Raw genomic sequence first — 144,179 nt, 5'->3', positions numbered from 1 at the left:
AATTATAGGAGTTCCAGAAGAAGAAGAGAAAAAGAAAGGGACTGAGAAAATATTTGAAGAGATTATAGTTGAGAACTTCCCTAGTATGGGAAAGGAAATAGTTAATCAAGTCCAGGAAGCACAGAGAGTCCCATACAGGCTAAATCCAAGGAGAAATACACCAAGACACATATTAATCAAACTATCAAAAATTAAATACAAAGAACAAATATTAAAAGCAGCAAAGGAAAAACAACAAGTAACACATAAGGGAATCCTCATAAGGTTAACAGCCAATCTTTCAGCACAAACTCTGCAAGCCAAAAGGGAGTGGCAGGACATATTAAAAGTGCAGGAAGAGAAAAACCTACAACCAAGATTACTCTATCCAGCAAGGATCTCATTCAGATTTGATGGAGAAATTAAAAGCTGTACAGACAAGCAAAAGCTAAGAGAATTCAGCACCACCAAACCAGCTTTACAACAAATGCGAAAGGAAATTCTCTAGGCAGGAAAGACAAGAGAAGGAAAAGACCTACAATAACAAACCCATAACAATTAAGAAAATGGTAATAGGAACATACATATCGATAATTACCTTAAATGAAAATGGATTAAATGCTCCCACCAAAAAGAACAGACTGGGTGAATGGATACAAAAACAAGACCTATATATTTGCTGTCTACAAGAGACCCACTTCAGACCTAGGGACACATACAGACTGAAAGTGAGGGAATGGAAAAAGATATTCCATGCAAATGGAAACCAAAAGAAAGCTGGAGTAGCAAGTCTCATATCAGACAAAATAGACTTTAAAACAGACTATTACAAGAGAAAAGAAGGACACTACATAATGATCAAGGGATTGACCCAAGAAGAATATATAACAATTGTAAATATTTATGCACCCAACATAGGAGCACCTCAATACATAAGGCAAATACTAACAGCCATAAAACGGGCAATGGATAGCAACATAATCATTGTAGGGGACTTCAACACCCCACTTTCACAAATGGACAGCTCATCCAAAATGAAAATAAATAAATAAACACAAGCTTTAAATGATACATTAAACAAGATGGACTTAATTGATATTTATAGGACATTCCATCCAAAAGCAACAGAATAAACATTTTTCTCAAGTGCTCATGGAACATTCTCCAGGATAGATCATATCTTGGGTCACAAATCAAGCCTTGGTAAATTTAAGAAAATTGAAATCGTATCAAGTATCTTTTCCAACCACAATGCTATGAGACTAGATATCAATTACAGGAAAATATCTGTAAGAAATACAAACACATGGAGGCAAAACAACACACTACTTAATAACCAAGAGATCACTGAAGAAATCAAAGAGGAAATCAAAAAATACCTAGAAAAAAATGACAATGAAAACACGATGACCCAAAACCTACAGATGCAGCAAAAGCAGTTCTAAGAGGGAAGTTTATAGCTATACAAGCCTACCGTAAGAAACAAGAAACATCTCAAATAAACAACCTAACCTTAAACCTAAAGCAATGAGAGAAAGAAGAACAAAAACCCCCCAATTTTAGCAGAAGGAAAGAAATCATAAAGATCAGATCAGAAATAAATGAAAAAGAAATGAAGTAAACAATAGCAAAAATCAATAAAACTAAAATTTGGTTCTTTGAGAAGATAAACAAAATTGATAAACCATTAGCCAGACTTATCATGAAAAAAAGGGAGAAGACTCAATAGAGTTAGAAATGAAAACAGAGAAGTAACAACTGACACTGCAGAAATACAAAAGATCAGGAGAGATTGCTACAAGCAACTCTATGCCAATAAAATAGACAACCTGGAGGAAGTGGACAAATTCTTTGAAATGCACAACCTTCCGAGACTAAACCAGGAAGAAATGGAAAATATGAACAGACCAATCACAAGCACTGAAATTGAAACTGTGATTAAAAATCTTCCAACAAACAAAAGCCCAGGACCAGATGGCTTCACAGGCGAATTCTGTCAAACATTTAGAGAAGAGCTAACACCTATCCTTCTCAAACTCTTCCAAAATATAGCAGAGGGAGGAACACTCCCAAACTCATTCTACAAGGCCACCATCACCGTGATACCAAAACCAGACAAAGATGTCACAAAGGAAGAAAATTACAGGCCAATATCACTGATGAACATAGATGCAAAAATCCTTAACAAAACACTAGCAAACAGAATCCAACAGCACATTAAAGGATCATAGAGCATGATCAATTGGGGTTTATTCCAGGAATGCAAGGATTCTTCAATATATGCAAATCAATCAATGTGATAAACCATATTAACAAATTGAAGGAGAAAAACCATATGATCGTCTCAATCGATGCAGAGAAAGCTTTCAACAAAATTCCACACCCATTTATGATAAAAACCCTGCAGAAAGTAGGCATAGAGGGAACTTTCCTCAATATAATAAAGGACATATATGACAAAGCCACAGCCAACATCGTCCTCAATGGTGAAAAACTGAAACCATTTCCACTAAGATCAGGAACAAGACCAGGTTGCCCACTCTCACCACCATTATTCAACATAGTTTTGGAAGTGTTAGCCACAGCTATCAGAGAATAAAAAGAAATAAAAGGAATCCAAGTCGGAAAAGAAGAAGTAAAGCTGTCACTGTTTTCAGATGACATGATACTATACATAGAGAATCCTAAAGATGCTACCAGAAAACTACTAGAGCTAATCAATGAATTTGGTAAAGTAGCAGGATACAAAATTAATGCACAGAAATCTCTTGCATTCCTATACACTAATGATGAAAAATCTGAAAGTGAATTCAAGAAAACACTCCCATTTACCACTGCAACAAAAAGAATAAAATATCTAGGAATAAACCTACCTAAGGAGACAAAAGACCTGTATGCAGAAAATTATAAGACACTGATGAAAGAAATTAAAGATAATACAAACAGATGGAGAGATATACCATGTTCTTGGATTGGAAGAATAAACATTGTGAAAATGACTCTACTACCCAAAGCAATCTACAGATTCAGTGCAATCCCTATCAAAGTACCACTGGCATTTGTCACAGAACTATAACAAAAAAATTTCACAATTTGTATGGAAACACAAAAGACCCCGAATAGCCAAAGCAATCTTGAGAAAGAAAAACGGAGCTGGACGAGTCAGGCACCCAGACTTCAGGCTATACTACAAAGATGCAGTAATCAAGAGAGTATGTTACTGGCACAAAAACAGAAATATAGATCAATAGAACAGGATAGAAAGCCCAGAGATAAACCCACGCACATATGGTCATCTTATTTTTGATAAAGGAGGCAAGAATATACAAATGGAGAAAAGACAGACTCTTCAATAAGTGGTGCTGGGAATACTGGGCAGCTACATTTAAAAGAATGAAATTAGAACACTCCCTAGCACCATACACAAAAATAAACTCAAAATAGATTAAAGACATAAATGTAAGGCCAGACACCATCAACCTCTTAGACGAAAACACAGGCAGAACACTCTATGACATAAATCACAGCAAGATCCTTTTTGAACCACCTCCTAGAGAAATGGAAATAAAAACAAAAATAAACAAATGGGACCTAATGAAACTTAAAAGCTTTTGTACAGCAAAGGAAACCATAAACAAGATGAAAAGACAAGCCTTAGAATGGGAGAAAATATTTGTAAATGAAGCAACTGACCAATGTTTAATTTCCAAAACATACAAACAACTTATGCAGCTCAATATCAAAAAAACAAACAACCCAATCCAAAAATGGGCCGAAGACCTAAATAGACATTTCTCCAAAGAAGATATACAGATTGCCAACAAACACATGAAAGAATGCTCAACATCATTAATCATTAGAGAAATGCAAATCAAAATTACAATGCGATATCATCTCACACTCGTCAGAATAGCCATCGTCAAGAAATCTACAAACAATAAATGCTGGAGAGGGTGTGGAGAAAAGGGAACCCTCTTGCACTTTTGGTGGCAATGTAAATTGGTACAGCCACTATGGAGAACAGTATGCAGGTTCCTTAAAAAACTAAAAATAGAACTACCATATGACCCAGCAATCCCACTACTGAGCATATACCCTGAGAAAACCATAATTCAAATAGAGTCATGTACCAAAATGTTCATTGCAGCCCTATTTACAATAGCCAGGAGATGGAAGCAACCTGTGTCCATCACCAGATGAATGGATAAAGAAGATGTGGCACATATATACAATAGAATATTAATCAGCCATAAAAAGTAATGAAACTGAGTTTTTCAAAGTGAGGTGGATCGATCTAGAGACTGTCCTACAGAGTGAAGGAAGTCAGAAAGGGAAAAACAAATACTGTATGCTAACACATATATATGGAATCTAAAAAAAAAAAATGGTCAGAAGAACCTAGGGGCAAGATGGGAATAAAGATGCAGACCTACTAAAAAATGGATTTGTGGATACGGGGAGGGTAAGTGTAAGCTGCGACAAAGTGAGAGAGTGGCATGGACATATATACACTACCAAACGTAAAACAGATAGCTAGTGGGAAGCAGCCGCATAGCACAGGGAGATCAGCTCGGTGGTTTGTGATCACCTAGAGGGGAGGGATAGGGAGGGTGGGAGGGAGGGAGATGCAAGAGGGAAGAGATATGGGGACATATGTTTATGTATAACTGATTCACTTTGTTATAAAGCAGAAAATGACACACCATTGTAAAGCAGTTATACTCTAAAGATGTTAAGAAATTAAAAAAATAAAGCACAAATAAAAGTTTGTTTTTTTAAAATCTTGCTAGACTCAAAGATGTTATGACCGATCCTATCATGTGCATATGTGTGTGTGTTTCGGGATAAACCCTAAAACAGCTTTTAAGTGTTTTCTATACTTTGTCCTTCTCTACTTCGAGGCCATTAGGGATGAGTTGTTGCTATTGGCTGCAAGCATGGCATTACACTTGGGTTTCATATGGAGTCTTAACAAATTATTACATTAAAAGTAAATATCGGGCTTCCCTGGTGGCGCAGTGGTTGGGAATCCACCTGCCAATGCAGTGGACACGGGTTTGAGCCCTGGTCCAAGAGGATCCCACATGCTGCGGAGCAACAGGGCCTGTGCACCACAACTACTGAGCCTGCGCTCTAGAGTCCACGAGCTACAACTGCTGAGCCCACATGCCACCATTGCTGAAGCCCACGCGCCCGGAGCCCATTCTGCACAACGGGAGAAGCCATCGCAGTGAGAGGCCCGTGCACCGCAACAAGGAGTGCCCCCGTTCGCCTCAACTAGAGAAAGCCCGCGCTCAGCAACAAAGGCCCAATGCAACCAAATATAAATAATAAATAAAAATTAAAAAAATAATTTTAAAAAACAATTCACAGTGTCAAAACATCAAACAGAATTCTTTAATTCACTGACACTAAGAACCATACACCTGACAATTTTCTAAATATTAAGCAAACCGCTGATCTCCTAAGCTGGTGACTCTTCCTGATCTTTTGAGACTCAATTTAGCAATGAAAAAAGTGAACAAATATTAATTATTTGTGAAATTACATGTCTTCCTAAAAATATCATAAATCCCAGGAATTTTAGGAACCATATCTGAATCGTGTACCTCTTGCGTGATTGGATTCTGGTATACATTAGCTACTCAATTATTCATTGAATGAATCAAATTTTAGGACAAAATGAAATGTAAATAGGAGTGTCACCATCTTTTCTATCTTTTTTAGTTAACTTCTCATCAGAATGTTTTTCTGTTCCCTCATACATTGTTGTTTTTGTTTTGTTTTGTTTTTTGCGATACGCGGGCCTCTCACTGTTGTGGCCTCTCCCGTTGCGGAGCACAGGCTCCGGACGCACAGGCCCAGCAACCATGGCTCACGGGCCCAGCCACTCCACGGCATGTGGGATCTTCCCGGACCAGGGCACGAACCCATGTCCCCTGCATCGGCAGGCGGACTCTCAACCACTGCACCACCAGGGAAGCCCTCGCTTATACATTCTTAATATTCATTTAATGAATAAAATAATGAAATAATGTCTCAGGTTTTTTTTCTGTAAAACGGGGATAATAATGTGCCTAATGCCATAGTGCTGTTATGAAGGTTCAATGAGTTAATATAGGTAAAGAGCTTGGAATAATGCCTAGCACAAAGTAAATGTTATCCTCCATCATCATTATCATCATCATCATCATTAGCAGCAGCATTTTTTATAGCTGGGTCTTTTTCCAGTGAGCTTTTTGTCCTTCTGGTCACTCTTGTTAGAAGCCTGGTCTTGTGCTGGATAGACTACTCTGGTTTTTAAAGAAACATCATCCCTTCTGGAAGAGCCTAGCCTAAGAAGTTTCCTTGAAAAGCAATATCTCCTCTCTATGTTTGATTGTTTATTCCCCCACCCAACCTGCTTCTTCAAAATCCTCTCCAGAATGTTGATTATAATAGTTTAACTCTGTTTAACTGTGCTGCCTCATCCCCCCAATTTTTCCCTTTTATTCTAAAAGACTATTGTGATATCACTGTCTCAGCTGCTTTTAATCAGACTATATCAATTGAAAATGGAGAATGATCCATTCATTCTGGATCTGTTAAACAGTCCAGATCTGCTTAACACAGAATAGCATGTTTTATACAACATTGGCTGTTTAACAGTTATATTAGAACTCCCTGTCATCAACTGCTTGAATAGATCCAGAGTAACAGACCCAGATTAAATGTTTAGTGTATGTTATGGCTTAAAATATCTAGTATACTAAGCTAGTTAATATTCTTTCTATATATGCAATATTTCTCAAGTTCTCTTAGAACAGAGTTATGTTAATAAATGTAATTAGCATAAAACTCTGCTTAGCAGCATTAATCTGATGTTGTTGTATACAGTTCTAAAATCTCTCTCCCAACATACTGCCAAAATCACCCTCCTGAATAGTCTTGCGTAACGGTTAAAGATATAAGACTATTTTTGTTGGGCTTTCTTGCCATAGAAATACACATTTCACATTTCTAATGAGATCATATTCCAAATCTGCCAGAAACCAATGTTCAATTTCCTCCTTGCTGCTTCCTGGAATCCAGGGGTAGTGAGCGACACTCAACTGGCCACCTTGGCTTACTTCACTTACCCTTTAATTTGTTTCTCATAGTATTATCTCTTGAATATGTAAACATATGTAATCAACTTTTAAAAGTATTTTTCAGCTAATAAAATTTTCATTTTTTATGTAACTGTATCTTCCCTCTTTTTCATTGTCCATACTCTAGATAATCTAATCCAATGGCTCTCAATCTTGGCTGTGAAAGATTTAAAAAATACAGATGGGACTTCCCTGGTGGCGCAGTGGTTGAGAGTCCGCCTGCCAATGCAAGGGACACAGGTTCGTGCCCCGGTGTGGGAAGATCCCACATGCCGCGGAGCGGCTGGGCCCGTGAGCCATGGCCGCTGAGTCTGTGCGTCCGGAGCCTGTGCTCCACAACGGGAGAGGCCACAGCAGTGAGAGGTCTGCGTACTGCAAAAAATTAAAAAAATTAAAAAAAAAAAATACAGATGTTCTGTCGGATTCCCAGAAAAGTGAATGAAAATTCTTATGAGTTGAATACAGACAATATATTTTTTATATAAATTTTATAAGACATTCTGATCAGCCTTGAGATTCTCCCCATTTCATCCTAATTGAGAAATAATTAAACAATTAGTATTATTATTATAATTTACAGAGGGAAATAATAAAGATAATAATATAATAAAAAGTAAAGCCAAAATCTAGAAATGAGAAAGAGTCATTACCAGCTTTATTCCTTTATATCTTAGCATATCATCTTATAATTGGGAACACCTCGTTCTTGGAAACTCTTGGTTTCTGGCAAAGGATGGTGACATCGGAAAATTGCTTGTCATACTTATTAAATATCCTCTACATGAATGATATTAGAGTTCTTTGCTCTTCAAATGCCTTTTTTTTTTTTGGAATAAGTATTCTGCTTGATGAAAAAGGACAACCAATATACAGTCACATTATGTAAATAAAGTTTTTTGAGCTAATTAGTAATAATTTGCAACGTGATGAAAAGATGTATTCATTTGAATTTTAATGATCAGTTTTTATTTATATACTTTTAAAATAATTTGCAATTTAAAGGAAAATAGAATATATAACTGTACTTTAGAATCTTTTTCTTAATCCCAAACATATTGCATACATTTTAAATAATGCTAGACAGAAGATACCATATCATGATGCTTCAATTATCCATTTGAATCCTAATAAAAATTCAGAGAATTTGTTAATCAATATGCATCATGATTAAACAGATAAATTCCCAATTAGTTTCAGAGCCAAACTCAGAAGAATCTCAGTAGGGGGAAAATATCCTTTCTTGGAAAGGTTATACTTCTAAGTTTAAATAACTGTGTCTTGGTCTCTGAGTCATACAGTGTACATTAATATCTATGTACCACGATGAGACTTTAAAACAGAATGTGGTCTGTTGATTCCTAATATCTATTCAAATATGTTATGAACTCAATTATCCAGGGGCCTATTTTCCAGTTTATGAATTATTTATTTCCTTTGTTTTGAAAAGATTATTATAGCTGTCAGGGCCAAGACAATATTAAAGCTCCAAAACTTGATGATAATGCTCACGAGATATTTAAGCATGGAAGGGAGGCACTGATTACCAAAGCAAATAGCTATTAATTGAATGAAGAGACTAAACAAAATGATTCAGAATTTCAAAGATTCATTCTATATGGATAAACGAGCAACTGCATAAAATGAATTGTCCAGGAATCCCCCACATGCTTTTAGTTTGAAATGAAATGCAACAGATTATTTTGCCAACATTAGATCTAGGAAAAGAACTGATATCAAGAACTATAGCCTCGACTTTTATTTGATACCATTAGAAAATTAAACCAAAGCTCTGGCCATTGACTGGGGTCAGCTACACTGAGCCCACCAAAGTCTTAAGTTTTTCTAAACAAAGAGCATTTTATGTGGCCCTTCCCCATTAATTAAAATGCAGTATAAGTAATAGGATTTAACTCATTATACAATAGATAATTTTGAACTTGGTGTCAAAATAGGTTTTTAAAATTTGAGAAACTCTTTTCATATCATCAAAAATAATGACCAAACCACTAACTACAGCCCCTACTAACTATCATTATATCATTATAATATAATTTGTTGCTTTATAGATATAAAGCAGTACTATGGGTAAATGTTGTTAATGACAGGTACCAACCTGATTTAGGGAAACGCTATATAACTAAAACTTCTGTGAACAATGTTCAGCTAAAAGCTATCTTTTTTTTTTTTTTTTTGTCTGCACCACACAGCATGTGGGATCTTAGTTCCCGGACCAGTGATCAACCCAACACCCCCTGCACTGGAAGGCAGAGTCTTAACCGCTGGACTGCCTGGGAAGTCCAGATAAAAGCTGTCATTAATTCAGTTTTGAATTTTCTCAGGTTTTTGGATAGATTTTATTGCCAAAATGGCAAAGAATGGTCAAATGACAAAGCTGTGAGATTTGTAACTACCCCAGATTTTACATCTTTTTTGTTAAGCCGTCTTATCAATGTCACCTCTGAGTCTCTTTAAACACTAAGAAAGATTTTTAACCACACGTTCCTAACAAAAATGTATTTTTTATTAGACAATAGAATTGATACATTCTTTATTACAACTCCATCAGATTTAACTTATATAATAAACAGGGAGTAAACTAATAGCCAACACAATCCTGTTTTAGAACAGGATTCATCCCCTCTTCCTGTATCATCATCGGAAAACCAAGATCTTTAGGGTATTAATGTAAGCATGCTAAACAATTACTTTAAATTATCTTGCAATCCTTTATATTTTAGTAAATTTCAACTGAGACATTTATTTGTGAATGATATAATTTTTGGTCTTGATTTCGAGGATCGTGAACTCAAAAGCCATCAGAGACATGGAAGGTAAATTTGTAAACCGGCAGGTGCGAGGTACAGAGAGGAGCAGGACCTATGGTGAACTGCAAAATAGATACATACTGCAAAGCATTCAAATTATTATTTTTTAAAAACGCAGAGCTAGGGCTTCCCTGGTGGTGCAGTGGTTGAGAGTCTGCCTGCCAATGCAGGGGACACGGGTTCGAGCCCTGGTTCGGGAAGATCCCACATGCCGCGGAGCAACTAGGCCCGTGAGCCACAACTACTGAGCTTGCGCGTCTGGAGCCTGTGCTCCGCAACAAGAGAGGCCGCGATAGTGAGAGGCCCGCGCACCGCGGTGAAGAGTGGCCCCCGCTCGCCGCAACTAAAGAAAGCCCTCGCACAGAAACCAAGACCCAACACAGCCATAAATAAATAAATTAAAAAAAAAAAAAAAACGCAGAGCTAGCTCAGCAAGACAGGTTAACAGGCTTGGTTAAGCCTAATGACTACCATGTCACAACTTTTAGTCTAAATCCATGGTTCTAAAGACTGGCTGCACATTAGAGTCACTGCATGAGTGAAAGCAAAACAGAACTACATGTTCCTAGGCCCCTCCTCCCGAAATCTGGATCAATTCGTCCAGGGTAGGGATCAGAGAATGGTGTCTTCTAAAAGTTCCCTAGATGATGCTAATGTCTGCCAAAGTTGAGAACACTCTGGTCTCAATGATAGATTTGAGATCTAATAAATAAATTTTATTGTATCACATGGAGAATATTTATGTTTTTCTGCTGAGATGTTAATTCTTACAGGAATGGGTTGGTAATTTACGTATTTACGATACAGCCAATTCACTGAGCTGTTTTTCAAATGCCAGTGGGAGTTTTCCCTACACCATCTGCAGTCGCACATTAATTTGTTAGATAGTTAGCTGAGGTTGGAGATACAGACAGCCACCTCACCTGTAGCTATGTATGGTAGTAAAGTTTCTCAAGGGGAACAGAATCAATAGTGTGTGTGTGTGTGTGTGTGTGTGTGTGTGTGTGTGTATTGCATCTATCTTTCCTCTTGAGTTAAATGCGTGAACAAACTTAAATGGAGTTAATAGATACAGGCTATCATAAGGCTAAACCTTCTCTGTAAAGACAGCACAGGTGTGATGATAACATCATTATGTTCTGCTGGGAGACAATTCGGAAAATACATGTCAAAGACAACTTGATTTTCTGTCCTACACCTGATCCATCCCCAATCATCTGTCTACCCAGCTACAATGCAGGACATTCAGAGGAATCCTAGACTTCCCCCTTTCCTTTAACCAGCATGATAAATCCTACTGAGTCTACCTCTAACACATTCCTCAAGTTCATCCACTTCTCAGCATCTCTACTACTACCATTTCAGGTCACCATCATTTCTTGTTTTATTTTTGGCAATAGACCCCTAACTGCTTACTTTACTCTCAGATCATTTCACTGCTCTGCTTAAATCTTTCATTTTCTTTAGAATAAAACTCAATATCCTCACCATGACTTACGGTCTTTACTGATCTGGTCCCAGCAACATTTGCGATTTTATATTGACCAGCATTTATATACCATGTTCCACCCACACCAGCCTTTTCCAAGTTCCTTGGACATTCCAAACTTTTTCTGGTCACAGTGGTTTTGTGCTTGCTGTTGTCTAGAACATTCTTCTCATGTCTGATACCTTCTCATTTTCACATTTCCTGATATTCTCTATTAAAGAGTCATTTTTATTTCCCTCATAATACCAATGTCAACATTTATCATTTCACTCAATAATTTTTATGCTACTTTCCCTACTAGCAAATAAGCTCCCCCCGGGCAGAGACAGAGATCTTGACTATGCCAATCCTCCTTGTATCACCAGTGCCTAGCACCATGTCGTACACAGAACAAATGTTCATTGAATATTTTTAAACACCTAAGTGAATGAATGAGTAGTTAGGTTCTGACATGTTACTACGTCTATAAATAATAGAATGATCTGAATGCCTAGGTTTTGCTAAGAGCATAGATTCTATTGCAGAGTGCAGGTCTATGTAACTAGAAAACTCTCAGTATATGTCTTCAGTTGTCATCAACACAGCACTCATTCATCTTTTGATTCAAGCACTTGTTGAATGCCTGCTTTGTGCCTGATTATAAGACAGCATGATACCAAGATATGACAGATCTTAGGTCGCATTAATATTAGTGCTTGGATATTGCTATTTCCAACATCCCATCTGCTCATTCGGGAACTCAAATGCTTTGACCCTCTCCACTGCTATGGCAATAAGAAGGGTCTTCTATACGCTCCAACATCAGTTTGAGCTGTAACTCCCCACTGTTCGCTGCTACTCCAAGCTCTACATTCACCATCACTGCTGATTATCTCACATAAACGTCTAATCTCAGAAAGGTGCATATCCTTACCTTTTCATTTCCAACATTAATGCTCTCAACCCTAACAGTACTGCAATATGTCAACAGCCTTTGCAGTTCCATCTCACTATATTAAGGTCAATTGGAAGAGATGGGGTTCCACAGCAGGATGGGTTGGGCATTTGTACTAGTAAGAGTAAACTCACAATTATACCAAGTAGATTCAACATTGTAAAAGGCTCAAAACAATAGAAGCGTGTTTTCTGATCATGTGACAGTACTAGATGGGACAACAGCTTGGCAGGACATCCATCTCCCATACAGTCTTTCAGGGACCTGGACTGATGAAGGCTCTGCCACCTTCAGCACGTGGCTTGCAAAGTTTCCTGGGAAGCCCATTATAGGTGGCAGGAGAGAACAGAACACAGAGGAGCACCACAGGAAGTTTTATGAGCCAGGCCTGGAGGTAGCACTATCACTTCCTATCATATGCAGTGGGATAGAACTCAGTCACATGCTAATACCTAAAGACATGGAGAGCTGGGAAACGTTATGCTAGACGTCACTTTCCAGTAACAACTCATGAAATTTTGAAGGATAATTGACTATGCCTGCCACAGCTCATAGTGTTTCAGAAGGTGGTGGAATAGCTCTTCCCATCCACACAAGCAGCCCTTCATGTCCTCAGTCTCTACACATGCTTCTAGGGTAGTTAGATTGGGACTGGTTTTAGGACTGAGCACCACACCAAACTGAGAACCGCCATTCCATTCTGCTCTTCAGTGCCTGCTGCTGAATCTAAAAACGTTTGCAAGGGTTCAAGGTTCTCCGTGTACCTTGGCTTTTGGAGCTTTCTATTGAACCATTAATTATACCTGTATGTTTAATATTTTGGATGAAGTACAGTTTTCCACTCCCCAAGGAAACTTCTCAACCCTCCAAAAAAAAAAATCACTTGGAGCAAATACATGTGTTCTGATAATCGTGTTGCTAAAAAATACCTGCCAGTTCTACCTTATACCTCAACTCCAACTTTTCTGGAATCTTTGCTAGAAATTTGAGATGAACCTGAATATTAACTGGAACTTATGTAGGCATAGGGGCTGAAGAAAGAATTCCAGGTGAGAGGTAAAAATTTGAAAAAAGACTGAGAAGAAATCATTTATTCATCAAATATGTATAGCTCTGAGGCTCAGAAAAAGAAAATGACTTGTCACTTTATAAACCAGATATAATATTCTTTATATAGACTGCAAACTACCTTATGGTAGGTGCTAACTATTGTCTTCTCGGTAATCTTCAGAGAATTGATTACAAAGCCTTTTTCACTAAAAATTTAAAAGTACATCTTAGAACTCAAAAATAACACTTGGGGGCTTTACAGATCTTAGATATTAGATTTTCTCTTAAAATCAAGATCATAAGATTAGAACAAATGTAAATAGATTATAGGTGTTTTCAAGATTCAGGAAACAAACAACTAAAAATAAGGCTGAAAATAAGGGTAATATATTTTAGAATTATAACCATAGGCAACAGTCCAAGGTTCATGAAACTCAGTCCTCAGAACACTGGTTAAGCAATGACATTTGGGAAAGTCAACAAGCAGCAACTCTCCAATCCTCCTCTTGAAGGACAGCGTAGACAGGCCTGGCCCAGCTGGCTGGAGTTTGAGGGGCCGCCTCAGAAGGTAGAAGTGCCTTTGCTTGCATCTGTGGTGCACGGCACCAGAGTCCAAATACCACTTGTGTTCCAAGAATAGATGCCAAGGGTCAATTTGCAGAAATGTGTCCAAATGTGCTGTCAAACCAAAAAAGCCTGATAGTCAAATCTAAGACAGCCAAGAATCCAGGCAGGGCTACACCAGGAGACAACAGGACAGAACTAGGAACTGGGAGGTAATGACCAGGATTAATGCCTTTGGCTATCCTTGTTCTAGGTGGGGTATAAGGTGGACAAACCAGTATATTTAAAGGACCTAAGACATAGCAGACAGCAAGCAAATTGGCTTTAAAAATTATCTAGTATAGAAATTAATTCTACCAGAGAAGATTTCTAGGAATGTGAAATAAGTGGTAACAAATGTAACTTCATTTAAAAAAAAGCTGATAGACTTGGCTCTTCCTAAACATATGCTTTATTGCCTCCATTTTCGAATAGAGCTTTGAATTTTAAACACTGAAGTCACTGCTGGACAACAATCAATTATTAAAAGCAAATTTATATAAAATCTGAGAAACTTCAAAGAACCCGAAGTCATCAAGCCCTTTTTGGAACAGTTTAATTAGTTGTTGGCTATCAAGACAGAAGACTAAAGAGTGAAGATTTGATTATGACAGGGTGAGAATTTAAAAGCATATTTTTTGAGTATATCTTTCTTAGATCAAATTTCCTTGAAATAGACACAGCTACAAGAATACATGTTCAAGTGATTTATGAAGAAAGTACTCCCAGGAAAACCAGTAAGGGAGTGGGAGAAGCAGGACACGGAGAAGAAAAGCCAAGCAAGAATGCAGTTTCAGGGCTTCCCTGGTGGGGCAGTGGTTGAGAGTCTGCCTGCCGATGCAGAAGACACGGGTTCGTGCCCTGGTCCGGGAAGATCCTACATGCCGCGGAGCGGCTGGGCCCGTGAGCCATGGCCGCTGAGCCTGCGTGTCCAGAGCAAAAGGAATGCAGTTTCAGCAAAGACCCTGCCCCTATAGGCTATACCTGAGTTATCCTGTTCCAGGGCGAGAAAGCTGCCTTTCATACCCTTGCATCGCACCAGACCAAGAGAAAATATTCAGTAACGTGGATAACCCAGAATGTATTAAATTATTTTTCTATGAATGATTAACATTAAAGATGTTTCTATAAATAATACTACACTAAAATATTTTGTACATGTGTTGTCGTTATAGGCCAGTGTTTTATTTCTGTAAATAGATACCTAAAAGTGGGATTTCTGGGTCAAAGAGTATGTTGATTTCTTTTTTCTTTTTTTTAAACAGTGTGGAGGTTTTGAGTTCTTTTAGTGTCACTGGTGGGTTTTTTTAATTATAAATTTATTTATTTTATTTATTTTTGGCTGCTTTGGGTCTTCATTGCTGCGCGCAGGCTTTCTCTAGTTGCGGCGAGCTGGGGCTACTCTTCGTTGCGGTGCGCGGGCTTCTCATTGCAGCGGCTTCTCGTTGCGGAGCACGGGCTCTAGGCACGCAGGCTTCAGTAGTTGTGGCTCATGGGCTCTACAGCAGAGGCTCAGTACTTGTGGTGCACGGGCTTAGTTGCTCCGCAGCATGTGGGATCTTCCCGGACCAGGGCTCGAACCTGTGTCCCCTTCATTGGCAGGCAGATTCTTAACCACTGTGCCACAAGCGAAGCCCATATGCTGATTTCTAATATTAAAAGTTAAAAAGAAATTCAGTTGATGACCTTTCCTCCCATTTTACTGAGAAAATAGAAGCAATCAGAGGTGAACCTTCACAAACTGCTTCAAAGAGATTTAAGATTTACAACTGGCCAGGATCTGTGTCATATACCATGTCCTCCCTCCCATTATAAATGATGTATTCATTCTCCTCTCTAAATCTGATCTCTCTGTTCATGCACTGAATCTCATGTCCTACTCAAGGACATTGTTACTCTAGCAATGCTCCGCTCTTTCTCCCTCTCCTCAACTTTTGCATTTGCTCAAGACAAAAAACTTAGCCCCATCCTTGACTATTCTCTTTCTTTCATGCTACACATACAATAAATCAGCAAATCAGGTTGATTATAGTTTAATATGTATACAGGATATAACCACTTCTCACTCACTACCTTTAATATTACAACTTTTGGTCCAAGCTATTATTTATTTTTCCAGATCATGGCCCTATCTGCCAAAATGGTCTATTTTACCTTTGTTACCTTACAATCTATTCTCAACACATAGCAAGAGTAATTCTTTTTAACTTAAGACAGATAAAGTGAATATAGAATGAATTCTATAACAACCCTATTTAAAATTGTTAATCACCTTTCACATCCCAATCCCTATATTCTTTCCTACTTTATTCTTTTATAGCATTTATCACATTTAAATAAAATGTATAATTTACGTATTCCAGATCACTTTGGATATCTTATAATTGAATGAAAATGATTTTTTATGTTCAATTCTTATCATTGCATTTTTTGGTCCTTACATTTTCCAAGGTTTCATTATGAAAAATTTTAACATACAACAAAGTGGCAAGAATTTTGCAGTAAACATTCAGTACTCATCACCTACATTTGACCATTAATATTTTATTTTACTTGCTTTATCACATGTCTCCATCTCTTTCCTCATTCCATCCAGCCAATCAGCTATCCTATTTTTGATACATTTCACAGTAAATTTCAGAAATCAGGTTTAATTTTTATCTTACTGATGCCTGACGATGTTGAACACCTTTTCATGTGCTTACTGTCCTTTCGTATATCTTGTTTGGTAAAATGTCTATTAGAATATTTTGCTGATTTTTAATTGTGCTGTTTCCTTTTCTGCTTATTGAGTTACAGATTTTCTTTGTATATCCTAGACACCACTTCTTTGTCAGACATACGTTTGTGTATATTTTCTTCCCATCTGTGGTTTGACTATTCATTTCCTTAATTGTATTTCAATAAGCATAATTTTTAACTTTTGATAAAGTATAATGTGTCAATTTTATAGTTACTGCTTTAACCTTAGAAACTTGTCTCTTAACCTTAGAAACTTTTTTGCCTTTTGCTTATACACACATAATGAGAAAATTCTTATATATTGTTTCTAAAAGTTTGATGATTTAAGCTTTTGCATTTAGGTCAATAATCCATCTTCAATTAATTATTGTGTGTAAGGTGAGGTAGAGATTAAGCTGCTTTTTTACAGTGATACATTTTATTTTTTAGAGCAGTTTTAGGTTCACAGCAAAATTGAGCAGAAAGTACAGACAGTTCCTGTTGGTCAAAGTACTCCGTACCACCAATTACCAATCACAGGGCAAGACTGCAAACACTTCTGCCCATTGCATCTTTGTATCAGTCACCAAGGGAAACACAATACAGCCAAGCACTGGATAGAATGATACTTTATTTAAATAGAGAAGAGACAGAGCAAGATCAGTTTCAATATTTGGTGTGGGTATCCCATAGCCAACAGGTCTCTCCTGGTAGAACAATTTGCTTGCTCACATCCTTCTCTAGCCTTGGTGGAAGAAACCCTGACCCCTTCCTGTGGAATATGAAATACTGAAAGTTGGGGGAATACCTGAGGGCAACTGACTCCTATGCTTAAGCAGAATAAAGGAACGCTCATTGCTCCTGAAAGGGAAAGATAGTTCCACACAAAGCTATAAGCCCTGCACGGGCTGTGTGGACCCTTTACCGGTTGGTAAGGAAGAATTCCAGGACCAAGGCCCATTTTTGGTGACTGAGTGAGGGATCAAAAGACTGAATGCATGAGTCTGTATTTCTCAATAATTCCATTTTACAACCCCACATACGCATAACCTCCTCCTACTATCAATATCTTGCACCAGAGTACTTTTATTACAATCCATGAATCTACATTGACACATTATTATCACCCACACTTCACAGCTAACATTAGGGCTCCCTCTTGGTGTTGTACATTCTATGGCGTCTGACAAATGTATGACATATGCCCACCATTACAGCATTGTACAGTACTACCATAAATACCCTCTGTGCTCTGCCTATTCATCTCTCCCTCTCCCTAAAGCCTGGTTACCACTAATTTTTTTACTGTCTCCATAGTTATGCCTTTTCCAAGGTGTCATATAGTTGGAATCATACGTATGTAGCCATTTTGGATTGGCTTCTTTCACTTAGTAATATGCATTTAAGGTTCTTCCATGTTTTTTCATGGCTTGATTTAGATCATTTCTTTTTAGTGATGAATAATATTCCACTGTCTAGATGTACCACAGTATATTTATCCACTTACTACTGCAGTATATCTTGGTTGCTCCAAAGTTTTGGTAGTTATGAACAAAGCTGCCATAAACAACCATGAGCAGGTTTTTGTGTGGACGTGAGTTTTCAACTGATTTGAGTAAATACTAAGGAGCATGACTGCTGGTTTATATGTTAAGAATATGGTCAGTTTTGTTAGACACGGCCAAACTGTCTCCCAAAGTGGCTGTATCATTTTGCGTGCCTATCAGCAATGAATGAGAGTTCCTATTGCTTCACATCCTCATCAGCATTTGGTATTGTTAGCATTCTGGATTTTAATTTGCAATGTAGTAGTAACATAGGATATTGAACAACTCTTTATATTTTACTTGCTCTCTGTTATATCTTCTTTGGTGAAGTGTCTGTTAAAGTCTTTTGCCCATTTTTAAAACAGATTTTTTATGTTCTTATTGTTGAGTTTTAAGAGTTCTTTGTATATTTTGTATAACAGTACTTAATCATATGTCTTTTGCAAATATTTTTGCGAAGTCTGTACTTACCTACTCATTCTCTTGACATTGTCTTTTGCAGAGCAGAAGTTTATAATTTTCATGAAGTCCAGCTTATCTATAGTTTATTTTCATGGATCATGCCTTTGGTGTTGTTTCTAAAAAGTCATTGTGATACCCAAGGTCATCTGTTTCCTCCTATGTTATCTTCTAGGAGTTTTATAGTTTTGTGTTTTACACTTAGGTTTATGATTCATTTTGAGTTAATTTGGGGGAAGGTGTGAGGTCTATATCTAGATTAACTTTTTTGCATGTGGCTGTCCAGCTATTCCAGCACCATTTGTTAAAAAGACTATCTTTGCTCCATTTTACTGTCTTTGCTTATTTGTCAAAGATTAGTTGACTATATTTATTTTATGTGGGTCTATTTCTGGGTTGTTCCACTGATATATTATCTATTCACTCACCAATACTACACTGTCTTGATTACTGGTAGCTTTATAAAAATTCTTGAAGTCAGGTAGTGTCAGTCCTCCAACTTTGTTTTATCCTTCAATATTGTGTTGGCTCTTCTGGGTCTTTTGCCTCTTTATATAAATATAAAGTTTACAACTACTTGTTAGTAACCAAAAAATAGCCTTGCTCAGATTTTGATTGAACTTGCATGGAATCTGTAGATCAAGTGGGGGAAACTGCCATCTTGACAATGTTGAGTCTTTCTATCCATGAACATGGAATATTTCTCCATTTATTGTTTTTCTTTGATTTCATTCACCATCATTTTGTAGATTTTCTCACATAGATGTTGTACATATTTTGTTAAACTTATAGCTAAGTATTTTATTTGGGGGATGCTTATATAAATGTGCTTTTAATTTCAAATTTCACTTGTTCATTACTGGTATATGGGAAAGCAATTGACTTTTGTACATTAATCTTTTATCCTGCAACCTTGCTATAAATGTTTATAATCTCCATGAGGTGTTTTTTGTTGTCGTTGATTTTTTTTCTTCAGATTTTCTACATAGACAATTGTCATCTGCAAACAAAGACAGTTTTATTTCTTCCTTCCTAATCTCTATGTATTTTATTTTATTTTATTTGTCTTATTATACTAGCTAGGACTGATAGTACAATGTTGAAAAGCAGCAGGTAATAGGGGACATTCTTCCCTTGTTCCTGATCTTAATGAGAAAACTTCAAGTTTCTGATCATTAAGAATGATGTTAGCTGTAGGTTTTTGGTAATTGTTCTTTATCAAAATTTGGAAGTTCCCTCTGTGTGTGGAGGGGAGAAGAAGCATTCTATGATTATGTCTCAGCTTTTTGGTGAATCTATCTGCTGTACGGTGAGTTTCATCATTACTTCTAAATTCTACATCCCCCTGACCTTAGGTGGGACAGAATGGCTATAGGAAAATTGATTTGGGTATTTCCCTTCTCCTACCTGGAAGGCTAGAGCTGGCCAGAGTTGGATATTTCCTTTCCCCTGGGTAGATTAGGTTCTGATAAAACCGAGAAGGTTAGGCTCTGATAAAATGGTTTTTCCTGAGAAGTCCTCATTAAGAAGACCAGAATGCTCTGGCATATTTCAAAATGGTTCCTTTTTCCTCCCCTTGCAGAAGCATAAGATTTTTCTTCAAAATTTACTCTGAGGATATGGTAGAGCTTCTGGAAGTAAAACTCCTTCCAGAAGTGTGGGAACACTCCTATGACTGGGTCCTCATGGAGTTTTTAACTCTCAAAGTCATACACACTGATCATCCAGCAACTTGCCAATTACTTTACATTTTTCTACCCTAGGCACTTCTTCCTGTGGAGATTTCTGCTGATGGATTTCTGCTTCCATAAATTGTGACTCTCAATCTACCTGTCTGTCTCTTCAATATTTGGGGTAGTGGTTTGGACTGTGACCTCGGAATCTCTAACAGATCTAAGAAGAATTGTTGATTTTTCAGTTTGTTCAGCTTTCTACTTGTTGTTAGGATGGAGTGGTAACTTCTAAACAGCTTACATGCTGGTTTCCAAACCCTCAATCTCAACTAAGTTTCTTTTTATTTTTAATCTGGATACCCAGCTATTACATGCTTTGTTGAAAATATTTTCCTTTACCACTGGATTGCTTAAGTCACTTTGCTGAAAATCAAATCACCATACAAATATGGGTCTATTTCTGAGATTTCTATTCTGTTCCATTATCAGTCTTTTTCTCTGTCCCATGCTGTCCTGATATGCAGAATTATAGTAAGACTTTAAATCATCCAATTTTGTTCTTCTTGAAGAGTGCCTTAAGTATTTTAAATTGTTTTGCATTGCTATATACATTTCAGAATCATTTGTAGATTTTACAAATAAATCTGCTAAGATTATGGTTGGGATTGCACTGAATCTATACATCAATTTTGGGAGAATTAACATCTTAAAAATACTGAGTCCTGGGCTTCCCTGGTGGCACAGTGGTTGAGAGTCCACCTGCCGATGCAGCGGACACGGGTTCGTGCCCTGGTCCGGGAAGATCTCACATGCCACGGAGCAGCTAGGCCCGTGAGCCATGGCCACTGAGCCTGCATGTCTGGAGCCTGTGCTCCACAATGGGAGAGGCCACAGCAGTGAGAGGCCCGTGTACTGCAAAAAAAAAAAAAACAAAAACTAAATCTTCCAATTCATGAACATGGGGTATCTCTTTATATAGCTCTTCTTAATTTCTCTCAAGAATGTTTTGTTGTTTTCAGTGCAGAGATCTCATACATTTACTGTTTAATTCATTCTTAAGTATTATGTGTATTGTGACATGATTGCAAATGCAGTTTTTTAATATTTTATTTTCCAACTATTTACTGCTAGTATGTAAAAGTACAATAGGTTGTTTTTTTCTGTTATTTGTGTTTTTTTCCCTATCAGGCTTGTATCCTGCATCACTCTCAAATTTAACTATTATATCTGGTATTTTTTGTAGATTCCTTAGGATATTCTATACAAATAATCATATCATCTGTGAATTAAAGGCAATTTTATTTCTTCCTATCTGATCTTTACATCTTAACATTTTTATTTCTTGTCTTATTCCAATGACTAGGACTTCTAATCAATGTTGAATACAAAGGGTGACTGTGAGTATTTTTGCCTTGTTTCCAATATTTGGGAGAAAATGTTCAATATTTTGCCAATGTGTATGATATTAGCTGTATATTTTTACATGTGTCCTCTATCAGATTAAGGAAATTCCCTTTTATTCTTAGTTTGCTGGGAATGTTTATCATAAATTGGTGATGAATTTTCTCTAATGCTTTCTCTGCATTTATTGAAATAATTTTTATTTTGTTAATATAGTAATTTGTTAATATAGTTAATAAAATAGATTTTAAATGTTAAAATGGACATTCCTAAGATAAACTGCTTAGTCAAGATTTAATGTGCTTTTTATGTTAATGTTTTGTTATGCTAATACTTCATTATTAGCATATATACTTCATCTATATTCAAAAGGGATATTGTTCATTAGTTTCTTTCTTCTTTTTTTTCCCTTGCAGTGCCTTAGTCAGACTTTCTACTAGTCTCATCATAATTCGGGAGAAATTTTTCCCCTTTTTCATGAAATGTTTAGCGTAATATTGGGTTATTTCTTCATTAATGTTTCTTAGAATTTATCAGTGAAACCCTCTGGGCCTGCAGTTTATTGCATGATAAAATTTTCTATAATAATTCAATCTACTTAAGAGATCTAGGGATATTTTTCATATAAGTCACTGAGCTGCTGTGAATCTATAAATTTTTGTCTTTCACAATTTCAGCCACTATTTCTCCCTCCTCCTTTTCTGCCTCCTCCTTCTTCCTGCCATATTTTCTCTTTTCTCTCCTTAGGGGTACCAATTACATATATATTAGAACTAATAACATTATTCTATAAGCCCCAGAGTCTCTTTTATGTTTTTAAAATCTTTTTCTCTATATTCTTTAGATAATTGCTTTCACCCAGTTGAGTCTCACTGATTATTTTCCTTGAAATATCCATTATATTATTAAGTGACATTTTTGTTGAGGATGCTGTATTTTTCAGCTCCAGAATTTCTATTTGTTTTTCCTTTTGAATGTTTTTACCTCTATGATTTGATTTCTTACCTTTTTAGTCATTGTGAGCATATTTTTCTTTACCTTAATTTGCCTCATTGAGTAACTCCTTAAAGTCCTTTTACGCTAATTTCAACATTTGGGTTATCTTGGTATTGGTATCTGCTAATTGTCCTTTCTCTTGAGAAAGGGTCATATTTTCCTGATTTTTCATATGTTGAGTGATTTGGGGTTATATATTAGACATTGGAAATGATACGCTGTGGATCTATTATATTTCTCTGGTTAATTAATTTGATTGGATTCAAAGTACAAATTCTTCAGTAGCTCAGATCTCAGCTCAGTTATTTTATCTTCAGCTAGGGTTTGTTCCACACATGCATGTTTCAGTGGTTAGCCAGGTAATTATGCAGAGCTTGTAAAGAAAACTTGGGACTACAGTTCTCTGACTCTTCACTTTCCAGAACTGCCTTCACTTTCCAATGGTTAAGGTCATCACTCTGTATTTTGGTGTTTCAGACTAGAAAGCCTGTGGTTTCATCAGAGTTTCAGTCACTGCAGATGGCTGCTTACTGTAGTCTACACCTCCCTTCATAGACACAAACTGCCATTGTTCCAGAGACCTCATCTACATAAGACAATGGCTGGCATATGAAAAAAGGCATCTCTTTATTTATCAGTAAGGTTGCCAGAAGTCTTCCCTTATTCCAGAACTATGTTACATGCCCATCCTAAAACCAATCACCAACAAAAACAATAGTATATAGAGAGTTATATGGTCCTGAAGAGGAGGGTGGATTTACCAAATAAATTAGCAACTATGTCACAAAGAGAAAGGCTGGCAATAGTTCTTGGCTTGGCAGCCGGTAGTGTCTGCTACATAAATCTCAGCATTGTGAATGCATTGCAAAATACCAGGAGACATTTTTCACATAGACTAACACAGGAATGATGGACCCCAGAATTGTGCACTGTGGTGCTGTTAAAATTAATTACTAGATAATTTTATGAAAATGGGATTGGGAAATTCATAAAGTGAAAATCAGTTTTATTTCCAGCTAATGGAAGAACCACTTAAATGGAAGTGAGATTAGTGTCGATTAAGAATTCAATGTATGAACCCCCTAAGCATGGATATATAAGAAATAAGGAGAGCATTCTAAAGGGAAAGTACACAGAGTAGTATAGAATCATACTGAGAAAATATATGGATAAAGACAAATCATTAGACGAAGATTTTATAAAAAGTCTAAGTTTTCCCAAAATAAATAAAGCAAAACAAAAGCATATTAAAAACAAAACCCACAAAGTGATGATAAAAGCAAACTTCTGTGTTTAAAGAAGTATCCTAGAGGAGACAGGACCAAAATATGCAAGGTTGAAGTCCAGTTAGTGCAAAAGTGAGATAGGTACTAAAACGTAAGTCACCTTTCCACAGATGACAGGGAAGCCCAAGGACTACTTTCTTGGGGTAAATTCCTAGAAATCACCTGATGAAAGAGTTCATAAAAACCTGTGGGACGCAGCAAAAGCAGTTCTAAGAGGGAAGTTTATAGCAATACAATCCTATCTTAAGAGAACAGGAAATATCTCAAATAAACAACCTAACCTTGCACCTAAAGCAATTAGAGAAAGTAGAACAAAAAAACCCCAAAGTTAGCAGAAGGAAAGAAATCATAAAGATCAGATCAGAAATAAATGAAAAACAAATGAAGGAAACGATAGCAAAGATCAATAAAACTAGAAGCTGGTTCTTTGAGAGAATAAACAAAATTGATAAACCATTAGCCAGATTCATCAAGAAAAAAAGGGAGATGACTCAAATCAATAAATTAGAAATGAAAAAGAAGAAGTAACAACTGGCACTGCAGAAATACAAAAGATCATGAGAGATTACTACAAGCAACTCTATGCCAATAAAATGGACAACCTGGAAGAAGTGGACAAATTCTTAGAAATGCACAACCTGCCAAGACTGAACCAGGAAGAAATAGAAAATATGAACAGACCAATCACAAGCACTGAAATTGAAACTGTGATTAAAAATCTTCCAACAAACAAAAGCCCAGGACCAGATGGCTTCACAGGCGAATTCTATCAAACATTTAGAGAAGAGCTAACACCTATCCTTCTCAAACTCTTCCAAAATATAGCAGAGGAAGGAACACTCTCAAACTCATTCTATGAGGCCACCATCACCCTGATACCAAAACCAGACAAAGATGTCACAAAGAAAGAAAACCACAGGCCAATATCACTGATGAACATAGATGCAAAAATCCTCAACAAAATACTAGCAAATAGAATCCAACAGCACATTAAAAGGATCATACACCATGATCAATTGGGGTTTATTCCAGGAATGCAAGGATTCTTCAATATATGCAAATCAAACAATGTGATACACCATATTAACAAATTGAAGGAGAAAAACCATATGGTCATCTCAATAGATGCAGAGAAAGCTTTTGACAAAATTCAACACCATTTATGATAAAAAACCCTGCAGAAAGTAGGCATAGATGGAACTTTCCTCAACATAATAAAGGCCATATATGACAAACCCACAGCCAACATCGTCCTCACTGGTGAAAAACTGAAAGCATTTCCACTAAGATCAGGAACAAGACAAGGTTGCCCACTCTCACCACTCTTATTCAACATAGTTTTGGAAGTTTTAGCCACAGCTAACAGAGAAGAAAAAGAAATAAAAGGAATACAAATCAGAAAAGTAGAAGTAAAGCTGTCACTGTTTGCAGATGACATGATACTATACATAGAGAATCCCAAATATGCTACCAGAAAACTACTAGAGCTAATTAATGAATTTGGTAAAGTAGCAGGATACAAAATTAATGCACAGAAATCACTTGCATTCCTATACACTGATGACGAAAAGTCTGAAAGTGAAATTAAGAAAACACTCCCATTTACCATTGCAACAAAAAGAATAAAATATCTAGGAATAAACCTACCTAAGGAGACAAAAGACCTGTATGCAGAAAATTATAAGACACTGATGAAAGAAATTAAAGATGATACAAATAGATGGAGAGATATACCATGTTCTTGGATTGGAAGAATAAACATTGTGAAAATGACTCTACTACCCAAAGCAATCTACAGATTCAATGCAATCCCTATCAAAGTACCACTGGCATTTGTCACAGAACTAGAACAAAAAATTTCACAATTTGTATAGAAACACAAAAGACCCCGAATAGCCAAAGCAATCCTGAGAAAGAAAAACGGAGCTGGAGGAATCAGGCTCCCTGACTTCAGACTATACTACAAAGCTACAGTAATCAAGACAGTATGGTAGTGGCACAAAAACAGAATGATAGATCAATGGAACAGGATAGAAAGTCCAGAGATAAACCCACACACATATGGTCACCTTATCTTTGATAAAGGAGGCAGGAATGTACAGTGGAGAAAGGACAACCTCTTCAATAAGTGGTGCTGGGAAAATTGGACAGGTACATATGAAAGTATGAGATTAGAACACTCCCTAACACCATACAGAAAAATAAGCTCAAAATGGAATAAAGACCTAAATGTAGGGCCAGAAACTATCAAATTCTTAGAGGAAAACATAGGCAGAACACGCTGTGACATAAATCACAGCAAGATCCTTTTTGAACCACCTCCTAGAGAAATGGAAATAAAAACAAAAATAAACAAATGGGACCTAATGAAACTTCAAAGCTTTTGCACAGCAAAGGAAACCATAAACAAGATGAAAAGACAACCCTCAGAATGGGAGAAAATATTTGCAAATGAAGCAACTGACCAAGGATTAATCTGCAAAATTTACAAGCAGCTCATGCAGCTCAATAACAAAATAACAAACAACCCAATCCAAAAATGGGCAGAATACCTAAATAGACATTTCTCCAAAGGAGATATACAGATTGGCAACAAACACATGAAAGAATTGTCAACATCATTAATCATTAAAGAAATGCAAATCAAAACTACAATGAGATATCATCTCACACCGGTCAGAATGGCCATCATCAAAAAATCTAGAAACAACAAATGCTGGAGAGAATATGGAGAAAAGGGAACACTCTTGCACTGCTGGTGGGAATGTAAATTGATACAGCCACTAGGGAGAACAGTATGGAGGTTCCTTAAAAAACTTCAAATAGAACTACCATATGACCCAGCAATCCCACTACTGGGCATATACCCTGAGAAAACCATAATTCAAAAAGAGTCATGCACCACAATGTTCATTGCAGCTCTATTTACAATAGCCAGGAGATGGAAGCAACCTAAGTGTCCATCACCAGATGAATGGATAAAGGAGATGTGGCACATATATACAATGGAATATTACTCAGTCATAAAAGCAAACGAAATTGAGTTATTTGTAGTGAGGTGGATGGACCTAGAGTCTGTCATACAGAGTGAAGTAAGTCAGAAAGAGAAAAAGAAATATCATATGCTAACACGTATATACGGAATCTAAGAAAAAAAAAAAAGGTCATGAAGAGCCTAGGGGTAAGAGGGGAATAAAGACACAGACCTGCTAGACAATGGACTTGAAAACATGGGGAGGGAGAAGGGTAAGCTGGGACAAAGTGTGGGAGTGGCATGGACATATATACACTACCAAATGTAAAATAGATAGCTAGTGGGAAGCAGCCGCATAGCACAGGGAGATCAGCTCGGTGCTTTGTGACCACCTAGAGGGGTGGGATAGGGAGGGATGGGAGGGAGGGAGACGCAAGAGGGAAGAGATGTGGGAACCTATGTTTATGTATAACTGATTCACTTTGTTATGAAGCAGAAACTAACAAACCATTGTAAAGCAATTATACTCCAATAAAGATGTTAAAAAATAAAAAAAAAATTAAAAAATAATTCATCATTTTTCTGCTCATTCATGTAGTTTTTTGATAATTTCTTTTCAATTAATTCCTATTGGCTGAGAACGTTCAACTGCAGACTATTTCAGTATCATTGAGGACTGTAAAATATAATTATAAATAAGTAATCATAATTGTCTTGTCCCATCAGGGTCACCTATGGTTACTCTTGATTTCTTATCTTTCATCAAGTACCATGGACTTGACTTCCAACCCCTTTCCATCCTAAGTAGCCAGATTTATGCCAAAGTCTTTTTTATAGTAACTTGCATAAGATTTTTTTAAAAAATCCATTTAGTCAGAGTTCCCCTTTATCTACATTTGCATTTACTCACTACATTTCTCACTCTATTACTTATTATCTTGCTAAAAACAAAAATTTTACATTCCATTTGCTTCAAAAGATGGGTATAGAGAAAAGAATATTGGAAAGTTGGGGCACACAGCTTCTACAGGTTCTGTCACTAATTAGCTGGATAATCTTGGGCAAGTAATTTTTCCTTTCTGGACCGTAGTTGCCTCTTGTGCCACTGTAGGGAGAAAAATGAAAATAGAGTATGATAGTAAATGGGCATTCAGTTCTATCATTCCATTATTCCACAAATAATTCAAGTGACAAGATCAGACTCTCAATGTTAAATGCTATTTGTTCCTACTAGTGCCATATGCAGTACTGGTAAAATACATCCTTCATTATTCTGGGTCTCACATGTTAGAGAATTTTAGAACCAAAGGGTATCTACTCTTTTACCTAAATATTAATGCTAGGCCTCAAAATTACTAGTGTTAGAACTAGAAATATAATCTAGATTTCCTAACTTCCAGGGCTAGTGCCCTTCCCTCTTTTCCTATTCACCTGCAAATGTAATAATTACAATGATTACACTTATAAACATAATAACATACAAAAGCCTGACAAATATTCTGAGTCATTCTTTCCCCCCACATGAACAACTGTAGAAGATACTATTAGAAGAGATAATTAAAACACAGATTAACAAGCATTTGCCATTCTACATCTAACTTGCATCTGGACAGACTTGGGCAGTCTCCAGCAATGTGAAAGTATAGAAAGTGAAGGCTGAGAAACTGCATATTTTCCTATAAGAGACAGTTCCAAGAAATACACCTCTGTCAGAAAATAAACCCAAAATAATATTCAACAGCACGTAGCATACACAACATCTGCTGAGGCAAAGACTGATTTGAGTTTCCATGTATTGCCCAGTTTCAAACACATTACTTTCTCATTCTATAAAAGATTCTCTCCCATTTAAACAAAAGCATGTTACTATTACTAACTTTGATAATATCCATACAACAGTGCTGAAACTAAAACATTACAAGAGAAGAGTGATGACTTATGTTAGGGTTCTTAAAGTGGTTTTGCTTTTAAAAAATGTGCACCAAAGGAGCAACCACTCCCTCCTGTCATGCTCCTACCTAAGCTTCCAGCCTCCTCCACTGAACCTTACACACCCTTAGAATTGAGAACAGTGCCTCGTCTACTTCTCTCTACCAAAAGAGGAAAGTGCCAAGTCTCAGGCTCTTGGTCTTACAGCTGCTTTGATGAAAGGCAGGGATCTGGATCAGAACCCCCTCCATTTGCATGCGAGCAGAGTGGCTGGGCTCTCTCCATCCCCCACCACTGGGCCCTAGGAGGGAACAGCCTGTGTGACAAAATATTTCACCTTCCCTTCATCCCTTCTTAATAGTAACTTACTTCCAGATTCTGCTCTTTCCTGATGGAAGTTAGAGGGTACAGAGCTTTTTCTTTCTCCACCTACCAACATAATGTCAGGCACAGATTTCCAATTTTCCCTAATAGTCACTCAGCAGAATAGCTTTGGAAAATCTACTTGGTGATAAAGACAATTCAAACAGGAAAAAATGAATTCCTTCCAAGTGACAGAAGCAAATATCTTCAAGACAAAAAATGATGTACATGAAACTGGCTCCCAAAACTTTATACAGCAATTAGTTTCTTCCTAAAACATCTATCTGCTGTCATGTGGATATAGCCTTGTGTATTTTCAGTAGGCCTAAAAGGGTAGTGTTTATCAATAAAATGTTCTTACGTACCAAAACTAATTATACTTTATGTTGCTAAATCTGAAAATTGCTTTATTAAAAAAAAATCTGAGGTTTCTGTCTTTACCAAATATGTGGCTTCCTTGCTGTCTGTATTTCATTTCCCTTGCTTATTTACCAAAAGATAAACTAGTCACTTTTTCTCACTGGCTTTGCTTAGTTATAAATTTTTTTAACATCACAGTCAATTTTATTTTGCATTTTGATAATGGGAGATCCACTCCTTAGGTGTTCCATGTTTGTTCTAATTTAAAGTTTTACTTAATTTAAAAGTACATTAACAAAAATTCATCTGACAAACTCAAAATACAAAAGCAAAGTTGAAAATGACAGCAGTTTGTTACCTAAATTCTAATTCTTAAGCAGTGAGTAAATACGGATTTTTTACCCCCATGGCTCCCTTTGTTCTCTGAAAAAATGATTTGGCATCATGCCTCAGGTTTTAATGGTCAGATTGGGGTCTTGTGTTAAGAATCCTCACCAAAGGAAGTGCCAGTTGCTCACTGGGAATGTCCTCAAATAGTGTGAAATTTTTTTTCTCTACTAATTATGTAGAATCTATGTGCAGCCATCAGCCTTCAATTCCTAAGTAAGATAACCAAATTATTTTTTATCTTGGCACAAAATTAGCTCAGAAGTCAGGTCTCTGCCCCCAAGGGATAAAAGGAGAAGGGCAACTTAACACATAAAGCACATCCCCCAAGTTATGGGAAAAGGCTCTCTTTACCGTTACTGCTGCAATATCAATAATGAAGCAGAAGAAGCAGTTGTGCAGAACAAATGTCTGCATTTAGAAAAGGAATAAAGAAGCAGAGGACATGCTTTCATTTGAGCCTACATTCAGAACCCTGAACTTTCTGGAAGAAATAATAAAATGAGGTATCTAAAAAAGAAAACTACAAAAAGACATCATTACAAAGTACCACTGCTGTTACCCACTGGATCTTCCCAACAGATACCCCCAAACTTTGCTAACTGGCATTTCTGAGGTTCAAAGTACTCAATCTGTGTACCCAGTGTTTTTCTATTCACAGGATTGTGTGGGAATCCTGCCATTTGGGCAGGTTACTCCACCTCCCTGGACTTCAACGTGTACTTCTAAGGTCAATACTCCTTTCTACTTCCTCCGCTATCTTATTCATTGATGACAAAGAACTCACAGTTTGTCTACAGTTTCTATTACTGTAACATTTAACTTTCTTTGATAAACCAAATGTTCATAGTTGCCTTCCAATTACAATAGACTACTTTCTCTGTTCCACTAAGTAATTCTTTTGCTAGTTTTATTTCTGTCAATCTAGAAGTTGACCTCTAAAACAGAGAGCATCCAGTACTAATTTGTATAAATAACAAAAATCTGTTATAGGTAAATATTGAACTAGTGCAAAAGTGGTTTATGTGTTTGGAGGAAGGTGGTCAAAAGGTTTACAAAATAAATAAGTAGTAGGGATGTAATGCACAACATGATGACTATAGCTAACACTGTATAATATACAGGGAAGTTGATAAGAGAGTAGATCCTAAGAGTTCTCATCCCAAGGAGAAATTTTTTTCTTTTTCTTTTCTTTTTGTTTTATCTATATGATATGATGGATGTTAACTAAACCTGTTGTGGTAATCATTTCACAATATATGTAGATCAAATCATCATGCTGTATATCTTAAATTTATACAGAGATGCGTGTCAATTATTTCTCAATAAAACTGGAATAAAAGAGAAAATAATGAAAATGAGCCACTGTAATTTTTGGCCATCTTCCTAATTCAAGCTTTGGAGTTAAAAAAATTATTTTTCAATCAATTCTAAATGATCTGACAGGCTTTATTTTTCAATAATTCAAAACAAAACTAGATAGCTAACAAGAAGTGCTTAAAGGTGTGTGTGTGTGTGTGTGTGTGTGTGTGTGTGTGTAATGATAGGAATGAGGGAATGGGTAAGGTGATTTCCCACAATTAAGTTTCTAATTGCAGAAAATATGAGATTAAAATATTTCTCATATATATTTTCCTATTTTTTAACCATGGCAAATATAGGTAAAACCAATACGAGATAAATACATAAATCCAGAAAATGTAATGCTATAAAGTAGGAAGCGCATACCCTAATCCATGCACAAATGAGTATAATTTTGGTTAAAGACAAAATAATATTTCTTTCTCACAAGTTAGCCAAAGAAATATTTCTAAGTCCTTTTTCTCTCTGCCCATAAAATTTAAACATATCGAACCAAATTATCCAAACCTCCACTGATAACTGAAATAGGAACATAAAAGCCAGAATGGCAGGGACAAGAAGAAGCCCTTATAGATTCTTGATTAATTTTAAAATGACATATTTTGAACTATTATTCCAAGAGCAATCTCTTTACCCCTTAGCTAGGATTTATGTAGATGCTCTCCTAATTCGGGGGTAACTTCATATGTTAACCACAGGGACTCGCTCTTCTAAAGGCACGCATTGGAATAAACCCTGAGAATTCTCCAAACAGCATGCTAAATGCCCTGGAAATTCTGAAATGTTCCTTTTCTCCCTCCCTGTCCCACAGCCTCAGCAGGGGCCACTGTTGTTCTTGCAAGGAGATTACATCCATTAAGTATGTGAAAGCTGAAATTCTTGCAATTTGCTATTTTAGTGCATACGTACTGGCTCATCACTGTCATCCTGAACAGCTTGCTTCATCTTCCCAGGCCTTTTCTCTTCTTCTTTTTTCACCTATAAAGAACTAAGGAAGTTAAAAGTCTTTTCCAGCTATAAAGCTTTATCATTGTTCAGGGTGATAAAGTGAGAGGATAAAAGTGAAATCCTTGATCTGCGCTCCATATATTCTAGGCTATATTGATTTCTATAACAAATTATACTTCTGTCAAATTTGTGGAATTGTCTGAAAGGTGGTCAGCTCACAAAATTATCTGTATATGTATTTAATTTGGGGAGTTTTGGTACCATAACCAGCTTTTATGCCCAACTGTATATTTCAAGCCTGCCTACATCTCTGTTCTTAAAGATTTGTTTTTATATAAAAACAAAGTAGGCCAGAAAATAATACTGTTAATTCCCCTCCTTCCTTTCTTTACTAAACTATAAGCAAAGGTCAGTTAGTACAACATATTTATTCACAAAAAATTAATGATTTTTAAAGATTAGTAAAGATTTAAATTAGGAAACAGTTAAATTTTCATACCAAACTAAAAAGAAGAAAGCTAATTTTAATATAGAGCTTTTTATAGCTTTCCACAAATACATATCCTTTTTATGAACACAATTTCTACTTTACTGAATTCCTTTTCTAAATTTATTTATGTAAAAGTGTTCTATTGCACATTTGGTAACCAAAATGTTCTACTCTTTAATTTTGTACTTCAAAATCATTCACCAAATCAAAAAACTTCCACGATAATCAATCAAAACTTAATACTAGATTCTACACTTCTTGAGGGCAAATGACGTGTCGTTATCTTTCGTACAGCTCAAGGAATATAGCACGTCAAGCAAGCACTAGATGCTCCCCAAGGTACTTTGTATTAAATTACACTCCCCTGTGGAGTTTTGCATATATACAAAATGTATATTATTATACGCTGGTTATCAGAATATATATACCGTAGTTGGTGTCCTGACTAGGACACAAAATTTACCCTCATTGCTTCATGTGAAGAGACTTGAACAAAATTACTAGTTATAGAGGTGTATGTATGTGAAAGGAAAGAGCAAAGGATGATGCAGATTAGCAATAGAGAGGAACTGTTACCACTCCTTGCACTTCTGGGCTGAGGGGAGGAAATATTGTAGGAACTCCAGTGGTAGCTGGAGCCCTGGAGGAGAGGATCTGGAGGGACACAGCCACTCCTAGAAAAGTGACACTGAAACAAAGAGGAGGAGAGGAAGAAATACCCAGAAGTTCTCTAATCTTCTGAAGATCCCATTCTCCCACTGCCAAAACCAACTGCAAGTCATCCATCCGTCCAAGGGACACTGGTGATGCACAGATGTCAGAACAGAGCTGAGCAGAAAAGGGCAGAAAATCGGTCTGGGGACCAACCCAAGAAAAACCAGCACCGTGCATATTGCATTCCTCCAAAACAATAATATTTCTGTTAATACTAATTTGTAATATTCTATGAATACTAATTCATTGATAATAAATCTTTGTCAAAGTCTATTTATCAGAGAAAAATTTGTCAAATAGGGAGAACGGATGTTAGGTCAAATTATATTTGATGATATGTATGTTTTAATGGGAAGCACACAGCAGCAGATAGATTAGGGAACTCTTAGCGGGAAATAATTAACATATTTCTAGAGCTAGAAAACACAAAATGTGCATCCAGGAATCTGAGAACAGAAGGAAAAGAAACCGAGTCAGGTTCAGTTAGCAGGAAGGACATAGCCAAAATCCCCAGAGTGCAGGAGAAACTGTAGGGGTTGTGCCAGGGCCATAAAGCCGCCAAAGATCGAGTCTTGCTCCTTCATGAAGCTGAGAACAGAGTTCAGGGTTTCCTTCAGCTCTTCCTGTAAGGAGTAGAACAACCAGAAAGAAATTTCAGGGGCTCTTCTTTCTCTTCTCAATCTCTCCATTTGCTGTCTGAGTCCTAAGATAACCCTGTTTTTCCATCAATAATAAAGTGCCTAAAATCATTCATTTGTTCATTCATTCATTCATTCATGCTCTTTGCAAGGTAAATTGCTCTCATTTATTGGTAAAATCCTGAAAAATGTACAATGCCCAGCTAGCACACAATAGGTATCAATAAACATTAGTTGAATAAAAACCAATCAGTGAATGGATGGAGAAATGAAGATACTACAAATGTCTGTTGTTATAAAGCATTGCAACTTTAAAGAAAACGCTATGACCTGCCAATTAATTCACAAACATAAATGACTGAGATCAAAATGCTTAAAATTTTGATCTAGGATATATGACTAAGAAACCTAGAGAGCTTGAAGTGAAAGGAGGCACATTTCGACAAAGGGACAGCTGAGAACACAGAAAACAAACAGAACTCTTCAGAGACTTCACAGCTTTGTCAAGGGAAGGTTCTGTTTACCATCAGCTGGAAGGAGACAAACAGCAGCTTTGTGGAAATATGTTTGTTGTGTTTGGTGCCAAGATGCAGAGTTCAGTTTCCAGGAATTTTTGGTGATTTATTATATGATTTAAACATCCTTATATAGAATATATTTTCCTTCAAAAGGTCCTTTTCACCATCTTGACCATTTTTCCTTCTCAATAAGAGATCATTAAGTCTGTCTGAAAGCTAGGGAATAGGAAATTTACATTAGTTTCAAACTTTGAAAAACATTGTTTAAGCCAATACTTATGCTCTGAAATATCATACTGCTTTACGGAAACTTAATAGTAGAATACAGAAAGAAGAATCAAATTATAAATCTACTTTTCTAGAAGTTGCCATAAATTTTCTGGAGGATAACTTATAAATTCAGATTATATATTTTAAAAAATTCTTGAATATTCTGGAAATATGTATATACATTGCTTTCCAATTGTGTTCATTTCACAGGCTTTGATAAAATAGCCCCCTTTGCCAAATAAATCTCAATATTTATTTGGCTAGTCAACTGGTACTTAATAATTCAACACTAAACTATTTTATTACTTTTCTCTGGCTAATCTACTGTAACAAAGAAATATTGGTTTTCCATAAGTAAAGCCTCCTAACCCTTTTTATCATTTCCCCGCTGGCATCTCCGACATTAGAGTGATGAGTGGTCAATGATAAGGAGAAGAGGAGCAGAGAGGGGAAAAGAGAAAATAGACAAGACAGGTGTTACCAAAAAATTAGGACAATAGCCCATAACCTAGTACCTGAGTTCCAAACTCTGTTCTACCACTGAGTGACTTGGGCATCAGTTGTTCATTCACCTATGAAACGAATGAGTTAGATTCAATTATTGCTAAGAGTCCCATTGGCTCTGCAGTATTACACTACTCTCCATGAGGTAAGACCTCTTGTCCTTTCATTTGAAACCCCTAGTTAAAAACCAATAAGATATCACTATTTTATTTTCCCCCAGATATTATGACTATTAGCATCACCTCTAGCGGCATCCTAGTAAGACCACAAGCCCCAACAAAGCTTTAAAACTGGCATCTTCCGTATCCCAAAGAAAAAACGAGCTGGAGTACGTACTCATAAAGGCTGCACTGCACACTTCAAAAATGAGGCCTGCACATGTCTACTTTGTAGAACAGCCTGGCTGACTTTTGACCTGACTTGGTATTATTTAAAGCAGCTTACTGACACTGCCAATAACATCGCACATAATAGAACACACATCTTGTAAGTGAACCACAGATAGTGCCAGGCAACATAAAGAATCCAACTGCTTCAACAGAATAGCTACTGAAAGATCTGGAAGCAAATATACAAACTGCTTCTCTGAGGTCAAATAACCACGTTTTAGGATTCTTCGATGGCTGCTGCCACAGTCTTGCTTTTAAAAGCCTCAATAATTTCTCAAGACATCGTGTTTAACAAAAGGCCACATCTATTTCCCCCAGTAAAGATTTAGCCTAACATTACTGGATATGTTTAGGGCATAGAAATAAAGCATGCCTTCCAGAGGTTGGAAAGAAGAGAAAAACTGCCTTTTAGAATTAGTAGGTACCATTCTAATCTGAAGCTTGTACTGTCCTTTTCAATCGTTGCAGAGAAACAATTAATAAAGGAATCCATTAAGACCTGATTATTGCTGCTAAAAAAGGAAGGTAGAATTTCAGTCCTTTGAAGTAACTGAGAATGATTCAGGCCTCATTACAGAGATATAATCTACATTCATACATTTATGTTAGTGATTCAAATCTATTGGGAGAGATTGAATTCCGTTAAATAGTGCATCTTTCCTGTGGAACTTTTCTCAGGCTTTCTCGGGCTAACCTAAGAGGTGACCTAACAATGCAAAGCAGTGGAGTATTTAGGGATTCAACTGTGCTATAAAAGAAAGGCTGTACAGAAAAGAGAAAGAAGAATGAGATATAATCTAAAAAGCTATGTCAGCTTTTCCTTTGGGCTGTTTTGTAAATGCCCTTCCTGTCATCACGCTGTACGGAAGAGAGGCGAAAGGGCTCTAGAACTTTTAAACACTGCACCTGCCGCAAGCAGATTTTAATATGGAAGTTTTAAAGATGTATTTTTCCCATTTAGGACAGAATAAAAACACAAAACCTCTCACTTAAATGTCTGAACAGCTTCTTCTACTGGAGAAGAAAGTTGGTAGATGTGTGTGTGTGTGAAAGAGAGACGAGAGAGTGTGTATGTGTGAGAGAGACAGACAGAGACAGAGAGAGACAGAGAGACTACTTTCGAGGTTTGGGGTGGGGGGTTGTCTATTGTGAGTTAAAAGAATTGAAAGGATCTCAAGCTGGCACCAATACTGTTGGTGCCCAGTGCAGAGAAACCTCAAAATAATAACTTCATGTGTTCTGTAACTTTTCATGGCAGGATTTTTATTGTACGGTTTCATCAAACATATTTTTATTTTCAAAAAAAACATGTAGGTTTAATTACTTGTCAATTCAAACATTTGGATTCTGCTGAACAACTGGGCTGAAACTATTTCCTTAGAAACACTACACTCTTTTTTAGGCATTTTTCAGCTCAGGTATAAAACAGTGAACTAGAAAATTGAAATTAGCACTGTGAGTTTATTTTTAAATATCCATGCTTTAATGAAAGAACCAGACTTGTTTGACATATGCTCTTTATTTGCTTAACTCTCCAATTAATAGCTACAGAAATCAGAGCTAATTACATTGAATATAAAAATCTACTGTGTGTACCACATTGTCAAAGTCTTCTGAATAAGCATTGCAATGGTTTATAAATAATGCAGTTAAAATCCTGATTCTAGTATTAAAATGTTCTGTTTCAAAGGCTCTGAATGCACAGGAAACTATAAGAGCACGGTGTAAAGTCATTTTTCAAGTCACCAAACAACATAATTAGGCAATATTCCTAAAGCCCATTTCCAAAGGTAGATTTTTTAATTTCTTTGTCTTTTCTCCTGTTCAATGAAGACTGAGACCAAACGTACATTGCTGGGACTCTGGTTTGTAGTATATACACAAGCTCGCCTGATTAGTTCCCTCCGAATTACAGTTGCAGAGGTCAAACTCCCAAGTTCACCTTGAAGTGATCCACCCTCTTAGGATAGCTGCCTAAAAATTAGGTTGAACCATATGAAACTGCCACTTTTGAAGGTCAAAAACCATAAAATATTGGCAATTTCACACGCTTCAACATAACACAAAGGTCCAACTGCCTTACAGAACATAAATACTTTATACCAATACATCTTCAGTCACTTCTTCCAGTCAGGCTGTCCCTAGTTTAGAGTAATTCTTAAAGAGACTCTCTAGGAATTCTTACTCAGATTGGAACGGATTATCACAGTATCTCCTTCTTTGTGCCTCTTAATCCTTGGCAAAGGCTGCCTAGCCAGGGACTTGATTCTGTCTGTACCTGAGACATGAGCAAGTTTATTAGCAATGAAGGAGTTTCAGGGTGGTGAATGTGAAAAAGAGAGGGAGGCTGGTGGTACAGTTATTTTATAAAATAGAGCCCTTTAAACATTAAAATTTGAAGACAGAAGAAAGAAAATACCTCTTGATGGCAAAGTGCAAAGGAAATTGCCTAGGAACCAGCAGAATATTCGGCAAAATCGTATGGTTAAATCTTCACAATCTCAATAAAGTGAGTTCGCTTTGAAGTGCACGCGTTATTCTGTAAACGACCCTTGTTAGCTATCAGAAATCGGTCATTTCGGTCCCTGATTTCATTTGCGCCGAGAGAGGCGACTTTTAGGGGTGGTGATAAATCTCCCTGAGCTTAAAAGTCAGAGAGGGCCAAAGTGTGAACTTTTTACTTCAGCAAAGGAAGCGAGAAATCAGTGATTCATTAAAGCAGAGACCTCCTTGGAAGCTGGCAGAAGAGGAGGAAAGGAAGCTAATTATGTCTTCCTTTTCTTTGCTCGCTCCCACCAGTTTATAATCTACTGCCTTGGAGGGTTTATCCTCAGCATCTTCTGTTTTCTCCCTCAGCCCTCCCCTGCTTCTGCGAGCGAGGGGGGAAAAAAAAGTCAGCCAAACCCCAGGCTCCAGGTGGCTCTCAAGTACTTCACTGCCAAAAGGAAAAAATAAATAAAAAATCCTATACTGGAAAACAAGTGAGAAAGGGGCTCCCCAGAGGGGATTGGTTCAGACTGGAAGACAGCAAAACTCGGAAAGCGTGAGGATACTGCTCGCTCCGGTGACCAGCGCTGCGAGCACAAGGACGCTTTCGCAGCAATTAGCCCAAGCTGGAGGCGCTGGCGGAGGCTGCAGGCTGCGGCGGCCCGGGTGGCGAGGAAAGGACCCGCAGCCCCCGAGCTCCAGGCAGAGGCATCGCGCTCCCTTCTCCTGGCTCCCCTGCTCTCCCCACTCCCTGCCCCCTCCCCCTCCCTCTCCTCGGCGTTCCCAGCAGCCGAGGGTTTCAGATGTCCCACCGCCGTTTGACCCCCTTTCCCCCCGCCCGCCCCCCGCTTCTCCACCCCTGCAAATGAGGTTTGGCCAGCAGAGGCAGAGCCCACCTCTGGCTTAGAATCACTGACATTTAGACTCCAGGCTTCAACCTGTTTACAAGCGGGCTTTCCAAAGGAAGGGGGGCGGCGGGGGGAGGGAAATAGGGCCAAACAAAACACCAACCGCCATCCCCTCCAAACAAGAAGTGACTTTCTGGAGGCTTCAAATCAACAGGCACCACCAAAAAGAGAAAGCAAGAGGGGGAAGAGAACAACGGCGACCGGGCAGCTGACTCCAGTTCTGACAACTCAAAGGGACTCACTTTTAGAACTGGCCAGCAAGCTGGGGCTGTGCGGAGAGGGACCAGAAGGTGCCAACCGCAGAAGGGCGCAGATACCTCCCCCAGCCTCCCACCCCAGCCCCTTTGGGTTTTGTTCACCGTGCTGTCATCTGTTTTTCAGACCTTTTTCTGCATCTAACATGGTGAAGAAAGGAGTGAAGAAGAGAACAAAGTAACTCCCGGGGGAGCGAAGATCGAGGGTTACCCACACCACGACGGCCACCACCAGCTCCTGCTACTGCGGCCACCCACGTCCACATTCACCGGGAGACCGAGGGGCGCGCGGCAGCGGATCCGAGAAAGGAGCGAGAAGAGGCAGCCGGCCCTTCCGAGGAGTTATGGATGTTGGTGCTTTCACTTCTGGCCAGATCCGAGCCCAGAGGGAGCTAACCAGCGGCCGCCACCTCCAGCTGTCTCCTTGCCTCGCACCAGGTCTTACCGTTCCAGTATGTTCCTTCTGATGAGACAATTTCCAGTGCCGAGAGTTTCAGTACAATGTGGAAATGGATACTGACACATTGTGCCTCAGCCTTTCCCCACCTGCCCGGCTGCTGCTGCTGCTTCTTGTTGCTGTTCTTAGTGTCTTCCGTCCCTGTCACCTGCCAAGCCCTTGGTCAGGGCATGGTGTCACCAGAGGCCACCAACTCCTCTTCTTCCTCGTCCTTCTCCTCTCCTTCCAGTGCGGGGAGGCATGTGCGGAGCTACAATCACCTCCAAGGAGATGTCCGCTGGAGAAAGCTCTTCTCTTTCACCAAGTACTTTCTCAAGATTGAGAACGGGAAGGTCAGCGGTACCAAGAAGGAGAACTGCCCGTACAGTAAGTAACAAATGCGCGCTCCCCTCCTTCCAATTATCCACCCCACCCCACGGAGGGGGGGGGGAATCTGTTCCAGATGTGGCCAGCTAAATATTTACGTCCCCAACTCCTGTAAAATGATTAAGTGGAATACTTTCACACTAAATCACCGCCCCCCCCGGGTGTATACATTGCGCCGCCTAACCCCCTCCCCGTAGCGCGCTCCCTCCCACCCCCCACCCAGGCTCTTTGCCACCCTGCCCGCCCCGTCTCTCTGGCTTGTCACTCGCGGGACCACGCAGGGCGTCCAAGAGTTGTTGCAGTGCATAGATGCCCCTCTCTGTCTCCATCGCCTTTCCCCACCTCACCCCAAAGTCTCCTTTCCCTCCCTCCTGGAAATGGCTCAAGTAAACACATTTTGTTCTTTTGGCTGGCAATCTTATTAAGAGTTTCAGGACAGTTTCCTCAAGCTGAAAATAATTATCCGCTGTCAATTATAGGGACTTTATGGGAACTTTATTTAAGAAAGAAAAGTCAATTTCACTCTCCCCCACCCCCATCCCTTTACCCTACCACCCCTCTAGATAGGAGCAAAAGCATTTTTCTGGTTTTGATTTTTTTTTTTTTTTTTTGGTCCCTCATGTTGGTTTGAGTGATTGCAGTCCATGAAGTTAGCTTTTCAGGCACCACCGCTGCTATTTGTCTTCTGCCTGCCTTCTCTCTTGGTAACATGATGCTCATGTCTGCATTGTCAATAGCATATGCGCTGCTTTGTGGTGTCCTGTTGTACTCGTTTCTTCTCAAACCTCTCATATTGCAGAGCCATAGTACTACAGCACTGTAAACATCTGGGACTGGAGTCACACAGACCTCACACAAATTTCATTGTCATTCTTTTATTTTCAAAGTAAAAGTCATAAGTCTGTTTCCATGGTGTTGGTTTATCCCATAGGATGAGGTTTTCACCTCAGTACAAATTATGCTCCATCCTTGGATTTCTTGCCTTTTTCCTTTCTCCCTCCCTCTTTCCTTCTTTAGCTCTTTCTCTTCTTTCTTTCTTGCAGGGATGTGGGTTGGGTAGGGGGAGGGAGAACCAGAAGAGGAGGAGTGAACATTGTGTCTCTTCCTGAATCAGTCCAGCAAAGCCAGATTACTCTGTTGGCTTCCTTTCCTGCTTACTTTCAAGTGGTGAGACTTATTCATCCTCTATTGATTGCAATTTGAAAGGATCCCTGAGGCTATGTAATGGCACACTGAAGACAATAACATTTAAACATCTTTAATGACCATTTAGCATTATCTCAAAGGTGGTTCCAAGTCACCTTTTCAAAGGATTTTTTTGTGTCAGTTGTTTGGGAATTCCAAGCATATATTTGCTAGCTAACTTAAAATACATGAGTCATATACTTCATGATTCCTTAGCCCAGAAAGTATCTGGTATTAATGGGAAAGACAGTTAAGAAGAACTTAGCATTATCTTTTTAAAATAAAGATTTACAAGAAATAAGACATATTTCTTACTTGGGGACTCACATACCTTCAACATTAACTTCTGTTCCTCCTCAGCTGCTATTTCCATTTACTAAAATTAACAATATGTTTACAAGTAATAAAAAAGATTTGTGTAAGTGTTTTAAAGTATTCCATTTGATGTTTACTACCAGAGATGTACCTATAGTCCATTACCTATATTTTTTCCATTCTTATTCATAAGAAGTAGCTGAAGTAATGTCATTTTTTTTTTTTTTGCTCCAAAGTAACTTGTTACCTGAATTTATTAGATATGATGTATAGATGTTATGGTTATTAATTTAAAATTTTAATACTTTTATTCACTTCTAAAACACAAGAGTTGTGATATCATCCAGGTAGGACGATGGGGAAGAAGTGGCCCAAACACTTACTGAAGAGTGAGCTGGGAGATAAAAAAAAAAAAAAATTCACAGGGACTGAAATTCTTTGTATTTTTAGTTCATGGAAATAACTCAAAGAAATATAATAAAATTTCAGAGTGTTAACCTTGAGCAAATTTTTTTTTACACTAACTTGACTTTGCTATTGCTGTATTTTAAGTGTCTTTATGATGTGATGTAAGGAGCAATCTATAGTAGTTTATTTATGCAACTTAAATTACCGTTTTCTAAAATAATGATCACTGTGTGATTAACCATTTAGCAAATGGTTTCCAGTGTACACATTAAAATATCTTTTTACAGTAAGAATTATCTGCAAAGAGAAAAGTATATGATTTTTATCGTGTAAAAACAAGTGTGGAAAATTTTCATCCTGTTTAAAATATACTAATACGTCTTCCATGTGATAAATGATAACTAATAGTCCCTGTTAAAATTATAATATCATATAGTAATGCAATCCTAATCAATGGTTGAAAATGAAAGGGGGTGGAGCTTGCTATGTTAAATAATGTCAAACCATAAATAATTTAGGTTTTCCAAGAACATCTGTATCAAGACATAGCAAGTGAATAGTAGAGGTTGAAACAGCTTTCATTTCACATGTGGCTGGGTAATCAGAATGCTGCTACAGTTTCCAGCTGGACTGATTCAGCTGAACTACATGGTATCATTAAGATATTGTCTAAATGTTGCATAATTACATGAGAACAAACTTTTGCTATGCCTACAGGGTAACCAGCCAGCCAGCCCACCAAATGGTAGCCTGTTAAATATTAGGGTATCTAACCTCTGAAGAGTGTCAGTTCCTTGTCCAAAAACCACATTTCAGTGACATTTTCCTAAACAAGTTATTAATTATTCTCAATACACAAAGCTGTTCTTTTAAGGTTTGCTTATTTGAAGCTTAATTTTCTTTGTTACTTTTGACCCTAGTATTACTGCTGCTAAAATACAGTAACAGCTTATCTAAGAGGTTACATGTTTGTGATGGTCCTGGGTAATTAAACAACTGTTTTACTGGCTTTTTGCCAGCAAAATGCTAACAAAAGAGAAGTAAGGAAATCACCCTTGAGCACTGAAAAATCATTTTTAACTTCTACCTCCAAAGTTGGTTCCCAGAAATTGGATGGTTCTAAAAATATTACATGTGCTAGAGAAACTCTTCTCCATTTTGAGTGATTATTATAAATTTTTAGGGGTGGGGTATTTTTTGTTTGCTCCTTTGCCATTATATGAGAGTAGAATAAAGGGAGCAGTGATGAATTATGTTTCTCCTGCTAGAAGTCTGAGAAAGCTTGAATAATTTAGCATAGCTGTGGCGTATCTGTCACTAGATATGCTCGGGCTCATTTAGGTTTGTTATATCATTCTTTACATCTAGAGCTTTGCCCTTGAAACATTACCACTCGTCTCCAGTTCTGGCCTACTAGAAAGGCTGGATACAGCTGTTAGGTACCCGTGCAACTGGAACCAGTGGACTTATTTCTGGATGTGAGTAAAACAGCTGTGGGCTACTCCCCTGATTGTCACTTATAGAAAAGGGGAGTCTAGTGAAAAGAAAATGTATCCCTAAACTTGAGAGAGTCAAGGATAGATACTCTCAAAATGGAAAGCCACAGTGCTTATGAGTCTTTTCAGGAAAGGAGTATGTGAGACATTAGAGAAATCAGTGTGCACTGAGTATGCAGTATGTGCCCTATTTCTTTAAATATATATCTCATTTAACACTCATAATAGTTCTGTGATTTAGATAGGACTATCCACATTTTTCAAATATGAAAACTAACCCTGAAAAAAAGTAAATTACCCAAGGTCATTCAACTAGAAATTGACAGCCAGATTAAAGCCCAAGTCGATTTGGTTTTATCATTACTTATTTCTTCTACCTCGCTACTACTGACAACATTGCTGTCGATATATCAGAAGTAGACACCACAAAACTCTAAAAACCAAATTATCCAGATCCTTAATTGCCTTTTTGCTATGCACACCAACTGTTCATCAGAAGGAAATTGGAAGAGCAGTAAAATGACAGTGGAAAAGAGTGAGTATGTTAAAGTTATTATTGCAGGTGTCTGCATGTTATCAGACAATGTTAGTGCATTCTCTGGGTGAAATCTCTCTTTTGATATTACATTTGAGACTATAACTGCTCATGGACACACAATGTACACATACATCCATCTCACAGAAGGCATTAGGAATACATGACTAAGAAAAATCCATGAATATGATTGTATATAGTAATTGTTTACAGCTGAGGGCCAAATGTTTAATTGTTCCCACATGTAATAAAACAATTTGATTGTAAGTACAAGTGTGAAATTGGGCTGCTGAAGAAACTTCTGATGTATGACTCTAAAAGGAGCAAATCTTAGAGACCTGAAGCTTTAAAATGACTCCGCAAATCAAAAAGGTATTCCAACACATAGAAATGACTGATTATTGTCTTGTAAATAAGGTTTACATTATTACTTTTTAAGCAGGACTAGAGCTTATTTTAGGAAGTTAAATAAGAAAATAATTTTTGAGGAAAATAAGGACTTGAATATTATCTCCTAATAAATATACAACAGTTTTCTGGGAAGAAAAACCTATATAAAACTTATGGCTTCCACTGGTGTCTTATTTAAGTTGTGGTTGTTTCTAGAGTTTGGTTGCATAATTTATAACTGGCAGCATTAAATCATGAGGATCGAGGATTTATGAAGGTGGAAGGCACTATTTAATGTTTACATGACACTGTCCTGTTACCTTTACTGCATTCCTACCATATGGACCCTCCACTTTGATGGATTTATCATAAATCCATTAAAAATGCACAATTACAGAGAGTTTCCTCTTTATAAACCTGATTTATAACCGTCTACTACACGAAACTCAAGAAAACAGTTGGCAGAAATCACATGCCAATACTGGAGTATGAGAATTCAGAGACACCAATCTCTAGGTCTTGAGTATTTTAGTAATCTATTACCGAAAGGCATGCACCATTCTTTAAAAACAGGTGTTTTCAAAATGATGTTTAAGCACAGAGCTTAAAAGAAGAAGAATTGTGCCTTATACAATGAAGGAAACTCCACTGCATGCACTTTTCCTCTACAATTTTACTACCGAGTTTAGAGCGAAAAGCCTTACTCCAGTTCATTTCTTCATTTTTTAATGAACTTATGGTAGAACCGGAATGAGCACTTTAAATTCCTACACAATTACCTTAATGTTCAGAGGCAAACCCCATTTATTATCCAAACGTCTGACTTTCCACAAGCCAAAATGTTGGAAAAAAGTTGACGGCTCATTTGAAATGGAGCTAATGTTCCTCACATTTATGAGCTGCCTATGAATATCTCCATCTTTCCTAAGCCTTAAATGTCTGTACACTTATCCAAAATTGCAGTACAAATGATATTTCTTTATTATGCTTCAGAAGGAAGAATAATACATGCGTATTAGTTCAAAGTGATTTTAATCTATCTTAACATTAATTCTGTGAACTTTGCAATGAAGAGTAATTCAGATGACGTTTTTAGTATTACTGTTCCAACATTTGTCAGCATTAATAGTTGATGTTTGCTTAGTGTAAGTAAAACATTAGCATTTCCCTCCCAGAAATTAAAGTTCTCCTTTAATTTTCCAGTAAAATTGGGCATAAGATTTATGATAATTTTAATACAGTTTTATTACAATCTAGCAGAGTAATGAAACTCATTTTGTCTCAAGCTTTTTATGCAGAAGTATCTTAATTTTTCATGTATTGATATATTGCAATGTTTTAAGATCATTTACCTTTGCCATTTGACAAATGGTGTTTGTTACTTGGCTTTGCAGATTAAAAATATTTACTTTTCATAATTGGGACTTGTTCTTTCAGTGCCTATTACCTCTACCTGTGCTGGTCAGTCGGTATAACAAGTGATAACCTAGAAATGTGCCTTATAAAATTAGTGTAAGAAAATATACCTGCACCTTGGGAAGCCACCAGTGACACTCTGGTACCGAATTAATGAATAAAGTGTGTCAATGTTTTACAGAATTAGTTTAAAACCAAGTATTTATTTAGTCCAGATTTTGCACAAATAGAAAATTTCAAGATATCTAAAAGGGAGCTGGGTCACCCACAAAATAATGACCTTAAAGATTTCCTTGCTTTTAAATCAGGTCAGTTGTATTCTTTCTTTGAACGCTATGTCCTAATTGGAACAATAAATCAAAGGTGACACTCAGAGTAGATTCCCATGTAAGGTGGACAACTGGACAGTGACTTTTTACTGCTGCTAACACGTGCATCCAATTACCATTTGATAGATTCATGGTGCTGGCAGTAAAGTATTGCCTCATTTTATACTTCACCTAATAATTCTTCAGCCTAAACCTGTCTACCTTTACCTATATCTAATCTGTCAGTATGTGTGTTATCATTAATGAGGAAGTTTCAAATGTTTGGCATGCTTCCTACAATGAGCAATGACATTAAGATATTAATGAATCATTTAATTAACCATAACAGATGAGGTAAAATATTAAGTCAATATATCCCCAACTTCACGTAACCGTCAACTAAATATAACCTAATAATTTCACTACAGTGATAACTTAATTATGAATAGCAGGGGTTAACTGGAACTTAATTCTAAAGAGCAAAATTAAGAACTTTAAAAATATTATTAACTTTAATACTTCTAATTAATTAATCCTAATTGCAAATTAAGAATTCTTTTAAACAGGCATTTTTCCATAATAATTATTATTTCCTATCATCATTATTCTTTTCTTTCAAGGACCTTATGTTAACATGTTTTACTGATAAACATATGTGTTAGCTCATCCTTAACCTTTTTTGAGGCACTGCCCCTGTTTGAGGATAACTTGACATATTCATAGAATCTACAATTCAAGACCCATCAGCTGCTTTCTAATAGTTCTATCTTGAGGCAGTTATACGTCTGAAATAGCAGCCATCTGAGGCATTGTGAATCCCTGATATTTTATCACCCCTTCACCACTTCATTATTTTCTCCTCCTTTTCTTTTCTTTTTTTTTTTCTTTTTCCTTTTCCCTCATGTCTAAACCCCTTACATACCACTTAAGCAAGAGAAAGTCATCCATTATCATTCCTTAGCATCCCATGTTACATTTAGAACCAGTAGCCTAGCTGTTTTTGGATGTATCACTTGGGCACATCAACAACCAAAACATGTAGTTTATATTCTATGCAAAAAAGTCTTCAGCAATGCAAATTCAACATACTCCACCAGGTGCCTCTTCTCATTTTGAATCTCCGGTGAAGTCCCATTATCCCAGCACTCAGGCCAATTTCTTAAAGCTTTGCCTTTCGTGAACTGGGCAAACCACGAATAAGCACCTTCTGAGAATGGACGCTGATTGTCTAGTTACTAAACCATCAATCTGCATTTTCCCTTCAGGTTAAATATTCTGTTCCCAGTAACTCTCCCTACACATTCATTTCACCTTTCTTCTAAAAGTTGTTTCAGTATATGCAACACTTACTAATTACTTTGTCAATTTTCTGACCTTTTGGCATTTGTCTAGACTCCTATAAGAGAAAGAAAGTGAAGATGATTTAGGAAATCAAATAATTATTTTGCTTCTTTTTGAAGTCATCGTTTACTTCAAAAAGATGAACACTAATTTGGAGGTCTTTAATATTTCCAACTTCCAGAACCTCACTTAGATTATAAAGCTTCTCCGTACACCCCTGCCAACTGTAGCTCTTTAAAATGAAACGAATGTTCTCATTTTAATACTGGTTATCAAAGGGAAAAAATGTAAAACGTACATGCATGTGTATTTCAGGTTGACCAAATATAGAAATGCACATAGCTTTATTAGAAAACACTGAGACACTGACAGGAGTTAAAATTTAAATTCATAGCATATGTGTATTCACATACTTCTCTCAAGAAAGAACCTTTTGGCACTGATTGCTGAATTAGATTCATCTTTATTATATGCAGAATCTGACTATTTACGTATGTTAGATTGGTTTGTTACTGTAATAATAATTAAAAGCCAAGCTTCTTTTTACAGTTTGTTTCAAATTATATAGATAGATCGATACAGATATAGACAGATGGATTTCCATCTATCTATAGGGATAGCTTTGATTTATTGATAGAATTATTAAAAGAAAAATTAATATTCTGCAACATGAGGAAACATGACACTAATTTTTATACTATTTATGATCTGAAGTGAGATATATTTACAATGTTATTAATAACAGTAATTAGCAATGTAGTAAGCCAGATTTCTAGGGCATTTTTTGGAATGTCTCTATAGAAGGATGTGATTCCACAAAGATGAAGAGAAAAAGTGCTAGGGATATTAATCAGATTATGGTATAAAAAGTTGGCGAATGAAACTACATAAATGCTTTAAAGCTGAAGCAAGAGAGATGGTAAAGAACATATAATTAGAATGTTAGAAGCCAGAGGAAAAGCAGAAAAGGCCATAGAGCATTTAGACATAGACTGTGAAAGGAGGAGGAGATGCTTTGCTGGAGTGATGAAGACAAGGGTTTTGAACTCTCAGGAAGGAGATCAAGCTAATGAGTAGCGCTGCAAAAGGGCTGACATGACAAGAAAGGTGTGAGGGAAATATAACCCAATCCCTGGCATTCAACTGGATGTTAAATTAACTGAAATGAGAACCTGTGATCTAAAAGGAATCCCGCAGAAGTAATCGCAGCCACGGTATCAGAGCAAGGAAGGCTAAATCTGAGTTCCTGCTAAAGAGGCAGAAGGGTAGAGGGGTTAAAAGTGTGGGCTTTGATTAAAAGTGATTACAATTATGGGCCTGGATCAAAAGTAAGCTTTGTAGACACAGAAGTGGGTGCATTTGAGGCTCCAAACTGCCAGACAATAGTGTATCACTTGGGCAAGTTGTCATCAGTAAAACAAGGATATTAACAATACCTATCTCTCTTTTCTACATGGTAGAGATTAAATGAGATCATTTATTCATTCAACAGAAATATACTAAGTGCCTGCTTTGTGTCAGATACTGTCTGACACTTAAATACATGCTGAACAAAGATGCTGGTTTTGCTCTCTCAGAGCTTCACTCTACAGACAATATCAAAAAAAAACAAACAAATAAAGAGATATGTGATGAAAAATTGGGGTAACTGTATGGAAAACAAGCAGGGCACTCTAACAGAAAACAGTTGGGAAGTATTCTAGGCTAGAGAAGCCTTCTGAAGATGGGAGGTAGGAGGAAGGGAACAGCATGGGGAGAGTTAGGTACATCCTCCAAGAAGTACAGAAAAGGCACACTGAGCCTGGGGTTTGGTGAGAAGTTCGGAGAAGTTGAAGTTAGTGTTTGTAGTAGCTTAACGGTGCTCTCATCAGATGGGTATTATATAAGGGAAAAGTAAATGTGATGCTTCTCTTATTTCAAGGGAAAGTATCAGGAAAGCAACCAGCAGATTACTTGATGAAGTGGAAACTAAAACTATTAGAAAAAAGAAGGAATGAGGAATGCACTTGGCATTTTTTAAAAAACAGAAATATTAGAACACCTGAAATAATTTAAGGTTTGGAATTGTAGTATCCATAATGTTCTGAAGTTTGGGGGAAGCATAGAGTTTCATTAAGAGACTAGTAGCAGACATTTGAAAATTGAAGATGAGGAGAGAGTGAAGAACTAAAAATAAAGAATAGAAGGTAACAAATGTGTTCAAGGACAGAACAATAAAAAAGAACAAAAGAAAGAAAAACAACAACAAAATAAGGACAAAACAGGTAACCATGAAGACTAGAAGAAGACAGATTACTGCATGAAAGGAAAAAATAAAAGTGACTCAATTTTTAAATATTTCAAAATAAATCTTATATTTCAAGTTATGATATGGTTTTGAACCAGGATTATCACAGATGCTCAGCTTTCAGGATATTCTGTAGTTAAACTTGTTTCTCATCCCATGACTGTGAGCTTTTTGGCCCATACCCTCAAAGGGTTTGCAATCTAGAGATAGAGACAGATCTTCCCAGGCGGCTGGAAGGTAATATAAGGCAGTTTATACTAAATTCCAAAGAAGCAGGGTGGAATTTAAGTAAACAGCAACCTGTAACTGAGGGAGGGATGAATGACAAGGGGAGTATCACACTGAGGATAAGGGACTCCAGATAGAATTAGATAAGAAGAAAGGAGTAAGAATATTCTAAAAGAAGGCACAGAACCTTACATGAAGTTTTCAGGAAACAACAGGCAGGCCACTGGGGTGGAGCAGAATTTACAAGTTGGTGGGTATCTTATGAAATACAAAGCGAAATACACTAGAATGTGTCATCACGTGAGAGGGAAGTATGTAAATATACTTAGATTTGAGGACTTAAGTTCTCTGCTAAAATATTACACTTACATAGTTTGCATTTAAAATCGGCCTTCTCTATTTTATATTTGCTTTACTTTTTGAAGTAAAGAAAAAAGAGAAGGCAGAGAGATATTTGAAAAGGGTATAAATTACAGTATAATTGACATAACCTAAAAATATTAAAACTGTAGCTTGATCTGACAAAAAACCCAGAACTACTTTCATACTAGGGACATGAAAAAGTAGTTCCTGTGATCTATACCAATGGCTTCATCTTTAGCATTCCTGATTTGCTAAATGATCACTACTTAAAATTTTAAAATAGCTCCTCCTGCAGAAGTTCTTAACTTACACATATCCCTGGGAAGGGGTTTTACAACTTCACAGCAGATTCCCAAAGGGAACTACTGAGGCATCAATATTACTTGCTCCACCTGTATATTTTTTCTTGTCATTGCCATTCTAAATTGTCTCAGATTTACTTCGTTTAGGTGATTAGGGAAAAAAAAAAATCGACTACGGCTCTTTTTCTTGTGAAAGAGTATACTTAAGTCTTTTAAGGGAGCAGGCTGCTGACAGCATATATGCAACTGCATCCACTATTAAGACCGTGAGCTTTGCAGACAAACTTCTTGATGTAGAATCTGGGTTCTAAAACTGCATAGTTGTGTGGCCTTGGACAAAGGACTCCCAGGGACTTGATCTGTGCAACTGTTAAGTGAGGATAATAATATCACCTACCTGATCACTGTTAGAAGGATGAGTTTGTAAATTTACAAATGAGACTATAAATGTAAATTTCTCAATATAGGGCCTGTCACATTTTAAGAGTTCAAAAATGTTAGCTCTTATTACTGTTTTATGCTGTGACTACTGTGTTGTTTTTAATAATCCCATTTTCTGAAAAGACCCCTAAGTCATAAGATAATAAAAAATTAAACAGAAAAGTGATATCATATACCACCTTACTTTATTTTATAGTTTATAAAGAATTCTAATGTTTTCATCAGTTGGATTGTAGAAAAATTCTGTGAAATGGGTAAAAGAGTCACTGTTACCCCCATACTATCTTTAGATGAGAAGACTGAGTCTAAAAGTTATGGTGCCAGACTGAAGTTATATAGTTACCATACATGAGGCAGAATTCAAACCTAGGACAGCCTTGGCTAGGGTGACCTTCCATCCCGGTTTGCCTGGAGCAGTCTCAGATGTGCCTCTTGTTCTGGCATGTTATCAGTAGCAGCCTATTCACTCTTAAAGTACTGCACTACAAAATCACCCTAGTCTTAGCCATTCTGATCTGTGTAAGGCACAAATCTATACAAGCCAGTTCTCTATGAAATACTTCAGTTTCTTCCCAGTACCCTCAAAATAATAACTTCATCTCTTTGCATGTCATGTAAAGCCCTCACCCCCACCTCCTTTCTTACTATACTCCCCATCACAGACATACTGAGTTGATTTTAGCTCCCGAACATACCTCGTTCCTTCACATGCAGCCTTTGCACACACTCCTAGGTCTGGCTGGAGTGATGTTCCTGCCCCTTGTCCCCTTTCTTTCAGGTCTCAGTTAGATGTCATCTCTAGGAAACCTTCCTGACCACTCTACTGTCTCCACCGAACCCAACGCTCAGTATCTAGTATTTTAACACAATCTCACACTTGATTAATTTACCCACCTAGTTTCCTCATACACAGAAAGCTTGTTGAGGGTGAACACTGTATGCATCACACCGACCTTTGCCTGCCAGCCCTTAATATACTGTCTGGAATATAATGGGTCCTCTCTATATGTTTATTAGATAAATTTCTCTTTTTAACCACGTGTCCTGGAACCAAGACACTTAAGACTTTCTTTGGTCTCGTCACCTGGTCTGGAAAGTGTGATTAACGTATTACCCACCTGAAAAATGCAGTTGAAGTAAATTATCTTTTAAAATTCCATTGAGTTCTAAGTTCTACAATTCTGAGAACTTAGAAGATAAATCAGGCCTCATTACTTAACTAAATGCTAAATACTTGCATTCATACAAACTTCCGAATGAAAGTTTGTGTAATCCTTGAAATGGGTTGTTTCCCATATTTCTCCTATTTGCCTCAGGTTACTACTGACTGTTCAGTAGAGATACATGATGAATTTACTCTCTTTTAAAATTGATGCTGACTGTGGGATAGTTATTTATAGCTTCAGAGTTGTATTTGGGTTCTGGGGTAATTTGGTGACAATTAAGAAATGAGCAATTCTTGGTGATTCATTTAGAGAAGAACATACTGCAAAAGAGTGGGAGTAAAGAGATATGGTTCATGTCTTGGTTGTGTCAAAACATTTGCTGTGCAATCAGGCACATCATTTACTTTATCTTGGCCTCAGAAACTTAATCTATGAAATGAGTATATTAAACCAAATACAATTATTAAAATATTTTTGTTCAATCGTTTCCAAGGTTAAGGACTGGTTTCTAGGACCATACCTATTTTAGGAGATAATAACTATAGCTGAAAAACAGTCACCCAAAGATATCAGGTCCTAATCCCCAGAGTATGTGAATGTGACATTTATATGATAAAATTTTTGCAGATGTAATAAAGTTAAGGATCTTGAGATGAGGAAATCATCCTGCATTATCAAGGTCAGTCCTAAATGCTATCACTTGTTCATATTATAAAAGAGAGACAGGGAGATTAGACCCACAGGGTGATTAGATAGCAGAAGGCACTTTGATGATGGAAGCAGACAAAGAGAGACATAAAGATGCAAAGCTCTGGCTGTGAAGACAACCGAGCCAAGAGCCAAGGAATGTGGCTATAGAAGCTGGAAGAGGAGGAAACCAGATTTTCTCCCTAGAGCCCATGGAGGGAGCTTGGCCCTACTGATACCTTGAATTGGGCCCAGTGAAACTAATATTAGGCTTCCAGCCTCCAGAACTGTGAAGGAATAAATTTCTATTGTTTTAAGACACCAAATTTGTGATAATTTGTTACAGCAGACACAGGAAACCAGCACAGGTTTTGATACCTCAGAGTGGGGTGCTGCTATAGCATATACCTAAAACTGTGGAAATGACTTTGGAACTAGGTAATGAGTATGGGCGGAAAGTATTTTGAAGCACATGATAGAAAAAGCCTAGATTGCCTTAAATGTACTTTTGGGAGAAATATAGATATTAAAGGCCCTTTGGTGAGGCTCAGAAGGAAGTGAAGAGCACAGTAGAGAAAGCCTGTGTCATCTTAGAGAATACCTGTATCTTCATAGAGAGAATGTTGGTAGAAATAGAAATATTAAAAATGCTGCTGGTGAGAGATAGGGAGCACGTTATTAGAAACTGGAGGAAAGGAAATTCATGTTATACAGTGGCAGATACTTAGGTGAACTGTGTCTTATAGTTGTGTGGAAAGCAGTAAGTGGTGAACTTGGAAATTTAAATGAGGAAGTTTCTAAGGAAAGTGTTGAAGGTGCAGTCTGGTTTCTTCTTGCTGCTTACAGTAAAACGTGAGAGGAAAGAGATAAAGTGAAGAAAGAACTGTTAAGTAAAATGGAACCAACACTTGACTGGGAACTTCCCAACTTATCCAGACTGCAAAAGATGCTAAATTAAAAGATTCATTATTCGGAAAGTATGCTCTAAAGAAAAGGCCAATGGTGTGACTGAACAGCTTATGCTAGTGCGTGTGACTGACGGGTTCCCTCAGCCATCTCAACAGAAGCAAGAAATAGAAATTATCAAAGATCTGGGGAGCACCATCTTGTCTACTGATATGAATGCGTGTGATATACACAGGAGACCCACAAAGTTTTTGAGAACGTTATATCAGCAGAAACACTGCCTGCTTGGACTGAAGGAAATGGAGATAGGACAAAATGAAGGAAAACTGTCAGACTCCCCAAATTCTACAAGCAGGAAACAGGCTGACAAAACCATTCAGCTGCAAACACATACTAGCTTTCAAGTAAAGGAAGGGTCATGGTGAGGGCAGATCCTTGGGCAGAGAAGGCAGAACCACAGATGCAGAAGCAAGCAGGACCCTCCAGCCACAAAGGACTAATCCCAAGTCTTGAAACCTAATGGAATTTGTCCTGCTGGCTTTTGAAATTAGTTGGGACTGGTGACCCTTTTCTTCCTTCATTTTTCCCTTTCCCTTTTTTGTAATGGGAATGTCTGTAGCACTAGTACTATGCCTTTCCCACTGTTGTATTTTGGGAATAGATACTTTATTTTCAAGTTTTACAGATCCAGAGATACAGAGGACTTTTGCCCCAATATGGATCATACCTAGAGTTTCACCCATACTTAATTTAGGTTAGGTGATGAGACTTGGGATTTTTGAGCTCATGATATTTAAATGAGATTTTGGACTGAAATTCATACTATGATGTGTGGAAATTTGGGGGGATGTTGGGGTGGAGTGAACATACTTTATGTATGGAACGGATATAAATTTTGGCGGTCCAGAAGGTGGACTGTAGTATGCTGAATAATGACCATTCAAAGATATCAGGTCCTCTAGAGACTGTCATATTGAGTGAAGTAAGTCAGACAGAGAAAGAGAAATATCGTATGATATCACTTATATGCAGAATCTAAAAAACAAAAAAATGATACAAATGAACTTATTTATAAAACAGAAACAGACTCACAGACTTAGAGAACAAATTTATGGTTACCAGGGGGAAGGGTGTGGGGGGAGGGATAGTTAGGGAGTTTGGGATTGACATGTACACACTGCTATATTTAAAATGGATAACCAACAAGGATCTACTGTATAGCACAGGGAACTCTGCTCAGTAGTGTGTAACTACCTAATTGGAAAAAGAATCTGAAAAAGAATAGATACATGAAAATGTATAACTGAATCACTTTGTTGTACACCTGAAACTAACACATTGTTAATCAACTATACTCTAATATAAAATAAAAATTTTAAAAACAAACAAAAACAAAGATATCAGGTCCTAATCACTGAAATGTGTGAATGTTATCTTATGTAGTAAAGTTTTGCAGATATGATTAGATTAAAAATCTTGAGATGAAGAGATTGAGATTATCCTGGATTATCCAAGTGAACCCTAAATACCATCACAAATGTCTTCATAAGATAGAAGCAAAGGGAGATTTGACATACAGAAGGTAGAGGGTGATTTGATGATGGAAGCAGAGAGAGATCTGAAGATACTGTACCGTTGCCTGTGAACATAGAGGAAAGGCCATGAGCCAAGAAATGTGCCTCAAGAAATGTGCCTTCCTTGAAGAGGCAAGGAAGAGTTTCTCTCTGAGCGAGCCTTCAGAGGGAATATGACTCCACCAACATCTTGATTTCAGCCCGATGAAACTGATAATGGATTTCTGGCTCCCAGAACTGTGAGAGGATACCTTTCTGTTGTTTTAAGCCACCAACTTTGTGTTAATTTGTTACAGCAGCCCTAGGAAAATAATACAGTAACCTATGACAGATTTATGTGGCCCAAATTAATGGTGATTTGACAAAAACAGTATCTTATAATAGAAAGCACTAAGCTTTCTTAGTGCTTTCTTGATTTCTTAAATCAAATAGACTTAAGTTCTAACACTTTATCCACCACTTACTACTTGTGTGACTGAGATAGGTCTCAGAGCTTCTGATTCTTCATCTGACCAATGAAGATTAAAATAATTTATCTAAAAATATCTAGAAAAGTACTAGGCTCATAATGGAACCCCATATTTTAGTTGAATCTAAATTGATGACAAGTTTAAATGACTATATATCTGTAAAACATTGTTCTAAAAATATAGTTTATTTGCACCTAGTACTTTGACTGCTGGGCACTACAGGACCAAAGGAAGAGCTCTGATTGTTTGACATAGAACCTAGCTATAAAGGTGGTCTGTTTTTCCATTGGGTTGTAAATTCAATCTGGGTTAAAGAATATTTGTTCTCTTCCTCTTCACTTGTCCAAGAGCCACTGTCCTGAAGATGCATGCTAAACCATGGGAACCTTTCCAACTTACAGTTAAGGATGATAAAAGATCTATTTTATAAATGGATAATTAGTATAATTAAAATGTAAGCAAGTGGTACTTTCTGAAATATTTCATGTTTAAATATGTTGAAGTTACTATACTTGTGCTCTCATTGAAACAATACCCTGCATCACCTATCCTTTTTCACTATGGGTAGAATTCATGCAACATCCCATGTTTAAGCCTCTCACATCTCAAAATGTTTCCATACTAGTATAACCCTCCTAAAGTTTATTATCATGACTGTTTCTGTATCTTGAAATTTTAAGGTAAGGCCTGGAAAAGCAGGATTCTAAAACTGGCATTTCCTCTTCCAGAAAATTAATTTCTCTCACAGTAATAGAAGCTATGAAGTGGTAGATAATAGATAAATGTTTTACTGTCATGTCTTAGGGTAATGGGGCTTTTTCTAAGCTGAGGCTGACAGTGGCACCTCCTAATTTAGAGTGTTACGGAGCGTACTCCTTTTTATCCTTAACACTCATTGTTAACTGAGTGCTGGGGTTATAGTAATTTTGAGAAGAGAAGTAATGGTGGTGAAATGGGAAAGGTGAGTGCAATTAGGAATAGGGCTCTGGTACATGAAAACTGGGTATAAGATCTGACCCAGGACTTTCTCGAGCACAGTGAGCATGCTAACGGGGAGGATCAATCCTACCACCCCTGGAGGTACTTATAGTCTCTGAAACCTGGCAAATAATATAGGTACATACAGATCTACAGCAGGCTTCTGAAATTTTCTTAGCAGTAGAATGGACAGAGAGACAGTTGCGAGTTATGGTTTGAGATCCAGCCCCTACCCATTTCTTTTTTTTTTTCTTTAAAGATCTATTTATTTATTTATTTAATTTTTTGGCTGCGTCGAGTCTTAGTTGCGGCACATGGGATCTTCATTGAGGCATGTGGGATCTTTCACTGCGGCACGCGGGATGTTTCGTTGTGGCGCACGGGCTTCTCTCTAGTTATGGCGTGTGGGTTTTCCCTCTCTAGTTGTGGCGTGCAGGCTCCAGGGGGCATGGGCTCTGTAGTTCGCGGCACGAAGGCTCTCTTGTTGAGGCACTTGGGCTCAGTAGGTGTGGCACACGGGCTTAGTTGCCCCGCTGCATGTGGGATCTTAGTTCCCTGACCAGGGATCGAACCCACAGCCCCTGCATTGTAAGGCAGATTCTTTACCACTGGACCACCAGGGAAGTCCCCTACCCATTTCTCTTAATTAAAATAAGATTCATTTTAATAAGTCATTAGAAAAGAGATCTGAGGCAAAAGGAGAGGCCAGATTTGAAACAGCTGATAATAATAGGTAATGCTAGGTAGTTTTCAAAGTTGGGCCTATGGACCACATGATGAGAACGAACCAGGTGCTTGCTCAAAATGCACATTAGGGGCTTCCCTGGTGGCACACTGGTTGAGAGTCCGCCTGCCGATGCAAGGGACACGGGTTCGTGCCCCGGTTCGGGAAGATCCCACATGCCACGGAGCAGCTGGGCCCGTGAGCCACGGCCACTGAGCCTGTGCGTCCGGAGCCTGTGCTCCGCAACGGGAGAGGCCACAGCGGCGAGAGGCCCGCGTACCGCAAAAAAAAAAAAAAAAAAAAAAAAGCACATTAGGAGTCCTATTCCAGAAGTACTGCACAAGGGAAGAGGAGACGGATAAGAGGGGACACACAGGAATCTGAACTTTATTAAACACCCCAAGCAATTCTTAATGCCAATGAACCTCTAAGAAACAATAAAATTAAGGGTGACACTAAGTTAAGTGTAGTGGTGAGGAATGAAAGGCCAAAGGTGTTTTGAGTTTGGGATAATCTGAAAAATTTGGCAGAATGAATTTCATGGACAGATTCCATTTTTGCACATATTCTGCGAAAGAAGAAAGCGACAGTATATTTTGTAAAGAGAAAGTAATTTTTAAAGTTAAGACATATGCTAAAGTTAAATACCCCTTGGTTGGTGGAAGATTTCCTGATAAATCTGAGATTAGTCAGTTTTCAGCTCACTACAGTAGGTGTATGAGTTGTGTGTATGCTACATCTGGGGTGATGGGCAAGAAGAGACGGTACCTGTCTAACACTGGCTGTGTTCTCACCATGTCAGTATACTCTGCCACTACTATATATGAGGAAGAGCTGGGGGTGCTACACCAAATGACAATTACGTAAAAAAACTTTTAGAGATTCAGGGATCCTTCTCGCTTGTTTTTTTTCTTAAGCCACAGGAATTTGTTCATAAGCGCCTCTAATCCTAAGCGTGTTGGCAGAAACCTAGCCTTCAAAGTAATCACTTGAGTTTGTAGTACAGCTTCCAAAGCTGAAAAAGTGAAAAAGGAATACTGGTGAGATTCTATAGTTTCCTCGGGAATGATCTTTCAAACTTACACAGCTCCTTAATGTCTTATGCGTTCTTGGGAGGAATTTCTCTTTATCGTGAGGAATTTTTTCTTTCAGCTGTGGAAAGTACCTTTGTTTCAGTTCCTGTGTATGACCCTCTCTTCATATGACTGAGACTGGCACTACAGTAAAAGCTGTGACTATGTCCACCTTGGATGTTCCAGAGTATGCAAACTATAGGTTTCCTCCAGGTGTCAGTGACATTTCTTTATACTTACAAAAGACACCTTGGACCAGATTTACAGTCCATATGGAATGTAAATGGAATGTCTACTGCTAACTCACAGGGAATATGGATCTGGAAATGTTAATAAAATTGAAAACACTTAGCACACCCTTGGAGGCATCTTTTTTTTCCTCTGTGTATTTTTTTTTCTTTTTATATATTTTTTCTTTGTACTGAAGCCTTCAAAATCATTTAATAAGATTAATCAGCATATGTTCAGCTGAGCTTAGCAGTGTGTAACCACTGACACCGGCCATAATTTATTAGTCTGAGATGATTATTGTACTGAGCAACCTAAACTAGTGTGGTTGGGCTTTTCACAATCCAAAAAGACTTCCTGGGGTTTGAAATTATTTGTTATATCCTGTCGTGCTATATGAAGCAATTGGCCCAAGGCGTTTTTGCCCTAATGTTTTGTGCTCCAAAGAAGGCATCAAATTATTTCAACTATTAAAGAATCTGAAACTGAACACTGCTGATTTTATTCACCATCAATTGCCATATTATTTTCTTTTCTGGTGACAATGATTATAGAATAAAAGCTCCTTGTTCTAGACCTTCTTACTGTCCCATGTCCTTATTCAGTGACTAACACTTTAATGGAACTAACAATGTTTTCAACTAGTAACAGTGAAATTGTTTGATGGAGCAGAGCCAGATACTAGAAAGAAAAATTAGAACTTGGAATAAGTTTATTATTAATTTTATTCTTATTTTACATTAAAAATAAATGAAGCATTCAGTAATATTCTAAAATCTCTTGGACTGACTACATAAACATTTTTTGTTTTTCTATGTTGATCACGGAAAATGTTGTGAGGTAGTTCAGTTTTAATTAACATATGGGTTCTTCATCCGACATTGTGCTTTTTTTAAAAAATCATTTTGGACATCAGCAGAATCCATTGAATAAACAGATACAGGGGGTTTTGTTTTGTTTTGTTTTTAAGGTAACAGGGATTTTATTAGTCAGCATTGAATGATTGATGCAAACTGGGTGAATATTCTCAACTACTGATATCAAGCTCCATGGTTTTAGACATTGTTTCAGCTGTTTTTAGAATGAGATAAAATAATAATAACAGCTAATGATACTGAATAGCCAGTCTTAAATACTTCACACGTGTATTCATTTAATCTTCAAGCAACCCTAGGGTATGGGTACTAGTGTCATCCCAATTTACAGATGGGAAAATCTGAAGCCACTAAGAGACTGAGTAACTTCACTGAAGTATTGTACTTAATAAGTGGTGGAACTAGGATTTGAACCATAGTAGAGCTGCTCTAGTGCACATATACTTAAACACCATAATACTGCACCCTTCAATAAGACACAACCTGTAACTAGTCCAATTTGAAATCCTTTAGTCAAGCAGAGGCAAACGGCATTGTGGTACATCAGCAAATTAAGTTTTATAGCTGGAGGAGCCTTATATAGTATTCTATGCTTCTTGACTCAACTTTGTCTACACAAAGACCAAAGAATATCTCTTCTTGCCATCTACAGATTTGTACCTGCAGCTGAAAAAATCTGGCCCCGATCACTTTTGTCTTCACAATGACTAAAATAAGAAACAGATCAAAAAATATATGAAGCTTTCCAGTAGTAGCCTTTTTAAAGAATGACAAACTGGAAATGTTTCAAAAATAAATTTTATAGTATGAGTTCATTTTTCTATCAATTCTTTCAGCTTAAAATTCTTTATATCATTCATTTAATATCAAAGATGATACTTTTAATCTAATCACATATGAAAAGAAAATATTTATTCTGTTTTCTTGCAGTTAGGGAAATAGTTGTCTGGATGCCAAACTGCCCAAAGACATACTCTTTCACTAAGAAAGCAAAATATTAAGACAAGTTTACTTGGAATTGCTGATCTTTTCCCTTTTACTTAAGGTCTCAATAGTTTCCAAGTTCAAGACTTGAAGTATTCTCCTTATCAAAGAAAGTCATCCATATTAAACTCCTACATCTACATGTAGCCATTTTTTAAGCTCAGAGGAGAACTTAAAAACGATCCAAATATTGAATCAAATAAAATATTTATTTTCTCATCTTATCCTAATGAATTTCAACCAAACTAACCAAAAATCAGCTTCTGACATACCTCATGCTAATGGTAGATTTGCTTTCTGCTTTTGAAGGTGAATTGATATTCACAAATCATATGTCACAAGCCACTAAAAGTGTCAAAATCCCACAGCAGGCCCTTGGTGGCTTGTTAATCTCTCCTGTTTAAAGGAAACAGACTAATTCACTTAAATATAACGAAAGCCATGCCTGCTCCAGCTCGGTCCCTCAAAGAGTGTCAGCCCATGCAAGTCCTGCCTTCTTTCTTCACCTCCTTCTTTCCTGGCTCTGACAATTAAACATGAAACTAAGAAGCAATGATTTCCTTAATGTTGCCACGTCTGAGTTATTTCAGATGTCACATATGTACAAAATGTAGAATCCTTTTCTTGAGGGGGGGGCATTGAAAATATGTACAAGGAGGTGTTTCTGCCCACTTCTCTCTATTGTTCTCAACAAAGCATAAAAGATAAACCAAGATGTTAAATGAGGGAACCAGATGTATATATAACCTTTTGCCCTCATTATCCTAATTGGCTTCCATTAGGGGGAGGGAGGAAAAAAATAAAGTAGTACAAAATAGGAAACAATTGTTACAGAGGTGTGAGAGTGAACTTTTACGGTAGATTGGCTAAAATCTAGAAATATTATGGTCGGAGTGATAGAAGAGCAGTTTTCAAAAGGATCAAATCAAAGATGATTGCTATAATAGTAATAGGAGGGAGGGAAAGACTTTATATTGATTCTGTGCATCCAGAAATTGTCCAACTGTGGGCAATTATGCCCAAGCTATATTATTTTTAACATTTCTCATTTATTTCTGTACTTTGGAGGGACAGTCAAATGTTCTCTCTTATTGCCCAGATACACACAACCCACACATTTTTGGCTAATTATATCTGTAGTTAATTTCCCCCTTCTAACCTTGTGTATTTTTCCACTTTAATAGCATTATCTGTTTGTGGTTCTCCATGCTGAAATTATCTGCAACGTTTAGTAAGTTTAGACCTTCCTATCAAGTACCTAGTGACAAAGGAAGGAACCTAGGAATGGGATGAAAACTTCCTAGGATGAAACAGAGTTTTACTTTTAACATATGTCTTAATCAAGGCTTAGAGTCATAAGAATAAAAATCTGGAGTTAGGACATTTAGGGGGAAAAAACAATTTTCATTGCAAGCATGCTGTACATGTTAGTCATGGCTCAGAGGAGTGGGAATTTCATGGAGAAAGAAGGGGGAGGTGCAAAAAGAAGGTTTTGAGTTTCCTTCCAAATGTATTTTTAAAATAACGTTACAGAATCATGATTTATGAAGAAAGGAAGACAATAACGAGAAGAGAGCTTTTTCTTTTGGCCAATTATTTGAGAACTGGATTGACCACCAGGAAAGGAACATGAAGAGGCGAAAAGGAGGCAATTGATTGAAGAGCTCCTTAATGTGGCAATGTCTGGAATCCTACAGGACAATCTGCTCGAGCCTGCTGACAGCTAATCTTGGGGTATAAAGTCTGAGTGGAGGTTGGAGGTATGGAAGGAGCTTTCAGAGGCCATTTACATCACCTCCACTCTCCCTCCACAGAACCCACTCTATGTCATTTTAGACATATCACGCCCATACTGGTATTTGACAATAATCATCATAATTGGAGAATCTACAACACTCATTAATAGCCAATTCTAGTGTTTGGATATAATATCTGGATGTATATTAAACTTTTATCTTAAAGCTCTGGTTCTCTAATTTTAGCTCATTATGTCTTGGTTTCTCAGTGAGCATGAGAAATAACTGAGTAACCTACTTAATATCTTTATAATGACCTACTTAAAATCTTTACATTTTCCATTTATTTGTATCTTCAATTCTTTCATTAATGTTTTATCATTGTCGGTGTACAGGTCTATCATCTCCTTGGTTAAATTTATTCTTAAGCATTTTATTGTTTTTGATACTATTGTTAATGGGATCATTTTATTTCTTTTTCAGATAGTTGGTTGATAGTGTATAGAAATGCAACTTATTTTTGTATGTTGGTTTTGTATCCTGCAACTTTACATTTTCAATGTAAAAACCATCCATGGAAAACCATCCACAAAGGTTATTTTGCCACATTTCTATCTTGATTTCCTTGAATCAAAAGGAGTTATATTGTGGCTGAATTCACTCAGATACTTTACTTGTTTTACAGGACTCTTTCATATATATGATCTTATTTGGTTTTCACAATAGCTCTTTGAATTAGGCAGGGTAGGTGGTAATATCTTCATTATATATGTGAAAAAACTAATCCTATTGCACTTAATCTAGAATTCTCTTCCTTTGGTTACTAATTAATAATCTTTCCACTGTACTATTATATTTCTCCTGGAATAGGGTTTCCTAGCCACAGCACTTCTGACATTTTGGGTTGGATAATTCTTTGCTGTGCAAGGCTGCCCGATGAGTTGTAGGATGTTTAGCAATATATCCACTACCTCTTCCCGTTGGATGCTAGTAATAGTCCTTTCCCACTTGTGACAACCAGAAATTGTCATCGTCATAGTCCGTGGGCTAGGAGACTGACAATCTGATCCTATTTGGAGAATAACTGTATTCAATTACTGTTAGATATCATGAAATTCCCCCAATATAAGATGTGTATCTTTCTATTAATATTTATAGGATTGTTGCGTTGTCATCTTAATAATGAGTGCCTGTCCACTCACAGAGGATATAATCTAGTATCTTCCCTTAATACTTCTAAAGCTTTTAGCCTCCCATCCTAATTTTCCATCTGTACTTTAGAAAGAGTCACAGTAAATTTTTTTTTTTTTCTAAAAGTTCTTTTTTTGTTTTCTTAAACTACAAAAGAAGAAGATGTAACTCAGATGAGTTTGGAAGTCTCTTAGGCTCCAAAGCCAAGGTCTCAGTGTGTAGCCAAGATTTGAGCCCTGAAGTGTTCTTTCCTTTTTGCAGTACTCTCTGAAGCTATCAGTTTCTGACATGTAGAGTGAATTCTACAACTCAATTGAAATATAAAGAAGTTGTGTTTATTACCAGTTGATAATTTGTTGCCTCATTACTATGTGATCCAGGGCTATCTTACTTGTGTAAGTGGGGGCATATGAAAGAGCTGAAGAGACAAACTATGAAGGAAAAATTTATCCGGGGTGACCTAGAAAATAGCTAATGAAAGCAAAAAGAATAATTAAGATTTCCCATAGACCACAAGGGTATATAAATTATGAGTGATTTCAAGTGAATATGTAGTCAGTGACACTCTACCTTCTAAGTTAATAATAAGTTTTCTAATTACAAAGAACGAATACCAGGTTGCCAAAAATTACTTCCTTTATATTTTAAAGAGGGTCTCATTAATCAATGAAGAAAGATACTGTCAATAACCTCATTGGAAAGATATTGTCAATAACCTCATTGGAAAGTCACAAACCCTTTATGTTCATTTTTCACTTTTCAACAAACATCTTTTTTTGGTGCTCCTTGGGAGTATAAGATCATTGGTGTGAAAGTCCAAGCTCTGTGAAATGTGCTTGGTCCAAGGTTCTCACAGAAAATTTAGAGTGGTCAAGCTTTATCTGAGATGTCTTTAAAAGCTTCCAATCTATATTTTTTAACTTGCTATTGATTTCAAAAATGCCTAACGGCTAAGTCTTGCTGGTTCACTGTAAGTAATAATTTACATCCTTATGAAAGGTTAAATACCCATTTCATTACTTCTACTTATCTAAGTGTCCTGATGACATTCACAATTAGCTATTAAATGAGAATTATGTTTAACTGAGATACACCAGTTATTTTAATGCAAGTTTTCACTTGAAGAGCCATTATCTTTTGTATTGCAAGTTAAAACTGTATTAATAGTGCATTAAATGATGGGCATTTAGAGATCTGAGGCAAGTGAAACAAAATTACATGTTTTTTTATAACATGTAATTTTTAGGTAAATTACATTCATCTGTTGTTTTTCCCCAAAATGAAGTCCAGGAAAATTGATATTGTCATGAACAATTGGAAAAGTCACAGAGCACACTTATTCAGGAGTACATTCATTATTCAACAAACGTTTATTGACTACCTATTAAATTCCAAGTCCTGTGAAATATTTTGGGGACAACAAAATTAGTCACTGCTGTCTCCCACATGGAACTCAGTCTAGAACCAGGAATAGACACATAAACACATAATCGTATAATACTGTTCGTGCGAAAGAACAGTGCAGTGGAGGCACAAAAAGAGGGAAGAGTTAACTTTGCCTCAGAGCGTTTTGGGCGGGAACACTCAGAAATGAGTAATGTCAATTCAAGTTTCTCCAGGGAGAATCTCTTCAGCAGAGGATAAAGCATATATAGAATATCTCCAAGATATTAGAGGCATTGTAAATGGAGGGAGAATAGCACATATAAGGGCAGATAGGATTGAAATAATTCGTCATATTTAGGAAAATTTTAAATTCCTTACTTATTATCAATATTTATCCTCTAGCACATAGCATCCATTGATACTCTGATATCTCTATGTAGGACAGAGGATATGACAAAATGTTTACAGGATCGGTTACTGTGAATAATATTAGTGTTATCAAATATGAGGAAATATAAGAATAGCTGCTATGCTGTATGCTGGGTAACAGGAACTCTACATATGTCTAGGTTAATTCTATCAAAAATACATGGAACAGGGCTTCCCTGGTGGCGCAGTGGTTGAGAGTCCGCCTGCCGCTGCAGGGGACACGGGTTCGTGCCCCGGTCCGGGAAGATCCCACATGCCGTGGAGCGGCTGGGCCCGTGAGCCATGGCCACTGAACCTGCGCGTCCGGAGTCTGTGCTCTGCAACGGGAGAGGCCACAACAGTGACAGGCCCGCGTACCGCAAAAACAAACAAACAAACAAACAAAAAAACACGGAACAGTTGATATTTTCCCATTTTTCAGAAGAATTAAAGGATCACTTGTGAAAGCTGATGAGGACAGTGAGGAGCAGGGCCACGATGTCAAGCCGCATCTGCATGACCCCAACCACTATGGAATACTGTCCTTCTTCTGTGTGTGTTATCTGATTTAGTAAGATTTTTTAGAGATTACAGTGTTCTCAAGGGACCTAAAAGAAATGGAAGCAGAAGGTATAAAAGCATAGGATTTGTTTGGACAAAATAAATACAGAGCACCTTTCTGGTAAAGGGAGCAACTGAGAGAGTGCTGGGAGGTGGCTTTGTGTGGAGGTATACTTGAGACACTTTTTGCAAATGCAGATGAAAGGGAATGAGAAATAGTATCTAGGTGCTTCGGAAATGGGAATTACAAAACTGCTGAGCAGACAAACCAAAATCGGTGAAAATTTTCAAGTAAACTTACAGAAAATATCAAATGCAGATTTATTAAGTGCTACATAATAATGAGTTTGTAAGGCACAAAGAATCTGTAGAAGCCCAACATTTCTAAGTCTTGCCAGACTGTGCAAGACAGACTTCTCTCTCCTCCCTGGCTCAGCTCCTAAACAGAGCTATTATCTGGAGAGATAATTCCAGATGCTTTGACCCCTTCCAAATTCTTATTTGATGAACAGTCATCTGGAGTGGAACTCTACTCTTCATTGGGTTTTCAGAGTGATGCACCAGGCTTCACTCTCCTCATTAACACTATGGGTCATCTCCATGCACCCAGTAGTTCTTGGAGACTGTCAGATTCTCAAATCTATGACACTGCCTCTGGGGAGGATAGGGTTGGGTGGACCCCTTGAGTGGCCTTCAAATGCCGCAGTATTAAAATAGAAGTCTCTTGTGAGTGTCTGAAAAATCTCAGCTGTTATTTCTCCAAATTAAAAAAAAATTTTGAACTCAGAAAGCAATAAACTACGAGCTAAGAAGGCCCATAGAGCTTCTGTGGGACAGCAGAAGCTGTTTTTAGCTGAACTAGCAAACTCTGATTGTCATCATTCCAGTCAAGATTTCAACACTGAAGAATAATCTTGACACAGAGTTGCCTCTGCAAGGCAAGTCTTTCCATTTAAAATTTTTATTATTGCTTGTAAGCCCACAGAATACCTTTTCATATAGATATTTCGGGGCACGTGGGTTTGTGTTCTATATTGGGCCACTGAGATAACTAGGAGGACATTTATTCAGAAAAAGTTGGAAGTTTAAACTAGACAAAAATTAGGAATTCACCTATGTTTTCATCAGCACCGGGCCTCCTTAGAAGACCCAAATCTTGAAATATCATTAAGACAGTATATTTTCTAGAGAAAGTCATACCCTTAATATGCTTTGACAATCAGTCAATTGGTGACAGGGTTGCTAGAGGTGTCTTGCTACTTTTAATGGCAGTGATAGTAATGATTGCAGGCATAACATAAACAGGCATAATATTCCAGCCCCCAAGCTTGAGTCTTCAATCTAGTTTATAAGATTGAAGTTGGTCATGTAATAAGTACCTATAAAAATTCCTAATTACTGAGTACAAAAGGGATAGTATATAAAATCAATTGAGAGGCAGGCATGAAGAAGCCATAGAGGCAGACACTTGAGAGATGCTCTTGGAAGGAAATATGCAATCTAGGCAAGTGTCTGAGATGGCAAGGAACACAAGGTGGTGGCCATGGCCTAAATGAGAAATGTGGCCAGTGTGCGCAGGGTTCAAGGACAGACGCTCGTAGGAGAATGAATGGTTGCCACAGGGAAGAGGGTGTGGGAGATTGGCAGGCAAAGCTAAACGGGCATATCAAGAGCCATTAGAGAAACTCAAATGTAAGGTTAAGTAGGAAAGTTCAATCAACACACTAAATGTTTACCCTTCAAAACTTCTTGATGGAGTATTTTAAACAATTAAGTGGAGTCTGTTTTAAAGATGATCCTTATGTGATTAAGATAATGTCATTTTATAGTGGAACAATGAATTGTAACATTTGGACTTCAAAATTCTCCAAATGTGTCTTGACAAACATCATCCCATGAAGTTTTATATGTCACTATGAGCCAAAGCATCAAATGAACACTTGTCAGTGCAAAGCCTTTTTGTGGTTTTCTGGACTGTGAGGATTGGGATGATTTGAAAGGGGAAACTCTTAGGGTTCCTAAAAGGGTACAGGTATCCCAAGAAGGGGGTTCAGTCCAGGAATGTGGCACTTTCTAAACAACCACAGGTTTAAACATAGATCACAAATTTTCAAGATGGAGTTAGGTTTTCCAGTCTAGTCAAATTAGACCACCATTACTTAGCCAGCACAAGCTACCTTGGGAACCAAGGGGCAAAGTAACCCACCATTAAAGAGTATCTGCCATATGCAAATGATTCCATGTGCTGTTGGATAGGTCTCTACCGAAAAGTCCAATGAACAACACCCTCGCTTTGATTCAGTCTGCAGGACTGCCCCAAAAGAGGCTTATCGACTATGGAATTCCCCTCTCCCAGGTAATGTGGAAGGTTTTGTGATTTCCTTAGAAGGCTGCACAATGCCACGTAGAATAATTAAGGATTATTTTCCCTAGGAGATCCAGAATATCATATGTCATTGAATATGCATCTGATTTTTAATACTATCTTGCCAATGCATTTCAATATAATTTTTCCTTGCAAGATCCTTTATGTAAAAATGTGCAGGTTCAGAGCATACCTAATAGCAGGGAGAAAAATCTCAAGACTACTAGCACATAAACTAGATATAAGCACTCTGCAAGATACTGTGGATGGTTCAAAAGCAGTGTAAGATGGTACCCTGCCCCCAACCCCCGACCTTTACAAGATTTCAAATCTTAGTAGGAGGCTCTCATTGGGGTATAATAAGACTGCATATAATCAACTGGTGAAAGGCTTGAGCCTTTGTGCGCACTGAGGTTTGGACGTTTGGGGTTGTGTGTATTGCCTCACACGAAATACAAATGTATGCAAAAACAGAGTTGTTCTTAGAGAATATCATTCTGAAATTTTCTATTTTGGGGAGCTAAATCTATTCATTATATAATTTCCATTTTTCATGGCTTTAAAAATAGATACATCAATTTAAGATACAATGTACTAACTTTTAGTGTTGTCATGGGTAGAGCATGTACCATTAAAATTGATGTGTGGAGATAATATGCACCACATGGTTTCTTACTGTCTATATGTCTGGCTTTAATCACAAATTCTTCATGAAATGTTGCAATCCTGGGGTGAGTTAGCTGTGAGATTCTTCTGGGGTACAGACTGGGCTGTGGATTATAGGTGAAACTGCATTATGAGGCTACTGAGGTTAATTACATCTGAAAGTTTCCAGGACAATTCACATCAGTTGACACTCTGTGCTCACTAAATAAACAATCTGGAGGGAGTCCTTTATTAGCAGAGCAAGAAAGCAGCTAGCTGTCTGTGTTCTATAATGTCCTTTTGTTTTTCAGAGCTTCTGACTCCAATAGCCTTTCTGTTTGCTTAATGTATGCTTTATTAAGCCAAATAATGAAGAGCCAAGAGGATCAAAACCTTGAATATAAATTCTCTATCTCAAGGAACAGTTGTTAATTTCAGATTATGTGCCCCAGGACAGCAGTTCAATGCACCACAGGGAAAGAATTCCAGTATTGACCCAAAACTTGAAAGTACATAGCGTAGTGCTAAGAGCCTTCCTTACCTGCAGGAGTTTTATAAAGAAGTTAGCCAACAAGCATAAGTTAAAGATCTTCTCCCTTGAGTATGTTCTGCCTTATCTATCGGAATTTCTGCATGTAGAAGCCTCCTAATTCTCAATGAGTCACAATCCTCTTATCTGTAACACTCTTTCAGTTCTTAAACAAAGGAAGGGTAAAAAAACAAAAAAACAAAAAAAAAACCTGGGGACCCAATAGTCTAATTTGACCTGGAAATACAACTGTCTTCCATCAAGCCTCCTGTTTTTGAAGTCACTCAGCCTCTGGGGTACACCAGTTCCACTTTTCCTCACATGGCCTCTGTTTCATTATCTTATAATTTGGTGGGTATGATAAGTTCTGAAGGCAATAGAGGGAAATATATAATTCCTACAGGTCTTCCTAGGAACCTCCATGGCAGAAAAAAAAAAAAAAATTGGGTAGCTTGTGAGGAAAAAGAGACTGTACTTAGCTATAAACAGAAACCTATATTCCCCAAGACGTTGAGAAAGCAGGAGAATTTTGCCCCCAATTGGCATCTTTGTCATTAAGCTACTTAAGCACCGTATAAAGAGAGGTGAAATACCATAAGATTAAGAGCAAGGACACTGGATTTGATGTTGAGTTTGAATCCTGGCTTCACCTTAATGAGGTACGTGACCTCAGGCACATTACTGAACCTCAGGTGCATGTTATCTTTCAGTAAAATAGGATACTAATAGTATCTCTCTCATAGGGCTGTTAGACGGTTAAATGACTTGATCTGTGTTACCTGGTACGCTTTAAACAAAATTGCAACTGGAAATTTTTAATTTCATCCACTTCTCTGATATCAAGTTCACTTTTAGAATTCACATATAGATCAATTTTTACATCTGTAAACTAGTGAGAAAAGAAACACACACAGATGACAAGATGTAGAAGTTTTTGCCCTATCCCAGCACTGGCGAGCTGTGTGACTATGCAATTACTTGGTCTTTTGAGGTTCAGGTTTCCTCAGCTGTAAAATGAGGAGGTTGAAGTAGATTACGTCTATGGCCCCTTTCAGGTCTAACATCCAATTACTCCAACTCAAGAGATTTGTTGTTGTCCAGCCAAAATAACTCATCATGTTTCCAAATTGCATCAGAATGTTTGTTTTTTCATAAAATCTTAGGAAATTACAGATAAGTGTTAGTGATCTAAATGCCATCCCTCACCTACACGCACATACATTTTTTTCTTTGTAACAATCTTTTTTCTAAAAGTTTTGGCAGTTGGAGCAGGAAGAAGTGAAACATTAGATTTTTGAAAGCAAAGTATATTGCAGGGAAAGGGTTATAAGGTCACCCGGTTAGTCTGAAGTGTGTAATTCTTTTCTCTCTCACCTCATTCTTGCTTCTTCAGAGTAGCAGTTGAGTAATATTGCATCAGTTTGATAAGGCTCTCTTGCCCTTCCTAACAACTAAAACCATCCTGGACACCTTTTCATGGACACTCCCTCCATTAAAGTATCAGAGAACTTTAGAACTGCTTTTAAAAATAGCAGATATATTAATGATTTTCTTGAGAAATTCTTTTCACTAGAAGAGTCTGACTGAGAAACAGTTGATAATGCCATATAAGATCCCCTTACTGAATAAAGACATGGAACATTTCTGTCTCCAGAAACATGCTCCGAAAATATCCCTGAGACATTGATATTAGAAAAGGAACAGACACAAGCTCCACTGCATTTGGCTGCCAGTGAAGATCTCATTTTGTTTACATTATTACTCTCCAAAGAAGACAAGATGAGATTGTCATTATCCAAATGTTGTCCAGTGTTTTCCAACTCAGTTCTTGAGCTAAAGTAAGAGATTGCCAAAAATCATGTTTACAACACTGAATGCATAGTGTAATAAAGTGTTTGGTAGATCAGCTAATAAAATTACTTTAGACTTAAATCTGAGTTGAATTTGGGTCTAATTCTCTCCCCCAAAGGGGACAAAGAGAGTTGATTTTTCAATAAACTGAAACATACTCAACTTTTTATTGATAATAGACGGTGAGATCTCTTACCTAGATGTTGCCCATGAGAAGCACTCCTTTTCAGTGGGAGAAATTAGCCAATCTCAACTGAATTGCTGATGCTCATCTATCTAATTGATTTTGATTCTCAAATTTGTTAAAATGAAGTTGGCAAAAAATATTCTTTATTGTCCCTGTTGGCTGACCTATGGACTCTGAGTCAGAAAGGAGTTGGTAAAAGTTAGGGAACGGAGATGAAATTAAATCCTTAGATTCCAATCATTGATTTCCTAAGGGAGATTGTAACAGCTTCACCTCCCACCCTTTTCTGACACTGAGAGTTGTATGATCAGCATTTCCTTGTTAAAGCATTAGTGGTTCAAGCCTCTTGGGAAAAGCAGTGATGTGCTTTGCATATTTGGCCCAAAGTACCATTAAGATAATTTATCTCAATTTATCCTACTTATAAAATTCAGATTAGGAAAACAGAATCATGATGCCTTAAATATAAACACACCCTAATCTCAAAATAGCCACACGGAGTCATATATAAGAAGTTTTCTCTTCTATGCTATGTTGTACTTACTGTTATCATTTTAGTGTTGCTAAAGTATTGCAGAAAAATATGGGCCATTGCACTCTCCTTGTTTTTATGATACCTTTGTGCACTAATACCTAATAAGTCATTCTTTGTTTTGAGCTCAGGAATCTGAGATGCTTGTTAGTTCTCTCTGTCTTAGTAAATGGTACCATTTTAATGTAGATTGTAAATATATACCAGAATATCCCACACTTTTGAGCCCTCAGCAAGTTTCCTGTTCTACTTGATTCTGTTCATGTCAGATCCTTGTAAGCTGTTTTCTCTTTCTGTTCAATCTTTTATTATGTCTACAACAAATACATTATTATCCCATGTAGAAAGCGAATATACTTTGACTTTTCTATAAATGTCCCCATAGAAGATCATTTGTAATATTAGGTTGGGGCCACATACATGAGAGTGTTTTGGTAGGATGAGGCTTTACACATGCTGAAGAGTCCAGGAGACAATGGCTGTTCTTCTTGAATCAACTGTGTCCTTCCCTACACCATTTTTCCAACTCTAAATACAAGTGAAATAAATGTTCTTGTAAGTCCTATTTTCCTTTTCATGCCATTGAGACCATAGTTCCACACTATATGGACACATAATTTAGAGACTGGGTACGTGCAAAGAAGATGAAGTCATTGCCTTTTTAAGACCTGAGTTTACATCAACACTGCCTAGCCAGATAGAAAGCCTAATGAATGGAAAAGGGAACTAGTATTACAACAGTAGTGAATCATGAAAGCTAATAAAAACAAGATCCGACCGAAGCTGCATCTGGGAGTGAGGTTTTAAGGAGCAGGCAGGAATGTGCACTAATTATCAGATTGTTAATGTGTTACATGTGTTTTGGAGAGGAGATAGTGTGACTCAGGGCAGGCAGTAGCCAAACCAGTAGCCCTGGGTTTTATCCATCACAGATTTAGTATTAAAACACCAGCTGCATATAACTTTTCTAATGCAACAGATTCCCATACACAACCTGGTGCTATAACCAAACATGCTACCACTGTTAGAGATTTTAATATTATATGAAGACTGGGGTCTACTTGGATACCTTCTGAAAGGAATGAAAAGTTTAGATACATCCACCCATTGGGTGATGTTTACAGCTCTGCAAGGACAATGAACAAAATTTGAGGGCTCTTAAGGTCTTCAGATACAATTAGACTTAAGAGCAAATGAATTATTTGACTTATAAAAGTCAATGTAATTGCCCTTTAGCATGAGGTAGTTGGGGTCAAGGAAGATATATTAAATATAATATAGTACAGATTATATTAAATTTATATTTAATAAGCAGTTCTAATTAAAAGTGTACCTTCCTCAGCCATTCTGAGAAATGCCATTCATTACAATATTAAGGTAATATGCATGCTAGACAAAAACATGTAAGAACTGAGAACACAGACATTTTAACATGTCACCCATTACGAGTTTTACTTGAAAAGATTTAAATGTTGCTAGAGATGCAATTTAAGAATTTTGTATGTTCTTTGTTAAGCAGTCTGTTTCTTTCTTTCTTTTTTTTTGTATTCCCCTAAGAAAAGGGAACTTTCTAACATTTAATAAATAATGTAGATCTAACATACTCTAATCCACCTAAACTAAGAATCCCAGAGAGTTATAGCTTGTTATTCACCATCTTATTTTATTCTTTATTTTATTACTTAGCTGTACTGCTCTAGTATGAGAGTCAAAGATAGAGGGAAAAATCCTCAAATTATTTATGGAATAAGTGCATTTGTTACAATTTCATTTCATTTTAGAAATGGCAACGTATGAGTTAGCTGGATAAACTACAAGCACCCTTTCAAGCTCAGCTGCATTCTAGCAAGGAAAATAAGAGCCTTTTCCTTCATGATAAATTACTGAGTTTCCTCCCCCAATGATGACTTAGAAGACAGTTCACTTAATCCTAAAGCTAATAGGATGAGATTGTAGAGCCTCCACAAATTCCTTACCCCACAGCTTCTTCTGCCAAAGAAAAATTTTCCAGATACATCCAATTTTACGAACAGAGTCTTCCAATTTAGAAGGTATCTGAGAAGCTCTCATTATGATATTTGAAAAGTACCCTCAGGATTTCTTTTATTATTTCTACCTAATTACCAAAGGATTTGAGGCAATTTAAAATAAAATACAAATGTAAACAAAACCATTAAAATAAGGAAATAAGAATATATAATAAGGGCTTTAGTTGCAATAGTTTTAATAGAAACTATGTTTGGGCTTGCTACTGAGCATAACATTTAGCTCTAAACTTATTAAAATGTAAAGAAAAAAGAAAACACAGAACAAAGCCTATAGTTCTCAACAAAAAGCCAAAGTAAAACGAACAGAGCAAAAACAAACAACCACTATCACAACAACAATAACAGAGAGGTTATCTGGACAATAAAAATATTTCTTGGCATTGGATTCTTTTGTGGATACTGAAGAGGGAGGATGGATTACAGATATGGAAACTAATGTTAACCGAGAAAAGACTATTGACCAGACACTGTTCTAGATACTTTATCCACATAATCTAATTTATAATCGTCACAAGATCTCTATGAGGTGAGTTAGTATTATCTCCATGAGAAAAATGAAAACACTGAGGTTATGTGGTTTCATTCTACCTACACATGGCACTATGTCATATTAAGGGAAATTTTTTTTAACTCCAAAACATTTTTGCTAAGAAAGTTTCTCATATCCATTCTTGTAAGAAGTCTGAGAATTTATTTTTAATAGTAACAAAACAACTTATGCAAGCATTTATTGAGCACATACTATACATTAACTCATTTGAACCTGAGAAAAATTCTTGTGTTAGATACTATTAACATCCCTATTTTACGGATGAGGAAAAGTAGTCACAGAGGGATCAACTGGCCTAGGTTCCCATAATTACAGAACCTAGAGCTTTCCTGGGTAATGTCTAAATCATATGCTCCTGGTGATCTGAATTAATGCAGGGATGGGTCTTAGAATACCTTGACAGATACTCTTGGATTTCAGACTACCGATTTCAAAACTCAGTTATCTCAGTCAAAGTTCTGATAGGAGCTTGGTAGGAGTCAGGTAGAGTTCCTACAGTTGATACTTTGTTTCCAAAACCGAAGAGCCTGGCTTGTACCCTGGCCCAGGTAAGGGCCATGCCACCTCTGCATTGTTGCTGCATGGGGGCATGGAGTGTCAGGCATGAGTTTCCTCTGTGGCAGGTTCTGCACTGTATACAAGTAGTTCTTTTAATGAACCCTTGAGTTCTGACAGTAGATTCCAACACATCCTGCACTTGTGCATCAGAAACTTCAGAAAAGCTCCTAAAAGCCAAAGCCCTCACCTGCTAAGTGGGTCAGTAGCATGGTGTTCTTTTTGTTCATCAAGCCCAATGTTGTGGCCAGGGCTGAATGACAGTTACCGTCCCACATGTCAGTGTACCCCAAATGTGCTCTTCTTACATGGACTATAAGTTTTGGCCCTCCTTAGCCTGAGATGGAATCAGTAATAAAATAATTGATTGATTCTACAAATATCCACTAGCTTCTAAATTTTTACCACTGAATTAATATTAAAACACAGTATCCTACTTGTTGGAAAATTCACACCTTAAAGAAAAAAAAAGACATAAATCAATAAATATTTAACTCTAGATTATGTATATGTGTGAATGGTGTGTGTGTTTTAATTTGAAGGAATACACCCATTGTGCATCTTTTGGCACAGATTGTTAGGTTGAATCATGTATTATTGACTACATTCCTCCAAATCTCATGTATAAAAATGGAAATTTACACGAGTCAGTCTAGTATCTGCAAAATGCCAAACTATTGGTAGTAGCAAAATATCAATAGAAATGGTATAGAAATTTAGCCAGTGGTAACCTGGAAGCCGTCTTTCCTCGAGAAGATGAGATTCCAGTGATGAGCTGGCCTGTAAATTACATACTTCTGGTTTTCACAAGGGAAGCACACATTGTAGCATGTATATCTGTTTAATTAAGTGCACACAGTATTTGTGATTCTCTAATTCAAATTTTAATTATAGTTCTCAATTCTTCAAAGATTTTTGTTTTTAAACATTTGGAAAACCACTTAACTTTAAAAACAAGTTAGATCATATCAAATGGAATAAATCAGAGACTATCTTTCATTGAGCATAGCCTCTAAGCATTACAAATATAAGAACAAATCCCTAACTCATTTTATCTGTTATCCATCTCTCTGTCTCTCATTTTATCTGTTATCCATGTCTCTGTCTCTATCATCATTGGATGATAATTTAAGCCAGTCTTTTATGTAAGGATATTCATAGACACTGTCATGTCTTTAAAGCATGCCTTGTGCAGCTGATTAGTCTATTTGGAGTCAGTAAATAAGAAACTTATATCATGGATTATCTTCTCTCAAGATAGAGAGAATAGGAGTACTTAAAATCCAAGAGAATTCAAATTTCAACATGGGCTAAATTGAATTAGCTTATTTTTTATTAATTTAACAACCAGAGTAAGCAATCTGACCTGAGAAGATTAATTTTCAATATTAATTTCAATATTTACTTGAGTACTTTTGAAATTCTTAGGGGCAATGTAATTCATATAACAGTGTTCATTTAGCATTATTTTCTAAGCTACCTAATGATGCAAATATAAACAAGTTTTCTCAACATGTAAGCTACTAAAAACATTCTCCTAAAAAAAAATATATATAACTGCACTGCCATCTAAAACATGAATCAAAACCAAGAATTACTATAGTTATTTAATAAGCTATTTGCTAAACATAGATACTGATTTTTTTCAAGTAATGAACCATGGATAGAATAAAAATAATCTTTCAAAAATTATTATTGATGATTTTAAACTGAATATATTTCTTATATAAAATTTAAGAGCATATATATTATATATACTCATGTTACATATGTATGTGTTATGCTTGTGTTTATATATACACATATATGATTTTCTTATTGCTATTATTATTGCATGTCCATTGTTAGAAATATATAAGATAAGGAGGTATTAAAATAATAATTCCTCATAATTTCACTACCCAGAGGTGACTGCTGTTTTATTTTGGTCAATTTCCTTTCATTCCTTTCTCTGTGTCTATGATTATATAATTCTATATTATGCAGCTATTCCTAGTGGATATCATACTGTACATACTATATTTTATCCTGGTTATAACTTTGTTTCTTCTTGGACACTTTTTCATATTATTAAAAATATTCATAAATATTAGTTTAAGACTCCTATAAGATCCTGACATATCTATATCATAGTTTACCCATTTACATATAATATATATTTATTAGATATATATTTAGGAAATATATATGTCAATAGTTAAAATATTCAAAATAATCTTATTAGTTTAATATTCTTGTTATCCCAATCTCTCTAAACATGACTTAGATTTTCCATAGCTAGTAGATGACAAAACAAGGATTGTCCGTATGATTCAAAACACGATGCTCTTAGCCACAGCTTCACTGTCTTCAAATGATTTCGTAGAAGCCAACTTTTTAGGTCAAAGAGTATTCAAATTTTTAAAGTTACCAACACATATTCCCAAACAGCTTTTCAGTTTTTTCTCAAGATGTTTAACCAGAGTAAAATTAGAATATTAAACTATTTTCAAAACCTAGTATGAGTCAAACTGGTATGACATATATACCTAGGCCAAGTCTAATTTGATTTCAAACTAAAGAGACTACATTCCAGCAAGGGAAATAAAGTGATTTTTGCCAAAGTTGCGTGAGTGCGTGTGTGTGTGTGTGTGTGTGTGTGTGTGTGTGTGTGTGTGTGTGTGTGTGTGTGATATCTCTTAGGGAAGAACTGCTATTTGTTAAAAAAGTAAGGCCATGAAGACGTGATCTATAAAGTGATGGTGAAGAAGATAAGATGGCAAAATTGCATTGCATGTGAACTTAGAAATCGCTACTGGGCTGAGTAGCAAGACAGGAGAGAAGGTTGAAGAAATTAAAGAGGAGGCGAAACAAAATAGGAGACAAAGGACTGTGGAGACAAGTGGGTAGTGAGCAACTGGTCACAGTGAAAAGTAGGAAGGGGGTAGGGAGTGTGATTAAAGTATGCTAGAAAATAAACACATCTTTTATTTAATCTTAAATTATTTAAACCGCTATGACCTGTATCCTCTCCCTAGTTTCAAATGTAAATGTTAGGTGAAGCCCACTATATACACAAATGCCTTGAATGAGTTAGAGGAACATTACAGAAAAGAAGCCCTGTTTCACAGTGTGAAACAGCTCACACAGGCAGTGTGAGCATAAAGAAGAGAAGATTCATGGAAAGTGTGGTTGAACTATTAGTGGGCACATAAGATTGAGAGTTTAGTGCAGACAAGAATTTAGAGCCATAGGTAATGTGTCTTAAATATTGCATGGGATATGTTTACACTAAAAAACGTCATTCATTGTTTATCTGAAATTCAAATTTAATTAAGCATTCTGTATTTTTATTTACTAAATCTGCAACCTACTCCTAATAACCTCCAGAGATAACAGGAAGGATGACAGGTTCCGCCTTATCTGGGACAGGAGTGAGAGAAATTTGTGCTGAATTTTCTTTACAATTTAGAGGATAGGGCAAAAACAAATATGCATAGTTAGTGTCAGAATTATTATGAAGTACAGATCCCATGTTAAGTGCTTGCTATGGTCTGAATGTATCTCCTCAAAATTCATATGTTGAAATCCTAAGCCCCTAAGGTGATGGTATTAGTAGGTGGGGTCTTTGGGAGGTGATTGGGTCATGAGGGTGGCACCCTCATAAACGTGATTAGTGCTCTTATAGAAGAGATCCTAAGAAACTCCCTAGCTCCTTGTGCGCTGTTTGGACATGAGAAGTTTGTGACCTGGAAAGAGGGCCCTCATCCGACCACACTAGCACCCTGATCTCAGATATCCAGCTTCCAGAACTGTGAGCAACAAATTTCTGCTGTTTATATGCCATCTGGTCTGTAGTGTTTTGTTAGCTGCCCAGCTAGAATAAAACAGTGTCCTTTTTTCTGTCTCTAGTTCTGCTCCTGTTGTGGTAGGATTATTCCATTAGTACATTTTATTAGCATTAGCTTTGTTTAATACTTATAGAATATTTCATCCTACTATCATCAGTGGTTTCATATAAGAAAATTAATAGCTCACTTCTGGCCCACCTTTAAATGCACAACTCTTTGGAATAGTTCACACATTTCCTTAAAGAAATGTTGCAAGACTAGCTATGCCTTACTAACCACCTCATCCATGGTACAGCTAGAAGGCAAGTAGAATCCTTGAGATCTTCTAACTATCCTCATAGTTGTAAAATATTTTCACTTTGACAGGATCTATACACATTTTACACCAAAATCTGACAGTCTTAAGAAAAATGACATATTGTAGAATGGTTGTATGGAAGACTCCTATATTTACCTTCTAAATTCAATAAAAATATAATATGGCCCCAACATAAATAAAAATCATATTACTCAGACACTAAAAACAATTGTTCTATGTAGTAAAAATGGAAGAAAATAATTACTTTTCTGCAGGAAAAATAAAAGCCTTGAGCCAGACCCACTGAGTCCCATCCATCAGTACAATGGAACCCTGCTATAAGGACATGAGCTGAATTTAATTAACAACTATCAATGGAGCACTTACTAAGTGCTACAGCTAGAATTTTGCTCTGTGCTAAGGTTATAAAAGTAAACCAAAGTCCCTGAAACCAAGTACAATATATCCATGTAGCCATCAAAGTATGAATAAGGTATTAAATGTACACATACACACAAAGGGGCTATTCTCAGCAAGAGAAGGAAGATTTGCCGTGGGTGAATCATCATACAAAACATTTCTTTGGGTTTTTGAAGGATACGTGAGGATTTGCCAAACATGAAGAAGAAGGGTTGTTCCCACCAGCCTAAGATGTGTGAAAACTGCTAGTACCTCAGTATTGCTTGAGTGTAAGATGAGAGGTGGGGAGAGCCATCTATGCAGAAGTCACCATATCATTAAGGGATGCTCATGATAGTGACCTACACCAAAGTGTTTTAAGCAGGAGTGTGTCACTTGATCACAGAAGTAACTCAAAATCATCACTTAGTGACATGAAGGAGAGATTTGAGTGAGGCAGAAGTAGGATGAGGTCATCCAGGGAGGAAACTATTATCAATAGTCTGAACTAAAGATACTACAACACAGGCCTGACTTCAGCCAGAAACAGAGGGGATGGGTTCATCCATTCTTTCATTTATCTATTTTTTCTGCAAATATTTATTGAGTACCTACTATGTGCAGGGCCCTCTTCTGGGTTCTGAGCACATAGAAACAAACAGACAAAAATGTTCCTGTTCTATGAAGCTTATACTGTAGAGAAGAAAAATGTTTTTTCAAAAGTATATCAACAAATTTTAAAATAATACTATGATTTTAAATTATATTTTTTAAAAATAGAATGAAGTGCTGTGTTAGAACTGCACTAATCAATATGGTGGCTGCTAACCACAAGTAGCTATTTTAATTTAGATTAATTTAATTAATGAAAATTAAATTATTCAGTTTCTGATTATCACTAGCCCCATGTTAAGTGCTCAATAATTACATATTGGACAACACAGATTATCAAACATTTCTTTCACTGCAGAAATTCAGGATAGAGCTACTTTAAGATAGATTCTTTATATAAATGTATTTATCTATGAGGAAATGATACTTGTACTGAAACCCGAATGATGGGATAGAGTCAGCCATGTCAAAATCAGGGGAAATAAAGCTCAGGCAGAGGACACAAGTGCAAGAGTCCTGAAGAATGAAATCAATATTTTCAAGAAAGAGAGAGAAAGCCAGAGGGGCTGGAGAATGGTGTGTGAAGGAGAAAATGGTGGGTGAAGTTTAAAAAGTAGATTGTGGTTCCTGAGGCCCATACTAGGGAGTCTGACAATTATTCTAACTTAATAGGAAGCCAATGAATGAATTAATATATATGAATGACATCATGGGATTTATGTTTTGTTCTTTTTTATAATCACTTTATTTGTGGACAAGAGATAGTTGGAGGGAAAATGAAAACATTATGGTGGTAGAAAAACATGTTAGTGCTTTGGATTGCACTAACAACAGCACTGTAGAGAAGTAGTAGGGTCCAGACACAATTTGGAGGCAGAACAAACAAATTTTTGTGTTTGACAGTAAATGGGGGTGGGAGGTGAAGAGATGAGAGAAAGAGTGAATGATACTGCTTTGTACTGAGATGAAGAAATCTGCGGGGGCAACGAACAGCTTTGGGAGGAAAAATCAGTTGTTTAATTTTGGAGATATTAAGATCACTATTAAAATTTAAGAGCAGCTGGCAAGTAGTTAGAGGTTTATGAGCTTAGGAAAGAAGTCAGGGCTGGAGATGTATGTTTGGGCATCATCATCATATGTACGGAATTTAAAGTCATGAAACTGAGAGATACTTGTGGAGACAGCATAGAATACCTGGCTGGGTCTGAGTCCAAAGTCAACCCAATTATCTCCATATTCAGCAGAGTAAGGGGAGAAGATAGAAGAATGACTTAGAAAGAGTACCAAAGAGATGGGAGAAAAATCCAAAGAGCAAATTCTCAGAAGGCAAGTGTGAAAATTGTTTCTAGAAGTGTGGAAGAACAGTGATCTCAAATGCCACAGGAGTTGGGGTAAGACTAGAAGAGACCACTGGAACTTAGCAGCATGGAATTTGTTGGTGCCTGATGAAAGGGTGCCAAGATGAAGCCCAGTTTCACTGAGCTGAGGAAGAGAATGAAAAGTGAAAAATGGGTATATGTAGACAACTTATGCTTTGCTGAGAAGGGGAGAAAAAAATGGAGAAAAATTGGAGAAAAGCTTGAGGTCAAAGGAATGTTTGAAGATTAGCAATACCCAGACAAACTGTAGAGAATGACCCTGTACTGGGGCAGACATTGATGATGGTAATGGTCATTTGCTTGAGCTAAGATGAACAGATGTTCAAAGATAATGCAAAATTTTTGATAATGCAAAATTTTAATGTATTAATATTCTTATAAACAGAAGACTAAAAAAAATCTGGTTGAAATCTGATATTCTCGGGCACTATAATCTTAGTTCAGTTTAATTTTGCTTATTTTTCCCCAGAGTATTCTCAAATCAAATTTTCTCATTCTATCATTTAATATTTTTCTACAATCAAATAATATACTGTAATTCACAACCTTTTAACATTTGCAGACTCTGTTTAAGGTTAATATATTTTTAGACTCCCATATGAAATCTTATAACTACCTAATGATGGAAGGCTAGTAGGTGTGCTTTAAAATAAATTTCATCACTACAAAATGCTTTAAAATCAATTGTATCACTACAAAATTTCCACAATTATTGAGAAATAGTGTATACTCATTAGATACGATGCTTATTCAGGTTACAGACAATGAGCAAAGGGACCATTGATCATAATAACTGAGATTCTTTAGGCACGCAGATTGGAGGGAGGTCTATATACAATATGAAAAGAAGCCAACAAATAATTGTATCTACTACTGTAGCCTGAATCCGGAAAGTTACTGGGAATATATGAGTGCTTTTATCCAAATTCAAAAAGTTACTTTTCAAATGAAATCCTTTGAAAGTCCAAACACTTCCTTTCCTCTACTGACCCCTAAAAACCACTGACCCAGCACATACCATACAATTAGAACAATGCTGAAACTTACTGTTATTATTAGCAAATGTTTCAAAGAAAGTCATCTTAAAAGAAAATTTGTAATCTCTCAATCCTAAGTATTGAAAATACAAAATATCTGTCCCAGGAAGAAATCAGTCAGGGAGTTGCTTAAAAAACAAAACAAAACTATAAAACCCTAATTTTTTTAAAAAGAAAAAAATGAACTTTTACCCAAGATATCACTCAGCTTAAATCTGTCATTTTTACGGTGTTCTAAATTTAGGGAAAAAAACCATTCATTTAATATTTTAAAAATTTTCAAATCATATATCCTTTGGTTTTATAGCAAACCTAGTGTGAAGTACAATTTTTCCAAATGCTATTCTGCTAATGGTTAGTCTTTAATTGGACATGGTGTCATTATCTATCTGAATTTGTCACCATGCAGGGATGAAGTTTGGTTACGCCTCAAAACTGGACTATGGCAATGGAATGCATTGAAGTACTTAGGCTGAGAAAGCAGCTTGCCTCATCCTCAGACGTGATACCTGTTCTGTGTTGTCATGCTCACCTCTCTCACTGTTCTCTTTAGATGTCCCTTTGCTCTCTGTCCAGATTTCTGACCATCCAACTTAGCTTGTCCTCTTGGTCCTATGTCTGGATTTATATCTTTCCACCTCTATGATTCCTTGGTCATAGCCTTGCCTTGATCTGTCTGCACGCAGCAGCATTTTTACTCTTGGAGAGTAAAAAGTGATGTCATTCAGTCTGCAGACATCACTGAACTCCTCTAAGGAGAAACATTCCCCAACCTAAAATTCGTGAAATATCTCAAAGTATGTAATTGATTTGTTTAAAATGTAGATGGACTTTAACATGGGCGAGGTTATAAAGAATTTCATCATATTTTCATTTCCTTTACCGTAAGGGTCCCTTGCCTCCCTCCTTCTGCCTGTGTTTTACTAGAGTGCTTGACCTAAAGCTGGCAGTCAGTAAATACTCTGAATAATGGATTCTGTTTTTCCCATAAAACCTTCCATAACCTTCCTAATCCAAAATCCTTGTTCTCTTGAACTCCTGTTGAAGTTCTTCTTTATGCAATTTACTTGGCATCATATATATTACATATGGACATCTGTATCTAATATTTATTAACTTTTCAAAGATTCTTTTGCCCCTTGATAGAATGTGCCTAATACAGGGTCCAGTGAATTTGAGTGGCTTAATTAAAAGTAAGATCTAGATGCTAGAGTGTGACTTCCACTTCCTTGTATCCTGTAGTAAATAATATATATGTGGTACTTCACACGTGGTCATTGATTTGTCTGTGATGCTTATGAATATCAAATTTAAGACTAAAATAATATAATTTTATAGAGGAGACAGTTAACTAAGGAATAGCTAACAAGAGGTGGTATCCACTGAAAGTATAAGTTCACTAACTTCCAAATGGGATTAAATTCACAAATATTAAAGGTATAATGGGGTTATTAAGGAATACATGTTTAGTTTTTTTTTTTTTTCGGTGCGCGGGCCTCTCACTGTTGTGGCCTCTCCCGTTGCGGAGCACAGGCTCCGGACGCGCAGGCTCAGCGGCCATCGCTTACGGGCCTAGCCGCTCCGCGGCATGTGGGATCTTCGCGGACCGGAGCACGAACCCGTGTCCCCTGCATCGGCAGGCGGACTCTCAACCACTGCGCCATCAGGGAAGCCCAACATGCCTAGTTTTTAAAGCTTATGTTAGACAATGCTGCCTTCCCAGCTCTGCCTTCGTCATCACCAAAGGTATTTTTGCAAAGTCTTTTGGATCAGTTAGAATATAGAAATAAGAATATCCATTATTTGTTGAACATTTTCCATGCATTAAAAAATTTATTCTCTTATATAAACCTTATGAAGTAGGGTTGTTTAATATCACCCAAAATAATAATAGAAGGCAGACAGGCCTATCTGGTTTTAAATTCTGTGCTCAATCCACTGTCTCATGATTTCACCCCAGTCACTACAGCTCATATTCACATATGTTTCTGTTCTCACATTTGGGTCCTATAACAGCAGGACAGTCAGTCCCAGCCAACTGTCAGGGCCAACTATGGGACTTGATCATCCACAGATTCCAGTATCTACAACAGTTCCTGGAACCGATCCACCATGATGCTGACTGTACTGAGCAACACTAACGGTTCCCTAGTTGATTTAGGTCTTCAAATAATGGTGTAAAATCCCTTCCAAGATGACTCCCTTAGAGTGGGGGTGGTCTATAATGTGGACATTATAGGACTTTCATTGTTTCGTCCAATGTCTTGAGTTATAAAATAACTCACTTACTTGTAAACTCTGATAAATGTTGTGTCATTGTTTTCTAATGATGAGTAGCTGAGACTATCTATCTATAACTAATATACCTACCTGGATATGTAAAATAATGGACTATGTTGTTGGTCTTTCACTTATTCAGTAAATCAGATCCATAACCTAATGAAGTAGAATTGAGTGATGTTCTATTTTTTTAATTCTTCTTTCTAAAAATGAAGTAGAATTGAGTGATGTAGTTCTATTTTTTTAATTCTTCTTTCTAAAAATTCCTTAAGAGCTAAATCCAACCAATTTTTATCTAGCCCAGTATTTATTACATATATTAAATTTCCAAGAACACATGTTCAATGAATCTGTATAATATAAATAGGAAAAAAGTAAATTCCATTATAAAACATTATATTATAATAGTTATTATATTAACAAACATTTACTGCCATTTATTTCACCTAGAACTCATGTGCAAACTTTTACTCTGGAACCTTATATATCAGACAGACCCCAGAGATGCTGAAAGATAAGAACAAAGGAAGAACTGATTAGAATAAATTTTTCTCATATTACATAGACGATATATTTCAGATCATCGTATAAACCCATTTGGATGGTTCTCATGTTAACTTCTAGGATATATAGAGAGAAGTGCATTTTCTTCTTCCTGGGCTGATTCTACCTTTGACTTCCATGTCTTTTTTTTTCCTTTTTGGGTAAGGGAGAATACATAAAACCCTACTTCTATTTTCTTTTCTGTATTTCTGAATTTATTCAAGGTGGTAGATCCAAAATCCTAGAAATAGGACAGCTATTCCATTGGAGCCCAAATGAATTTCATGTTTGGTAACACTCTCCAGTCATAAAGTGAACACTACAGGCTAGCAATCTATATATTACTATTGTTGGAATAACGAAAAGAAAAACTATCTCTTTGACAAAAGATAATACCTATAGCCATCATGATAAAGAAACAAACATTTAACTGTGTCCTGGGGTTAACGCTCCTTGTCTTAATGCCTGTATATGCCATGTTCTTAAACTTTCAATATTTTACTGTTTCATAATATTTTAATATTATGTCAGTGGGGTGTGTTTTTTAAAGAGTTAAAGGGGATTACCAAAAACCTAAAAGATGAGAACTGTATGGGTAGAGGGTAGATTTCAAAGGTTAATGACTCTCACTCAAGTTGATAACTCTCAGGCAATCCTTGAGGAAATTGGAAAAGAGGCAAATCTAAGGCATGTCATTCCTGTTCTTTGGGCCACTCTCATTTCACCTTCCAGTTCTGTGTTGGTGCATAGTTCTGCTTTCTCCCTTCACCTACTCTTTTGGTCTCAACTGCTCATGTCATTTTTAATATATCCTTCTCATCTTTATTGCCAGTCCTCCTTAACTGTCCAAAGTGGTAGATGTGTGTGAAGTGGAAAATTTCATGGTCACTTTGGCAAGACCAGCAGTTGGTGAGTGGGGCAAAGATATGACTGCATTCTAAAATCTCTCACTCCCAGTCTCCCATGAATTCTGGTTTCTTACCATTTTCTGTCCTCTTAACCAAATAGTAGAGAAAGACCTGTAAAGTTAAGGGAAATGAGCAAGGTTGTACCTTATTTTAAAGAGGTGTGTAAGAGTGGAGACCTGAGTCTTCAGAGGCAAAATGTGGGTGTTGATAGGAGAGTAAAAAGAATGGGGGCAGATGGCCTGAAGTGGTGTCCTTTGTTCAAAATAATAAGGAGTCTGTAAGAGGGGGAGAATGCAGTCAAAAGTGAGAAAGTGAGGCGCTGAAGAACAAAGAGCAGAAAGCAAGATATTAAAGATAGGGGTCAAATGGCCAGAGGAGACCTTTCAGATAAGAGGACACCTTTCAAAGAATTTCAAAAGTGAAAAAGGAAGAAATAAGTGGAATTTCTCAGCATGGGCCGAATAGGTTACAGTTTCACATATAGAGTGTTGATAGGAGGTTATCACTGCATTTTAGATAATTTGCAAATACACGACATGGAAAATTCTCTTGCTAGAGCAGAGCACAAGCCATTTGTATAAAAAAAAGATAATTTCCATAATAGAAGGCTTTATACTAAATTTTTATTCTGTGTTTTGTTTTTCTATCTTCCCCAACCTCACATTTCTTTAATATATTTTAAGGGCAGAATCATTTGTACATTTAAAAGTTAAACCCTACTTAAATTATGTGTAACATATTTGAGGGGTGGGTTAATCTACATTTACTTGGATTACTGAATTCTAAAATGATTTATCTATTCTGACCATCACTTTATGACATTTAGAACCTTAGATATACAGGCTTCAAATAAAAATAATCAGATTTTTTAAATGTTCTTTGTGCTTGGATTTTAATCTGTTTTGAGACTTTAGATATTTTGGGAATTTTCAAAAATACCATATTTAAGTCATATTCATTGTTTTCTTTGGTCACTTTTAGAAAAGAAAATAGTAAACAGAAAGGGGCTTTTTAAAATTAAATATACTTGGCCCTAAAAGAACAGAAAATTAGATTCATTGATTTGGCTTTACGTGAACAGCTATCCAAATTCTAATTGACATTCTTAACATGCTTTAAATTTATTATTAAGTAGATGGTTAGACAATCTCAACCTAAATATAGCTTGCTTTTCTACATTCTCTGTTATCTTCTTGCATTCCTCACTGAAGAACAATAAAATGTCTCTATTATTTGTCTTTGATACTTGAAACAGAACATATAAATCAGAAACCACTAATGAAAATTAATAGAGTATTTTAACTCAGCTGTTGGGGCATTTCTGATATAAAGTTATAGATAAACTTTACATTGTAATTCAAAGCTAGAGAGAAGCTTCTGTTACAATTCAGCCTCTTCATAATAAATGTTTCTTTGAACTTGTGCTGTAGTGAGGGAAGGCAAAGGGAAAGCTTTGCTGATCTTTTAAACACATCAAAGCCTTAGGAAGCTAAGTATGCTGGACAGATGCTTTTGTCAATCTGAATTATCTGTGCCCCATCTTCCTATGGAGATATAGCATTTATCTCCTCTAAATGGCAGACAGGAGCTCCTGTCACTGCAGGGACTCTGTGAGGTCTACATGGAACTTCATAATTTCTGTTTCTTTTAGTATCGCTCAACTTTGTTAAGTCATCTTTTCCGAAAGTCAATTCTATGCTTGGGAAAAAGGTTCTAAACACTGGTTGTAGAAAATACAGAAGATTATAAAGAAAAATAAAAATCACCAATAAAGCCAACACTCAGAAATAATCACTGTTATTTTAGATTATCTTCCTCCTTTCTGATATATAACTATATATGTCGAATTGTCGTTTTTATGGAATTGTGATCATACAGTGCCATGTTTAAAGCTTACATTATTAGCAATTCCTCAAATCATTAAATAATGTTATTTCTAACATTTTCTATGATTGCTAGTGGAAATAAAATATGTAATCATAAGTTAGAAGAATGATTTATCTAACACTTTTATTTGGACATTTAGATTGTTTTCTGTTTGTCAGTATTCTGTAATAATTCCAATGTACATTTAATACATAAATTTGGTTTTGGCAATTGTAACCATTTCTTCGGCATAGATTTCTAAAACTGAAATTATTTGGTTAAGGGCATAACAGTTTGAAGGCTATTCTAGCAAGTGCTTAATTGCTATAAAAATGTTCCAGGGCTTCCCTGGTGGCACAGTGGTTGAGAGTCCGCCTGCCGATGCAGCGGACACGGGTTCGTGCCCTGGTCTGGGAAGATCCCACATGCCGCGGAGTGGCTGGGCCCGTGAGCCATGGCTGCTGAGCCTGCGCGTCCGGAGCCTGTGCTCCACAACGAGAGAGGCCACAACAGTGAGAGGCCCGCATACCGCAAAAAAAAAAAAGTTCCAGTTTACAGGCCTATCGGCAATTCACCAAACCAATACCAACACTGGCTATTATATTTTTTTCATCTTAGCTAATTTGATAAGCAAAATATTTTACCTTGTTTTAATCTGGATTTACTTTACTAACTAGAGGACTAAATATTTTATATGCTTAAAACCTGTATTTTTCTTCTTTTGAATTATATATTTATGTTATTTGCTCAATTTTCTCTTGAGTTTTAGTTTATCTTTTTTTTATCAATTTTTGTGAGCTCTTAAAGACTTAGGTTAGTTCCCTTGTCAAATTTGTGGTAGAGAATATTCTCTTTTTTTAAATCTTTTCTTTTTATTATGTATTTTGATGTACAGAATCATTAACTTTTTAAATATTCAAATCCATAATTTTCACTTTGAGAGTTTGTCAATGTGTTTTATGTTTTTCATACCCTGAGATTAGACTACTTCCCTATATTTTTACTTCTGATCATATTATGGTATTGTTTTTCATAGGTAATGTTTTCATTAACTAGGAGTTTATTATTGATTTGAGAAAAGGATCCAATAACTCCCCTTTTTGCCCAAATAGGTAATTATCCAGCACTCTATAATGACTCTATTTCTAATTTTTATGCTATGTTAATTGTAAACTATATTTGACATACTGTTATTATTTATCATTTATTTACACTGTGTCTAGTTCCAAATTACTTAAGAAAATGTATAAAGGATAAAACAAAGGTAAAATAAGTAAAATGAAGCAAAGAAAAAATAATAATTGAAATTGTAGATAGAGTCAAGAATGAGTTAACACAAATTTTCTGCCTTCAGATGTTATACCTATGCAAAGAATAGGCCATAAATAGTGCCCCTTAGGTTTTCAAAAAGTTAGGGAGAAAAGGCAAGTTTAGTGTGTTACGGGATTCAGAATTCACAGATATAAAAAACTAATGCTCTTAAAAATCACGAATTTTCTGCCCAGTGAAACCATAAAGAAGAACACTATGTACTATGGTGAAATATATTTTTTACTATATCTTTATAACAAACAGAACAACACTAAAATTTCCGTTGTATTAACCTGCTACTTTCCAGCCCATGGCTTTAGTTTTCTGATGAATTTAATTCAAGTATAGTTTTAAAAATATTCCTAAGAATGTATTGCATATCCCTCATAATTACTGACACTCTTATACAAGCTTTTGAAAGATATTGAGTAGGTATGAATTCAAGAATATTCAACCTCAGGGGGGCCACTAATGAATGCAGCCAGCTGAGGGCAGAACAAGGATTAACAATTTGAAGAGTTAGGATAGAACTGACATCTTCTTGAACAAATAGAAGAGTGTCAAAAGGTCATGTCAAGTTTCTGAATGGAAGTCCACTCATCCTCTGCTTGGAGGAAATTTTTATACATAGGATAATTAGTGTCTGAGCCATTTATTCCATCCATCAATCTCACTGTACTTTTCTCACATTGATTAAATTATTGTATCTATAAAATATATTTTATTACCTGAGAGTAAAATGTTCTCAAAATTACATATTTTAAAGGAAAATTTGACTATTTTTAACTATTTATTTTTCCCAATGAAGTATAAGACCACTTTGCCAAATTAAAATGTTGAAATTGTGATTGAAATTGTATTAAGCACATAATAAATGAAAAACTGAAATGTTTACAATATTTTATCTCTTTATACTCATCTTTCTTCTATATCTCTCAAAATTTTATGTTTCTTCTTATAAGTGCTGCATATTTCTCTTATGATTATTTATTGCTTTTTTTCTCATGATTTTACAAGGGGATTATTTTCATTTTCTTTTCTAATACTGGTTGGCATATTTTAAAAAAGCTATTAATTTTAAATATCCTATAATGATCCAAAGTAAAGAAATATTAAGGTTTCCAGTAGATTATTTTGCCATTTAAGTTAGCTAATCCTATCACTCAAAGGTAATAACAGTGTTGCTTACTCTTTTCGATACATATTCTTCTAATCTTTGTCTAATTTTGCTGTATTGCATTGACCTGAACTTCTTGGTTAATGTTAAATACTAGTTCTGTCAATGGGTGTAGTTTACCTAATATCAAACTATATTTGAATTGCTGGATAAATCTCACTTGATCATAAAGGCATCTTCCTATATTGTGCTATTGAAATCAACTAATTAGTAGTTTATTTAGGATTCAATGGTAGCTTTCTTTGTACTATCTTTAGCATATTTCAGTGTCAGAGGTATGCTTTTTGGCAAAATAAATTGGAATTATTAATACAGCATGGGTTTACCTGTTTTAGAATATTTAATAACTTTCACAAGTATAACCACTGGTTCCTAGAGCCATTTTTAGGCTTGGAGAAATTGTTTTACAATAGTAGTGGTAGTAATGGTGGTATTTTATCTCATTAAAAGTAGACCCTTTTCTCAGTTTGAATCAGGTAATGAAGAATATAGGTTCTAAGGATGTTTGAGGGTCACCTTTGGTGTTGAAGTCATTATCATTATTAACATTTATTAATTATATTCTGATGCTTTTAATATTCAAGAATATGAATAGTTATATGAGTTCTTAAAATGGGTATGCATATGTAATATAGAATATTCTCTAGAGTTTGTTTACAGAATTTTTTTTTTCCATTTTCACAACTTGTACTCTTCTGATATGTATAGTCAATAGGGAAGAAAACAGTAAATTACAGCTAAACATACAAGAATAGTCTAAGCATATAACTTAACTACTATGTGAATTTGTATAGAGGACTTGTTTTCTATGATTAGCTTGTATAACAAAATGAATTAAAATAGTGACCTAAATAGAACTTCATTGATCTCCATTAAGGATGTTCAAGATGTAAATCACTGAATAAATTTAGTTGTATGTGGCCTGTAGCTTTGGGATCATAAAATCTAAATTTTTCTTCCCAGTAGAATTCCCAAGAAGACTTTTGTTTAAATTTTCTTTTATTTTGATGAAGTGTCCTTAATATAAAAAGAGAGTTTTTATTATATGCTAAGATATGTACCAAGTAGAACACTAGATATGAACAGGATTGGAGATACAGCCAAAATGGAAGCTTTTCAATTATCAAAACTATCAAAATTTCTTGATACAAAAAAGAAATCTGGAGACTTTTCCAATCAAATAGCACTTGCTTAAGAGAAAGTGGAGTAGGCCATTTCCTCTCATCATTAAGATGCATGAGTGTCTCCTGGTGAGTGACCATTGTTATGAATATCCTTGTCATGTTGTGATCTACATATTCCCACCTGTAGGCATAAGTTCTTATAACTTATGGTTAGAAAAATACAAGCTATTTAGATTTTTAACTTATCCCCATGCTATTATTCACCATTCTTTACGTTGAAGTTAAATTCTGAGTCTGGCACTACGTAGAAGGGATTAAATTAAACCAAATACAATATTATATTATTAAAAATCTTACAGCATTAACAGGAGGAATGTGCAAGTGAGAATGATTAGGAGAGAGAAAGAAAAGGTCTTGTTATGGGGATTTTTCTCATGGTCACTTATGATTTACTCCCCAGCGTTTATGATCAATTTCCACTGAGCTTTCCCTGGGTTTGTTTATGACCAGTATCTTTATTTTCCAACCAACTAAGCAATACCAGGCATCAGCACTCCTGTTTGCCAGGCATTACCGCCTCAGATGGTAACTACCTTGCAGAGTACCTTTTTTCTAGAGCTAGTGGAAAGGACATTTGGCTGGGATTGAAAAAACTTGCATTGGAATTTCAGCTGGGCTAACCACCAGTCGTATAAAGCCAAGTAATTCATTTAACCATTCTGTCATTCTGCCTAATCCAAATTATTGACATTCTTTAATATGACCTCTAATAACATGTGTACTGATAAGCTTCTAAAGCATTTCTGAATTCAGTTCTTCTTGTATGAAGTGGCCATATTCCCCTTCGTAGTTGGGGTGAGGCAGTGACAGGCATTTCTTTTTAGTGAATTGGGAGAAAACTTATGTTCTTTCTGGGTTTCAAGAAACTTTTGTAGAGGTGGCCTAGAAATATTCCAAACACACTTGAGGAAAGGGCCAGGGAAGTAGTATTTTTCAATTAGATTCTCCCTCTAGAATGCAGGGATAATAAGGTAAAATGGGAGAAGATGCAAAGACTAAAGTGATAAGGCATTTATATCCTCATTCAGAAAAATGATTTAGGGCATCACAAAGTTTCAAGCAACTGAGGTTTACTGAAAGCGGAATACTGGTAAGAAAAATTGGAAGTAACATTTACTATTATTGAACGGAAGTGTTGCCCTTCCTAGTTGTAGGAGCAAGAGAGATGAGAATCACCTTTGCACCAGGTGACCATTTGTTTCCGAAAAAAAAAAAAGCGAGGCCCAGAAGACTTGGTGTAAGAGAAGGAAAGCTCTGATGGAGTGGGAGACCAGATCTAAAATACAGATGAGAGTGTCAGGCTCTGCCTTCCCTCCTCCTGCCAGCTCCTCCCTCTTCCTACAATAACATGCCCAACACATAGAATACAAACACAGAGATAGTGGGATCCAACACACGTCCTTTATTATTCAAACTGGCAGCCTCAGCATTATCTCCTTCCATTGCTAACAGACTAAAGAGGCAGCTGTTGAGAATATGGAAATCAAATCACACAGAGGGAGTTTGTTAACATTTTGAAAACCAATGAAATGCAACATCATTTAGTGCTTAAGAGCCTGCACATTTGATGTCATATAAGAGTTTGGACCTTAACGCTGAGCTCTTTCAATTTTAGCTTCCATATGTATGTAATGGGACGTATAATGCAGCCATCAATGTTAATGACCACAGTGTTCTAAGCATAGGGTCAAGTACATAGGGATACCTATAAACTGGAGCTATAAGTTTTAACTTTTTTTTTTTTTTTTTTTTTTGTGTGGTACGCGGGCCTCTCACCGTTGTGGCCTCTCCCATTGCGGAGCACAGGCTCCGGACGCGCAGGCTCAGCGGCCATGGCTCACGGGCCCAGCCGCTCTACGGCATGTGGGATCTTCCCGGACCGGGGCACGAACCCGTGTCCACTGCATCAGCAGGCGGACTCTCAACCACTGCGCCACCAGGGAAGCCCAAGTTTTAACTTTTATCACAGTTATATGTTCATTTTCTCTCTTCCCTTCTGTGAAATGAACTCATGACCACTATTGTCCTCCTTGTTCAGCTCTATACCCTGAGTACCTAGGATAGTGCTTTGAACATAGATAGATAGTTTTTTGCTGCTAAACTTAGACCACTGCTTTCTGGAAAGAAATCCCACTATGCAAGAGTTCAGTGCCGTATGTACTCATTGTTCCATCAATACAGCCTACTTATGTAATAAGTTACACAAATATGGTGAATATTTTCTATCTAGACTGGCTTTAATGTGTGTTTTTACATAATTATAGAGTTGTAAAATCCTGACAGGTTCAACTAGTTCTAATTTTTTTGCAGGCCTGTTAATTAACTAAAATATAATAAAATATTAGAAGGAGACTATGTAAGTCCAAACACATATACTGTCGTGTTAAGACTTAGAAACTTCCTAGAGATGGCTAGTGATCAAGAGGAACGTGGCTTTGCCACAAGAGCCCTTTCAGTCTGGTGGATTGATTTCCTCCTCCTCTTTTCTTCTTCTCCTCCTGTCCTTCTCTTTCCTCCTCCTTTTTCTCCTCCTCCTTCCTCTTCTACTAGCTAGAAACATACTTCTTAGCCCATGCTGAATATGCTTCCTTCCTTACTTCAACCAAGTATGTGCCGAAGAACACTAATCACTTAAATTCTTGCTACTCAAAGTGTAGTCCTAGGACCCGCAGCAGTGAAATTACTTGGGAGTTGCAGAAACTGGGACCCCACCTCAGGTGATTTGAATAAAGCTTGAGCAGCTCTATCTTAGCCAGTCTTGTAGGTAATCTAGGGAAGATATGGTTTCACCCACTAGAGGGCAGTAGGACATGTGCGCCACTAGGCACTGCATGTATTTCCCAAGTATGATTAAAAAGTCTTATAACTACCCACAGTTGCCAAAGGGATAGTACGCTTAGTTCCTTTAAAGGAAAAACAACAAAGTCAAACCAGGTTACATAGAGAAATTCAACATGTGAGATTCATGAAATAAGCAGTTCCATGGCACTAGCAGAGTATAAAATCAGGTGCCAAATCCTAAATTGTAACGTTGGCTCTTGTTCATAGATCATAGAATTGTAAAGCTGGAAAAGGCTTTGATAATCACCTCTGGGGCAACCTCCTTATTTTACAGATGAGGAAGGAGACTCTGAGAGGTTAACTGCCCCTTTCAAATTCATACAGCTCACAGTTTGCCAAGCCAAAGCTGGAACTACTACCAACAGACTCCCTACCAAGAGTAAAAAGATTTTAACAGGATGCTAAACAAATCTCTGTAGTATTCATGGTAAAATGGAGTTCATACTTGTGCTTTACACAGATGATGGGTTTAATATTGTTAGCTGTTTCCTTAGAGGGAGGAGATAGCAACGGAGGCGTTTGTCTTTTTTTTTCCTTCACTTATTTATACTCAGTTGTATTACTGTCAGAACACAGCATAGGGACATCCCTGGCAGTCCAGTGGTTAAGATTTCACCTTCCAATGCAGGGGGTGTGGGTTCGATCCCTGGTCGGGGAGCTAGGCTCCCACATGCCTCAGGGCCAAAAGGGTCAAAACGTAAAACAGAAGCAATATTGTAACATATTCAATAAAGACTTTAAAAATGGCCCACATCAAACAAACAAACAAACAAACAAACAAACAAAACACAGCATAGATGTCTCTAGCTCCAGTCCCATAAGTCTCCACATGTAAATATCAACCAATCACTAAGTATTAAGTAATCATAATATTCATGGTACTGTTTCATATTCCTTTCAGCATGATGCTAGCATGATTTCTGCTCTTGGTGGTCTTTAGTTATGTCTGTTATAATAGCTTGGCTGGTAACTGCTTTTAATTCTCAATCTCCATATGTTTTTTGCATGCAAAATGGGATCAACATTATGTCAGACCAAAAGATACAGAAGGCAATGAAAACTGAGCTGGTGGATCCTTATTCATCTAAGAATCTGGAAAGGCTTTACAGAAAAAGGAACCCTAATTGCACATACAACACCCTCAGTACAGCTTGCTCACATGTCTTCAAAATGACCTTTTAAAGAATGCTTTAAATATCAATGCATTTTTAGAAAACATTGAGCCAAACATGGAAATCGCATGAGAAGAATTTCTGAATCTCCAGTTAAAGGCACAAAGAGCCACATTTTCAATTTCCTCTTCCTTTTCTCTTTCTCTAACTTGTCAATGCAATTATTTAATAAAAACTAAAATCACATAAAATTAGTTAGGCATAAGCATTTGAATGTTGATGGATATAATACAAGCAGTTTCTTAGACAGAGCTCCAGTTTTTGAGCAAAGTTCCAGGATAAAAATTGTGAAGCAAAGTTTTGGTGGAGTGACCCCAGCAACAAAAATGCTCCAACAATAAGAGCATAAATTTTTTAAGGAGTATCTTTTTTTTTTTTAACATCTTTATTGGAGTATAATTGCTTCACAATGGTGTGTTAATTTCTGCTTTATAACAAAGTGAATCAGCTATACATATACATATATCCCCATATCTCCTCCCTCTGGCATCTCCTTCCTACCCTCCCTATCCCACCCCTCTAGGTGGTCACAAAGCATGGAGCTGATCTCCCTGAAGGAATATCTAATCTTGCTCGATTTCTAGCTTCACAAAGAAATTTAAATCTAGCTCCTGAATAAATTTTTCAGAGTCCTGATTTACCCATCTCTCCTGTTACCTTTAGCTGCAGTGTATAAATGATGTCCTAATCAACTGTCATAATTTTACATCAAAATTGTTTATAATGAGTTACCCACAAGCTCGCTTTAATTATCAAGAATATAAATGCAAAACACAGCTGCTAAGATTGGAGCAGAGTCTAAAGTAAAGGGTCTAAGTAGGTTTTGATTTTCCCATTTTAAACTAAAAAGGAAATAATCTTAGCAAAAGAATGATGATGTCTGATCAACTGAGCTAGTAATCCATAATCTATAATTTAAACAACTTAAATTGTAATTTTGATTTTCCTAAGGGATACACCAATTATATACTATTTGTATAGGATATGTGTTTTCTCTACCATTAACAGTACAACAATAAAGAAAAACAGTAGCATTTAAAAAACTATTTTTTAGCATTCATATAAAAGTGTATATGCAGTTATTTTAGGAGGTTAATATTACCATTTGGACTTAATTTACCTATTTTATCTGAGAACATTCTTTTTTCCCATTATAATAAAAGAACAGCTCTCAATTATTGCCAGTAATATTAGTGGCATACTCATGTTTATATCTCAAATATGCTTTTAATTTTCTGATGCAGAGGCAAATTGCTGGTGATATCTTAATGTTTTGGGGTAGTTAATGCCAAAAGGCTTGGACCTGATCTTAAACTGAATATTTCCCAGATGTGTGGTAGGGTGAAAGGTGGAACAAGTAACAGAAACCAACTTCCTATCCATGTTAGACTTACTTAGGTGAATTTTAAGTAAGGATTAATTAGACAATGAGACCTTATAAGCAGTCAACTTCACAGCTCCCAGAGATAAAAGCTGGGAACCTGCTCAGTTGTAACATAAGCCATATGTTGAGAAAGAGAAGTATCAACTACCAGTGTCTCCTTGCACCTTGTTTATAATGTTCTTTTAGCCAACTTTCTTTTGAAAAATCCAATACTTTGGGAAATGTTGAAATGCTATTTACTAAAGGATGAAAAAACTTAGTTTTTGAAAAAGTATCAGATAGATATTGAAGTAGCAAAAAAAATGTGAAACATTTAACTCATATGGATGGGCTCATAAATATAAAAAGACAGCTTAAGAATGACAAGAGGAAACTGCTATTAATGTGGCTTATCCTAGACCAGCTTTGTACTGACAGATACCCTGGGGACACTAATGCTCTGAAACGCTATGTCTCCGTGGGAAGCCAGGCTGTCCATTTTAGGAAGAGGAATTTGGCGCAAATTTACAGTCATTTGTCCAGATTCAGTAGAGACGAAAGATGAATTGGAACAACATCTTGCCAATTATTCATTATTAAGGGTTGGGTGCTTTAACTTGACAAGATTTTGCCACCTAAACCAGCTGTTTTGTGTTGGAAACTAGATGGTCTAGTTTAGACCATGCCAGAACTACTTAGAAGGTCTGAGCCATAAATGTCAAAGCAAATGTTTCTGATACTGGGTACATGCTCATTTTGTGATATTTTTCATTTGGATTATCATGTGGAATGGGTGCTGGCTTAGATCAGTGGTGTCGAAGTAGAAGACAGTGATGTCAAGCTAAAAGCCTAGGATCAAAATATGTCAGCCAATTAGGAAAAGATCTGCTTCAACAAACAATGAAAACTAGACTTGGTCCAAGTGATAAGAAATCAATCTGGTGCACTTATTTGCCAACAGTAAGAGCAAAATCTTCATCAATAATATCAGTTCTTCAAATAAGTCAAGTTATTCTGGGTAGAAATCTACTTGAAATAATTTTCCTTATATGGCTTTTTCCTTAGATTTTTAAAATTATGTATTAACATAGTGAGATTTTCAGGTTATAGTAAGGAATAAGAGAAATGTAAAGAATCTGAAAAAGTATCTTGCAAAGCAAGTAATTGATTATATATTTTTTCTGCCTGTAATAAATTTGCCAGAAAATCTTGTCTACCAAAAAAGTCAGTGTGTTGATATTTTGCTTCAATTTAAAGGTCAAAAATATCTGACTTTTCACGTAATTACCTTACAAAGTAGTTAGCTAGCAAGGGCAATTAAAAAAGAAAACTATCAGATTCCAAAGAGTAGTACGCTGCTCACTCTACAGAAATGTCAGTATTTTTGGAGGGGTTGAATGAAGGTGAAAGAAAAAAAACATGAAAACAGTTTTCAAGTACAGCCATTTAACAGTATAGTGTGCACATCCCTTGAAGTTTGTGAGTGGGAAGACAGCTAAGAAAGTGTCTCTGAAGCTGTCTTTCTGGAAATCAAGTTTGTGTAACTGGACAAGACATGTGGCACAAGTCTGTGCAATTAGATCACATAGCCTAGTACTGCAAACATAATTATTAGCGGCTGTTTTTGTCAACTGGCATGTTAGAGAAACAATAAAAAGAGGAGCTGATGATGATGAAAGAGGAAGGGCGTGAAATGGTTGTACTCTCCTCAGTAGCTTTTAACTTTCAACATAAAGACTTTGTCAAACTCTCCAGACTTAAAGTGTTGACTGAGAAGGCAAAGAGGGATGAGAAGGCTTTTTGTTGGCTAGAAGAATAAAGATAGGATCTCCCACCACGTCAGAAAGCTGTTAAGCACTCAAAATGAAAACACTCAGGGTTTTAGAGTCAGCAAGCAATTGTTTATATTTGGACATTTGCAGCAGACCTCATTACCTTAACATCCTTGACTAAGTTTCTGAGGCAAAAAACCATCCAAGTTGTGGACTGAGATACTGGACTTTGTGGCTAGGAGACTTCTTTTTTTAACCTTTTAAAACAGGTTGCTATGATTGTACACCTATGAAAGGAAAGGGAACAGAGTGGTTCTTGGCTTTTGCTGTGGTTGAAGCAAGCAGAATTTAGTAGGAAAAGACTGAGCAGAAAAATTTAGGCTTGGGACTCCATTTTATTCTTTCTCTTCCTATTACACACATGTCACAGTGGTTCTTTCTATGCTCAGTAGCTGGCTTTCATACACAGAAAGCACCAAATATTTGTCAATGTGATTTTCATAGGGTTGCATTTGATAATCAGTCCTTTAAGGTACCTGTGCTTTACTCTGAGTTGAATGTACATCCATAAAATAATGCGAGGAATCAGTCTCAGGATAGAGCCCATGCTGAGGTTAGAAGACAAATTGGGACAGGATGGGGGGTGCAGAGGGTGGTATGTTCCTCTATATTCCTGCCATGGAAGGTGAAGATGAACTGGCTTTTGATTTTACCCCACTGAGTACTCTGGGTAGAGTTGGCACACTCAAATACCTGCCAATGGAGAAGAGCTTTCCTTTCCTCTTTCCAGAGGAAAATAAGTTGAAACTGGTACTTTGCACATGAGTTCCTTCAGATAAATGACTAATTTGTTCCATGATTATATGTTTGGTACCTGCTATGGGCTAGGTGCTGACAGCACAGATGTGGCCCATTTGGAGAAATAGAAGAGTCATGCTTTCAATAAACTAATGGCAACTTGAGGCTCTTCCTACCTCCAGCCAAAGGCACTCTCCTCTTTCTTCACTATAGTTCTCATCTGCATACTGAACTTCTCCTTGACATAAAAATATGCTTAGTCCTTGTATCAAAATGCATAAAGAAATAAGTTCAGCTACATGACAGCTGTAACTAATCCATAAGTAAAAATTTCTTAAGAGAGTTCTAACCCTGAGTTCCATTTCCATGTTCTGCCATAGCTTAATCAAACTTTTCAAGCTTTTTAAGAGCATGTCTATTTTTATTTTAGTTTTCTGAAATTTAAAAAATTGTTTTTCTCACCGGTTTGCTTATGTAAGATAGATGTACATGTTTCTATTCATCTATCTATTTAATAACAGTAACTATGAAATGTATGTCGTCTCATGGGTCTTGAATTTCTGAGTCTGTTTTGGTAAAATATGGAGGCATCAAATATATATCCTTCTTAAATTATGACACTATATTTGACATCTATTTGTAAAGATTCTTACATGAAAACAAGTAAAAAAGGTTTACTTTGAATTTTACCCAAGAATAATATACACTGATACACTGAAATATTTCAACGTTTGTACTAAATCCAATTGTATTACAATCACAATTTTTTTCGGACCTACTAGAATTAGTGGGAGAAGAAACATTTACAATAGAAATTGAATGGTATGAAACTGTTGAATGTTGCTCATTCTTCTTTACAAATGTTTCCAGTAATTTATTAACCTGACTTGCTAAAAAACCAACCAACCACTTTACTTAAATGTGTTTTGCCAATCTGATGACAATTTGACAAATTATTTTCAAATTTGTATTGTCATTTTCAGCTTCTGTTTTTCTCTACCTTATATCCATGCACTAAAATTTTACTCACCATAAATTTTATAAATTAGTTATTTTATTTCAGTTGAAGTTAATAGTTATTTGACAAAACAAGCAAGTCAGAATTGAGCAAATCAATTCAAATACTTTCTTGCAATTGAGTATATGAATTAAATAATATTGAGAGTTTTTCTTTTGGGGGGAAATGCTTTCAGATTTTGACAAATAAACGTAAGTGGAAACAGTTCTTCAAAATATAATATATGGAGTTTTATCCAGCTGAACTGAAGTATACTACAAAGAAGTTTAAGATAACTTTTCTTTGAATACTTTTTCCAAATTTTTTAAGATTTTAACAATTTTGAATAAAATTTAATTGAATGCAGTGAGCCATTTGCAATTAGCATGGTTTGGATATGTATTTTAATGCAAGATATACAAAATCAAGTCGGTAGAATAATTTTAATTCTGTGGTTCTTCTCTGTTAACTTTTAGTTTTTGGTTTCCTCTCTCTGTTTTTTCCCCTGTAATCTGGATACCAGAAAGCATGTCTTATATGCAGGAGAACTCAAGTACATAGTAGTTATAATCTATTTTCTACTCTCAAATGCTGAATGTTCAGCATGTTTTATTCATAACAGTTTACTAAGACTTGCATCAAGATGAGTATGAAATAACACTTGTCTGAAATACATATATATTATACACACACACATTATATATTACTCTACTTATTTGCCTCTCGGCAGTTTTTAAAGCTCTCCTATATGGTCCTGTTGATTATTTGGAACCAGCACCTACATATAACGTTCTCTGACCCATCAGTTTTCCCTTTCAAACTTGGGTCAAATAGATTGTGTTTTTTCTTAAAGGGTGTGTGTTCTTTCTCAAAAGTATACTATTTTAAAGCAATTTAAGCATTGATTTTTTTTTTTCGGTACGCGGGCCTCTCACTGTTGTGGCCTCTCCCGTTGCGGAGCACAGTCTCCAGACGTGCAGGCTCAGCAGCCATGGCCCACGAGCCCAGCCGCTCCGCGGCATGTGGGATCTTCCCGGACCGGGGCACGAACCCATGTCCCCTGCATTGGCAGGCAGACTCTCAATCACTGCGCCACCGGGGAAGCCCTACACTAAGTTTTAATTTTAATTTTATGCTGTCTCAAAATATTCTTTTTAAGTACCAGGAAAATCCCTTATATTAATTTCTAAGAAAGTATTCCCTCCAGTGTACTCTGCAAAATACTGACTGTGTGCTTTACTAGTGACTAGAAATGAATGTGTGATGCTGTCTTCTATCTCCAACCTAAGAGATCTGTTTTCTTTGCCAGTTGTGTGGCAAATGACAGGGCATTTTCATGAACTTTGGAGACAAAATCACTTCTACCTTGGTGTTTGACCAAAAAAGGACATCCTTTTGGTCAACGTCCAGAGAGCTATGACGTTCCCTGAGTATCTTGATTAAACTTCCCCTTTTCAGCAGAAGTCAGAATTCCTTATTGCAATATATAATTCTATATGTGGCAAATGAATAAATGTTTCAATTTGACAAGTATATATAAATAAGTCATCTTTTTGCATAATCAAATAAAAATACACTTACTAAATAGTCGTGTTTATATATCTTAGTATTATAATTATCCACTACCCAAGTAACTATGGGAAGAATCTTTGAAAGAGTAAAGAAACAAATTATATACCATTCCACATTGTGCTAAAAGCTTTATAAATTTACAAAATACATGTTCAAAGTGAGCCTTGAGTTTGAACTCTAATATATGTTCTACATTAAGTATTTTAAACTACTCAGGGCTGTTCATGCTTAGCTAACATTGTGAACACTTCAATGCATCAAGTAAGACTTTTTCTTACTAGAAGTCTGACATCAAGATGTGCTCTACTGTGGGATGAATTGGGAGATTGGGACGACTGACATATATACACTAATATGTATAAAATAGATAACTAATAAGAACCTGCTATATAAAAAATAAAATAAAATTCAAAAATTCAAAAAAAAAAAAAAAAGATGTGCTCTACTGACCCATCTTATGCTTTTTGTTAAACTGAGGAGAAAAGATATTCTATATTACATTTAGTTGTATTCAAGAAATTCATTAAAACTTTAGTAAATGTGATAGACATTTTATAAGAATAACTTTAGAGTAAATATATTGACTTGGTGATCATTTAGCAAAATATGTCATGAAATAATTCCTCTGACCCTTTATGTTGGCTTTTAAATTTTTTCTTCCTTTATAAATAAAATATACAGTGGTCAAGCTCAACTAGAATGAATTGTTTCTGTGTAATGAGCAAGATAAATTAGGCTATAAAACATTAAGTAGATAGAAAACTTCTGCCTGGCTGCCAACAGTTTTTAAATGTTTATAGGAGGCTCATGTTGTAGTAGAAAGAACATGTACTAACTATTTATTTCAGGCTCTAAGTAATCTTTTAGAGGTGCTTGGATAAGTCCCTGGATATCCCTAGGTCCCCTGGTGTCATCTATTACAGAAGGGAAAGAGATAAACCAGACAATCTCTAGATTTCATCAAGCTCTTCTCTGACTCTACAATTTGTAAGACCTAGCTTTTTCTTAAGCCTTAAATGACCTGAACTTTTCTCACTAAAATAAATGACACGAAGTTTTCTTATTTTGTAATTTTAGTTGATTTTGAGGCTTTAAAATCTGAGCTTTAAATTAGACTGATCAGAAGTTTTGTTTGAACCAAGAATATTTCCCAAAATAATCTATGATGACTCATTTTGGGGGGTGGGGAACAGGAATATCACAATTGATATGCTTACCAAAGCCTCCTTATCTTGATAGATCTAATTTAGAGAGTTGTTTGGCTTTTTCTAGTACATAACACATCTCTAGTATTATTTTGCATTGTCTGTAGATTTTTCCAGCAGCAATAAGATTGCAGTGATTGTCCCTTATTTTCACATGGTTGATATTTAGACCAACCTTTCTACACAGAATAGCAGAAAGAAAGAAAAAAAGAAAATTTCCTTCCCTCCAATGCTCAGTGAGGAGACATAAACCACATAAGGATTCCCTCAGGCTTTTTCCCCAAATGTTAAATACTGGAGACATAATGAGTAGGGCCGAAGCGGGGTGTGGCTGGATGCCCAGGCAAGAAATCAGGAATTCTAACATTTTAGAATTTTTTGAAGAATTTGCTTACTAAAGGAAATGGGGGGAAAAATAGCTTTATAACTTTATATATAAATATATTTTCTGACACAAAAATAACTTTACCTTTCAAGAAGAAATACTTTCCGTATTTACTTTCTGCCTTATTATGGCCTTATTACCTACCATTCAAATGCATTGTGCTGGGGATTTCTGAGTATATCTTCAGCCTCTCTTTTTGTTTTATGCTATTTCCCACAATTTATTCCACTGTACAATGGGATCCAATGTCAATTATCTTGGGTCACAGCAAACGATTCAAACATGTAAGTATTTCCAGTGTTCTTTTTCCAGGATTACTGTTAGTTGGAAGTAGGGCGAGGGTTCCTATCTCCAGAGGCACACAAGCTTTTCTAGGTCTTTATTTCATGCAAAATTAGGCTTACAATTTTTTCTCATTTTTCAAATTAAAGTTACATCAGTACTTACTATGGAAAATTCTCAAGAATTTCAAATAAATTCTTATTCTTAGAAACATGTCATTTATGTCTCATTGTGAATCTACCCTGAGAACACAAAAGCAATGTCTGAAAACACAGCACTGTTACAATATTAGTAATTGTCTATGTCCTGACACAGTGCAATAAAGTTAAATGAACAACCAAAAAAACTCTGCTAGTGAGGAAAAAAACTTAGAAAATATTACATTTACTAAATCTATTGATCTAGTACAGTGTCATGAAGAGCCACATTAGATGGCCATCTGCAAATATTTATTGACTAATGATCATCGTGGAAGACCTCAGAGTCACATTTCATTTGTAATAAAAATACAATAGTGAGGGCTTCCCTGGTGGTGCAGTGGTTGAGAGTCCGCCTGCCGATGCGGGGGACACGGGTTCGTGCCCCGGTCCGGGAAGATCCCACATGCCGCGGAGCGGCTGGGCCAGTGAGCCATGGCCGCTGAGCCTGCGCGTCCGGAGACTGTGCTCCGCAACGGGAGAGGCCACAACAGTGAGAGGCCCGCGTACCGCAAAAAAAAAAAAAAAAAAAAAAAAAACAATAATGAGATGAATCTCTAACACACTTTAAAATTCATTTATAACTAGGGAATAAAGTCTCTAGATTGTGTTGCTTCTGACACTTTTAATGTTAGGTCAATGACAATGGTTAAATTACAGTACTGGTCAATTAAAATATAGCCTTAAATTGAGAAATGCTTTAGAATTTGCCACCGTATTCATCAATAAGACCAGGCTAGTCACTGAGCTTATATTATGACTTGAAGTACCAGGTGAGAATTTAAAAGGTCATTCTGTACTGTAGCAAATTGGCAAAGATATATCTCCTTATATAGGGATGGTAAAGATTATCTGCTAATGTAGGTCCTGTTTCTGTCTACAATTCTAAATGAATGTCAAGGATATCTGAAAGAACTGTGGCTGAGAGAAAAACTAAATAGCTCTATTGCATTATGCTGAAAAGGCAGCCAGAGTCTATAATAGTAGTACAAGGTGGACCAGATGTAGATCAATGATTAGCCCACTCTGGCATCTTCCCTTTAAAGGTAGTGAGATTATTCTAGAGGGTGGGAGATCAAGTGAATCCCTATAGATCTGTAGCAGTTTCTTGGCCATTGGCGTAATTTTAAGGGAGCCATACAGTCATTTAATTCTTAGAGTGTCAACACAATTAGCCCTATGAGAATGCCTATAAAATACTTCTTTAGGAGTAGATGAAGGCACTTACATTTCCACCAGCATGTCCACACTCTTACTGAGGAGAAGAAAATAAAGATTCTGATAATAATCTTATTGCAAGTCTTCAAAAAACTGACTATAGACAACAATGTACTATACTTGTACACGAATTCCAAATCCACATTATCTCAGTTATGCAGATGTTGAATCCCACTCCTATCAGAAACAAGCAAAAGAAAAACCCAGTACTTCTTTCCACATTCTTTAACAATTTTACTTTGATGTTAAGTTGCTACCATTATTTGCATCTATTCCCGTTTGTGGTTTTGCTTCTCTGCACATGTTTCTGTCAATGCTTTTTTATATCAAAGACCTGCTCTGTCTCTGAATGTAGTGTATAAAACACTGTGTGGTCCTTGGACCAGCAGAATCAGCACTGCCTAGGAAATTGCTAGAAATTTAAATTCTCTGGCCCTACCCCAGGTCTACCAAATCAAAAATCCAAGCAATCTGTTTAAACAAGGCTTCCAAATGATTCTGGTGCATGATCAAGTTTTAGAACCACTGGTGTAGAAGACTGGTTAACTTGACACCATTCTGACTCAGCAGACAGTAAATATCTATTCAATATCCACTGTCTGAGACTCTACGCAATCCTATGAGCTGTAGGCAGTTAGCCCCAACTTGCAAATGAGGAAACCAAGACTCTGAGTCTTGACTTATCCAAGGTCACACAGCTAGTTAAGAAAGAGAGCTATTAAGCCAAGTTCTTCTGCTTTTTAGAGCTTCCACTAATTTCCCTGTCATTTACATCTAAGTGCCTCCTCTATTAATTTCATCACATGAAATGTGACTTTGCTATTTCCTTTAAAAAATGTGTGTGTGTTTGTGTGTGTGGTTATTAGCTGCCTATCATGTTTGTTTGTGTGTGTGTGTGTGTGTGTGTGTGTGTGTGTGTAAGAGAGACAGAGATAGGATAGGATGGAGAGGGAGAAGGGGGTGTAGATGGAGAGAAATGAGATGGGAAAATAAGTAGCTGATACAAAATTAAAATTAATATCACAAATGTTGCTGTTGTTCCAGTTACTCTCAATACACAGCAATTACTCAGGTACATTTTGACATTCTTTCAATACAGTTAAGCTAGGGTCTCCAAGCAAATATGCAATCCCAAACAAGTGTAAAGCATGTGGACCCTTAAGCTAAGAGATACTAACATAGTTCTGTTACCTTTCAGCTAGGTGCTTTCCTCTCCCAGTTTTCAAAAAGCCATACTTTTCTTCACTTACCAGTTGTGAACTATTTTGCTTGCACATGATACCCCTGACTTTGGTGACAGTTTTCTACTCTATAATCCTTGTGAGATTTTTTTTAATCTCACGTAACTGTCAAACCAACCAACAAACAAAAAAATCCAGCACCAGATGCTTGTTAAAGGTTACAAGACAGATTTTATTTAGACTACTGCAGTAAGGGAGAGAGACTAGAGTATTAATTGAGCTCAACTCCAACTAAGACAAAGGTGACTGAAGTTTTTAAGGGAGAACAGAGAGGGAATAAAAAGGGATTATGGGGAAGTGATAAAGGGGGGACAAAAAAGAGGCTAGTGGAAATGGAACATTACAGAAGGGAGTGGAATGGAGAATTACTGAAAATAGTTTGGCAAGGGGGGCTGGAACAATTCAGTTTGGCAGCGTTGTGTTTTCTTAAGCATGGTGGCTAGAGTCACCTTTAGGGACACAGCCTAGTGAGGCTGGAAGCCAGGGTAAAGTTTGACTGAGTCTCTTAGCACAGTGTTCAGGAAAGTCCTTTGTGCTGTGCGGGAGATCAACAGTTCACATAATGTGTTGAGGCCTCACTGAATTTAGCTCTGTTTCACATTAAAGAGAGGTGAAAACATTATTTGAAATATTTCTACTTAATATGATGACAATTATTTAACTATTGAAAACCTCTGTGTATTTTTTCTGGACATGATCATGCAGACCTAGAATCTGTCGCACTTTCTAGGTGTAAAGTAGCATTTTATGCTCAAGAACCATGAATGGAATCAAGTTGTCAACAAATTCAAGGGTGTAAATGAACTACCAGCTGAAATAATTTCTGTATAATTCTTTCAACATTAGTGTTTATAAAGCAAAATTATGCCCCATTAAGTTATTTGCGAATTCGCTGTTATAATTTTTACTATATAAGAAAAATTACATGTGTTTCATCATAGACATAAAAATAATCTAATTTTATGTCTATAATGAAACAAATGCAGTTTGTTCTAGACTTAAAGCTATATATTTTATGTTTACCCCAGAATTTTAACATTACACTTGTGTAGATATCCACTCTCCAGAATATAACTGAGAGCCTATCAAAAAGAAATACTAATGTTTCTGCATAAAGCCTCATGTCCTATACTCAGAAAAGAAAATCTCCAAACCTTGCTCATATTTTTCACTCAATTTTAACAAGATCACATATTAATTTGGCAGTTTAATGTAGAAGCTCATGAGAGCAATGTACTTTCACAGCAGAGAAAGCCATCAGTGCTAATGTCATCAAGAAAAACAAACTTGTAACTAGTAATCTCCATATATGAACAAGGAAATGAGTGAACTTGAAGATTTAGGAGTCAAGTTATTATTTTTTTTAATAAATAAAGTCTGAGAGCTGAAAAACTTTAGCTACCTAGAAAATTAGTCTATATGGAAGTGAATCCCTTTGTGTGGACTAAAAAGTATGCTTCTCTAAAATACTTTTGAAATCTAAAAATCAAGTGTTTGCTAGAATAGTATAGTACTTTGAGAATAGAATAGTACTTTGGAGAAAAGTATTTAAATAGGTAAAACAATCCTTATCATTGCCTTTGTTATAATTTACCTAAAAGGAATAATAAGCATTTATATTTTATAATTCATCAACTTTCGTTTGAAGCAAACATTTTGGCATTTCCTCTAATTTGGATGTGGAATTACTAATTAATCTCAAGATTTTACAAAGATGATTACTGTCAAAAGAAAAAAAAAATTATTTAATGAACACCCAGTTTTTCTTTCCTCAGCCAGTCATTGGACTGACCACTTATGATTCGTTCATTCATTCAATAAATACATATTGAGCACATATTATGAACTCTGCACTGTTCTAATAATTTTCTTAAAAAGACCACTATGATTACTACAGTTCTTTGAGAAAGATACACAATTAATGAGATAGACCCACAGTGATTCTAAACTGAATACCATATTTGGAGCCATTTAGCCCCTCACTATTGGGTATGGTCACATAATCTCGGAGGTATATGGTGTAAATATGACAAGCCAAGGCACTCCATAGGTCTTTCTATATTAGTATATAATAGAACTATTCGGGCCACTGAACAATTCATGGGGAAGAAAGAGACTTAGAGAGGATAGGATTTGTGTATCATCTTACACTAGTCATGATATGTTTCAGCACATTGACTAAAACTAACAAACTATATATAGCATTAATATCTATTTTGAGTTAAAATGTTTAGACAAAAGTAAGATGTGACTGATTCTGAATTCATAAGGCTCTGACATTTATTGAGCTGCTTCCAAGTTTCACAATAAATTTTTTGAAAAGTATATTCCTGAGGACTTCCCTCGTGGCACAGTGGTTAAGGATCTGCCTGCCAATGCAGGGGACACGGGTTCCAGCCCTGCTCCAGGAAGATCCCACATGCCACGGATCAACTAAGCCCGTGCACCACAACTATTGAGCCTGAGCTCTAGAGCCCACGAGCCACAACTACTGAAGCCCGTATGCCTGGACCCCACGCTCCGCAACAAGAGAAGCCACCACAACGAGAAGCCCGCGCACCGCAACGAAGAGTAGCCCCCGCTCACCACAACTAGAGAAAGCCCGTGCACAGCAACGAAGACCCAATGCAGCCAAATAAATAAAATTTAAAAGTTAAAAAAAAAAAAGTACATTCCTCACCCGGGAGAGCATCACTGCTACTCAATGAAGCAGAACCCTTACTTTTACTGAGTGTCCCCTACAAAGTGCAATCGGTGGGGAGAGCCAACAGTGGCTCAGGCACACACTGAGCGCTTTACCCTCCTCCATGCCTTTCATTACTCTTTCACTTTTCTCTACCTAAAATGTTCCCCATGACTTTTCAATTCCCACCTATTAAAATCCTACCCCCTGAAAGGCTCACCTCAAATACCAACCACCTTCTTCAGGATGACTTCTTTACTACTTAAAGCCATGGCAACATATTTTATTTCTAATAGAGCACTTAATATATTTTTCTGTGCTTTAATTACTTAAATTATTCCTGTCTTTATCCTACCCAGTTTTAAAACTCCTTGAAGGTAAAGATGGTGTCTCGTTTGTTTTTTCATCCTCCATCGTGAGAGCTAACACAAGCCCTGCACATTGGTGCTAGGTACATGCTAGCAGAATTAATTTATTCAAATAATCCCCAGGATTTATTTATATATTCATGTTCTGCTTATCTAGGAGAGCAGAATGGGATTTTGCATTTATTTTTTACATCTAACTTCCCCCCTGTATATATCCATTTTCTTAAATGACTTTTACTTTCTTTCTCCTGTTATATCCATGAAAAGGTATTTAAGGAGAAAGTTACTATCTAGGCCAATAGCTTGTTTATTGTCATAGCCCAAAAAGAGTAGTCTCGGTCAAATGTAATTGCTGGAGAGAAAACAGTTCAGATGCTTCTCTTCTGGAGAAGGATGAGAGGCATAAGCTGAGAAAAATGCTTTTGAATGGCTACGTGCTCAGACTGACAACTCAGTGGTTCATCAAAACATAACTCTTGCCCTAAAGTTAAAAGAATAACTGATTTACATGAAAATTGTGATGTCTACGTTATTTCCATTTGGAGTTCATCAGTTTGCAAAATCCTCCCCATTACTATGGTGATGCTGCCTCATTCGGTAGAATTTGCCAATTAACAGGAGCTGATTTTTGTCACAATCACTTTTGTTTTATTGATTATCAAACTTTATTATTTAAGATTTCAAATACAGTTCAAAATAAAGTTAATATATTGCTATTATTAAAGGAATTTGCTTTAAAAATTGGCTTTTTCTAATATGTTCTTTTAAAAGTTATATATTTTTAGATAAAATATTTCATATTTGCCAAAATCCTTAGAGTCTGTAGAAGATGGCTGATAACTTGAGACTGACAACTCCCCAGCCTTCTAACAACTTCCTGCCTTGTTCCTCACTTTCCCCTGGCAGGCTTTCCTTCAGTTGGCATTCAATTTTGCATCAAATTATACACCCATAGAACTATAAGTTATTAATCCAACAACAAACATACTTTCCAAAAATGCTTTTATAGGCAAACTTGATCATCCTCACCAAAGAACAGAGAATATGGGAGAGATTCTTCATGAAAAAATAGGCAAGTCCTTTAGACTTGAGTTCCTTAGAAAGTCACACATTCACAGATATTTACAATAAAGACATGTCATTGTCCATTACCCACGAGATTATCAGTTATGACTTAATGACATATGGTGTATCCAAAAGTTCATCTTCAGGACTCAAAAGGACTTAAATCATCCAGGTCTTCCTCTTTCTATTTTGAAGCATACTGAACCTTTTCAAGCTAGCTTTAACTGATTGCAGAGTAAGAAAAATGGTTAATTGGTTGATGAATTCTTTGAATATTGTGTTCCTATTTTGTGCAAAGCAGAAAGAAACCCAAGGGCTTCTGAGCATAAATATGATCTACCATATCCAGTGCACTCTCAGAAATAATCAAAGATTCGGTAATATTTATTACACCAGAACAGTTTTGCTTCTGCCAACTCAGTCTGTTACTATAGCTTAATCCCACTACTTCGTGTTCACATTCAAAAATCTTTAATTCTTTGCTGAAATCAACCTTTTTCATTCTAACAATTTCCAGTTACAAAGCATACATAGGGAACACCTTATAATTTACTGATAGTACTTACTTGCCTTTTTGGCAGGCAAAGCAAATAACAGTCTAAATATTTTGCCCCAGATTCTTATCACTATCTTGTTCTATATCTTCTGCTTGTGACATAAATAAAGTATATTAGATTTCCTTCTCTGAGACTCAGGCATCATCCTCTGTGGCCTGCCAGATCCTTGGGAGGAAAAGCATATATGTTCGTTAAAGACTATTATCTCGATGAGTCATTACGTCAGTTGGTTTTCTAGCAGAATTCCCTTGTGTAAATGGGAAAGAAGCAGGAGATATGATGGAGAGGCAAAATAGTCAGAGATGGAGAGTAAAATAGTCTGAAAGTGAGAGGCTTAGGTGTTGGGTCCCTCATTATAGACCTATGTCACTTTATCACCTTGTGAGTTACAAAACCTCAGTATCATCCATTTTTTCATCTGTAATTGAGAATAATCATACCTCCTTAGATGACTGTTAGGAGAATTAAAGAAATAAAGTACAAGAAAGTACTTTTTAAAATGCGCAAATAAATGTGTGTATGTGTTTGTACCTTGAGGGCAACTACCAGTATAAGGAAAAGGGATGTTTAAAATACAGATACTGATTCAATATCTTGTAATAACCTATAACTGAAAAGAATCTGAAAAAGAACATATACACAGACACAGACACACAGACATACACATAATTGAATCACTTTGCTGTATACCTGAAACTAACACAACATTGTAAACCAACTATACTCCAATAAAACAAAACAAAAAAATACAGCTACTGTCTCCCTCACTCTTCACAATCTTTCCTTGTTTAAGCTTGCCAAATGAGATCTCTTTCAATCTATTAATGAGGAGGTATGCTGTGTTAGGTCACAGGCTTCCTGTAGAATATAAGAACAGAATGTTCTATGGCATGTAGTTCTGGCACAAGTCTCTCTAGTGATGTCAGCTTTGCTTTGGGGGCATGAAAGCATTTCTATTGACCATGACATGGCTTGTTAACCTGTGAAGAAAGGAAAGAAGGTGTCCATGTCTTAAGAACAAGACACTCTTTCCCTCTAGGAAGAGTATAAACATAATTTGTGGACCACATTTAGGATGGTGTTTTTTATGATAGTAAGTACAGGATAAATGATAACATATATTGGCTTTCAGATTTTATAGGCTAAGCCAGTGGGAATTTGTATGTTCTGTTCAGGATTTACACAGCTTGTTGAAGAAGAAGCTTCAAACTCTATAACTGTTGGAGGAAAACTTTCCTCTCATAATAATTAAGGAGGCAGTAAGCTCTAGGCAATTTCTAATTATTTTATATGTACTATCTCATTTAATCATCACAAAACTAGAAGGGAGATACTAATATGCTGCTCATTTTGCAAATGAAATTGAGACATAAGCAGTTCAGTGACTTCTCCTGTGTTCATTCACTACTAAATGCAAAGCCAGGATTCAAATTCAGTCTGGATTCAGAACTTTGCTAATCACAGTGCTGCTTCTCTGCCCTGAGAAAGCTTTCCCAAGGGTTTAAAACTAAGAAGTAGGTTTAGGACCTGAGGTCTCCTTAACCTAAACTAGGTGGGCATTTTAAGTAGATAGTTCACCTACCAACTTTTCAGAGAAAATTATCTTTAGATGCACCAACCAAAACTTGTCTATTAGGGGAAAAGATCTCTTGTCTATCAGTTCCTAATTCCCTTAGTTTTTCATTCTTTCTAGGAAACAAGAAACTAAAACTTCAAAAAATACTAATGGATTTTCTCCCAACGCAGAGTAGTGATTCTGCTATTTTAAAGACAATGTGTATATTGGGATTAGTCTCTCAGTATTTCAGAATGTCAACACATTTGCCAAAAATAAATTTATCAGTTAAATGTAGCCAAGAGATTTAGTTTATCTAAAAGTCCTACAAAGAAGAAACAGTTTACCACTGTTTTTACAGGTTGAAGTAAATCTGACATATTATTGACATATGCTATAGTTTTAATTTAATACCATAGTACAGATGTGTGCTCTGATAAGTTTTTGGGAAACCTAGGCTAAGATGAGCAGAGCTGTTTCAATATTTATGGGGTTGAAAATGCAGAGTTAGCAAAGGAAGCATTTTAATTAAAACAATATTTTCCCCTATATGCGCAGAGTAAAATGCAAGGGAATTCATTTAAAGACTTACTATTTTTTTCCATATTGTTGCTATGTTTTTAGGCACAGTGGAAAAGGTTGGGGTTTTTTTCCCCCAATTATTTTAATTTTTGATTTTGGAGGCATCAAAAAATAAACCATAATTTCTTCTGATTTTTCTTTCTTTCAACTAAATTTATGTGACTCTTTAAGTTTAGCCTTTTTGAATTGTATATTTTAGGTATCTTGGAGATAACGTCAGTGGAAATTGGAGTTGTTGCCGTCAAAGCCATTAACAGCAACTATTATTTAGCCATGAACAAGAAGGGAAAACTCTATGGCTCAGTAAGTATTCTACTTTTATTTGAAAAATCCACTTCAGTAAATTATTACCACAGTTTTGCAATGTTTCCCCCAGACATTAAATAGTTTTGTTATCATTCTATTGCTAGTAAATAGAACCACAAAGGGCTGGTCACCAGCGTTTCAAGGGCTGGCAAGGCAGCTCTTCCAACTCTGTAATCTCCTCTGTTGTTCACCCATTAGTCTACCATGCAGACTGTTGCTGGCATTCATCAGTCAGTGCTCTGAATGCTAATATTCTGAATGCTCTGAGCTAACCAGTCAGACTCTCACGGAAGCATCTGGTTAGATTGTCATGGTTACTGCAGACAACTTGGAGAAGAATCATTGAAAACAAAGATCTTGGATTGAGTAGAAAACCACATACTCTGTGTGTATGTGTTATAGCTGAAGATAAAATGAGGGCATGGGTGTTTTGTATTCCGTTAAAATCTGAAATGGGGAGACACATCAGGAAATTCAACATTTTCTGTGCTGTTCAATCAACTCCAGAATTTTATTTACCTAAACAATAATGATTAATTCAGTTACGGAGCTGGTACCCAGCCAGCGCTTTGAGTACATACATCCCTGTGTTCCATAGCAAGTATCAGGGAATATCACTTTAAAAATGTGTAAATAAACTTATTGTGTTGATTAGTATAAGGATGATTGCAGTGCCTGCCTCGGGCCAGCAGCTTTCAAACTTAAGTAAGTGTCAGAATCACTCAGTGGATTTGTTAAAACACACTCCCAGATTTTCTGATTCAGTTAAATCTGTAAGACTTTGCATTTCTAACAAGGTCCCAGGTTTCCCTAATGCTCCTGGTATGGTACCCACAATGTGAGAGTCACTGGAAATTGATTCCATCATTGGTCTGGACATACAATAGCCTTGTATTTCATTCATATCAGATCCACTTATAACTGGGAAGTCAGGCATACCTTGGGTGAGCCTCTTTGACTAGGATAAATGCTTTTTGGGTGAAGGGGTCAGAAAATTTTTAGTTAAATTTTTCCATTATAGGTAGCTCTACTAATGAGCCTAGAAGAGTAATGGACCATTTAAAAAAGTGGTTCCATTTGGGAGTTCACAGCATAACCACTCTGGAGACATTTTTTGTTTTTCCTTTCAATCAACATGCCGAGGTCCCTTCCCTCCCTAATTCTTATATAAGAATTACTGAGTAAGAGGTCCGGGCACATATTCTTTGAAGAGATACTGATGCATAGTCAAAACCAATGCTTTAAAGTAAAACCTAATAAAAATTTAGATTGAGAGAGAAAATATAAAAGTTTTAATTGCAATAAAAGATTGAAATAATTTTTAATGGATAAAGTATATTTCTTTAAAAGGGTGACATCAAGGAAAAATGGATAGCTCTCAAATGAGCTGTCATAAAAATATTTAATACTTTTCCTTCCATTCCCCCACTTCTTTCTTCTATCCCAACACAGCTCACACACTGTGCCTATGCTTCTTCTTGAGCTCTAAGGCCTATGGATTTTTTCATTCTCTATTTCTTATGTAGATGCTCATTTGCTTTCTATCACATCATACCATTTTAATGATCTACAATGGCATTTATCAGATATTTCTCTCAATAATGTGTCTGTTGTTGACTGTCTTCTCCCAGTAGATTGTGGACTTCAAGAGGACAGGGTTTGCCTTGTCCCACATGATTTCTTCAGCACGGAATAGCACAATGCATTAACCTAACTACCTTTCCAAGTAGCTCAGCCCATCATAGCCGATGCAGTCCACTTTCAGCCTGTCTCAGAAAGAAGCTCATTCTCTAACCATAGTGTACTGTTATTGTAATTTTGCATTACCACCAGGAAGAGTAAAGAAGTATGGCTTGTTCAAAATTAAATTAAAAATCTACTCAAATTCAGTGCCCTATTCAGGGCAGAATAGGACTAGGAACTTTGCATTTAAAGGGTATACAAAAAAAAAAAAAATTCATGAGTACACATCCTATATATTCTGTATATCAGGTGACATACTCTTGTAATTCCTATCTTTTTTTTTTTTCAGACAATTTCCTTTGATTCCATAGCCTTCTTGAAAATAGCAATTAGGCAAAAACCCAGAGGGGTTGATTAAACTAACACTATATATTCTAGTCTCTTGAATATTTTCCTCGATTCCCTTTTGGGAAACTTATCTCTCTTAGATTTTCATTATTCACCCTCTGAGCAATGTGTCTATTGTATACTATTGTATACTGAGTTTTCTCCTGACAGATGGAATTAAGTAAATAGATTATAAAACTGAAGTATAGAGGACAAGCCCTTGTAGGGCATGGTTTAAAAACCAAAGAAATTTCCCTGGTATTCTGAGGAAATCCAAAACCTTTTTCTAAACTACCAAAACCCTACTTTTGAGATCTTGCTCGAGCCTAGATTTTTTTTAGACTTTAATATTTATGATTCACCTAAATGCTGTAAACAATAGATTCCTAGGTCTCCTCCAGAGATTCTGATACAAAAATTTGACCAATGGTCTAAGTATTCAAAATACCTGAGATGAGGAGTCTGATACAGGTATAATTCACTTTCAGAGACATTGTTCTATAAATTAATTTTTGGGAGGAAAAATAATTTAGCATCCATTCCTACTTTTTTATACATAGCTCCATTTCAAATATAAAATCAGCTAAAATAACCTCAATCCTTCTGTAGTCTCTAAAATATGCCTTCTTTATTGAAAAAATACAATTATTCATGTAAAAAAAACCCTCTCTGCTTTGAAAACCATACAGTTTTAGACAGACTAGGATGAATAAATAGAAAATAAATAAACTCAAATTAAGGATTCAAATCTTCTCTAATGCATAATTTTTATTTTAAAATCATTACCTTAAATAATTTACCTTTTCTTCTTACTTTCAACCAAATAAGTCGTTACTTGAACACTACATTTAAATATTCTTTATAGAAGAGAAGCACAGAGGATAAATAAATTCCAGAAAACAAAGCTTAAACTGGTAACATTAACCTAAAATATACCTGCTCATTACAGTTGTGATAATGTTCAAAATTAGGATCTAGCCTGCAGAAACCTGGATATTTAAATATACACACATTCAGGAATTGGGAATTTAGTCAAAATTTCCAAAAGTGCAGAGGTGAGAAAAACTGAACTGCCTAGTAGAAGTTTCAGCTGAAAGATGCCTACAATGCCCTTGATTTGCATAGAGAAGACCCAGAAGAGCAAAAGCCCCAATTCCTTAGCTTTTTAACTGCTTTAGTTTGGGTATAAGGGGAAAGGGATATTTCTGAAGTCAGAGTTTTGAGATTAGTGAGGTATCTCCTCTTTGTTATTAACTCCAGAGTGAGAATCTGGATTTCTAAGATGAATGAGTGATCAATCTTTGTCACAAAAGATCCCCTTAAAAAACTTGGCCACTTGAAACAAAGCCAAAGGACTGTGTCTGTAAAGTGGAATTTCCCAGGACCCAAGTCTTCAGGCTTATACAATATAAGCAGTGCTAGTCACCAGATTTATAGTTTCTTTGACATGGAAATTCACAAAGCAAGTTTGTCTCATGTCCTACTGTTCAACTATTCCTAAACCTCAGAGTAAAACTGGTCAAAATTCCAAGTTACGGAAAATTGTAAATAATTTACAAAATTGAGAAATCTGGTATTTGGAAGAGAGGGACATCCCTCACTCCCAGGGCCTCTTGGTTATCTAGAACTATTATGGTTTTGCTTTAAAATCTGCTTTCTTATCAATGTGTGTGTATTTATTGTGGATTTATGGGTAGATAACATTTGCAAACTTGATAAGCCCACTTTTTTCCTGTAATTCTGTTTTTCCCGTGGAACCCCAGTTATTACTCTGAAAAATAGGATTATAACAACATTCTTTATCATTGGCTCATCACGAATATTGTTACTGGAATGCTTGCTTCTTAACAATCATTCTAGGCACTTAAACATGTCATGTTCAAAGCACATCAGCTTTTTAAAAGGGGCCCAATATGTGGTTATGATGATAGATTAAAATAAATCACATGCCTTCTAATGTAGAATCTGTTTTGTCTTTATGAGTTTTACTCTTCTGTTGTTGATGTTTTGTATTAAGTGCACAACTTATGTACAAATGGCAACAGTAAATAAAACCCAGGAACTGGAGTTCTCTGGATGGTTTGTGTGAAGTAGAATCAAGTATCATCACTGTAGGAATAAAAGATTTTGTTTTTCCCTTGCAGAAAGAATTTAACAATGACTGTAAGCTGAAGGAGAGGATTGAGGAAAACGGATACAATACCTACGCATCCTTTAACTGGCAGCACAATGGGAGGCAAATGTATGTGGCATTGAATGGAAAAGGAGCTCCCAGGAGAGGACAGAAAACACGAAGGAAAAACACCTCAGCTCATTTTCTTCCAATGGTGGTACACTCATAGAGGAAGGCAATGTTTGTGGATGCAGGATAACCAAAGGCTCTTTTACCAGTTGGTAAAAGTTGGTGTTCTTCGTGAAGATAGTAGCTCAAAAGGAAAAGACACATTGCAAGTATCTGCTTGGTTGAAAGAAAGGAAGCCTTTGAAGGTTTTTGTACTCTCTGCTGACATATGATGTTCTCTTAATTAGTTCTGTGTCCTGCTTTGTAATTGAGATATAAGCAGATCAGATGGGATGGAAGTTATTCCTAAGTGAACAATATTGTGGCTGAGTTTTTGGGTTAAGTTTTTGTTTATGTTTTTGTTTTTAACCTCTGAGATAGAACTTAAAGGACAAGGAACAGTCTGTTGAATGATCTTCGGGAAAGTTATTTATGGAATACGAACTCATATCAAAGACTTTCATTGCTCATTCAGGCCTAATGATTCAATGAGCAGTAAGACACGCAAGCATTTACTGGAAAGCACTTGGGTCATATCATATGCACAACCAAAGGAGCTTTGGGCGTGGCATCATGGAAGAATTGGATAGGATTAAAAAATATAAACACAGTAGTGTAAAACTGTTCTAACAAAACAAATAGTATGGTATGCTTGTGCATTCTGCCTTCACCCCTTTCTATTTCTTTCTAAGTTATTTATTTAATAGGATGTTAAATATCTTTTGGGGTTTTAAAGAGTATCCTCATCAGCTGCCCTCTGATTTACCTGTTCTTTTTCTTTAGCACACCACATGCATGTTCATGACAAAGTGTTTTTAAAACTTGGCAAACACTTCAAGAGTAGGAGATAAAATCGGGGAAAGAGTGTGAGTGCCCCATGTGCTATCAGTTGACTTAATCTGCACTTCTGCCATAAGAACCATCAACAATAAATATGACAGTGCTATGGCATGGCTCGAGTGAGAGATGTTTGCCATCATTTAAAACCATACATCACTCCTAAAGCTTCCTTTCCTAAGAAATAGACCAGAAGGCCAAATTCTTCTCTTTCAATACATCAGTGTGTCTCCAAGATATTAAAAGAAGGAAAATTAATTGTTACATACAGTTTAGTAGCCTAGCCTCATTATTTACTAATGATTTTTTGGCCATATATCACAGTGGTAAGTGATGAAGAGGCTGTCTGCATATATAAGAACACTCTATAAGTCTCACATAGTGAATCTCCCCCAAAGGAACTATCAAAGAATTTGGTATGAAGTGCAACCCTCCAAGGGGCTTAAACTGAGCAAATATATTCTGGTATATGTGTAACCATATACTGCAACCTGTTCAGGCTGTTCAAGCTGTATGATCTAGTCTTTACAAAACCCAATAAAACTTATTTTCTGTAAATTTAAAGAGCTTTGGAAGGTTCCATAACGTAACCTTATTGAAATTCATTTTGTTAGAGCAGGTATAGAAAACAGTACATAAGAGCGTACCAGTCATCATCACATAGTATTCCACTAAATAAATACATAAGCCTTATTTGCAGTGTCTGTAGTGATTTTTAAAAGTGTAGAAAAATACTATTTGCTCTAAATACTTTAAGTGATAACGATAAGATTATATTGATGCTGCAGTTTTACCTTCATATTTCTTGTTTTGAAAAGGTCTGTTTATTTTTATTGTTTGGACACAGTATTTTGGTACAAAGGAAAGACTCACTAAATGTGTCTTTTTACTAAAGTTTAACCTCTAGAAAGGCTGGTGTTTTGTGATCCTCTCTAATAACTTAATTGTGTCAATGCTTAACCAGCACTTCCAGTTAATCTGTTATTTAAGAATTAGCTTTATTAAGAAACTTTCCCATAAAGTAATCCCATAAAAGGTCATATTTTTCTCATTCCTTAAAAAGTTGGGATTTCCAAGGAAATGCATTTGAGGCAGAGTGTTTTGCCTTATGGCTAAAGTTGCATTTTATGGTACTTGGCTTTCAACTTGCTTTTTGACAAATGGGATTCTAAAAATGTTTAATTTTGTGGTTGGAATCTGTTAAAATTTAATTGGTAACTGAGTCTGAGAGCTATAATGTAATGCATTCCTATGAGAACTAGATTATCTTTAATGTTTTATTTTAAAATAATAATTGCACCTGACACATGAACATTGACCACCCACAACCAAAATTAAATGTTTGGTGAGACAAATACAGTATTAGATGACCATGGTAACAGCAAATAGGGCACAAACTGGATTCGTATTTCACATAGCCATTTAGATTACCAAGAGACTATGTGTAAACAGTCATCATTATAGTACTCACAACAGTAAAACAGCTTCTAGCAATTTTGCAGAAGCCAAAAATAGAAAACATTTCCTTCACCTCTCCCCTGACTCACCCCCAAAACACACACATTAACAGAGAGAAAGACAGAAACCATTTGGTAAGGAGTAATGAGATTCTCCACTTTCAAAAATGGCATCTTTGCTTGGTATTGGGATAGAATTCTGGTCCTCTTTGCACCTGGATTGTGCTACTGAAGGAAAAGCAGCTCCAGTCCTAAATGTCATATGTTTAAAAAGAAAATCATGATTTTGGGAGTTCTGTCTCTGTAGGAAGTGTGACCCCTGGCTACAATGTCAAGGTGCGTCAGCCACAAATGTTTGTCCATCTGAGTGTTGATTTCGAGGAGACTCCTCATAAAGATATAGATTCCCTCCCTCCTCCTACCTCCCAAAAGGCTGAACAGTGTATAGTATGTTACATTTAAATGAATCAATAAAAATGCTGGGAAAAGAAAATGAAAATATTGGCCTTGTTTGTTTTATTAACCTAAAACTATACCTGGTAATAAAGAGAGAAGCTCATGTGTTGTGTGCTTGGCAGGATGTGGTTAAATGCCCCACAGGCCCAAACAACAACAACAGAAAAAAAAATCACTCAAACATTTGTAAGGTTTCTTTAATGTTTTACATGTGTGAGTCAGCTATCCCTACTCTAATAACATCCAAATGCTTTCAATTTTTCCTAAGTATTCAGGTCCACCTAGTTTGCACAGTGGATAAAGAAGGATGAATTAAAAACAAGGATGGCTTGTGAAACAATGAAAGACTTTTGGAGGAAAGCCAGGAGGCTGCAAAATCTGATTTCAAGGGGATAGAGTAAGCCAATGAGTTTGATTTGAAAAGTAGAGAGAAAAAAATACATAATAATGCAAGTTGGGTCCAGGGTCCAAGCAAGGTTGTGGACACTATTTAAATAGATCATCATTAGTATGCACAGTTCTAATAATTTGGATATTTCTTAATTCAGGTTTTATGATTATTCAGCAAAAATAAAAATTACCTTTGCCTTATCAGGGAATGTTTTAGCTGTTCCAAACTTTCTTTAAATAAAGATATTTGTAGGAAGCCATGAAATATTTAAGAGAAGATGTCTAGAGCATTAGAAGTAACACATTCACATGCAAACAAGTATCCTGCTGATTAAGGATTCTTGTCTATTTCACCAGACAGGACTTTTTAAACTTAAATTAAGCTGTAAGAAAAAAAGAGGCGTATTTTGGAAAGATCTTGGAAGGAAAAGGGCAATTCTGAATTCCACCAGAACTGAGACATGAGGCAACTAAAATCCTCTTCCTCTCCGGTACTCTTACCTCTGATTGGCTTTATCTGCTTGGCTTCCGCTTGCCTCCAATTCATTTCTTCCAACTCCAAAGCCCAAAACCCCATACCTCCTTTTCTCAAGATTCCAAAACGGAAACATCCAAGGTATGCCTCTTATTGGCCAAGTTTGGATAAGATACCAACTTTCAGAGGAAACAGCAGGACAAGGCATATGGGCACTATGGTTGGCCAAGCTTCAGTTACATGATCCAGAGCTACACCGTGGGGATTTTGGCAGCCCACACCACTGGAACTGGTGAATAACAGCGTACCAAGGAAAGGGCGGTGCGGGGCAGGTGTAAAAACAACAACAGTTCTTAGCTACATCTATATAAATGAGACTACCAACAATCTTGCATTTTTTGCTAATTCTAATTAAGCATCATCTTTTTCTTCAAATCAGGGAGATCAAGATTTTTAAAGGCATTTTTTAAAAGGGAGAGATTGTATTCATTTTGTTTTGTATTAAAGCCAAGAATAGGGCCCTGAATATAGGCATGCTCACTATAATTCTGCAAACTGGTCATTGAGATGAATGCAAGTTTGCACTGAATCAAAAGGTGGTTCTCATACTAAATATCAGTCTATATCACAACATGACATTATAAGTATTTCTTTACATTTATCCCAAGAGTATGTACTAGTCGTTTCAAATATATCAAAGTGAAGAGAAAAATCTGAAACGCAAATGCCATTTGTTTCTTTTTTAATCGTAAAATAAAAAAGTGAAAATGTGCTCTATGTCTCTCACTATGTCTTGTATATATTCAATATGAGAGAAAAAAAGCTTTATAACATCAATATCTCTTTTCTTCGGATGATTAGAAAATAATAAAACACAAAATGCCCTTGCAAGTGAATAATCTACTGAAAACACCTTTACAAAACACCATGTTAAAATGGAATAATCATGATCAAACTAATGAGATCAAAGGAACTGGTCTCATTCCTAAGTGACTAATAATGAACATTTCCATGTGGCTGTTCCATGATACACAGCTAAGGGCAACAATTCCATACTCAAAGAGAAAAGCCATATGCCAACCATCTATGCATGTGGCATGTATTACCTTACATGTTTTTATTATCCTCCACAAAAGAGCCTATGTTCATGTTTTAATATAGGCAATTGCATCCTCTAAAGATGAGAACAGCAAATGAAGAATCAAGACATCCCATGTTCCTTATTACAACTGTAAATTGAGCATAGGCCTTCGTACAACTTAGGCAGTGACCCCAGTTGCAGAATAACCAACTATGGTAAGGCCTTAACCCTCCTAAAGTTTGGTTTTAATTACTTTATACACATCTTAAATGCCTAAATAATCTCACGATTTTTGAAATTATTTAGTGATAATTTCTGTGGTCAATTTAAGCTGCTGACAATACAAATATTCTCAGGTCTTTCAAGGAGCAGTAAATTAAAATCAGTGTTTCGTGAGGTATTATAAATCAAAAAAAGACTACTTCTTATGGTTACAGGAGGCATTTGGGTTAAGGGTTATCAATTCAACATTAAAAATATTTTAACATCTGGTATTTAAACACCAGACTTTTCAATTGCCATTTTTCCCATGACACTATCAATATGCTAAACAATAATATTTAAGCCAATATCTACAAAAATGATATTAAAAATATCTGTTTATTAGGGAGCTTTCCAACTGAGAAAAATGAAAGAGAAACACTGACATGGTATTGCAAATAAGTAAAGATACAAACAACATCTTACTTGTTTTCCTGATAAATTGAAAATTGGATGTAAAATTCATTTTACAATGCAAGCTTACCCTCATGTAGGAAACAAATGAAACTAAGTAGTATTTTTTTTTAAATACTAGTATTTTGGGGACTTCCCTGGTGGCGCAGTGGTTAGGAATCTGCCTGCCAGTGCAGGGGACATGGGTTCGAGCCCTGGTCCAGGAAGATCCCACATGCCGCGGAGCAACCAGGCCCGTGTGCCACAGCTACTGAGCCTGGGCTCCAGAGCCCGCGAGCCACAACTACTGAAGCCCACGCGCCTGGAGCCCGTGTTCTGCAGCAAGAGAGGCCACCGCAATGAGAGGCCCGTGCACTGCAGCAAGGAGTAGCCCTCGCTCGCCACAACCAGAGAAAGCAACGAAGACCCAACGCAGCCAAAAATAATAAATAAACTAAATAAATTTTTTTAAAAATACTGGTATTTTAAAGTCAGTATCTGCAATCCTTCCTCCTCATCTTACCCTAGGAAAGTTCTGCATTCCATCCTCCAAGATCTCCTAAGAAATAGTCAAATCACCATATTTCAACTGCAAGAATTTATCTTTCTTTCTAATTTTTGACTCCAGGTGACATTAAATAGCTATGTCAAATCTATTTCCTTATTAGAGTCACAAGAAAAATATAGGCTTTATTTAAACTAATACCTACTTCAGCTGTATCAAATGAGTATAGACTCCACAGTAATATTAGTAGAGATTGTTGGAGACAATATTGAGTACCTGAAATTATTGTTGCACACTCCTATGGGTTTTTTTAAGTTATATTTTCTCCATGCTTATGAATATTCCCTAGTGATAAAATTAATGGTTCCAAATCATTTAAGTTATTCATTCCTACTACTGGGAAAAAATTAAAACAAAATTTAAACATAGGCCCTAGTAAGGTTTGACGTCCCAGTATCTTAGAATGTGGCCTTATTAGGAAATAGGGTCCTTGCAGATGTGATTAGTTGAGATGAGGTCAAACTAGACTAGGGTGAACATCTAACCCAATATAACCAATGTCCTAATAAAAACAGGAAACTTGAACACAGTCATGCACACAGGGAGAACACCATATGAACATGAAAGCAGAGATTGGGGTGATGAGTCCACAAGCCAAGAAACACCAATGATTGCCAGCAAGTCACTAGAAGCTATTCTCCCTCATAGTGCTCAGAACGAATCAACTCTGCCAGTATCTTGATTTCAGACTTCTAGCGTTCAGCACAGTGAGACAATGAAATTCTGTTGCTTAATACAACCAGATGGTGGTACTTTGTTACGGTAGCCCGAGAAAACTAATACAGAGTCTGTAACTTAAGACCCTTAGAACTCAAGTTTAGGAGGTGCTCTGGCACATATGGAAGCATAAGGCTTTCTTGTCAATACAACAGAATTGTTTGACACTAACCTTCATATCAATCAATCTCAACAAACTCCTAAGCCATGTCACCACAAAATCCAATATACAGTTTTGCTTAATAAATCTTTACTTAATAAACCCATAGATTTTTGTAATATACCCAGAATCATGTCACACTTTTCTACAAAAATTTATTTTATAGTTTTCTCAATGACCCCAAATATGACAGAAATCAAATAAATACATCTGACTTAAGTCTCAATATGCAATTTAGATGAGTTCTGTGTGGGCCAGAAAATTTAGTGATGAATAGATATTCTATTGGGAGTTCTTATAATTTTAAATGTTGACCTTCTCTGTTAACTAGAGAAACAACAAAAAACAAAATCAAACTAGTACATACAAATATAAACCTATTTATGGTAGCCTCCATTAATTCCTGGTAATTTATAACAATTTTATGAGTTAACATCTAAATAATTATATTTATTTCAAAAATATTTGGAATTAGACTATAAAGGAGACATGACTATTAAATAGAATTGGCTAATATATCAAAATTTATATATAAAAATAAATATTGCTCACTTCAGAGTAGAACATTAGGAGACTATATTTTTATTAATAATATTCTTTACCTTAGAAATCAGCTGTTCTCTTACCCAGATCCTACCTCCTTCCAAGCATGTTTTGATCCAAGTGACTTTCCATTTCATCCCATATATAGCTGTTTACACCAGAGGTAGTTACCTGGACACACACTAATTTATAACCCTAGCTTCCATTTTTTAAATCTTAATCTTCCCAGGAGAACTGCACAGTCAACTTTTGAATCCAAATACATGATTGAATAGGTTCCTGTCATCCTACTGTGTGCAGCTACAAGATGGGTGGGTAAAACGGGTGCCCTCTCCAAAAATTTTAGTAAATCCATCCAGAACCAATGCTGTATAAAACAATGGAATGCTTGTGTTATGTACCAAAAAACTACAAGGACATTTTGTAACTATAGTCACATTTGCCAACCCTTCTTTCCTCATTTATTTCTCCTTCTCTGATCATTTACTGGAGAAGCCAATAATATGCAGGATTTCTACAGTGTTCAGTGTTTTATCCTCCTTTCTTTACCATCTGAACTTCCATCTTCTTTTGTACAATAAACAAGCAAAAAGCTAACAGGCCTTCAACAAAATAGATGTCTGCTACAGAGATAAAATCACTCTGGGATAACCCAATGCTAAACCAATGTTTCATGTAACCACAGGAGCACCTGACATTCAAAATATCACAGATTGGTTCTGGGACACAACATAGTTCTGATTTGTTCAGATTTGTCTCCAGTATGAAATGCAGTAAATTAGTTGAAATTCTACTTTTACATCCTACTTTTACACCCTAATTTTGTAAGTGATAAAGTTGAAGTTCATTTTCTTTCCCAGAGCTCACTGCCAGGAAATGAATGCAGATCTCCTGATTCCAAAATTACTCTTCTCTCTATTATATGGGCACTCTACCAAAATAAAAAATAAACATTAATTTTTAAAATCAGATCCACACCATTTACAACCCATTTTTTTTTCAATTCTTTTCAGAAATGTAATTCTAAGGATAATGAAGGTGTTTTATTTTAAATGACACATTTCTCTTTATAAGATACTCTTTTGGGAGGAATGGCATGTACTTTTCAATCAGAGAGACTATTTTTTAAACCTGGCTCTGCCACTTTCTAGCAGTGTAAACATAGAAAAATTACCTCTTTTAAGATAACAATGAATGAACAAAAAGCTTGGATAATAATTCGTAACACTTGGGACAGTAGTAAGGATTGAATGTTACTATATTAGCTAACAGTCTTGTATAATGACCGGCAAGCAGTAAGTACTCAGTACATGTTGATTTTCTGCCCTCTTGCTGGTCGATGGTAAATATTTATAAAACATTTCCTAATGTGTTAAAATCATGTCTAAGTGACTTTGAAAATCTCCACATTCACTCAAGAGATTACTTCATTACACAGGTTTCAGGCTCAGTTTGTGTATTATTTCTTTCTTCCCAGGAAACATTTTTCTGACCATTGACTACACCATCAATGTATGTTAAAATCATGCTTCTCTCAGCACTGTGGATTACTGGGTCCTAGGCAAGCTCATGAGGAGGTACTTTGATTTTGAACCTCAATTTTCTCCCCTGGAGAGATGGGCTTTCTGAGGCATCAGAACAAAGGAGGCCAAGATAACTTACAAACGGACATAGCTTTCTTACTTCAGTTATGGAGATGACACTGTCTGTGGGAAGTTTGGTTTAAGAACCAAGAGGGACTGATGTTTTAAAATATTCACTTGAAACTAAGGGTACGCACTATAAGCATGATAGTTTCTAGAAAAGTTATATATGTCTTAATATAGCAATGGTTTAGCAATATTTCAGCTTTCTTCCCCCCAACAAAGCCTCATTTTCATAGAAAGTGAAAGTGATAGCTATTAAACACACAGGGAACAGGGAGCGCACACACACACAAAAAAAACCAGATAAAAATATCTTGCGTATTCTGCACTGTGCAGCCACCTACCTCCTGCTAAATTCTTAATATGTTTGTAAATAAATTGGGAAATGAGGGGAAATATGCCTATCATCTTTGTTTCCAAGACAACAATTCAGCTTTTAGAATCCTGCCTAGTTATCAGGTGGTGCACTGCCCATATACCCTTCTCAGGACCTGGGCACTCATTCCCCAGATGCTGAAAGTAAGTTGCATGCCCCTCCTCTATGGCAGCCACATCCAATGACAGCTCACTGTCACGTATAAAACCCTTGTCCTCTTGCTCAATTACCAATAATTCAATGGGGGTCAGCCCTGTGGGACCAGCTGAAACATTTGTTGAGACTTCATCCCAGATCAACTTTTTTTACTCTGCCTAACCCTGCTTCCTTCACCCCTCAAAGATGTCCCAAGAGCACTCTGCAATAAACTTCCTACATGCAAATCTCCATCACAGAGTCTGTTTCCTCTGGAACTAGATCTAAAACATCCTATAAGTGCAGCTTGTTTGTTTTTAAGGTGGAGACTATTCAACAATACTGTAGCAAACCAGCTACCCCTTCTTCTGAATGATGGTTGCATCAGTTTTAACTTAAATAACATGTGAGTTTAATAAGTCCAACGGAGAAACCTAAGGACACACAACACTTCCTAGGAAAACATTGATGAGAGAAGCAGCAGTTGTTAGGACTACCTTGACCCAACAGCATAGGAAAGAATGGGTTTCCCATCTAGTCCAGGATATGAACTAGAGGCACATGGGCACTAAGCTAATGGCCAAAATCAAGCAGAGGCAAAATGGAAATTTGTCTAAAATCTTTCCTTTCCATTTTATGAAAGAACCAGCAGAGAGAATGCCTGATAGACACAATTCTGTTGTGGAAAACCTAAGTTAGAAAAGTATACTCAAACATTTCAAATTGAATATTCCTAAATGTTTCCTTACAGGAATAAAAAATGTCCATGTAAAGGGTAAATGAGAGATACGTAGGTATATGAACTTCACATTAAGAGAGTTTGTTTCTATTTATCATGAGTCTAAAAAGCAAAGGATAATATTCTCAAGACTAAGAAAAGTTCCAGAGTAGCCCCTCCAAACAGTTTCTGGGACCTGTCTAAGTATTTGTATTTTTGTAAAGAAAATCACGGATAAAAATTTACTATTATTTTTTCCAATGTGCTATGTTGAAATTCCATTACTGGGAACCTCAAACATCATTAACCAGGACAATTCCCTATTATTATGTTGGAAATGAAACTTAATTTTAGGTTTCCAGTTCCAAGTCCCAAGTGGGAACTAAATGTCACAGAACAAAATGTCATGCAATGAGATCGGATACTAAAATATGTGACAGTAACCAGATGTTTCCCTGACAATTACCACACAGCAAAAGCCAGTCAAAGAAACGAGGTACAGCGCTTCTCACAAGTCAAAGGGCACTCCACACTGTTATTTAGCATGTTGGTATTTGTCAGTTTATATTCTGATGAGCACACCCTGAATGCCTCTGAAGAAATACAGAATAAAATGCAAAGTATGGTATTTCTATGAAAGACATGTTTAAATAAATTATTCAAATAGGTCTCAAATAGGACCACTCATAGTATCAGCAATATAACCCAATTCTCACTGAAATATGAAGTAGAAGGGAAAAGGTCCTTAAGTATTCTACTAAAAACCTCATTGCCATCATACCTGCCCCAACGCCCTGCCATTAAGTACTCTATCATCTGTGAGGCATGAAAAGAGGCAAAAGGAGGAATAAGGGGACATATGAGACAGATCTTCTGCTCAGAGATGAAGAAGCAAAATTAGAGCTGACAAAGAACAAGACCACCATTCCCCTTCACCTTAGATACTATTTATGACCCAGACCTTGGAGTTCCTTGGATTGGTTCCTCAACAACAAATTGCCAATTTCAGGAAGCAAATGATTTGCTTCAGGACAGAAATTCCTTTAGCCAGTTTTAACACAGAGGTAAAGTTACAGTGGCCAGTAGTGAAACCAAAGGTGAAAAATAGAAACACTCCTCAAGCCCAGTGGAAACACTCAACCCTCCATGAGACAAGGGTAAATATTATTTTAATGGATTTATTCATTTAATGGATTAGAGGAAATATTTCAATAACCAAAAGTCAGAAATAGATACAGGGATTACAAGACTTTTGATGTAAAAATAAACTTAGATTAAAACAAGTCTTACACGTAGTCATGGGGTACAACTAACAGTTTGATCCAAGAAAACTTAGTACATATTTAAATCACCTTATATGTGCAATGTTTCTTTTGTGGAGGCTCTAAAATATTATACGAACTACTATATTTTTATATTACTTAATGAGTTTAACATAGGATAGGGTAAAAATTTTGGAAGTGTTTTAAGTTCTAATATACACCCTTGAATTTTTTTGAAGATCTTGTTCTTTGTTATATCTAAGATATAATTGGCTGGCTAAAATACAACATGCTATACACAGGCTTTATTTTAAATTTTGAGTTTGCTAATAAATCTTAAAATATAAAAGTATACAATGTCCCTCTTTTCTCACTTTCATAAAAATAATCTTTGATGAGATGTGCACATTTGTCTTCAGCAACCTTGGGATGCAGATGTAGAAAACAAGTGACTGAGTCAATAGGAGAGGAAAGGAAAAGATACTCCTCCTATACAATTCTGTGCAAATTTTTACTTGGTACATTTGTTTTAATTGCCACATAGCATTCCATTTTATGAAAATACCACAATTTATCCATCCTCAAACTGTTGCACATACATGTTGTTTCTAAATTTTTATGACCACTGACGCAGTAAATGTCTCATACACATCCCTTGGTGTACAAGGTCAAAAGGTCTCTTCATTGTGTATCTAGAGATGGGTTTGAGCATCTTTGAATTTCTGCACACATTGTCAAGTTGCTCTCCAAAGTTTTTCCAAAAGATAATTTTTTTTAATGTGGTTTGTAATTTCATGTCATTTTAAAGAAATTCTTCCCCATCTTAATGTTGTAAAGCTTTTCTCTTATAATTATTTCTGAAAGTTATGAAGATTTTTCATATTTATATTTTTAATTCATATGGAATGTATTTTTGTTAGTGTTGAATAGGGATAAAATTTTATTCTCTTCAGTATGGATAGCCAATGATCTCTCTATTTACTTCTAGGTCCACCTCTCTCATATATATAGGATGACTGTATATATTTTCCATCTAAACCAAAAGGTGTTTGAAACTGAAAAGTGCATTATTAATAATTATGCTTGGACAACAGGCATAAGTCCCAGGAATAGTCCCATGCAAACTGGGACATACAGCCATTTTAATCATAAATCAAACTCAATGTGTGGGAATATTTCTTGATTAGTTTTCTCTGTTAAAATTTTTGTCTATTCCTACAGCTGCAACACACAGTTGTAATAATTAAAGGTTTATAATGCCAGATAGTTTCAGGCAAGTTTTAACAAAATTTTAAACAAGATAAAATCTATAGTATAGAAACTATTTCACATAATCTCAACTTTTCAGATTGAGAAACATGTGCAGCACATAATATTGAGAAGGATTAGTATGCAGAATATATCAAGAACTCCTAAAATTTTCTAGAAAATAAAACAAAAAGAGACCACTTCACACCCATCAAATCAGGAAAAATTTGAAATTCTGATAGCACTAAGTATTGAAGAAGAGTTGGTGAAATGGAAAAATCTCATGTTCTGCTGGTCTCTTGGCAAACGGGGGAAAACAGAGATCTATTTAACTTCTTCTTCATCAAAAATGTTCCAAGGTACCTTGTGGCCCTTTTCTATTCTATATGAACTTTCAGATTATCTTGCTCCTCTGAAAACTATTTTGGCTCTTCTGAGTGATTTTCCTGCTCTGAGCTGGGTACATCACAACTTGCTTGCCTAAGAGATTACCAGTGAATTTAAATTATGGATACTGTTGCTTTACTGCACCAAGGGATAAACACGCCATAGAAGATTTGGTGTCAGAACAGCCTTAACAGAAAGATGCTAGGGGAAGAGTGTCGGTTGTCCTCCAGCATCACGATGCTCATTATTTTAAATTTGTAAACTTGTATTTTCAGATACTTGTAGATTCACATGCTGTTGTAAAAAAAATAATACACACAGATCTTGTGTCCCTTTACCTAATTTTCCCAAATAGTAGTATCTTGTAAAACTATAGGACAAATATCACAACCAGGATACTGGAATTAAAAGAGTCAATATGAGAGAACATTTTTATTGCCATATACATCCCTCATCTTGCCCTTTTATAGCCACGCCCACTTTTTCTCACTTACACCCCATCCTTAACAACTGGCAACCACTGATCTGTTCTTTATTTCTATAATTCTGTTATTTCAAGAATGCTATATAATGTAATCATACAGCATGTAACCTTTTGGAAGGGGAGGAAATAGAAAGTGAGGAAGGGCAAGGGAGGGAGGTTAGGGAAGGGAAGAGAAGAAAAAGAGGGATTACAAGCATCATTTTGGGATTTTGATTCAATTGTTGAAAATTCATAGCTTAATTAGGGGGGAATTATTTTTTTCCAATTGTCTCCTCCTCTTGTTTAAACAAGCTTTCTACCTCTTCTTGTATATTTAGGTTTCCTCTTTTTAAATTACATTCCTGCCAATTGTCCTGACAAATTTGGTGAAGGGAAGACTGAAATTCTAAACTCAAGTAGCAGAGCGCTTTCAATTGTGCATCTAAGTCACAGGAGAACAGCATCAATTTCAGTGACTGCTGGTTACTGTTTCTTTTCTGTATAAGCATGTACTCTAGACTCAAAGTTGAGTATCTCTTTCCTGCTCATACCCTGAACATGTCATTTACCATTCTCCTCCATGTTCACTCCTCCCCAGCACATTGTTTTCACAGCTTCTCAAACCCATAAACACATAGGACTTTCAGACTTTCTAGTCCTACTTTGTGGGACGCTTCCCCTAGGGTATCTACATGGCTCACTCACTCATTTCCATCAGGTCTCTGCTTAAAGGTCACTTTTCAGAAAGGCCTTTCCCAACCACTGTATATAAAATATTTTTGTACATAGATTCATTTTTCTGCATGGCACTTAATACAATCTAACATATATTTATTTGTTTAATCCCCACTGGAATTTAAGGTACACAGGTCAGATTCTTTTTTTTCCACTGTTATATACCCAGAACTTAGACTAGCTCCTGGCACATAGATGGCAAGCAAATATTTGCTGAGTGAATGAAAAAAAAGTATTTGCACACCCTTAGAAGGCTTGTATATCCCTAATGATTGGGCATGAAGGGATCTTACTGCTGCATATATTTAAGGTAGGGACATTTAGAGGAAAAGTTTGAAAACAATAACTGAATTAATGGTAAAACAAAGGGGAGAGTCCAAGCTTCAAGATCTAAAGCTTAAACTCCACCCCTCACCCCCATGAAGTGTCTGATAATTCCTTACTTTTGCATTATTACCTAAATTTTCTTTTATTATCTGCAATTTTTGCATTTGTTCAACCCACTGGAAATTTCAGAGTTTTTTAACATAAAATTTATAGCAAAAGTTGACTTCCTCAAGTTAGGTCTAAATTACCCTAAGAACAAGCCTTCCCCATAGAATTTTGGCATTTCCCCTCCTGGCTCCAGTCAGATCCCAGAAGCCAAAAGGTGTTTCAAAGTGAAAAGTAACAGGAAGGAAAAATTAACCAAACTTCTGAAGCCTCCAAAACAATTGGTTTCAAGTTACATTTGCATTTTGGTGTGGATTAGTCATGAGAGGTGAAGGGGAAGGGCTATAATTTTATTCAGTCTAAGCATTCAGGTTTGAGATGTTTCTCTGTTAAGCTTTCCTTGGAATTTCTTTGTTTAAATCTCTCCTGTTTCTTGCTGACAATTCATTTTTAACAAGGTTCTTTTTCATGTATGTTTAGAGAATTTTCTTAACGGGAGCTAGAACACATTTAACATAACCAGGATGGACCTAATTAAATAGGGGACAGATGTCGATCTTTCCACAATACATGGAAATCTTGTAAGATTTCTTTTTAAATGAGCATGAAATATGCAACAGACTTGTTGCCACCTATGTGGAATTACATTCAAGAATAAATATATATGATAGTGTACACACACATACACAATAGTTTACAAAGATACAGGAAAATAAAAAACACCTGTAGAAAATATTTTTCATGTTACTTGTTATGCAGGTCAGCCTAAAACCAAACTTAGTGGCCAAGTTTGAGAAAGAACGATCTTCCATTCCTTTCAGTAATATAGGAGTATACTGTACAATGATGAAAATCATTATCATTTTTTGCCTCTTCTCATTATTGCCCCCCCCGCAACACACACACCCAAGATAAAGTAAGAGAATACATAGGTTTTCATAATCTATTTCACAGGTCTATTAAAGAACTAGCCTCAACAATCTCAATGTAGTAGAGAGAATACAAACATTAGAGTCTGCCATACGTACATTCAAATCCCAGCTCAGTCACTTATTAGCTGAATTCAGTGTCAGCTATGAATTATTATAAAAGAGGGATTGTAATTTTTTTCTTGAATATTGCTATAAAGATTGGAAACAATACATGTAAAGCTCCTAGCACAGATTCTGGATTATGGAAAATGCTCAATAAACACAAAATCATTTGAACTCTGAGAAGAACACCTAAAAGGTTTTTTTTTTAACCAGTATTTGTTTCAAGTGAAAAAGTAGTTTGCCCCCTAAATTTTTCAGACACATACAACTTACATAATGTTAACATTGGAATACTTTAAAGATCAACTAGTTCAACACATTTGTTTTAGAGATAGTGAAACAGAGGCCCTGAGAAATTAAGTGATGGAGGGGATCAGACCTTGGCAGCCTGGCTTTAAAGTAATAACAAAAAGTTCATAAAAAATGAAATTCATAATTCTATGACCTAGCACTTTCACTTTTCTGGTATTATTTCTCCCAACTCTTTTCATATGGATATTTCTTCTCATGTATTGGAATTATAGCCTACACATAATTTTTTTTGAAAGCCTATGATTTAAGAAGTGGGAGAAGAAAAAAACGGAATTGAAGAAACACACAAAAAGAATACTCTTCTGGGGGAATTACTGTTGTTTATAACCTTCAATTCTGGACAGCCAGTTGTCTTTACATTTATGGAACTTTCTTTTTCTTTATATATGGGTAAAAGGCCATTAGAATCTAATATCACGATCCTCACCAGGGGTAGTGGAGAAGTAGTATGTACATGTTGATTGTGAAAAAGTTTCTTTGGCGATTCTTCATCTCCCTACCCTCCATTGACAATCACTAGATTAATTCATAGGCTCTAGAAAGTGGGCATACAAGCCACAAAATAATCTGTGTGTTGCATATTATATCTTTAAATGAAAAAGTAAAACGGAAACAAAGCTTTGCTAATACCTAACATACACAGACCCTGTTGACTTCCCATAGGCCCTTTGTCCAATGGTCATGAGCACTTACTTACAAGGTGAGGTGCCCTCAGAGAAAGAAGGTGGACAGTGATGTATTTGCTTTTAAAATATTAGCATACTGTGGAATTTGCATGTGGCCAATTAATTAGATTTACAGGTTATATTATCTAGTTTTAATTAAACTAACTCTAACAAGATGGACAAATGGTTTTAAAAGATTTCTATAAAAATTTCAGAATAAAGATAACTTTACTAATAGAATCACAAACAACTAGAAAATAGAACTTGCACTTCTCTGGAACAAGCTTTAGTTTCCTTACAAGGTTAAAAACAATGACAGTGCAATCCAATCTGACATGGTAAACTAGCATGTAGTTTCTGAAAAAATTTAAAAAAAAATCTCTTCAAAGTAAGGTTTTATCAATGAGCTTGAAAAGTAAAGCTTTTTAAGTAAATATATTTCTTATGTGGTAAGAATAATTTGAAAATAGAGGCGTGGAGATATTTCTATTGTCACATGATTTTATGTTGAAACATATATATTTATTACTTATAAAATTTCAAATTTCTGTGCTTAACTCTAACAAGTTGTGCCCGTGTGCATAGACACACACACACTGTGAATCCTTTTCCTAAATTCCATTTTCACTATTTTAATTTTCATACCTTTGCCTCTAAAACAATCCTCCTCTTTATATTTTAAAATTTGAAGACACACATCAGAGTTCTTTATGAGGCTTTCTTTAAGGGTTTTATAATAAAGTGACTTTTAGTCAAAATATAATTCAGTAAAACGTGTGAGAATTTGTATTTATTCTCAATTCTTTGCTAAAGGCTGTGAGGCTGTAAAAATTAAGGCCTTATGACCTTTGTCTTTGAGATGGTAGCAATATAAAAAAGAAATCATAGACAAGAAGATAAACTTATAAAAGGTATCATGTGACAAATAATTTAATAAAGACATATTACAGAAAAGACTGGGTAAATTCTGGAAGAGGATCATGGTGAAAGAATATTACAAACAGGTAAGATTTGAACAGGTGAATATTAGAGGAGAAGAAAGAGGAGAGGCAAAATGAATAAATAGTGCCATCAAAGGAAGGAGGAGCAAGATACTAAGGGAAGGGAATGTTGGGATAATCAAGGCCTCATTTTTCACAATAGTTTTACCACATATGGATGTATGCCCAAGCAACTTATTGTTTAGTTAAGCTTACTTTTGAACTCTCTATGAAAGGAACCAAACTGTATGTACTTTGTTACTTTTTTTCCCAAACTGGGGTTTGAAACTCATCTATGTTGATAAGTTGGCTGCAGTTAATTCATATCCATTGTTGCATAGTTTTATGAAGGTACCACTATTTATTTATTCCAGTAGTAAAGGATTTGGTTTTGCTTGTTTGCTTGTTTCTGTCTTTTGCTCCTGTAAACACATCTTCTAGTATACACACACCTAAAAGCAGAACTGCTGGGGTATGAACATTTACTATTTAAGTGGTTTTTCACAGTATGGTAATAGTTATACTCCCACAGTGTTCCCATCACAACACATTCTCACCAACACTTTGAACTTTGAGAACTTTAAAAAATATTTTTAGTAACCTGGTCCTGTGACATGGTATCTCATTGTTACCATTTATTAATAATCATGGAAAATAATTTCCATGATTATTAATAAAGATGAGCACTTTATATGTCTGTAGGTCATACTTGGCATAAGGTCTGTCCTCAACAACTATTTCTTAAATTAGTGAATAAATGAGGAATCAAACAGCGTTATGTGAATTCTATCAAATCGTGAATAGTGTTATAGCAAGATCTATTTTTCCTAGGGAGCCAAGAATTTTGAAAACCAAACTAATGTTTGGAGAATGTTGCTGTGTATCTTTTAGGGTTGTAGCTGATTCAGTAGAAACAAAGTAGAACGGTATGTTTCTTATTTAACTCTGATTTTTCCTTATCATTTATACTGGCTCTATAAGAATATTTGCTTCTAACTATAGAAATGCCCAGACAACATTACCTTGCCCTTAAATTTCTTAAACTTTGATAGGCAATGTAAGATTAGATTTACTAATTATTTAAGAAATATGTAGTTACAGATAACATGTTTATAAATCATGAATATAGATCAGTCATAATATCCTGCTCTATATCCACATGGAATCACCCCTGACGTTCTGTTAAATCCAACATAGGTTCTAGCCATAGTGAACTTATTTCAGGTTTCTGAAGGTGCCATGAACTTTGTCACCTCCAGGTCTTTAAATACGCAGTACTTTCTGTTATTAATTCCTCCACCCCAACCCATCTTTCAGGTTCTGGGTCCATTTAGACTCTACATAACAAAAAAAATATTTTTAAAATATTGACATTAAACCACTGTGGTAGATCCTTGCAATCACTTCCTTCGCTTTTTCATGCAGTCATATTCTAGTTTATCACCTTTCCTCACTACTCCTCGATCACATAAAAATTATGTAGGATGCTGTTATTTTGAATTTATATTTTAAAAATAATCTTCAGATGTTTTAACATCCACAGGGTCCAAGAAGCCAGTAGATATTTTTATTATTAAAGACATATTTTAAAATAAAATTAATGGTGTAGTCATCAGAATCTTTTGTTTGTTCTTTACAACTTTAACATTTGGGAACAGTTATATTCTTACCACTACAAATTTTATATATATAGTCTAGAAGACTGTTTTCATAAATATATATTCACTATTTGAATAAATCCCATTTGTTTTTTTCACCATATTTAATATACATAGTTTAAATAAAGAAGAAAATGTGTTTAATTCACCATTTCAATGAAAGTAGTGAAAATAAATAGCAATTTCCAGAAAAAAAAAATAAAAGAATTGAGTCAGTAGAAATGCTAGCACCAGTTTAAATATTTTTACTTATCCAGATATGACCATATCATTCCTTATATACAAATAAGACTGCCCGTATGAAACCAAAGCAATTTACTTGGTGAGCCATTTGTTTTGGTTTTCATTTGCTTCCCCCTCAAAATACAGTTAGGCACTAATACACATCTGCATCTATAGAATTTAATGTTAGAAATATGCAATTTGAAAGTGTTGTTTGTATATACTATTCCAACCTTATTCTCTAAACATTTTTCTAGACATAAAGGAAGCATCGTTTCTGTACACCGGAGGCAGAAATGTGTTTCACTTCCATCCTCCTACTCCCCAAATTCAAATTCTTCCCCTAGACCATGAGGTGGGATGGGAAACCTCTTGGTACTTCATCACCTGCCTACTCTTGGAGAGGACGTTTCCTGTTACTTCGAGTAATTATTGGGGTTGCCTTGCAGACACTAGCCATTCTATTCAAGAGTCAAAACTAGGGTTTCAATCCTGTTCCAGGAACACCAAGGTTCACCCTTAACCTCTAGAGTTTCTTCCATGGTGAATAACTTATTTTGGAAACAGTGTATTATCCCATGAGTAAAGGGGCATTGAAAGGAAACAGAGACAAAAGATACAGCTCTCTCTTGCCCTGAGTACTTAATGTGAGGTGCTGATGTGTTTCTTCAAACTGACTATCCTTATATACTCTTTTCAAAATACTAACCCATTTAATATCTTCATTATATTTAATCTAGTGAAGCAATCTTTTTAGTCTGATTCTAGCATCCTATAAGAAATGCCTTTTTTTCAAAATTTTGAATATTTTTTATTTCACCCAAAATTATTGAACATTATCAGTTAAAGCTAGATATGGAATTAGTTATTGATTTTATTTCATATCTGAAAATAGGGATAGTTATTGAAGAAGGAACAATATTCTTTGTACTTTTACATATTATATCAATACATCTTGTTATAGAAAGTGTTTCATTACTTCATTTGATATTCCTTGTATGTGTAAATTATAGCAATTTACACACAATTTACACACACATATACACATAAGGAAGCAAATCTTATTGGTTGAACAAAACCTAATCTTCTGTGTGTTATATAATATTATAATTTCCATTGAAGTAACTTAATTACTTTTAAATATTTCTTGGATTTTTAAGATTTTTAAAATTATGCTTCCGTGTTTTAATTCTGTCAAGAATTTCATGAATTTTATTATTTCAAGTTACCAAGTAACTTTGGTGATTAGCAAATAATTTTGTGTTTTTGGTTTTGTTTTTGTATTGGATAACATTCTTACCATAGATGAGTAGCCTGTAAAATGAATTTGAAAATCTCTCAGCTGTGAGTCACTCCATCATAACTTGGACCTATGGATCCCAGAGAAAAAAGAATTTAGCTATATAGCTAAATTCAATAGCTTGTAGCTTGTAGAATAATTAGGACACTTTAGGTTTTGGAATTTCACTGGATCAATTCCATTCACTAGTCAGAATTTTAAAATGCCACCTTTCTTGTAACCTCTCTCACATTGTGATATGAGGTGAATACAGTCCACCTATGACCAATAATTAAGACAACCCACTATTGTGGGAGAACTATCAATTGAACACCTACTGTGGACTTGACACTAATTAATTTTGTCTGATTTTTAACCATTTCTCTCTTAAGAGTTTCTCCAACCACTCCTATTTAAGAATATGCCTAAATAACCCATTTCTATTTCCTGAACTTGATCTATCCAGGTGACACAAAGATAGAGTGATGGGACTGAGAACAGCAAATTTAGAACCTACTGTGTTATCCCAGCTACTAATTTTCATTTTTGTTCTGCTTTTACACATGTTCCTAGCAAGTATTAATGCTATGGAAGAAGTATATGACAATTTTCTAGTTTCATGGAACTATTAGTCTTATTGAGAAGAGAATGAATGGAAACAAGATTTATACATGTGAAACAGAGAACAAAATGTGAATTTCAACCTTAGAGTGATGGTGAGAGTAAGCATACTTTCCTCTTTCCCAATCTTAAAGGGAAAGAATTCAGTCCTTCGCAATTAGTATTATGTTAGCCCTATTTTCTTGGTTGATTCTCTACTGGGTTGAAAACAATAAATTATTCCTATTTTATCAAGGGTTTTAACACAAATGGATGTTAAATTTTGTCAAATACTTCTTCTGTATAAACACAATTATATGGATTTTCTTCTTTAATAAACTGATATATTGATAACAATGATTTTGAATGTTGAACTAACCTTGCATTCCCAGGATAAATCCCACTCAATCTTGGTGTCATAATATTTTTTTAAGTTGTTGAATTTAATTTGATATGTTGTTGAGGATTTTTGCATCTATGTTCATGAGAAATATCAGTCTATGGTCTTCTTTTCTTATAGGGTCTTTGGTTTTGTTGAAAAGGTAATTCTGACTTCATAAAAATGAATCAAGAAGTGTTCACACTCCTCTTCTGTGTTCTGGAAGAGCTTGTGTAGAATTGACATTATTTCTTCCTTGAATGTTTGGTATAGGTTTTTTGTTTGTTTGTTTGTTTGTTTTGCGGTATGCGGGCCTCTCACTTTTGTGGCCTTTCCCGTTGCGGAGCACAGGTTCCGGACACGCAGGTTCAGCGGCCATGGCTCACGGGCCTAGCCGCTCCGCGGCATGTGGGATCTTCCCAGCCTGGGGTACAAACCCATGTCCCCTGCATCGGCAGGTGGACTCTCAACCACTGCGCCACCAGGGAAGCCTTGGTATAGGCTTTTAATATCTAAATCAATTCCACTCCACTAAACATAATTTGAAGTCAACAATTTCATGTAAACCAATACCATCTGTATCAGAAATGCTATGTGACAACCAGCTTTTGGGGTAAGAATCCTCAATGTTTTAAAGATGTCACTTCTTAAACTGACCTTTGGAGTTGTTTGTCTAAATTGTAATAGGACTTTACAAGGAATTTGACAAGTTGATTCTAAGTTTATGTGCACAAAAAAAGAATAATCAAAGCATTGCTAAAGAAGGATAAAAATATATGTTGTACCCCATGAAATATCAATGTTTATTGCAAAACTGTAATAATTAAGTCAGTGTGGTATTGGCATAGGATAGACAAATTGACTAGCATAAATAGAGAGGAGAGAAACAAACTCCTAAATATAAGGATATGGGAATATGAGACAAATGACAGAAATGGATTATAACTCCCTGAGGAAATGTTGAACCCTTAAAAATATAAGTTCTACGACCACTGATGATAAGACCATATGGGAAAACCAAAATTTATTTCTTACTTGTGCTATTTATAAAAATTAATTTCTAATGGGTTAAAAACTAATATGAAAGGAAAACTTTAAAATTTAAAGAAACCATAGTAGAATACCCATGACCTTGAGTAGGAAAGAATGCATTAAATTAGATACAAAGAAAAAAATTCTAACAAAGAAAGTAGGTCGATTAATAAGATAACATTGAAATTAAGAATTTCTGTTAGTCAAAAGACATAAACTAAAAAAAAGATACAGGTAAAATTGAGACATGTTACTTGCACCACAAAACTAACAAAGAAACAGTACAGCCATAATATATAAAAGACTATAAAATGATAAGATAAAATGGCCAATAAGAAAATCATCAAAAATAAAACAGACATTCCCCACAATAGTGAATATAAATGTAAATATACAAAAAAAGAAAATGTACATTCTCAGTAATAATCACATAAATTTAATATAAGACTATGAGACACCATTTTATATCCACTACATTGGCGAGACCTAAGAAGTCGAATATCATCCAGTACTAGAGTGCAATGAGGATGGATCAATAGGAACTCATACATACTATCCATGGGAAAGCAAATTTGTTATGGCATTTTGAGAAAATAATTAGGCACTACCTTGTAAAGTGGAACTTTTTATGTCTTAAAACAGTGATTTCACTCCCAGAGAAATGTTTGCACATGAGCACCAGAATACATATATATATTCCAGAAAATATGTACAGGAATCTTCAGGGAAGCAATATTATTTATAATTGCAAAACAACAGAAACTGAAATGCCCTTCAGCATCCACAGGTAAATGAATAAATTATGCTATACTCACTCGGTAGAATATAGAATGACTTTATAGCTACACACAAAGCCACAAATAAATTGTAGAAATACAATATTGATAGAATAAACAAGCCCTAGAAGACAATATATAACACTGTTTTTTATAAAACTCAACTGGCTTAGGGATTCATCCAGGGTAGAAAAACTACTTTTTATAGCAAGGTAGTGATAATATTCAGGATAGTGGTTGTAGGAAGAGTAAGGGATTGTGATAGGAGAGGAATACATGAGCCTTCATTGATTTTGATTTTATACCTGAGTACTTTTTATTATGCTACATAATTAACCTACTTAACATATATATTCTTTGGTTTATATCAAATATATAATTTTAAAGATTAAATAAGGTTATGTATGTATGTGTGTCTATGCACTTTTAGAAGGTTTACTTGTTATCTCAATAACATGATTTAATCCTATGCAGAGGAAATGAGCAAATGACCAAATTTCCCAGATTCCTCCAACCCCTTACACTGAGTGATGAGAAAAAGGATTTCCATCTGGATTAAGGGCTCAATGACGACAATATGATTCACTCCAGCACTGTATACCACTCCTGCTAAGAGACCCAACTCCTCAGCCTGCTCTAGCTTAAAGCTTTGGCTTCCTGTTTAGGGCTTCTGTTTCTATGGTTAAAGCAATGAAAAAGTCAAAAAAGAAGCTTAATCACCAGGAATGAGCTCAGTCTTTTTGTCTCTCCAACCCCTCCCACAAAAGAGAAGCAAAGAGAAAACCACATAAGTTTAAAACTCTGAGGGTAAACAAGGCCAATGCATTCCATAATACTACAAGCTATCCATTAAATAAGTAAAATCAAAACAAACAAATGAGGGAAAGAAAAGAAACAATGCTTGACTAGTTGCTGAAATTCTTCTATTTTTGACCCTCTGAAGTTCAAGGCACATTTTTAGCTTTTAGATAAACTTGTACAACAACTGGATGCAGATAAAATGACAATATAATCCATCTTATGAGATAAATATTTTTTCAAAACTGTTCAATTTTCTAGAAGTACTTTGAGCAATCTATTGACATTCCTGTGGTCAAATTATTATGGCAATAAATATGATGCAGATGATATGTTAAGTGGTGTGAAGCAGTCCCTTCCAAGAGATGTTTTTGCCATGGCCTTGCCAAACCAAGGAGAGACAGCCCTGAATCTATCACAATTCACACTCAAAACTTTCATCCATATCAACTGCATGATTATGGCAATCTTCATGAGCATGTGGTGGTTTCAACAAACTAGGAAAAATCTCGTGAGAATTACTGTGAGATATATCTTTACTATAAAATTACTGAGCCATAACCCACTGGTCCAGTGTTACAGCAGAGATAGAACACAGAGCAATAAGTAAAAGGTAACTCAACTTATGTCTTAAATCATTTGAACACCATTAAGTGGATACACAGTAAGTCCCCTTCATATAAATGAGTTCCATTCCAAGAGCATGTTCATAAGTCCAATTTGTTCGTAAGCCCAACA

At 36.2% G+C, this 144,179-nt stretch overlaps 1 protein-coding gene across 1 annotated transcript; it reads left to right on the top strand.

Annotated features, from left to right (window-relative positions):
* Nucleotides 1–40,089: 40,089 nt before the first annotated feature.
* Nucleotides 40,090–119,030, top strand: FGF10 (fibroblast growth factor 10; the record flags this gene model as incomplete). Its single annotated transcript, XM_082650610.1, has 3 exons — nucleotides 40,090–40,411; nucleotides 114,512–114,615; nucleotides 118,833–119,030. The coding sequence occupies 3 exons, from the start codon at nucleotides 40,090–40,092 to the stop codon at nucleotides 119,028–119,030; spliced, it is 624 nt and encodes a 207-aa protein (XP_082506736.1).
* Nucleotides 119,031–144,179: the final 25,149 nt, after the last annotated feature.

Source organism: Grampus griseus (genome assembly GCF_964374135.1).
Source record: "Grampus griseus genome assembly, chromosome: 3".
NCBI classification, from domain to species: domain Eukaryota; kingdom Metazoa; phylum Chordata; class Mammalia; order Artiodactyla; family Delphinidae; genus Grampus; species Grampus griseus.
Note: the sequence above shows the minus strand (reverse complement) of the source record. Positions and strands in the feature narration are given on the sequence as shown.